Source organism: Pituophis catenifer, unplaced genomic scaffold (assembly GCF_029215685.1).
Source record: "Pituophis catenifer annectens isolate HBS135680 unplaced genomic scaffold, rPitCat1.0.hap2 SCAF_1, whole genome shotgun sequence".
NCBI lineage: Eukaryota > Metazoa > Chordata > Lepidosauria > Squamata > Colubridae > Pituophis > Pituophis catenifer.
Genome location: NW_027256881.1, coordinates 243,624,590 through 243,737,360, shown reverse-complemented (window position 1 = coordinate 243,737,360; position 112,771 = coordinate 243,624,590). Strand labels below are relative to the sequence as shown.

General features: G+C 38.6%; 3 protein-coding genes across 4 annotated transcripts; 1 reads left to right on the top strand and 2 right to left on the bottom strand.

Annotated features, from left to right (window-relative positions):
• Window positions 1-826: 826 nt before the first annotated feature.
• Window positions 827-12,792, bottom strand: TMEM80 (transmembrane protein 80). Its single transcript, XM_070957384.1, has 5 exons — window positions 12,774-12,792; window positions 9,462-9,478; window positions 3,555-3,648; window positions 3,355-3,447; window positions 827-1,063 (listed from the first exon to the last, which is right to left on the bottom strand). Exons 1-5 carry the CDS (start codon window positions 12,790-12,792, stop codon window positions 858-860), a joined length of 429 nt encoding a protein of 142 aa, XP_070813485.1. The 3' UTR covers window positions 827-857.
• Window positions 12,793-13,345: 553 nt separating this feature from the next.
• Window positions 13,346-41,975, top strand: DEAF1 (DEAF1 transcription factor). Of its 2 annotated transcripts, none has more exons than XM_070957382.1 (13): window positions 13,346-13,704; window positions 14,577-14,674; window positions 16,858-16,987; window positions 18,611-18,757; window positions 19,776-19,915; window positions 21,057-21,122; window positions 23,500-23,626; window positions 24,749-24,877; window positions 29,320-29,451; window positions 32,637-32,887; window positions 36,443-36,505; window positions 39,539-39,628; window positions 41,445-41,975. In XM_070957382.1, the coding sequence occupies exons 1-13, from the start codon at window positions 13,422-13,424 to the stop codon at window positions 41,547-41,549; spliced, it is 1,761 nt and encodes a 586-aa protein (XP_070813483.1). In that variant the 5' UTR covers window positions 13,346-13,421; the 3' UTR covers window positions 41,550-41,975. The 2 variants fall into 2 exon arrangements, with proteins under 2 accessions (XP_070813483.1, XP_070813484.1); XM_070957383.1 differs by having other exon boundaries at window positions 39,539-39,685; window positions 41,445-41,527.
• Window positions 41,976-47,182: 5,207 nt separating this feature from the next.
• Window positions 47,183-78,466, bottom strand: DRD4 (dopamine receptor D4). The gene is made up of 5 exons (XM_070957380.1): window positions 78,206-78,466; window positions 58,127-58,239; window positions 54,043-54,596; window positions 51,737-51,823; window positions 47,183-47,385 (listed from the first exon to the last, which is right to left on the bottom strand). Exons 1-5 carry the CDS (start codon window positions 78,464-78,466, stop codon window positions 47,183-47,185), a joined length of 1,218 nt encoding a protein of 405 aa, XP_070813481.1.
• Between the last annotated feature and the right edge of the window lie 34,305 nt (window positions 78,467-112,771).

Below are 112,771 nucleotides of genomic sequence, written 5' to 3'. Positions count from 1 at the left end.
AACTCCTATTCTCAAAACAACGCTATAGAGCACTGTACACCAGAACTAGATACAAGAACAGTTTTTCCCCAAACACCATCACTCTGCTAAACAAATAATTCCCTCAACACTGTCAAACTATTTACTAAGTCTGCACTACTATTAATTTTCTCATCATTCCCACCACCCATCTCCTTCTACTTATGACTCTATGACTATAACTTTATTGCTTGGATTCTTACGATTTATATTGATATTGTTCCTGATTGCTTATTTGTACCCTATGACTATCATTAAGTGTTGTACCTTATGATTCTTGATGAACGTATCTTTTCTTTTATGTACACTGAGAGCGTATGCACCAACACAAATTCCTTGTGTGTCCAATCACACTTGGCCAATAAAATTCTATTCTATTCTATTCTATTCTATTCTATTCTATTCTATTCTATTCTATTCTATTCTATTCTATTCTATTCTATTCTATTCTATTCCATTCCATTCCATTCCATTCCATTCCATTCCATTCCATTCCATTCCATTCCATTTGCTTTAGAAAGTGAGGGTGGTATATATATTTAATAAATAAATAAATATTCCTCCTGCATTGGCCTGCGTATTTAAAGAGATATTTTCCCCTTGAAAAACAGCTTGTTTTTGCCACACACTTGCAAACTTTCATTGCAGCACAGGTCATTATAGTAAATACTCTATGCTGAAAATGGGCCAGCAGAACCTGTTTAACCAACGTCTCAGGCAACTTTGGTATGTCACATGGAACAGAATTGCCAGGACATCTCCTTTGTGTAATTTTTAAATGTTGCTTCCTTTGCAAGAAAATGCAGGAAAAAAAACATGTATACAAGTATCAACATGATTTAGCTGACAAAGGCAGCAATTGCTATGATTTGTAGAATTCCTTCAAGTCCATATGCAACAAGCAGCACCGCATTAATAATGACATCTGCTCTCAGGATATATGTTTGCCACACTAGAAAATAGACTGACAGAAGCACACTGCCAACAGTGATCCCGAGACTGATCCCAAGGGGAGCTTCCTCTTCTCTCAAGTTGCCTTTGGTACCTAATAGGGGGAGAAAAGGACATACATGTACCTGATGGTATTTATGAATCTGTTAGACCATAACAGTAGAACTCTGAAACTGAACAGGAATTTAATTTACAGAGGGGGGTAAATCACTTATAATGCAGTCTTAAATAGAAAATAACCTTAATAATGTTAGAATTATTAAAGATAAAATATCTGGCTGGATCTAAAGCTTTCATACTTCTGGAGTACTGTTGAGTAGGGTTCTGCTAAGAACTTTTTTGTGACTGGAGACATGTTTCTTGTTTATTTGTTCATTAATTCATTTGTCCATTCAATTTCTTTGACTGCCCATCTCAGTTCAGTTGATTCTGGGCAGCTCTTCCTTCAATAGCTGTATTGGCATGTAATGCTAAGGAGATGCTACATATTTAGACAGGTCTTAAGATGGAGCAGAAGGAACAGTTGTGGTTCATTGTTCTCTTCTGCCTGGCAAGCTCATTGCCAAAGAAAACCCCATTAGTCTATGGCACAGGTGTCAAACTCACAGTGTCACATTGCCGTCATGTGACGTTTCATGTTTTTCCCATTCGTGGAGCTGGGGTGCAACTGGCCCACAGGCTGCCAGTTTGATGCCCCTGGTCTGTGGGATACCAGCTTCTTGTAAGCTATGCAGCTACTATCCTTTATGTAGCAACATGTTACAACTTTTGTCTGTAATGATCCAGTATAGAATGTTACAGAAGGAACTCTTGAATACAGGTAGTCCTTGACTTAAGTGAATCATTGCAGTTATTAAGTTAGTAACCCAGTTGTTAAGTGAATCTGGCTTCCCTATTGACGTTGCTTTTCTGAAGGTCGCAAAAAGTGATCACATGATCCCAGGACACTGCAAGTGTCATTACAAGCCAGTTGCCAAGTGTCCAAATTTTGATCACGTGACCATGGGGATGCTGCAACAATTGTGTGAGAAATGGTCATAAGTCACTGTTTTCAGTGCCGTTGTATCTTTGGTCACTAAATCAATCAGAATAGAGCCGGAAGCGACCTTGGAGGTCTTCTACTCCAACCCCCTCCTCAAGTAGGAAACCCTATACCAGTGATGGCTAACCTTTTTGTCATCGCGTGCTAGGGGTGGGGGAGGGGGGTGTCGCATGTGCGCGTGCCTGCACCCATAATTCTATGCGCCCTGCCCCCAAGCATGTGCACGTGACCCCACCACGCTCCCCCCACTCCTGGCACGTGATGGCATGGTAGGCCCATTTTTCCTCTCTCCCTAGCCTCCAGAGCCTTTCTAGGAATCTGGGGAGGGCAAAAATGGCTCCCCCCCCCAAGGTCCTCCAGAGGCAGGAAACAGCCTGTTTTCCTACTTCTGGTGGGCCCAGAAGGCCCAAAAATCAGCTGTGTGCACCGGAGCTGAACTCACGTGCCCACTGATATGGCTATGTGTGCCACCTGTGGCACATGTGCCATAGGTTTGCCATCATGGCCCTATACCATTTCAGACAGGTGACTGCTCAGTCTCTTCTAAAAAAACATCCAGTGATGAAGCACCCACAATTTCTGAAGGCAAGCTGTTCCTAATAATCACTATTAGGATGTTTCTCCTTAATTTCAGATTGCTTCTCTCCTTGATTAGTTTCTATCCATTGTTTCTTCATCTTGCCTTCGGGTGCTTTGGAAATAAGTTGACCCCCTCTTGAATGAATGAATGAATGAATGAATGAAATGGCTATACATTGAGGACTACCTGTAAAGTTAAATTTCATAATAGCGGCAAGTACTCTGCTTATCTAAAAAAGAAGATAATTTAAGCTGTACAATTTATTCTATGGCTGCTTAAACTGCAGATCCATACCTGGAATCTAGCAATGGTCTTTCATTCTACAGCACTTTTGACTATTCAAGTGGTTTGAAGAATTTCTCTCCAACCCTCCAAAATAGGTCCTTCCTTTTTGTCACATTTTCTTCTTCTCTAGTGGCCTACACAAAGAATACTGCTATATACAATAGTTGTCATTCTCCAATAGTTATAATTTTTAAAATAGAAATTTTATACAGAGTAAGTCACACTGAACTCTTTCTGAGCAAAATAGCTGAATTAGCCAGCAAAAAAACTTATTTTTATATTAGAGTAATGTCTCTAATATAAAATTTGCACTTTCACCCAACTAGATTGACCAGTCTTTTAATGTTTAACAGTAAAAGTATTTAAAAGGCTTATCAGATACCAGTAATTGGCTAGTTGTCTTGAATTGCTCAGTTGGACTCATATTTTTACATACAGATTAATATTAAGGGGTGGTTGTAAATTACATAATGCTTACCAAAGTACAAGCGGATAACTTCGAGAAGTGCCATAAAGAACAGCAATACAAGATCAAGAGTCAATAAGCTATATGGATAAGTGAAAATCTGACCTGACAGTAAATAAAATATAAAAGGGAGAGAAAAATCAAGTTAGCGTATATCATGTTGACAAGAATCAGCAGAACCATTTCTTAACTGTGTATTTTAAACAACTTACTTTTATAAATAATCATTAGAAGTGCTGCTAAAAAATAAAATACATAATAAATTCCATCTAAAAAGAAAAGGATCTGTAGGGGAACAGATGACAGCTAGCAGGTTCCGTCAAGGAAAATTATTTATGATTATATTTTTCACATTTTATTTATGTCGGATCATAATTCAGTGTTATATAGTATAAAACTGCAGTGCCACTCAGTACATCAAGTGGTAGTATAAACTGTACTTAAATCAGTAGTCCATTTCCAAAGATTGATAATAAATTTAGGCTTGGATAAGTATAGCAGAGTGAAGTAACTGCGCTTCAGTTGAGTAGGAGCCACAGGCAACCCAACTACACCACATTTCAGTAAGCAGTCTTTAAAAAAAAGATCTTTTTGAGGAATGGCTGCTTCCAGAGTAGATCTAGTGTTCCTGCCGAATCACCATCGAGCGATTCCAAAGTTATGTTTCAGAATACTTCAAAACATTACATTTCCTTTCTATCCAGTCATGATGTTGTTTCCCACCTGCAATGTGAGATTGTTTCAACTAGAGACTGAATTGGGAACTTTTTGAATAAACGTTACATGCTTGGCTACTGGGCGCATACAGCAAACTGGTTTAGAAGCTGCACTAAGCCACAATTTTCCCTTAACCATGGTTTATGAATAAATCATAATTAGGTATATTTGTACAATGCATTAAGCTATAAACTATCGTTTACAATCAAAATGGCTGTGATTAGAAAAGTTAAAACCAAATTAATCGTATTGTGGTATCGAGAATAAGATCAGAAAATCAGCTAATGGTCTATTTAGCTGTGCCACTGTAATCTATTTCAGGTTACTAACCCACATATGAGAGTCCACTAATTACATACTCTATTAATAGCTAGTAAAATGTCATAAGAGAATCTCTGATCCCATATAGAGAATTATTTCTTTAAGTTAGGAGAAATAGTACAGATAGTATTATTTCCAAGAACTGTGTCTCCTCTAAAGTTTCTAAAAGTTAAATATTGTCTCCACTTCAAATCACAATGCAAACTAGCAAGCCTATTTCCAAAAAAAGGGCATGCTTTTTTGAAATCTAAAAATCAAGAAATCTAATTTTTCCCATGTTCCTACTGCATCCAGTTCCTCATCTTAAGTGTACCCTATTGGTCAGTATCAGGTTAAAGCGAGCTAATCTTCCTGCATCTTCCAGGCATTGAAGGAGAAAATTGTTATGAATGCACATCAGGAATTTTTAGGCCATGTTTGTGGCAGATTTTGATTCCTAACAGATAACAGTATAATTAAAGTTCTCTATCTTTATGAATGCGTGCTTTTTTGAAAAATCTGCAATTTGCTATTGAAAAATTACCTACATTTTCTTAGCAAGATAAATGAATGATACCAACAAGAGTACTGCTTTTATTTGTTCATTTGCTTAGTCCTAGATCCTGTTTTAATGGCACTACCAAATTCATTCGTTTTTGCTTTTCTAAGCATGGATGAGTATAGTTTACAGTAACATGCAAATCTTCCTCCCTTTCTATTGCTTATGTTCCGTTTGAACTCTGCTCTTCCGTTTCTAGCTTTCATCTATGATAGCAATTCCATCAGATTTCTGTTACACTTGTTAAATTATATTTGATTTTCTGTACAAATTGTTCAAGCTCATCTTGTTTACTTCTCACACTGTGAACATTAGTAAGTAGACAATGAATGTCATGAACTTTATGAAACATAGGTCTGATTTTTCAGCAAGGCCCTATTTCAGCACTATTTCCATATTTCATAGTGCACAAGTGTTTATTCGAGATCCTTCAGTTTCTAACTTATACGGGACTTAATTTAAAACCCTTCTAATTAAAAGTCTAGGATTCTTTATCTTACAACCCTGTTAACAATCCTTGAGAGATGAAATTCCTCTTATGCCAGCAGGCCATCGTAATTCAGAAGACAAACCCAGAATCATGTTATTTGCATAATCAGTAATTGATTTCTCTTTTTTAGTTCTCATTCATGGATTGGACAGATGGATAAGACTACTTGAGCCTCCAAGATCTTAGCTTTCCTTTTGAGAATTTTAGTCTGCGTGTAATACAGTTATAGTATCCTTTGCCTCCAGCTGTGTTAGCAGGAACAAATGCCTGCAAAGTGACTTGATAAGTGTTAGAAATTGACATGTCACTAATCCTTCCTTATGGCAAACAGAAAGATTTCAGGAGAAATTTGCTTTAACTCTTTGAGGCAAATCATCATCCACTGTGCCTCCTCTCTTTGTCTTATTTGAGGATATACCTTTCTCTCCTTTAGGGATATGCTATACTGGCTCATTCTCTAGTCTCCTATTTAAAATGCTTGGAACCATTTCTTTTATCTGCAAAGACCTGACATTTTTTTCTGAACTTTAGATACACAGACAACCAGGACGCATCGCATGACCTGTATCATCTTTTGAGGGATTCCTCAGAAACGGGTAGCGAGATGAGATGTTATTTTCTGAAATTCATGCCATCTATCAGCAATTGAATTCACAGACCACACTCTTTAGATGCCTATATAAAGTACATTGACTACTGGAAGTATCCAAGTTTTGGGATTCAACAGTTCCATAGTTCCATATCTGGAAGCACTATTAAAATGGTATATTTTAATTAATTAAATTAAATTAATTAAATTAATTAAATTAATTAAATTTAATTAATATTTCTGTTAGGCTCTTCCTGAGCAGGCAAATATTAATTTACGTCATGATCCTTATATGGGGCCTTACATAACTTCCATGCTTCTGGAGCAGGGGGGATTATTTATTTTTACAATGTACATCTTGTGAGGTATTTTCAGTTATACTGACCATCAGGAGACATAACATGACCGGTTTTGCCCTTATTGGGATTTCTTAGACATAGGTAGCCAGATGTTATGGATGCTTGGATGCAACTAAATGTTTGGGTGGAAAGGAACAGATTCAGATTAAACCCCTAGAAGAGAGTGGCTATGGGTCCTAATCTTCCAAATCTAAAAATTGTCCATTTATGACTCTGGATGCAATCATATCCCCATACTGAGTTCGTTCAAAATGTGGGTAATTTTCCTAGATTTGCAGCTCCTCCTTGAGAAGAAGATGGAAACAGTGATCAGAACAGCCTTTGTGCTCAAATTGTATTTTTTCCTGCATAAGACTGCATTGTGCAATTTGTTCTATGCAGGACTCTCTTTGAAAAGCAACTGAAAGCTTAAACAGGTTCAGCACACAGCTACCTAGTTAGTTGGGGGAACACTTAAATTAATTAATATAATATCTCTATTCTTAAAGCTGCATTGACACCAGTCAGCTTCTGGGTACAATACAGTACGCTAGGTATGCTTTTAAAATCCTGTATGTTTCAGGGCTTGGATTCTTCAAAAATGATTGTTCTGAAAGCTCTCCATCTAGTGAGATCAAGGAGAGAAGACCTCCAGAGTCAATCAACCTTGTGGTCGTATCTTCTCAATGGTAGCTCCTCTTTTGTAGAATTTAACCTTGTACATATGGACCATCACCTCCCACCTTTTCCATGGAGCTGTGAAAACATGGCCGTGTGATAGAACACCTGGAGGAATGTTAAATATTTAACATTCAGGCTCAACCCATCCAAGACCGAGTGGCTGTGGTTTCCGACGTCCCGATATAGTCAGCTAATGCCATCGCTGACTATTGGGGGCGAATCATTGGCCCCCACGGATAGGGCTCGCAACTTGGGTGTCCTCCTGGATTCACGGCTGTCGTTAGAAGAGCATGTGACGGCCGTGTCCGGGAGGATTTTTCATCAGGTTCGCCTGATCCGCCAGTTGCGTCCCTATCTAGATCGGGACTCCCTACACACAGTCACTCATGCCCTCGTTACTTCTCGTCTGGATTACTGCAACGCTCTCTACATGGGGCTCCCCTTGAGGTGCACTCGGAGGCTCCAACTGGCGCAGAGTGCGGCCGCGCGGGTGGTGATGGGAGCGACTTGGAGTTCCCATGTGACACCTCTCCTGCGCGAGCTGCACTGGCTCCCGGTGGTCTTCCGAGTGCGCTTCAAGGTTCTGGTTATCACCTTTAAAGCGCTCCATGGCTTAGGACCTGGTTATTTACGGGACCGCCTGCTACCACCAATAGCCTCCCACCGGCCAGTACGCTCCCATAGAGAGGGGCTCCTCCGGGTGCCGTCGGCCAAACAATGTCGGCTGTCGGCCCCTAGGGGGAGAGCCTTCTCTGTGGGGGCACCTACGATTTGGAACGAGCTCCCCCCGGAGATACGTAGGATCCCGGATCTGCGCACCTTCCGCCGCGCGCTTAAGACTTTTCTATTTTATCAAGCTGGCCTGGCCTAAATCTCCCCCCTTTTTAAATGTGGAAATTTTAAATTTTTAAATTTTAAATTCGTCTTTTTATAGGGGTATGGGTAAGGCATTTTAAATTGGGGAGCCATTTTAGATTTAATTCTGTTTTAAACGTATTTTAATTGTTTATATTGTATGTTTTTAACTTTGGCTGTGCACCGCCCCGAGTCCTTCGGGAGAGGGGGCGGTATAAAAATCTAATAAATAAATAAATAAATAAATAAATATCTCCAAGTGGATGGGATTACTATTGTAATTTGACCTAGTTTATAATTTTCTTTTTTATGTAGCATATTGTTCAGAACGGTTTGAAATAGGGTGCTATAGAAATCCAAATAATAAATACTGTATTGATTATGAAAAAATAAATTTATTTTAAAATTATATTTTTATCCCACATTTTTATATATAACTCGAGGCAGAGGACATCTGCCTCCTATTTCCCCACAACAATCATGTGGGTGGGTTGGGCTGAGTGACTGGACCAGTCACCCAGCCTGCTTTCATACTAAGGGAAACCTAGAACTCACTGTCTCCTGGTTTCTAGGCCAGCACCTTAACCATTACACTAAACTATCTCTCTGTTAAAATTATAACTGAAAAGCACACATCTGGTAGTTTTTATTTGTTCTCTTTAATTTTATAAATCTACAATAGAATGCTAAATATGCCAAGCAGCCTTTTAAAAACAGAAACAGTTAAATTAGTATGATTATTTTTGCATTTGTGATAGTCTTGCACTGAAGACATATTTGCAGTATTCTTGCTAGAACATGTAAATTGCTGAAAGCCAAACTTTTCTTGGGGAAAATGAAACCAACCACACCCACTTAGATCTGAAAGGAATTTGTGTATTATTGTTTGTTATGTAGATATTCATTTTGCTTCTATTTTACTTAAAAGGATAATCCCTTTTCAATTGGACATTTTAAAACCTACTGATAACAGATGTATCCCAGTTTACAGAATGGATGAGGAATGAAAATGAAAATGAGACTGCAGTCGAAGAAATAGTTGAAGATTATGTCTCAAATGCTTTTGGAGGGATTTTTTCTGCAAATTGTATTATGTGTCTTGCAGTTTCCTCCTTTAAATGTTATTATTCTATGTATTTCATTTCTTGGTTTCACATATCAATCAATTATATTTTAATGCCTACAGTCAATAACAATATTGTCATTTTGCATAGCATCTCCTTAAACATTAAAACTTTGGAATGACACTTATTAGAGGATAATGACATATAGCACCATTTCTCATATCTCTGAAGTTTCTGGAAGTAATCACATTAACAGACTGTCATGTAATTAATGTGGATTTTAGTACTGTAGATGATATTCTAAGGCTACTCATGCGAGATCAGATGAACAGGAAAGTTGCTGTAAGGTATACCTAACAATCTCCTGCATTTATATGTCAGAAATTTATCCACCATTATTCATTTTCCTAAAAGGAACCATCATAAACTTCTAAAAAGATACCAACTTTCTCTGAGGCACATTTGAAAATTATAGGTATGATTAATCAAAATGTATTTGGTTTTCTGGATAAAAGAAAAAGGATACAACAGACGATGAGCTCCCTGTACACAAGACAAAAATAAAATAATTATCCAAAGTTAAACCTTTAAGGTGTAAAAGATACAAAAACTAGTGTGCAGAAATTCTTCTAATTGTTTTGAAAAAGAAATATTGTCCTACAGTAATCAGCTGTATAATTCAGAATATGGCACAACTTGTTTCAATGCTGCAGCACCCATGTCAGCCTTTGATAATACCTTAATTCAAAATTACTTAACAAAACTTTCTGCCGGTTTTTGGTTTAGACTCAGAGCTATAATCCTAAAACATTACTAAATAAATTTATGAAACCAGTAGGCAGATATTCGGATTTAAGCAATTAAAATATAGTCCAAAATTCTGATTAAAAAATAAATAAAAATTAGCTATGCAATACAATGAGAACTTACGAATTCTAGGCTTATTTAAATCTATTTAAAAGCATGTTTATATCCATGCTAGGAGTCATGTTGGACTGGAGTATCTTTATTCATGCTTTATATGGAGTGCCAGAAGTACTGTGTGACCCGTTTCATTGTTTATTGATAGTCTTCAGGTATGGGTTGCCAGATATTATTCTTTGGGGTTCAAGCTATCTACAAGTAGTCCTCGACCTATGACCACAATTGAGCCCAAAATTTATGTTGCTAAGTGAGTTTTGCCCTATTTTCATCTTTCTTGTTATTAAGTGAATCACTGCAGTTGTTAAATTAGTAACACGGTTGTTAAGTGAATCTGACTTCCCTATTGACTTTGCATGACATAAGGATACAAAGGTGGATTACATGATCCTGGGACACTGCAACCTTCACAAATTTAAGTCAGTTGCCAAGCATCTGAATTTTGATCATGTGATCATGGAGATGCTGCAGTGATCATCAGTGTGAAAAATGGTCATAAGTCACTTTTTTCAGTGCTGCTGTAACTTTGAACAGTCACTAAATGAACTGTTGTAAATTGAGGACTATTTGTATTGGGAACTGAACTCAACCACTGATGACTATATAGAATGCAATAGTTTTAGGAATTATCCAGGTCCTCTCATTCAGTGATCACAGGGATATCTAGATGTGCTATCAGACTGGTATATACAGTCCACCTTCCCTTCAACTTTCAGAACAGAAATATACAAATATTGCCTTATGTCATGACTCCTGTATGAGTTTTCACATGACCTCCACACAACCCTCTACAAGAGGGAGGGGGAGATTTCTCTATTTTTGTACAGTGTATATCCAGTGTGATATTTTTCCCTGTAGGTATAGATAACATAATATAGCATCTATATCTTTCTGTTCAGAGCACAAGGGAAGGTAGACTGTATACAGCTCACAACTCTTCGAGATCTTTATTGAAATGTATTTCAATTACATAGAGAACCTCTGTCTCCCTCTACTGAAATAACCGTGAAATTGTTTTTTTTTTAGTTGGTAATAATTTCAGCCCAAATGTTAAGTTTAAGGTGCAAGTTTCACTTTTTAGTGGTTAACATTGATAGTTTGTTAATTAGTTAAAAGTAATAGCCAATCAATACTGAATTAGAGAAACACAGATTGGAAGAGGTCATTTAGGCAATCCAATTCCTTCCTCAATAAGGAATCCAAATTAAAGCATCTCTCCAGAATAATTCGCTATTAGAATAAAAATAAAAGGTAAGTCTACCATCTTTCTAGCTCCACCACTGTCATTGCCCTTATTCTCAGAACGCCCTTTTCCCTCCTTTAATGTCCATTTGCAATCTGCCTTTCTCTAAAATCCATTATTCAGCTTTCTGCCCTCTGGAATGAAAGAAAATAGGTGTTGATGATGGCATATGATATTTTTTCAGATGCCGTGTTTCCCTGAAAATAAGACCCTCTCTTATATTTTTTTGAACCCTGAAATAAGCGCTTAGCCTTATTGCCATGCGCTCAAGAGCCCGATTGGGCTTATTATCAGGGGATGTCTTATTTTGGGGGAAACAGGGTATCTGAAAATATTCTAACATCCTTCAGCTATCTTTTCTCAAGGCCAGACTTCCCCAGCACTTTGATTCTTGTTCTAAGATTTAGTTTCTAGTTCTCTGTTCATCCTTGTTACCCTTTTTGAACCTGCTCCAAGTTCTCTATATTGTTCTTAAAACTAGATTTCAAGATGGGATTTGACTAAAATGGAACAATGAGTTTCTATAAAATATTTATTAAAGCCACAAAATATATTAAATGCACAATATACTAGAAAATGGAGATTTAAGCATTTGACAAATATCCTCTCCAGATGACAGTATTATTGCCTATCACTTGCCTTCTATAAAAGATAACATGTTTGTTAGATCACACTAAATCTCTCATTAGTATAGTGTAGCATTGTACAGTAAACATCCTGGAAGAAAATAAATCTTCATAAATAAGGCACCTCAAGAACCTGGACGAAAGGCAGGATATCAATTAAAAACATATGAATATTATTAACTGTAGTTCAACCTATGCTGAATTATTTAGGGCATGATTCAGTGATTACAGGGACTGACAACTCCATCGCTAAGCAGCACGGTCATTATGTGTGATGCCATGTGATTGTGTCTTGCAACTTCCTGCCTGTTTCCCATTGCGTTTGCTTGTCAGAAGCGGCTAGTGAAGGTCACAAGTGGCAATCACATAACGGGGGTGGGTGGGTGGATTTCTGCAACAGCCTTAATTTTGAAGAGTGGTTATAAATCTCGGTTTTCAGCATCATCGTAAATTCCAACAGTCACCAAGTGGTCAGTAAGTGAGAACCACTTATAATTTCCACAAATGACACTGCCACAATGCCACAGAAATAAATCGGGCAGTTATTCTGTGCCTCGACTGTCCTGTAAGGCAGTTATGTGACTTTATTCTCCACGAGGAATTCCCCTTCGTGGCTTCCTAGTCTACAAATATAGTTACCTATAGTTCTATAGTTACCTATAGAAACTACAACCACCAATATGGTGGGGCGCCATGCAATCCTGCAATATCAGTTTACCAGTACTAGTTTTATTTATCATAGCACGTATAATTACTAATTATTACAGCATAAGCAGGTTGCAATCACGTCCCTGTTGACTTCAGAAGCAACTTCTCTTCAACGGAGCAGAACTTGCTTGAAAGCCAACTAGGCAACTGTTTCACTATTGTCAAGGTAACCCATTTGCAAGCAGGCTAGACTGCAACCTAATAACCAGCTGGTTATTAGCTGGTTAACCAGATGGTGTCACCAACGGTGTCCAGGATTTCTCTATGTCTCCCCTTTCCACATCTTAACGCGGGTCTCAAAACTTGGAGCAATGTTTTTAGTCAAAGCAACTCCGCTCACCTTGCCTGACGGCCGCCATACTCTCTCATCCCATCCCCCCCAATTCCTCCCCCTCCCCAATTCCTCCAGCATCCCGACAACCCTTGCGCAGCCTCCTAGGGCTGCATGGGCGGATTGCCGTTCGGCGGGTTTCGCGCGAGCGGAACTCCACGATCGCCTTTATTGTTCGCGTCCTCGGAGATATTCGGGGCCCCTCGGACACCGCCGGTGGGTCCGGATTGTGAGAGGGAGGATTGACGAAGCCTTCGATGTTCTTCGGACCTTTGCTTCCCATCTCGGTTCGGTCATAGCCGGAAAGACTCGGGCCTCTTCGGCAACGGCCGTAGCCCGACGAGTAACCGCCATCTATTCGGGTACCTTCGCGAGCTTCCGATCTCGCTCTAGCCGCCTCAACATGAACTTTCGGTGGATCGGGAGAAATCGGCTCCGATCGGGATCACTCGGGTGAGACCGAAGCGGGTTGTTGGACGGGTTCGGGAAGACCCGTCATCGACTATACTCGGATAAGATCGGAAGCGGCTTTGGGCCGTTCGTTTCCCTATTCGGGATTCTTAAAGTGGAAATCGGGGGAGATCGGAGAATAACTTTCATTCGGACGAGGTCGGCTAACCTCGCGGGATAATCCCCCCCTCCACTAAGTGTCTTCGGATGGAGGACTCGGACTCGGCCGCGAAGCAACTAGGTTTAGCCGAGGCGGCGGCGGTAGCTGCCGCTGCTGCAGTAGCTGCAGCAGCGGCAGCCGCCGCAGCCGCAGAAGGATCCGAGCAGCAGCACGAACACCGAGGACAGGTGCCCGGTTCGGAGGCGGAGCCACAAGAGGAAGAGGAGGTGACGGCTGTCACCGTAATGGCGGCAGATGCCGAACACATTGAGATGGGAGCCGAATCCCTGCCGAGTGCGGACGAGGCTGCTGCGGCAGCTGCCTTTGCAGGTCGGCGCGCATGCGTACAAGCACGCCACCCGCCGGTCATTGAGCTCGGGTCGTGACTAGATCGTGTGTTCATTCGCTTGCGTGAATGGTGCATCACGCGAATACTTACTTTCAAGCGCCTCTCCTTTAGTGGAAACGTTTGGATCTTCTTAACTTACCTCTAGTACCTCATCATGAGGATATATACATACATGTGTGCATCATCCATGACGTCAAGAAAGCGCAGAAAGTGCCACCTTTTCCTCTACATTATTTTAGTTGTGCCGTTTCTTATCCCTGACAGGACTGTGGTGTGATCATTGTCGGTAGTCAGACAGGCAGAAATCTAACATTTCTCCATCACTGCCTTTCACCAGAGCAATATGACTTGTTGATTATTTTTTTTTTTATACCTACATCTGAGTTACTAATTTAGTTGGAGTACTTGATGAAAAACAATTGGTGTAGCTGCCCGTTTGCATTTTAAGATGCTGTAACAAAAGATAATTGGACTGATTAAAATTTCTAAGAGCAACAGCAGACAGATTAAATACAACACACTGAAACCTTACCCAATAGCTATTGAACTATACAAAAATCAGCTAAAATAAGATTGTCAGGTTATAAATAGGGGCAAGGATTCCTTTTCTCCCTTAATATTTGGCTATTAATATTATGTGCACATAATCATTGGTAGCTCTTATTAATAAAGTCAGTATATGCATACTGGAAATCAATAGGTAGATAATGAAAATTTTGCCCTCAGAATCAATATTAAGATATCATTCTATAAACATCTCGTTTAACAGAACATGTGCATATTTGCTTCTTGGATTTTGGTAGTTCTGAAGGAGGATATCACAGCAAATATTTATTTGGATCATGTTTTACAGAAGTAACCACAGTAACAGTAGCCAATGTGGGTGCCTCTGCAGACAATGTATTCACTACTTCTGTGGCAAATGCAGCATCAATCTCAGGACATGTATTGGTAAGGTCAGGTTTACTTAATCTTACAATATTTATTTTTGCATATTCAATATTTCCTTTGTAGTAGAAAGTTTCTATTGTAAATGTGTGTTGTGACTAGCTATGAAGGTTCATTATGTAATCAAATAGCACAGATTTGTGTTAGCAAGGTTTGTATTGGAGATGAGCAGAATAAATGCGACTGGATTTGCCAAAGACAGTAGGCTAGCCATTACTTAGGTTGGCTAGCTTGCAATGCAAGGGTATTGAATGAATCCAGCTAAATCTTTAATTTAGTTAGTCACAGTTAAACATGGATTAACATCTTTGGACATTTTCTTCTTTATTGTTGTTAGCCCACAAAGGTATTCTTTCACTAACTCATGCCCTAGTCATTTCTCACATTGACTATTGCAATGCACTCTACCTATGTACGCTTACCCTTGAAGATTATCCGGAAGCTACACTGGTGTACAATGCAGGGCTGCAAACAGTTTTAAGCACTGCTAGAGTTGTGCATGTAACATCTCTCCTGTGTGAGTGGCATTGGATGCTAGTTTGCTTCTGGGTCCAGTTCAAGATGTTGGTTATCACTTTAAAAGCTCTTCATGGCATGGGACCATGTTTCTTAAGGAACAGTCTTATCCCTATTATATTAACCCATCAATCAATTTCAACTGGTGGGGTCTAGGAAGAGAGCCTTCTCTGTAGTTGCCCCTTCCCCTGGAGGTGAGGTGCACCCCTGCTCTCTTGGCCTTCCAGAATACCATCCAAACTTGGCTCTGCCAACTGGAATGGGGTTCTAACAGTGGCATGCAAGGTGGGGGTGGCTGGTGGTTTGAAGGGTGGTTTACTCCCTCTGTCACTGTCCACTCCCATTGTTACTGTCCACTGTCCACTCATTTATTGTTTTTTTTAATTTTGTTCTAATTTGGGTTTTTTTTAACCATGTTGTTTTATATGGTTGTATGGTTTTATTTGTAAACCATCCAGATTCATGTAGGTAAGGTGGGCAGTGTAGAAATTTGATTAATTAAATACATAAATAAATACGGTCTCCCCAGTTAAATGGAGTCACATTTCAGCTGTATCACTTAGAAGAGAGCTGCGCCTAATTCCTAACAAATGTATAAATTTATTAGAAAAGTTAAAATACTTGTGTTATACAAGTAATATAAATATAATACTTAATGTTATATTATAATACTTGCGGTACATCTGGTTCTACTGATTCCATTATCTTCACTGGATCCCTTTCCTCTGGCTAATGCAGAATGTTAGTCAACATAGAGGTTGTATTTGGTACTGTCAAGGTCTTGATTACTATATCTCCTGAGGCAAGGAGGTTTTATCTGATTCAGTATAAAATGCCATAGGCATGACTAAAATAATAAATAGAGTTTGCAATGGCAATTCTAGTTCAGTGTGACTTAGCTTCACTACATAAAATATAACGAATATCTTCAGACCTTAAATGAGTTCAAGGAATCGAAACCATATATATCAATTTTGATTAAACTTGTGTCTGTTGTCTCTGAGAAATGCTATAAAACTGGTGAAGGGCCAGTTGACTTGAGAAAGGCAATTATCTTTATCTTCAAAAGGGGAATAAAAGGAAGACAGAACTACGCACCATTCAGTCTGGCATTAATATCTGGGAAGATTTGAAAATGAATTATAATGCAACCAATCTATAACCATTTTGAAAACAAGAATATTAGAAGTCAACATGGCTTTATGAACAAATCTTGCCAGCGTAACCTTCTTTCATTTTTTATGAGAAGATTTATTTAATAGATTCTGGGAGTACTGTACTGGAAATATATTTAAACTTGAGAAAAATATGTATGTGATTCTGTCAGATTAGATTAGTTAATTAATGTTTAAAGTGTATTTGCAGTTGTCTATATCCAGACAGTGCTCCTTAATGGTTCCTTATAAAATTGGAGTAATGTATCAAACAGGGTGCTATAGCTATTGATCATATGCCGAATATTCTTTTTTTTTCATCAAGAAAGGAGAAAACAGAGTGTTAGTCTCCATACATTTGTATATGGAAGAGAGGCATTTGACTGCTCCTTTTGCACTCTTCAATATATGCAAGTTGATATTTCTACGGGAATTTGCTATGAATTCTTACGTATTAAGAAACATAAAAATATAATCCTTTCAGTAAGTTATACTAGCGATTTTTTTTTATTTCAGTCTGGAAGAACAGCTCTTCAGATTGGGGACAGCTTAAATGCTGAAAAAGCCACTCTGATTGTGGTTCACACAGATGGCACCATTGTGGAGAGTGCAGGTCTGAAGGGGCCATCTGCACCTCTTACTACAGGTAAAATGTGAGCTGGGGGGACCTTTTTAAAATGTCATATAGAAATTCAGTATACATTTATAACTGTTTTTTTCAACATTGCATAAGCAAACTAATATTTGATTAGGATAATTTCTTGATTTTCATTCCATCCCTTCTCAAAATTGCTTGAGGGGGAAAGGAGGGTCCTGTAATCCAATGATCTACAGCAACCAAGATAGCCAAACTACATCTAGTACCTATAAAAGATAGTCATTTTTTTATAATTAATTCTAAAATTCTATAAAAGTTAATACTTCAAATTTAGCTCAACTCTTAATCTGTTTTTCTCAGATCAAATTGTTATCTAGCTTTTTGCTGTTTATTTCAAATACTTAAATTTCTTAAGTTTGTAATTATTTTTTCTTTTGTTCAGAATTGATGTTAAACTTACCTGGCAACTTTGCAAATTTGTTGTCTTGAAGATCTCTAATAGTTTTAAGATGGTTAATAGGCAATTTCTGAAAATGATTAGAAAGTAAAGCTTGCAAACTTAATGTCCTTTAAAATGTAATGTCGCAGTTGCAAGCAATCTCTGAGGGTGATGGGCGGTTAAGAAATACGAAATATAAATGAAAAACATGGCTAAGATGTCTCCTGGCACTCAAACCCACAGAAGATCACACTCTTTTAGTCTTCTCATGAAGATTAGCTATCTGGGCACATGTCGGCAACCTTCCATCTTCTTGTCTGAAGAGGTTCCAAAGAACCAGATTAGTCACCAATTCTTCAGTCTTTGCTATTGTTATCGGCTCTGCTTTTACAGAGGCATCTTCAATTTGCCATGCCTCCCTTGCAAGTCTTGTAGTTCAAGCTTTTCATTGGTCTGTTGTGATAGTATCTCAGCATTTTCTGTCTTTTATGAAAGCTATTAAGACACAAAAACATCTTACCTATTCATTAGCCATTGCAGATAAGCAAACTCAGGCCAGTTTGTATACTGTATTATACAAGCAATGGGTTTCAGTCAGATGCCCCCTCTTCTGGTCTTTAGGAATTTGATAACATGGCTGTGTTGTCAAGCCAGGGAGGCTGGGTCATTATGACAGTCCCTCCAGATGATGGATAATTTGTTGTTTATTTTGAATACGTCTCCCAGTTTTATGTAATTGTAATATATAGTGTTGTTTTTAATTTTTTTTATATATTTATGTTTAATCCCAATTACATACTGGGAAATTGTATGCTGCTCAGGTTGGTTAATTGAAGTAGTCCATAAGCCCCGTAAGTAAATAAATAAACAAGTAAGTATCCAGTGTTGCTTTAGTAATAGCTGAGGTTTGGAGATGACGTGGAACTTGTAGATAAGATGCAGTTATTTCTGGTATCAGTGCTATTGTTTCCTGAGAGGAGTAGTATAAGTATAGCACGTAATGACTAAGTCCTTTCTAATGGATTCCACATTTCAAAAATCAGATGATTGATGTGTTGTTTAGAGAGGATTTAATATTCATTTTTCTTCTTTTAATGATTGAAGAAATAAGTTGCACTCTGGTTTTTTATTGACTACCTATCATTTTGAGGATCACGTTTTTGACATTCTAAAAGAAATGCAGAAATGAAAACTGTATGTTAAGACTTGGTTACCTTTCCTTTTATTTGAAGGATCTCAGTCCCCCTCTACTCAGTTAACATCTGGTCAAGAAAAAGGTGGAACAAAATATAACTGGGACCCGTCAGTGTATGATAATGAACTGCCTGTGCGATGTCGAAATATCAGTGGGATATTGTACAAAAACCGACTTGGTTCAGGTGAGGAATTTCAACCTATATTTTTCTAATCCATCTGAGTGATTAAGAACCCTCCAAAATTGTTAATCCACTAAGATTAAACATTGACTTTCACTAAGAGTTGAATTTCCTAATATCCAGAATATATATTTTTTATTTTTTTATTTATTTTTTAATTTGATTTATATGCCGCCCTTCTCCGGAGACTCAGGGTGGCTTACAATGCGTTAAGCAATAGCCTTCATACTTTTGTATATTTATACAAAGTCAGCTTATTGCCCCCACAAACTGGGTCCTCAATTTACCTACCTTAGAAAGGATGGAAGGCTGAGTCAACCTTGAGCCTGGGGAGATTCGAATTTACAGTAATTGCAGACAGCTGGTGTTAATCACAATGCTTTTAGTCTGCTGAGCCACCAGGCTCATAAATTTAGAACACAGTCAATCTCAGAGTTAATGACAGGATCTGTTTTTAAATTTGATAGCAGTGCAAATGTGGAATATAACTTAAGGAGAATTCCCTGCCTATATTCACTGTTCTTCTGTCCTCCAAAATTCCACCCAGATAACATCTTGGTCTGTTTTGAGAATAAAGAGAGGAAATATTACCTTGGATACAAGTCATTGCATGCATCAAGCCATCTAAATGACAGCTATTTGCCCACTTTTCAATATATGATACATGTTTCAAATCAAGTTTATTTGTACACAGCAGGCCAAATCTATAACAATCTTAGCAATTAAAAGTGGATGAATGGCCCGGAAGAAATTCTTTTCTAGACTGCATGTTATTCATTTCAGTGTTATGCTTAGCTGTGAATGGGAAGGGAAGGAAAATTGGCACTTGCATCATTGTGAAAGTGAATGCTCCGTTTTGCGAACTCATTAAGAGTGTTTATATTGGGAAGGCATTTTTATAGTGGGAAGGGAACTATTAGTCTGCAGCTTGTGGGGAAAGGTTTTTGCAGACTCTTCTGAGCCTCATTTGTATAAAACAATTATTAAGCAGGAGTTGTTTCTTTGTTTTATTCTGGACTAGGTGGTCGAGGTCGTTGTATTAAGCAAGGGGACAACTGGTACAGCCCCACTGAATTTGAAGCTATGGCTGGAAGAGCCAGTAGCAAAGACTGGAAAAGAAGTATTCGTTATGCTGGGAGGCCAATACAGTGCCTTATTCATGTAAGATTCCTTAGATTCATTTTCTTCCTACTGTCACATATGCCACAATAAGTACTACTGGATTCAGTGGGATTGATTCCTAAATAAACGCACATGGATTATGACATTTGAAAGAGTTTCATCATGTGCTGTATTTGGACTTATGTTTCTTGAAAATGGAGAAGACTTCCCTTAAGGTCTTACTTAGGATAAAAGTTACCAGAAAACTTTTGCAAGACACCTTTTATGCATACATAAATAACCACTATGTTATTCCCTTAATGGGTAAACACAACATTTTGCAAAACACAGGAAAAGAGAATAATTTAATAAGCAATATATTGAAAATGGGAGATGAGAGAAAAGAAAAGAAAACCTAACTAGTTTCTGGTAGTCCTTTCATATCCAGTGTTTTTTTCACCATAGTCATATTTCATGGCTGTAGTTTAGACAGCTCCCTATTTGCATTATTTGTAGTTCTACAGTATCTGGAGAGTGTATGCTGTAAAGAAGCAGGACAGTAGTGAACACCGAGGTGAGGGGAGAGGACCATAGGGTAGGATATTAGATTAGTTGGTTAGTTTTACTTTAAAGCAGTGTGCCAGCAAAGCTCTCGGTGCTTGGAGAACTAGGAAGGGCTTCCTTGTGTTAATTCTGGATGGGTATCAGTTTTTCCAACCTAATAGTGCTCTTTTCCAGTTTTAATATTTTTATTAAAGTTTGTTATAAAATAAAATACAAACAGAATCAAAAGTCAGGAAAGATGAAGAAGGAGAAGAAAGAAGAGAGCTTCAAAGAGAAAGGAAAAAAAAAGTAGTGACTTTCAACTTTTTTCAGTGCAGTATAATACATAAAACTTACAGCATTAACTTTCTGCTTTACATTTCAGACCATTTCTATAGCAACAAAGTCAATCTGGTCATCAAAACCTAAGCTCAAAGTTTCATTTTTTTTTTCTCAGTTTCGAGCACAAAGTCCAGAAGCAATTTCCAAGTAGTAACAAAACTACATAGATTCTTCCTTTTCATTAAAACTTTTGCCATCTCCACCAACTTTTATCATCTTTACTATCCACTCTTCCATTGTGGGGAATTAATATGTCTTGCCATCTTTGTGCATATAAGATTCCTAATACTGCTGTTTTCCATCAATTCTATTCCAGGATGGAATACTAAATCCCCATGCGGCCTCATGCACTTGTGCTGCATGTTGTGATGACATGAGTCTGGTGAGTCTACAATTGCTGCTTGGATTACTTGATGATGTGCTGAACTGCTACGTGCTGGTTATCATACAGAGATGATTTATAAATACTGTGGGCTGAAAGCGCCTTTGTCAGATTGGGAAAGGCAGCAGGGAAACAAATAGGGTCTTACCACCATTTCCAATTTATATACTCTTATTATTGCAGTAGCAGGCTTTTAGGTAAAATAAATTATTCCCAGTTTTTACTTAGTTTTGGTAGTAGATTATTAACAATAAACATCCACTGGTTGTTTTAAAAATGTATTTAAAATCTGTGGAGTTTACCTCAATGTTTGTGGTGTGGTGAGAGGGCACTCAGAAATGAGCCTTCCCTGTGGGAACTTCCCTCCTCTTGAATTGCTTACTCCCCCCCCCCTTGAGATTGGCTCCTTCCCTTACTACATTTTGGATTTTATTGAAATCTGTTTACTCTGCAGAGCCTTTGAGGACTCAGGAGTAAAAGAAAATTACCTATGGAGTAGGAAGAGAGATTGTCACTGTGGGTACTAGGAATTCTGTTACAATGTTATTGATCATGGGATTTTTCTCTGTTTATGTTATTTTGTGATTAGATGGATTAGATTTATTTATTAATCTTTTAAGCAACCCAGTAATCTATATATATAAAAGCAAAATACCACTCAGCATCATCACGAAATCTCCAGAACCGTAAAGCCTACAAACTTGAAATTTGGCAAGTATGTTCCTTTTGGCTTCTAGGTGCTCACTAAGAAATGGTTTTTCGAAATGACCATCAAATCATTAGTATTTCTTATATTATTATTAACATGATGTTAAGGAGTTAGACTTTCTACTCCCCCTCCCCACCTGAAAAGAACTCTGTTCCAACTACCACTTAGGCGTGGATGTGGCCAGCGTGTGACTCATCCGGCCTGCAGACTGGGAGTTTAGACACTCTACTCCCCACCTGAAAGGGAGAGAAAGGGATAGGAGAGGATCATTGGGGCCAGCCTCAGGGAGAGAAGGGGAGAGGAGAGGCCGATCATAACTACTCATTAATTTTCAAGCTGTAAGTGTCGATTTATCTAGCCCAATCACATAGTTTCCTAGCAGAGCACAGGTATCCATCTAGTTAATTTTTAGTCAGTTTATAATAAAAAAAAGCACAATTTGAATTTAAACTCATCAGATAAATCAAATAAAATGCAAAGTAAATGCACCTACGAACTAGGCAGCAGCAAAGCAGTTACCAAAATCTAAAACGATATGATTTATGCAGTCTAAAGATCCTGGGAAAATTGGAAAAAAAGTCTTAATTCGGCACTGAAATGAGGTTACCATGGGTGCCACTTGAGTCTCTCTGGGAAGAACATTCCAAACATAGAAAGGCTCGCTCTCCTCTGTAGAAACCCATCTCACCCCACTGATTATTGGACAGTTTTTTTCTGATTGAAGTGGCATATATGTGCTAGCAATTAATTAATTAATTAAACAAACAAACAAACATTTGGCATGAGGTTTGGTCATTATTGTAAAGGTTACTAGGTATAGGCAGGAATCTCAAGAGAAAGTTGGCTCCACAGTGTAGAAGCATTAAAAGGAAAACATGACTGTTTCAATAAAGCAGATATCTTCCCCATCCAGATGTACTCCAAATTTGTTGAACTGCACTTCTTGTCAATTGTAACCCGTCAACGTATCATTTTTTTCATTTTTCATTTTTTATTGAACTGCAGTAGCTAACAAACCCAAAGCAAGCAGTGGGGGAAGTTGTAGTCCATCACACTTGAAAGTAGCTCATTGGGAAAAAAATCAGAAAATTTTGGTACATGAAAACTAGTCTCAAGAGAAACATTGGGCCCTTAAAATTTTCAGATTTCACTAACATTGTGTTCCTTTAAAGAATGTGTAGTCTAACCTGAAATGGAAATAATTTGAAGTACATTATCAGAGCTGTCCTTTTTAGTGAATAAAAAATAGTGTATTATTTGAATTGAAATAGTCAATATATTATTCAATATATTATTCAATAATGTTCAATATATTGAATATTATTGAAGTTTCTCATGCAAGGCATGACAGCAGTAGCAACTGAGCATTGAGCTGTCTGATAATATTATTTATAATGAAAGGATTTCATATTTATCAGAATTGTGAAGGTAAGAAGATAGGCCTGAGTGGCTTTGGACTGGGATCCTTTGTCGGCAATATAGAAATCTTTTAGATCCTGTGTTAAATTCATTGTGTCAAGATGTCGATTTTCTTTTCTTTGGTGAGGCAATTTATACAAAGTTTAGATTATATCAACTAGCGAAAAGCAAACAGACGAACAAACATTAACTGTATCTCCAGAAAGAATTACTGCCATATTCTGACAATGGTTGCTTTCTCTTTATCAGAGTGGTCCCATAAGACTGTTTGTCCCCTATAAAAGAAGAAAAAAAGAGAATGAATTGCCTACAACTCCAGTGAAGAAGGATTCCCCCAAAAACATCACCCTGCTTCCTGGAACTGCTGCCACCACCTGTAAGGGTTCCATGCGATATTCACAAATGAATCCTAACTGTCATTTAACATTTATCGTTGTTTTTAAAATGAAAAAAAAAAATTCAGTTTCAAAAACAATTCAATATTTAATGGTCATTGTACACTTTGTAAGAAACAGCCTTTTCTCCTTTTCATCTTTAGTATAAATCGTAAACCATCTCAGGTTTCCCTTTTGGCACCCTAAATCCTTGTTTGATCTTTATTTACTAGCTGATGGTTTAATTTGAGTAATAACATCAAGAAAATGTTTGCAAGTATTACTTAAAGTCTTGTCCTCTGTATTTAATTTTAATGTTTGCTTCCCGTCTTAATCAAGTATGTTCTTTTTTGCCCTGAACTGTCTTTTTGGTGTGTTAAACTGGGAAGCTTTTAGCCTTATTAATTTGGCTTGTTGCATTTCTTTCACTCAGAGAAGAAGTATGATTGTTTTTGGAAAGTTTTATCTATAAGCCAGTGGTGAAATCCTCTGAGGTTTGTCACCAGTTCACTGCACGTGTGCGCAGTGCGTGCCAAATGCACACTGCGTGCATGTGCAGCATGTGCCAAATGCAAGCTTTGTGTGTATGTACAGTGCATGTCAAACACACACACACGCATGTGCAGTGAGTGCCAAATGCACGCTGCACATGCGTGCATGCACAGTACATGCCAAATGCACGCTGCATATGTGTGCATGCGCAGTACATGCCAAATGTGCACTTCGCGCGCAGGCGTACCACAGGCAGTACCGTGCAGCGTGGAAAAAGGAGGCTTAAGAAGGTAAGTAGAACAGCGAGGGTGGGGGAAGCTGTGCCGCACGATTTAGATTCACTAGAAAGCAGGATTTCCTGCTTTCTAGTGAATATAAATCGCACAGCACAGCTGATCGTGGGAAATACCGGTTCAGGTGAACCGGTAGCATGTTTTTACTACCTGTTCTCCCAAACCGGTAGCTTTTATTACTACCGGTTCGCCCGTACCGGTGTGAACCGGTAGCATTTCACCCCTGCTATAAGCTCAGTGGAGTGTTTCTGCTAGTTAGAAACAAAACTGGGGAGATCCTTTGATCAGTAAATATTAGCATTCTACTTAATTCTGAAAATATTTTCATCATTTCTTTAGTCACTGTGACTCCTTCAGGACAGATTACAACTTCTGGCACTTTGACCTTTGATCGTACAGCAGCCGTGGAAGCCACAGCTATTATCTCAGAAAGTCCGTCCCAAGGTGATGTTTTCACTGGTACCACTGGTGAGTAAGACAAATCCACATCCATGCGTGATTGGGATACTTCTTTAAACCTACATTTTAGAAGAAGAAATCGGGCAGTGATGAAAGAAGATAGAAAACGTGATTAATAGCACAAAAATAGAAAATTCTATCGATGAGTTCAGTGGGATTTATTATGAGATACAGGTGTATGAGATTGCAGTGTGAAGCAGCTGCTTCAATCAATTGCCCAGCCTCAGGAATGAACCACAGATAATATTCTTGGAAAGGGCCATTTAAACTATTCCCTCTGTTCCAAGGTAGGACTCTAAATCAAAATAATCCGGAGAGATGGCTCTGCAGTTCTGTTTAGACTCACCTAAGGAAGGAGAATCTCCCAACCCCTCTAGGTAATTGGTTTCACCGATGCTCCCAACTGTCAGGAAGTTTTTCCCCATGATTCAGTTGGAACCTGCCTTTCTGTAGCTTAAATCTGTTATTCTGCATCCTTTACATATAGTAACAGAGAACATGCCTTAGCTTTCTTCTGGTACCCTTTTCACTTCTTGAAGACTGCTTACTCTTTACTCTTTTCAAGCCTGAATATCATCATATCCTTCATTCTTTCTTCATTAGAAGTAGCATTTTGGACATCCTCAGAGCTCTTTTCTGAACTTACTCTAGTTTTCTGAAATCTTATTAAAGTATTTTGCCTGTTCAGAGCCCACCCTAGAAGCGGGGTCTGATCAAAGAAAAAATAGATGGATTTGGAAATTATATGAAATTGCAATTTGCCTTTCCCCTCCCCCCGGTCACCTCAGATTGCTAACCTATGTTCAGTCTGTAATCATTAACCACAGGTAGTCCTCAATTTATGATCACAATTGGGACAAGAATTTCCATTGCTAAGCAAATGAGTTGCGCCCGATTTTACAACCTTTTTTTTACCACAATTGTTAAATAAATCCCTATAGTCATTAAGCAAATCCAGCTTCCCCCATTACTTTGCATGTCAAAAGCTAGCTGGGAAAGTCACCAATGGCAATCAAATGACTCTAGGATGCTGCAACCATCATAAATACATTCCGATTGCCCAGTGCCCAAATTTTGATCAAATAATCGTGGGGGGAGGCTGTGACAATCATAAGCATGAGTACCGGTCATAAGTGTTTTTTTTTTTTTCCAGTGCTGTTGTAACTTCGAATGGTTGCTAAACAAATGGTTGTAACTCTGTTTCACAAATTATCAGATCAGATATCCTGCATTTATTTCTGTTTCTTTTTTTAAAATTTTGCAGATGTCTTGTAAATTCCAGGATCTTATTCTCAGCCCATTTCTGTATCCCATCAAGATTATTTTGGTTCTGAATTTGAGTATGTTAGCTTTTCGTTGTTGTTTGCAATTTCATATATTCTGAGCTTTCATTTTCCTGACATCAAGTCTACAGTTCTGGGCTATCCGTATGTATCTTTCTTTTACGATTTGTCAAACTTTCCATCCAAAAGAACATCTGTATATGTTCTGTTTTGCTTTCAGATCTTTGTTAAACTCCTGCAGTCTTCTTATTTTTCCCCCACTTATTTAAATTATTTGCCATTGTATTTATTTATTTATTTATTAATTAATCAAATTTCTATACTGCCCTACTCCCGAAGGACTCAGGGCGGTGTGCTTTTGATATCTCATTTTTAAGAATTCCTATCCATTCTGAGGTCCTTTTCTAATTAGTTTCTCCTTTCATGGACTCATACTTATTTTCTGAATTTATAAAAAAACTTTTTTTAAAGTCCAGGTTTTGCATTCAGATCCTCTTAGTTATTTTTATTTAAGATCTTAAGCGTAATGTGATCAACTTTGACCAATGTTACTGCTTCCTTGGCGTCTTCCTTGGCGTCTTGCTGAATAATTAGTATCAGGTTAAAGATAGCTGCTCCTCTGGTGCCTTGCTCCACTCACTGAAAGAGAAAGTTTTTAATAAGACATCTGAAGGAATTTCCTGGAAGGACCATACTCAATTGAGTTTTGACTTTCAAACAGATTTTGAGATAATTGAAATCCCCCATCCCTGGTACGTCATGCTGCTTTGAAAGATCTGCAATTTGCTTTTGTAAAACCGCATCCATATTTTTTTCCTTGGTTGGGCAAGAATAATAGACATTATTCCAATATTGCTTTTATTTGCTTCTTCCATTATTTTAACCCAATTGCTGACTATGATACCACAGAGTTCATTTACCTGGATTTCTGAACAGATGTGAATACTTGCAATATAAAGTACTCTTCCTTCTCCCTTTTCATTGTTTCTGTTCCTTTTGAATAGATTTTACTTCTATGATGGGAATCATTTACTTCTATTATATCTATTAAACTTCAGTTGCCTTCCTGTATTAAACATTTAAGTTCATTTTGTTTATTTCCTATACTGTTGGCATTAGTATATAGACAACAATATAGCCTGTGAACTTTATGGGCAAATGTTCTTCCTGATTTTTTATTGAGTATGTAGTTTAATAGGCACCATTAAGGCTTCAGTCCACTTCCTTCTAGATCATACAAGAATTAACCCTACCTTTTATTTCAGGGTTTACGGTAATCTTCTGCCCTCAATTTAAAGTTCTCCCAATCAAGCTTACTCAGCTTTGGCTAAAGACTTATTTACAAATCTTTATGAGCTACAATCCATCTCAAGTCAGCAGTTTATCACCCAGATAATAATGGACTTTTTCTGTTGATGTTGCTTGCATAGCTCTTCAGTAATCTGCAGTATTGTTTTCGTTCTCAGTCCTCTTCCATGGCCTGCAAAGATGGATGAAAACACCATCTGTTCTTGAGCTCCCTTTCTAGATCTTCAGTGTCACTGACAATATATTTCTAGCTGTTCTTTGCAATACCTTTAGCCCCAGATGAAATTGTAGGACAGTGGACTTAATATGTCCTAATGTTCTGTCACACGTTTGATTTTGCTCTTGGAAGGCGGTTTAATTCATATGCCAGTTGGTCCAATCAGCATGTATTTATTTCTGTTTTTCTAACTCCTGTGACTCTTTTTGTTTTATTGCAGGGCACATTAACATCTACTTCATTCTTCAATAATCCACTAACCCCCCCCCCTTTTTCCCCCTTTTTTTTGTTCTGCAATTTCCTTGTCCTGAGAGCTGAGAGAATGCTGCCTCTGCAAATAGCCTAAAGCTGACATCTCTTGTTTCTGGTTGCCATTCTTGTTCACTGGACTTGTTTCCTTTAATTCTCTTCCTTGGGCGGAGTTATTTGGTTTAACAGGTGCTGTTGTAATGCTTCCACATATTAGGATGATCTAATAAATCTTCATCCTCTATGATTGCTCATTGGTCCAGACTTTCATTTTTTCTTCATATTTTCATCTAGGTTTCTCTTTGTTGTTGTTGTTACAGGCTAGATGAAAGCAAATAAAGCAAACAGAATGGTGTAGTGGTTAAGGTTAGAAACAAGATTGTGTTTTAGTACCACATTAGGCGTGAAAGCTGGCTGGATGATCATGGACCAGTCATTCTCTCTCAGCCCAACCTCACAAGGTTTTGTTTTATTTTGGTGGAAAAAATAGTAGGAAGAAAAACATTGGTTTTGTTTTCCAACTTGGAATATTTATAAAAATAATAAAGGAGGGAAATAAATAAATAAAGATAAATCCTGATAAGACAGAATCATATTAATGGACTGTTTTTCTGTCCATTTTAGTGTTAATTTTTCTAGATTATTAAGAATGGCTTAAGACTGTTCAAAAAGGTTGCTTACAAAAAAGCCACCCAAGTGGATATACTTAATAAATTGCATTACATTCAAAATATATATTTTAAACAGCTGGAAAATATAGATTGGGGGCCCCTTGGTGGTCTCTGAACTTGATTGTTTTCTCGCAGATGTTTCATTATCCAAACTAGGTAACATGTCTGCAGAAAACAATCAACTCAGAGAGCACCAAGGACCCCTCATTTCAACCCTGAGCTACAGTATTCTCCTTTATTGGTAAAATATGGGCTTAAATGTTATTAGGAAACTTTTTTTAAAATTATAACAAATAATAAGGGAGAAACCTCTTACCAATACATAGAAGTCTGCAATCCTTGACACATTGTCTTGCCTAAGGATAAGTACTGCGTGTTTCTTTTTAAATTGCCCACATAATCCAGTGAGCGGTGGGGTGTATTGTATTATGTATTGCAAAATAATTTTATTTCTGACCATCTCGCTGGTATTCTCATTTTGAGATAATCACTTTCCTTAATTCTAGTTTTAATCATTTATATTGAAGATGAAATGTATTTCGATTAAACAGTAAATGCAGGAACTTGGGCATGTTTTGATCTTGCAAGAAATGATATTTCTTGCTAAACCCTTTTTCCAGAAGTGTCCTATTTTCCTTCATGTCTTCTTACTTTTTGTGAACTTCCAAGATGTAACATCCAAACCAGTTCCTTTAGACTCTGACTTTACTCCCTTCTCAACAGTGCAAGATACAAACCTTCAGCAGCAACCTTGTCAGGTCAATCATCCAGAGCCTCACTATCCAAGTTATCAAGACAGTTGTCAGATCTCCGCATTCCCCGAAGCAGCTTTGCCAACTTCTCATCCCAAAATTGGTAAGATTTCTTTTGTCTTTAAAATAATCTCCACATTGTTAAGTTACATAATTTTTAGTATTTTTTTCATGGGAGCAAATACACTCATATTTTGGGGAAATAGTAAGCCATCCGAGTGGTGTAGGTGTGCTAGGGTGTTGCTGATGTCCTCACATAGGAAGAAAAGAGCAGGAATTATAGGGATGAAAATAACCTTGGTTGTGAATGCAGCCCTGTCAAGGATCCAATCCAAGTGCTATGTTATGTTTTTTTTAAAAAATTTGATTTATATGCTGCCCTTCTCCGGAGACTCAGGGCGGCTTACAATGTGTTAAGCAATAGCCTTCATACTTTTGTATATTTTATACAAAGTCAGCTTATTGCCCCCACAATCCGGGTCCTCATTTTACCTACCTTAGAAAGGATGGAAGGCTGAGTCAACCTTGAGCCTGGTGAGATTTGAACTTGCAGTAATTGCAGGCAGCTTATGTTAATAATAGTGCTTTAGTCTGCTGCGCTACCAGGGCTCCTGGTTAGAGCTGTTGTTCTACACAGGCCAGATGATTGTGGATTTGGAGATTGGAACCCTTATAACCTGGTAGCGGTTGTGTTAAGGCAGTTGCCAGCTTAGGTACAGTTTCAGGAGCTTTCAATTTCCTCAGGATGAGGACTATTAATTTGACTTGCTCTGAAAAGTCATGGAGCTCTCTTGACTGAGCAAGAACCTAGATATTATCTGGGAATATCTAGGTCAAAACTCCGAACCCTCCCAGCCCTTCCCACACCCCACACCCCCAATATGGTTCCTTGGTTTAGAGATGAATTGTTGGCTTAAGAGGAGATGGAAAACTTCACACAGCGGTGCCATGAATCTATTAGTTATACCAGATTGTATTTGTATAAGGTTTCCTGCATGAATACAGTGAGATTTTAAAAGGATTTTGACAACATAAGGGTGTGTTCTTTCATGCAAGAGAGACGGAATAACTTGAGGGCTGTCTCATTCTCACATCGATGTCCCTTTGGCCCCCCACATCCCACGGCCCCTCCTGCCCTAACTGACGTTTACTGTCTTCTTGCTTCTGACCCTTTGTGAGGCCGCACGAGGCTTTCTCTCCAGGGTTCTGCAGAGCAGCTGCCTCACAAAGGGCCAGGCTGGATGCCTTCTCAACAAGAGCAAGAAGACGGTGAAAGTCAGATGGAGCAGCGATGCTCAGTGCAGCAGGGGCCTCGAGTGCAGGGTGGCAAGGGCAGCTGGGATAGGAGGACTGAGGTAGCTGCAGCTTTGCAGGGAGCTGCTGGGTGAGCCTGGATTTTTGCAGTGCAAAAGCTACGAAGCTTTTCACAGTGCAAAGCCAAGCCTTTTGCAGAAACTCTAAGCACTGGGAGAAAAACACTTTGTGGTGCCTTGCTGGGCTGGGGCTGGTGAACGGCTTCCCAGGAAGCCCGCCATCATGGCGCAAAGCCTTTTGCAGTGCTAAGGCTGGACCAGCAGTGCAGTGCAATGGGGCTTCCTGGAACCGCAGTTCTGGGATTCCCAGTATATGGCAGTTTTGTGCCATGCTGCTGGAGCAGCTGAGGTTTCCAGGGGCAGCTGTGGCTTTGCTCTGCACTGCAGCTCAAGAGCTTCTTGCCGCCCTGGAGCCTTGGCACGCCAAGAAGCCCCATTCTTTCCTTGGCTTCCCTGAGCTTGTGCTGCATCACAGCACACCCACATGCGTGTGTGGCCTGTGCTGGGCCTCCCCTACTCCCTTGTGGTATCTTTGTGTTCCTCACCCAGGACTCTCTCTGCTGCCCATTTAACAACCCTGGAGTTAGCATCTGCAGTTATGACGGCAACGGGGACTGCCGTGATTGCTGTTGCTAAGCGAAGTGGTCACATGATGTCATGCTTTATGACCGTATTGCTTAGCAACAGAAATGCAGGTCCAAGTTGTTAAGTCAAAGACTATCCATCATAGCATGGGCCATGCCCCTGCAGTCCAGAGAGGAAGGACTGCCTCTCAGTCTCCCCCATCTTGCCTTTCAGGTGCCTGGTACTGTAGATCCCTCTGCAATCTTGGATTCCACCTCAGTCCTGGATCCCACTACCACCACCACCACTTGTGAGAAGTAGTGAAAGAAAGAAACATTCAGCATAGATTTAGTATCTCCCACAAATTTTGATCTTGTGGAAAACTAGAAGAACTGGATTTGCAAAAATTGAAAAAAAAATCACTGAATATGCGGTGAAGTCTTAAAGTTATGAAATGTGTATTGCTGCACTCCCTTCGGGAGCTGGATTTCATTAGCCCATTGTGAGAGGCCAGGCTGCCTGCAAGTTGGCTAGCATCTGGGCTGATGGTACCCTGCCCCTTTAAAACCTTTTCCTAGCCAGCCCAGCTGCTCAGCAATCAGCAGGTTTAAAAGCTGAGCAGAAAAGCAGCTGTGTGTATGTTGTTGCGGCTGAGTTGTTGGTGTGTTGAAGTTGTTCTAGGAGTGAGAGGGAGATAGTTTTTGTTCTTGGTGGAAATAGAACTACTGGAAGCAGCCAAAAGGGCCAAGAGACACTAAAACTTTTCTTTAGCACTAGGGCTTACAAATTGTATTGGTCTAGAACTAATAGTAGGAGTAGATTTGGGGAAGTGTGTGAAAAACAACTGTTGAGTACTACCCATTGTGTGCTTGTGTGTGGGATGTCTAAAGTCCAAAGGGACTTGGGTTGGTCCTCTGGGGTTTTGGGAGCCCATTGACTTCGGATATCGATAAAAGAATCTGTGGCACCCATAAAGCTGGTTTGTTATTTTAAACTGTTGATAGGGTCCACTGCAATTGTTACAGTCTGCTTGCTCTATGGTTTGCTTCAGTTCTAAGATTTATTAAAAGCATATACATCCTGCTTCCAGATTCCTAGACTAGTAAAAAAAAAAAAGCTACTGCATCAGAGAAACAATTCAAAATCTCAAATATTCAAATGTTCTTGTATTGGTTATTTGTAATGCAACCAGAAATTTTCAATACTTTACAACGATGAAACACTCAGTGGAAGCAGCTTAAATTACTGATTTCTGAAAGGAACTGAAGTGAGAGGTCTTAGTCTGCTGCCTGGCTCTCTACCACAACCATATTGAATGGCTGTGGATGACAACTAGGATGGAAGATGGATCTGGCCAACTTTCAGGCACAGTTACTGGTGGTTCAACTCATTCTGTGGTTCTATCTTTTAGTGTTGACCTCACTCCCTGCCCTTGCGGTGCCACCTGCTACGCCCACTAAGACAATCTCCTCTTCTGTGATGAATGGACTTGAAATGACAGAACAACGGAATTGGCTTTATCTAGAGGAGACCGTCAATTCTCTGCTTAACACAGCTCGGCAGTTGAAGACGCTGATCGAACAAGCTAAGCAGGCCAGCTCTTCCTACAGAGAAGCTGCTGTTTCCCAAGCGAAACTTCAAGCTGATGTGGAAAGGAAAGAGGTAATAAATAGTTTTTCAAGAAAGGAATCCATCTTAGCCCCAAATATCTTATAGCCATATTTTAAAACTACTTATGCTGCTTTAGAAACTGTTGAAAGAGGAAAAACTTCCACCCTGATGCATGGCACAGTGATGGTATGGATGTAGTCCATTACTATAGTCTCAGTGAATTTCAGAGTGCAATCACACAGTGAGTTTGGATTTGGTAGCATCATTTCTGATCTGCAGTATACATTCTAAAACAGTGTTGGATTTCTTCTACTGCATTCAGAGAAACATAACTTAAATAATTGGAGCTCCTAGGATTTATGTTCAAACAAATATTTTCACAGAGCTTAAAGGGATAGCAAAAACTCTTCTAAAATGCATAATAGATGCATATGGAGTATTATTTACTTAATTATTTAAAGTATTTATATACCATTTGCCAATTAAACATCACCAAAATGGTTTATGGTAATATATACTGTAAATAAGCTTTTACATAAAAGTTCCAAATAAAATCAATAAGGTAGATAATAAAATAAGTAATCAAAGCAGTGGTAAGGAAGTTAATTTATCACAGTAGCAGTGGTGGGTTTCCCCCAGTTCGAACTACCGGTTCGCAAGAACTGGTAGTATAACCAGCGGGAGGCTCCGCCCACTGACCCGGACATCATCATAGGTGATCTGCGCATGCAAAGAAGCTTCTGTGCATGTGCAGAAGAGCGCATACGTGCGTGAGCAAAGCAAGCGTGTGCACATGGTACGATGCGAACCGGTAGTAAAGGTAAGTAGAACCCTGCACAGTAGTATATAAAATAACACATTACTAAAAATTCTGCAAGAATAAAAATGTGCCTCTGTCATTCAGAAGACAGTGGAGAATCTTCCAGACCTACCGCACTATTGCGGGCCTATTTACACTATTGGAGAATATCCAGAGTAGGCCTTCCAAAGATTATTTTAGGGTACTGAGAGGAATTTACAGGAAGAGAATCTCTTCATATGCCCTGATCCTAAATACTGGAAGTCTTTATACATTAATACCCAGTAGCACTTAGACTTGTTTACTGCTCCATAGTGCTTTAACAGCACTCTCTGAGTAGTTTACAGTGTCAACATATGGCACCCAACCATCTGGATCCTTATTTTACCAACCTGGGAAGATGGAAGGCTGAGTCAACCCTGAGCCCCATCAGGATTGAACTCCTGGTTGTGGGCACCTGCAATACTGCATTCTAACCACTGCATCACCAGAGCTCCCAATGGCATTGGGATTGCAACTGAATTACAAATTAGAAAATATCTGTAGTTTTCTAATATTAAAAGTATTCAATCATGTCTATTTTGTTTATAGCAACAAGGTTATGAATTCTATACGCTGGGTAGTGTCGGATCAAGACTTGAGACAGGAGGGAAGTGGAGCAGGAAAGGCCTTTACAACAAACACGGGTTGTATCCGTAGTTGGGTCAAAACTAAATTCTCCAAATGTTGAGTTCAAGGAGCAATAAAGTGGCAAAGTCAAGGGCCATCCAGAATTCAGTTGCAGTTAAAAATTCACAGTGTGGTAAGGCAAGGCACTAGCCACAAATTCAGTTACAAGCAGTGCTGGGAATGAAAGTGAGCCTGCTTATATATCCACCAAGCCGGGCATCTCTCTTTCTCTCCCAGGGTTTTTCGATGAATCACTTGGGGAGCCCTGCATCCACCCACTCTTGTCCTCAAGTGCTTTCTCTGCATTAATTCCTGGAGCCTTCTTTGTTTGGGCTTTCCAGGACCCAGGAGGAAGGAGGCATGGATTTCAATACCCTGTTTCCCCCAAAATAAGATATCCCCTGATAATAATAAGCCCAATCGGGCTTTTGAGCGCATAGCAATAAGGCCAAGCACTTATTTCAGGGTTCAAAAAAAATATAAGACGGGTCTTATTTTTGGGGAAACATTGTAACCGTTCTTCACCAGCTGTCTGTAGGAGAGATGCTCACTTTACTTCCTTTTTGATTTGAGGCCAGGTGACTCTGTGTTCTTCCTTGGCTAGATATTATTTCCTCTTCCAAGGCAGTTCTAAGAACATATTTGTCACTTGATTGACATGTCTATTGGCTTAAGCTCACTGCTTTATAGTTGTTAGTTGCTTCAATAGGTTGCTCTTTTATTTAGATGTTTGAGTAAGGATTTAATCTTACTTAAACATCTAAATAGCTATTTACATTATTTAGATGTTTTAGTATGATTTAATTCTTACTCAAACATCTAAATATTTAAGGACTTTCTTTCATAGTGCTTGAGATTGGAGGCAGCTGGGAATATCTTCATATTGGTCTCTAGCCATTTAATAAAATTTAAGAACTATTCCTCAGAAAGAAATAAACATTGAACATTAGATTTGCTATGGTCAGAACTAAACGTGGGTGCTGAAAATTTCTTATTTTCTACAGTGTCAATTGCTTTTAGTACAGAGAGCTTTGTAAGAATGTACCAATAGTTTTAATGAATTATCCTTTACTGGAAGGTGTCAGTTGGCTTTTATTGCTAATTATACCTGCCATTTTATGTCAGCATTCTTGGATTTTTGTCTATTACTTATTTGTTTAAAATATATTTATTTATATAGCCACCTCTTGTTAGAGGGTATGGCATGTGGTGATTTCAATGGATGTTGAATTGGTTAAATTGGTTAATGTGTAAGCGTTGCAGCTGCTTAGATTTGTTAATTATTGGGGGAAATTGTATAGTGTTTAAATCCATACAACAGTAGAACAGTGTACATATGGAAGTTGTAGGTCCCTCCCTCCCACAAGGCATTTAAGTAGAGACTAGACAGCTACCTTTCATGGAAAGTTGGACTAAATGATCCTTGTGGCCTCTTCCAGCTGTTCTGTTTCTATGAAAATGTGAGAGGGAAGGGTTTGAGCTCAGAAAAAATGATCACATGGAAATTTGTAATGCATTTTTTGCTATTAGAATGCAAATCTATTCAATATAATGACAGCCTCCTAATGGCCCCAAAAATAGTTGAGCTAGCTTGTAGATAACAAATCAAGAGAAAACAACATAATTTCTTGCCAATATAGAGATGTGAGGATCTAACTGGCAGCAGACATTAAGTGTTGGGCAAGGAAGGAGGTAACCATCTGCAAACTTTATCTTCTCTGGACAAAGCCTTCTTCTTCTGGACTAGCAAAGCTACAGATGTGCAATTTTCAGCTGTGGGTTTTTGTTTCTTTGTTTTTAAGCACGATATAAAAGGAACATTTGTGAAGTAATTGAAATATATGCAGTTCTTTCTTTTATCTCAAATGTTTCTTTCCTATTTGAAAGATAAATGATAGTGTATAATTTAGTACACAAAATATACAGTTCTTAATATTACTTAAATAAGTCCTCACTCATGCTATTGCTGGTTGATGACCGTAATAAAGTTTTTATTCATTCATTTGCTCATGTTTATGATACAAGCATTCCACATAGCCGTATTTCCAATAGAAAACTCTTCCTTGTAACTATACTTCCAAGAGCAGCATGAGGTAATTGTTAAAAGGAAATTTATGATTGTCTTTCAATTTTTCCAGTATCAGAGTCAGTTATTTCAGCATACAGAAGATGTTGATGGAAAAACAGAAATTATTATTAAGGTAAGCCCAAAGATTGACTCTGAATGGTATCTAAGGACTATCAATCTATTTCCATGTTCTTTTTTGATACTGAATGGCGGCTTCTCAGTGGCAGCAGTCTAATGGTCTGAGATTGAGCATGTTCATGCTGATGTGGCTAAACTGGCCTGGTTCCTGAGACAGCAACTTATCTCCCATAAGGGGTTGGCATTCATTTTGTCACTTTCCTTTAGCCCCCAAGTCTTAAAGAGCCCAGTATATCATCCATTATTGTGGTGTGCTTCTGATCTGCTCTTGTGGTCATTACATTAATAGCTGGTAGATGGGAATGTATGGATTGTTTTTTTACAGTGTATTTTGAATTGGTAAAAGGTGATCTTTTACCATCTGGTACTTTGGGGGCTTTCCCTGGGGGAGAACCTGGGGGTGGACAGCGCCCTAAAATTGCATTTATGAATAGGGGGAAGGTGATACCCCAACAGTTTGGTGGAAGCAGACTGCAGTTGGTACAAAATGCAGCAGCACAGACTGTTACGAGTACTTTTCAACCTACACATTTTATTTCTTTGCTCCATGAGCTGCATCGGTTGCCAGTGCGCTTCTGACTTTTACTATATTGTGCTGGTGGCTACTTATAAAGCTCTCCACAGCATGGGGCCAAGCTTATTTGCAGGGCTACCTGCCACCAGTTATGTCTGCCTCTCCAAACAGACGAGCAACCATGTTTACATAATCTTCCTTGAAATTTGGTTACCATGCTCCCAAGTGCTTTTTTTTTTTTTTTTGGCAGTAGCTGCATAGAAAAAAAAAAGAAAACCAGAGCGTTTTTTCCCCCCAAGTAGTCAGTCTAAATTCCTCAGAGGAAGAGTTAATCTGATCTCAGGTCTCCTGCTTCACAGCTATTTTGGTTTTCCTTTTCTGCTAGTACTTTTTTTTTTCTCTGTTTACCGAGCTCTTTATAAGTGTCATGACAAGTTCTTATTGGGTTGCATCCCCGAGGCTCAGTTTTGCATATAGCCACTGAAATGAAGGAAATCTGTGACATTTGTTGTACTTACTAAGAGCCTTGGTGACGCAGCAGACTAACGCACTGTTAAGTAACACCAGCTGCCTGCAATTACTGCAAGTTCAAATCTCATCAGGCTCAAGGTTGACTCAGCCTTCCATCCTTTTGAGGTAGGTAAAATGAGGACCCGGTTTGTGGGGGCAATAAGCTGACTTTGTATAAAAAAAAAGAACACTGCTTGGGGGGGCGAAAGCCCTACTAAGCAGGTATATACAAAAGTATGAAGGCTATTGCTTAACGCATTGTAAGCCGCCTTGAGTCTCCAGAGAAGGGCGGCATATAAATCGAACCAATAAATAAATAAATATTTCAGTTTGCAGAAAATTTATTGGCAGAAGGTGCAAACAAATTAGGTGTTAATCAGTGTGAATCAGTTGGGCCTGAAATGAAGTCTCTGCATTGCATATGGCAGGCCTGTCAAACTGGCAGCCCGTGGGCTGGATGTGTCATGCACAGGCCACGCCCACCCCAGCTCAGCAAAGGCAAAAAACGTTGCAATACATCACGATACGTCACATGACACCATTGAGTTTGATACCCATGGCATATGGTCTCGCTAATGCTTTTGCAGCAGGGCAATTTATTCACAATTCCTTCCTGTACTCACCTTATACAGAGACACCAATCATGCCGAAGTAATGATATGAGTTGCAAGCTAATTGATCTGTAAATCCATCTTCCTCCTCTTCTGTTTTGAATGAGCTGTTTGAGCAGACATGTTAGAAATACAAAACCAAATAATATTTCCCCAAATTCCCGAGGTTTCCTATCACATTAAATCTGAATATAAGAGATTGATGGTATTAATCATATAAACTTAAAAGAGGTCTGGCTTATCTTGAGGCCAGTTTCTTAATCTTGTGCTGTTCCATATTTCATTCTCTATCCACCATTCCACATTCTGTTATTAACAATTCACAATCATTAGACTTTGATACATCTTTCCTGCTAGTATGTTTTAATCATAAAACTACTGAGAAATGCCAAATTGCCTATTCTTTTGAAGACTCTTGTTCTTGCCCCAGTGTGAGACAAAAAGTACTAATTGCACTAGTTGCACCCTCATATTTTTTTTTCTGCTGCATGCTTATCGTATATACTTATGACCATTTTAAATTCTCTCCTGTCCATTTGGATTAGGATGGCCTTTTTTATGGTCTAGTGGTAAGAACTTTGCATTGTGCAATCTCAATTCTTGGGACTTCCGGGAAAGAAAAGGCAAACTGAAGATGGCTTTGCTAAAAAGCAGATACTTTAAGGATTTGTTTATAAAGAAGAAATGGGACAGGGGAAGAAGAGATTATTTGTTATATTTTAAGCAAAGATGATGTTACTAAAATTGTTTAAATTTTAATTTTTAAAATTGTTGTGAGGAAGGGAGAAGTAATTTCATTCTATATTTCTTTTTTCTTAGTATATTCTTATTTTTTTTCTGTTTTTCTTTTCTGTACCTTCAATGTTTCTTTTTCTTTCATTTTTTTACTTTTGTATTTATCATTGTAATTGCAATTTTTAATAAAATTACAATTTAAAAAAAATCTTCTTTTTATAACATAGATTAGTGGCACTCAAAAGTTCCTAGCAATTACAAATGCATATGTGTGTGTGGGATCATAGATGGATAGATGGATGAATGGATGGATGGTAATATAGTATTTTTGCTTTTCAGAGCTTTCTGTCCCCTGCTAGTTGTCCTATCTGTTCAGTTTGCTGCAACCATTATATCAGAGACAAACAGATACTTTCCAGAGTCTGATAATGACATGCCATTTTCTACTTCATATTATCAGTATAAATTTGGGCTGTTTTTGGTTCTTGAAAGAAGTTAGAGAATTTGTTTTAATTGTGAAGAGTGCCCAGTTTCTGTATTATGAGAATTGTACCAGTACATGGGCAGCAGAAATTATATATGATTTCTTTTTTTATGCATCATGTGCAACCTCCTTTTACTTCCATTTAACTTGTATTCTTTGCCTGCAATCTCACAGCAATCCTGTGTAAACTGTGGCCGGGAGGCAATGAATGAATGCACCGGTTGCCATAAAGTCAATTACTGCTCAACGTTCTGTCAACGGAAGGTATCACACCCCTTATGAATACAGTTGTCCTGCAGAGCTGAAGAAGCAAGTGCCCATGTATGATTTAGTACTTTTGAGCAACCAACAATGATTATATTAGGAGTACTAGGTTAGAGCTGCAAAAATCCAACTCTTTAGCAAAGAGTTAAAGAAAACCCCAATTTTTAATCCCATGTAGTGGTTGTTTGGGTTTGTAGACCTTGTCTGTAGACTTTGTATCCCTAGACTAAATCAAGAAAGTACTATTTTCCCTTCTAAAAAATATGAAGAAGGAAGTTTCTCTTGTTTTTATTCCTTTTGGTTTTCACCTTTTGGTATAAAAGCAAAACACGTTTAGAAACATGGGTCTCTGTGTCAGAGCAGTGATTGGGTGCCCAAGCAATTGGTTCTTTTGGATCCAGAGACAATGAGCAATTTTAAGTTTGATTATTAATTCAAGGAAATAAACTTAAAAGGGTAATATATAAAGCATACGAACCGAGTAAAATGATACCCAACTCTTACAAGCTGTCAGGAGCTCCCTAATAGGAACAGCAGAGATACTCCAAGGGCAGCCATAGTATCCAATTTTATTTATTAAATTCATTTGCCACCCATCTCACCATGAGGCATCTCTGAGCAGCTTACATTACAGTATTAACCAATGCTAAGTTCTGTGCAGAAACTCCCAACAAACAACCATCCCAAGATTTCTATCAAAACCTGGAACCATGATGTCATGGCCCTGCTTTTATGGTCATGAGATTGTAAGACCTGACATTGGCTGAGTGGCCCCTGACTCTGGGATGGTAACTAAAAGTCAGAGAGTTTCATAGATTTGCAGTGAAGATTTCCCACCCCCCACCCCCCTTTTCTCCTTTATTCAGCAAATAAGAGCAAAAAACAAGCAGGTTAGCTCAGAATAAGCTCTAAACATCTAGACCTTTCTTGATACGAAGAAAAAAAAATCAAAATATGTCTTCCTCGGAATAACAATGATCTTCTGCATTGCCACTACAGGGTCTTTTTAATTTGGTAGTATGGTGCTTTATTGCCATTTACAATTTAGTGCTATTTAATTTTGGATTTCAATAAATGTCTCTTTCAGTTCGATAATTTCATTGGGTGTTCATGCTTTCTCCTTTTTCCAACTTGTCTAGGATATGTATTTAAGAAAGATGGGATGTACCAAAGATTTTAGCACCCAATTACTAAGCAAGTTTAGGAATTACTTGGGAGTGCAATTATGTGAGAGTCATTTTGTGTAATGCTTTATTTATTAATAAATAAAATGTGTAATGCTATGTGAGAATGACCTTGGGAGACAAGGCAACAAGATGCAGCCAAGGGAATGATCAGATAAAAGGCAGTTTGGTTCACAGCAAGAATGTGGACTGGGTAAGAGGTTCAAAGAGAGACTTCCTAGTTTGGGGAGCTGCAAAGGAGAAGGGTGGAAAGAGAAGTATTTGCACATTTGCAAATTGATAGCAGCCTTACAGACAGGAAATATGACCGGATGAGTTAATTCTACCTTATTGGAAGGTTACATTAATAGAATATTGCAAGTCTGAAAATACTTCTCTCCCCTCCCCCACAGCTCCCCAAACGCTAGGGGGGGTCTCTTCTACATCTCTTGCCCCACCCACATTCCTGCTACTGGCTAAGCTGCCTTTTATTGGACTGTTCCCTTGGCTGCATGATATTGCCCTGTCTCCCAAGGTCATTCCCACATACCATTATGTAACGGTAGCATTCCCTGCCCCTGCTGTATGTTGCTGTACTTTTACTTTATTCAATAATTGCTTTCGATTCAGTCTTTTTTTGTGCTCATTTTCAGGATTGGAAAGACCATCAGCATATGTGTGGGCAGTCAACCGCAGTAACTGTTCAGACAGAAGAAGATCATGATACAGATAACGTGATTGAAAAAGTTATTGTCTAAAACCTCCTTTCTTCCAATTTCATGGATTGTGTGGTGCAGCAGACTGGCTGGACCAGCAATTCTTCTGTGAAGTTCTGTGATAAGCAAAATAAAATATAAATAAAACTCTTCACCGAGATGGCGAAGGCATAGTATTACTTGCATGTTGCTGGCCAACATATGAATTTTCTCTAACCAAGCAAAAAATTAAACCTTAAGGGGACAAGAGCATCAAGGAGCTCCACTGTTTTAAGGGAACTTCGGAAGCTGATGGATCTTTGCAAGCTTTTCTACAAAGCTGCTATAAAACAAATGGGTATATTCAGCTGTTGCCTCCTGCTGCTCTGATGGATTATGGGAATTCTTTGAAGTATTTTGAAAATGTTATTTAAAGCAGCTTCTGGGTCTGCATCCTTTTAAGATTCCTCTGATGAAGTTTCAATAAAGATTATAACAGCAAAAGGTCTTTGTGATTCTTGTTCAAATATGAAGCAGTTCTACTTTTCAGTAAATTTAGTTTCCTGATGTGTATTAAATCTTAACTAAAACACATATGGAATCTGATTCTATTAATCATATTCAGGGTATCTTCGAGACCGCCTTCTACCGCATAACTCCCAATGACCGGTAAGATCCCACAGAGTTGGTCTCCTCTGGGTCCCATCAGCTAAACAATGTGACTGGCGGGCCCGCGGAGGAAAGCCTTCTCTGTGGCTGCCCCAGCTCTCTGGAACCAGTTACCTCCTGAGGTCTGGACCATCCCCACCCTATTGGCCTTCCGAAAAGCAGTGAAGACCTGGCTTTTCTGGCAGGCCTGGGACCGTTGATCTCGCTCTTGCGATCCGGCGAGATCCGGCCATGAATGATGTGAATGAGTTTTAATGTTTTTAATGTTTTTAATTTTTAAATGTTTTTTATAATGATTTTAAATGCATTGTGAGCCACCCTGAGTCTTCGGAGAGGGGCGGCATACAAATTGAATTAATATTTATTTATTTATTTATTTATTTATTTATTTATTTATTTATTTATTTATTTATTTATTTATCTATCAAATTTCTATACTGCCCTACTCCCGGAGGACTCAGGGTGGTGAACAGCCAAGATAAAATACAGATAATACAAACATTAAAAGTCCCTTAAAATTATTAAATATTTTGGCCGAAACACAGATTAAAACACCCAATTTATAAAACAAATCAAACGATTTAAAAAATTTAAAAGGGAGAGTTAGGCCAGGCCGTACAAATTTACAAATAATGTAAAAGTTCTCCAATACGGTAAAAATTCTTTACAATGCCCACAGTGCTGGAAGCATTATGAACCTTTTGTAGTTGTTACATTGATAATGTGGAATATATGAATACCTATAGAGAATAATTATTCAATAATTAGATTAGTATTGCAGGAAAATTCAAAGCTGAAATCTCCCTTGTTGAGTTCCAACATTCATACCCATATGGTCTTCTTTGTAAACATACAGAACTGTTTGGACCTTCCCTTCTTTCAGTAATTTTTAGATACCTTTCTCTCCTCAGATTTTGTTGTGGTCTTCCAGCAAAGTAGCAGGACCCTGCTTTGTTACTCAAGATCAACCCAGATCAAATAGATGCTGTTACTTGCTGGACCTATTAAAACAGGAGTCTTCAATTCCAAGCCTTGAGCCATTTAGAACTGAGCTGCAGAAGTGGCGGGCAAGCACATACATGCATGCTCCATTTGCATGAATGGCTGGCATGCTTGCCCTCTGCTCGACCAAATGAAGCTGCGCATGCATGTACTTGCCCACCGCTTGCATGGAACCATCCCCTCTCCTCCACCCGCTGGCCCACAAAGCCGAAAAGGTTGGGGAACTCTGTATTAAATAATTACAGTAACTGTCCATGGTCCTGAACCCTGTAGACTTCAAACTACAATCCTGTTATTCTGCTAGACTTTCTCAACAATCTACCACAATACAGAGTGGCATAAATAGCATTTTAACATTACTGAATTGACTGCTATTCCAGTAAAATGGTAGAATTTGTCCTATTGAGAACTGAAATAGCAACAATTGTACTTATTTGTCAGTCACATGCCACTAAGGACATGTAATTAAATCACAGCTGATTGCAAGAATACATAGGTAAATTACACTGTGGAATACTGCAAATCAGAAGTAATATAGAAAAAGTATTGAAGCTTTTGAACAGTGGTATTGTATGTAGAAGAGCTGAAAACTGGATATCCAAGAAAACAAATAAATGGATCATAGAAAAATTAATCCAAAATTCTCACTCAAGGCACATGTGATCAGGCTCAAATTATTATATGTGAAATGTGAAGAGCCAGTTCTCTTGAAAAGTCCTTAATGTTTGGTTAGGTGGAAAGGAAAAGAAGAGAATGACCAATAAGATGAATGTACTTGATTACAATGGTGATGGGGCACAGTTGGCAGATCTGAAGAGTCAGGTTGGAATAATCATTCTGGAGAATGTCTATGTGGTTGTTAAGAGCTGACATTAACATGATGATGCTTAAGCAATTTAAAACATCAGATATGATAAATTGATGGAATCAAAACAGTAATTTCCATCCAACATCATACGAATCTTTTTTCTTTTTCATCTTCTGTCTCAAATCTTGTTCCAGGGGGTCCATCAATTATCTAGGATTTCTTTGGAAGACATGCAGTCAAAACAGGACATAAGTCCTTCAAGGCACCTTTTCTGCTGTTGGAAGAATGGTATGGCTGTTTTCTTATAATTTTGATTTTCATACTTCTGATTATATAGATGAAAAAAATATCTCGGACATCTTTCTGGAACTCGGTGATCAAATCATTAAACATTTGCACCACATTTACAGCTTTCTGTTTGTGCTGCCAAAAATAAAAGCAAAGGTGCAACTGTCTATTTCGTCAGCATCTCACTTGAGGAGAGAGAATCTTACATCCTAGCAAGAAGACTAATTTTGAAAATAGCACTTCTTGAGTGTTAAAAATCACAATAGATAAAAAAAAAAGTACTGGTTTTAAGCCAAGAAGAAGAAAAAACTTTATAGAGATATTGATGCTATTTTGTGGAAGGTGTTTCTGGCCAATCACAGAAATGTGTTTATAGATCAATCGTGTGTAAGCAACAACACAGTTAAATATAATAGCTCTAAACATCTACCTAGGCAAACATTCAAACGGAGGTATGAGAAGACTTGTTTCAATGCAATGTTGGTAAATGTCATCATGATGGATTTTGTAAATGTAGCAAATATATATTTTCAGTTGTTCCTAAATCTGCATTTGTCAAGACATTGTAAAGGGGAGGTGAATGGCATTTGGAGGAAGGACTTTATATTTGTTTGCCCTCATCAATCAAGAGCACCAAAAAAGCCACTGTAGGTACAGCAGCAGAATTGCACCCCTATCATGCTACTCATCTGATCCCTATCTGACTAGAGGGAGATCAACCCTATATGTTGACATCTCAATAGGTCCCCAAAAGTATCTGATATAGTCATCCCATGTTGGGAAGGTAAGAGACCTGAGTTTGTATTTTATTTTCCCTCCATAAACATAGTTATAAATATAAGGTCTTTTACACACTGTAGCTTCTTCAATTTCTTTAGTGTTTTAACTGCAGGGCCACCAAAGTGAGTTCAGATACTTGCTAATGCTTTGATTTGCTAGCTATATTGAACAATGGAGGAGATGGTACACCTCAATTTGACTAAACCGCAGTCCAGTCAACCTCTCCTAAGAGGTTCATGTTCTATTGCTCTCAAAATGAAGAGAAACAGAAGGGAATAAATACTATTAACATCTAAGCAGAAGACCAGTCTGCTGTTTCTCAAATCTTTCCTGTATGAAAGGAATCCTACGTATCTTCTCAAACCTAAGATCCTACTCAAATAGGTGCTACATTCATTACTTTAATTATATTCATTTTATGTTCTGTGTGGGACTGGTGTCTTTATTCTTTGGGTTTTTTTGTCCTTAATTCCCAGATACTCTTTTTTTCATATCTAGATAGTTAGGTTAAATTTTCATAAAAGGGATTTCTTATTAAAACATGCACAATTGCCTAAATATGTTGTGTTTTCAGAATTTTCATAAGGTTAAAATTTGTACTGTGGGAGTTTGGGCATACAAAAATCCAAAGGATTTAAAAAAAAACTTTCCTGAATCTCTTTCCTGAAGAGAGGGGCACTCAGTAGAATAGCTTATTTATTTATTTATTTATTTATTTATTTATTTATTTATTTATTTATTTATTTATTTATTTATTTATTTATTTAATTTCTATACCGCCTTTCTCCCGTAGGACTCAAGGCGGTGTACAGTCAAGAAAAATATAGACACACAAACATCATAAAATTGCTAATTAAAATTATTACTTAGTTTGGTCAATTAAATAAAACCCAGAATTAGATAACATTTAAAAAATCATTCACATGTTCGTATGTTTAGCCCCGCCTGTTGGAACATCAGGGACTTGAGGGCACGGCGGAAAGCACGGAGATCAGGGATATTCCGTATCTCTGGGGGCAGTTCATTCCAAAGGGTTGGAGCCCCCACAGAGAAGGCCCTCCCCCTGGGAGTCGCCAGTCGACATAATTTGACTGACGGTACCCTGAATAGTCCCTTCCTGTGAGAACAAACTGGTCGGTGGGAGGCTATTGGTGGCAAAAGACGGTCTCGTAGGTACCCAGGTCCTAAGCCATGGAGCGCTTTAAAGGTGATAACTAACACCTTGAATCTGTCCAATTGTCCAATGGGCAAGAATTTGGTGTATCAGGAAATTCAATTTTTAAGTGTTGATATCATAACTTTTTCAAGAGAATTTTCAAAGCGGGGGAATTAAATTCCTCTCCCAGATCAACTATTTTCAATACAATATATATGACTATTAATTCTTGTGTATGAGCAGGACTACAGGCTGAGCAAACAGACATATATTTGCCATGCTATAGTCAGATTAAATTATCCTCATCATCATAATGGTTTTCTGATGCCATGGTACATAGAGCGTGATCAAATTGATTATGCATCTTATCCATGCCTTTGACATTGAGCAGCACTCTCTGAGCCAGCGAAATGCACAAACTATTATAGCTATGACAAGCATGGTCGTTTTTCCAGCCCTATCTCTGTTTTCTCAGTTTCTAACTCATCACATCCTTTGCCAAAGATTCTAGGCATTAAACATCTTCTGATGGTTAATTATTTTTACAAGTGAGGGGGGGGGAACCCTAGACTCTATCAGAGCCATCAAAACATGTATAAATTCTTACAGCATCACTCAGGAGATACATCTACATTTCTTTGGGGAAAAATGCAGTCATTATTGTGGGACAACCATCACAAATGCTTTTCTGAATAAATGTTCTGCTTGAATGGAGGACAGATGGCAAACCCCAAATGGAGTATTTTTCTCAGTCAATTTAGAAGATTATCATGAAGTCTCACAAACAATGCATTGGCTTCAGGCCATTTTTGCATACTGCTGTCTAGAAAGCAGTATTTTTATCAAGTGAAAAAAAATTGAAGCACACAACTATGTAATAAGAAATAAAGCTTTATTAAACTATACAAAGTCAATAATTGGTCTGGCTCTTTCCCCAGTGCAATATACTCTCCTTTCTTCTGGGTTCAGTTCTAGACAAAGAATCCAGCAGGACTAGCAGAAGATGTGCAAAACTTTGCGGAAGTAATTCCTAAATTCGGTGTTGAAGATTGTGTAGATGATAGGGTTGAGGGCACTGTTGACATAACCCAGCCATGTGACAATACTGATTACTTGGCCAGACCTGATACAGGACTCACAGAGAGCTCTGGTTATGTGCACCACAAAGAAAGGAGTCCAACAGAAAAGGAAAGCACCTTTGAAAAAGAGAGAGGGGAAAAATGAGCCAGTTCTTCCTTGCGTATGTCTTATTTTCTCAAAAGTAAACATGTCAATTTTGAACAGTGGCATGTACAGTACATTTTTTAAAAAATGAGGGAGGAAAAAAATCCACCAAGGTTACCTTTTAATAATGTGAGGTTGCCATTTCTGCTCTGCCTAAATTCTTTGCATTTAAGAATGCTGAAATATATTTAATTTCCCCGTTCTTGATGCATCTGGTGTCCAGTTTAAATGTACCTAGCATTAGCTGAATGAAACACCAGCAGACACCTCCTACATCAGTTTATATATAAATTCAAGGTCCCTTGGAATGCATATTTATTTATTAAAATGGATACTTGCATATCTATTAACATATTAATTGATGCACTAGGACCTTAGGGATCCTGGGGTCAGGAAGATACAGTGCAGCTGGTGCATAAGTGCTGTCCGTGTAGGCTCTAGTAGCATCTGCATTTACCTCGCTGGAATCTTAGGAAACAGATCTTTCTGCAAAAGCTGAAACAAGGCACACAAGGTGGTTGGTCAGGTTTTTCTGCAATGCAAAAACATCTTGCCAAACTGGGCTACTAGAAACTATTTCTGGGACCCCAAAATGCAGAATATACCTAGAAAGTACTCTTAAGTTTCACTATATTTTGCTGATCTTGAAGGGCACTTCACGGGTTAAAACCAGAAGGGTCAACATATTCCAACATATGTGCCAGGTTAAATACAATATCATTAAATAGAAGCACATGAGAAGCAGAGAGGCCTCACAATAAGGAGGGAATAGTTACCTCTTCTCCAGCAGATGACTGGCTAAAGTGAGTTAAGCAGGTGGGTGTTGACTGGCAAGGGATGGGTAGAAAGTGTATTTATGGGCCTCTGGTATCTACGAGCCTCTTCCTGTGATGAAATGTAATAAGGAGATGGATTCCCAGGAGAGAGGAAGCACATTCCAGATGACTAAGAGGCAACTCAGTCTGGATGTTGTGTGAAAGTGGGTGAAGACAGTCCCTCCCTAATAGTTTACAGAATATATTGTAGGTGCAGGTAGCAGAGCCCTCAATCTGGCAAGATTTTGTCTATAGGCTTGAAAACAATAAAGAACTCGGCTCGGAAGAATCACCATGTGTCAATTTTAGGTCTGACCTGCCACTCTCAATAACTTTGCTTGCTCTTTATCATACCATCTGTTGTTCCACCTTTGCTTCACTTCCAGAGCATGCTCCATCTTCAGTGGGCAGTTTGGGGGAAGGGGAGCATTTTATCTCTAAAGAAAAGTGCTATCTTTCTCAAGCCTCCAGGGATACCCCAAATCAGCAGATAACTTTCCTGTTACGCACCAAACGTGCATGCAATCCCAGTGGAAGTCCTAAGTCTGTGTTGTGGTCTGCCAGCAGCCTGCGGAGCTGGGCAGCAGAGTCAGACAGTGAAGAGACTGGGGAGGAACATGGGCCAGTCCTGGAGTCTGGGGAAGGCTCGGATGAGGGCTCTGCGTTGGAGGCAGAGATGGGGCCAGGGCCATCTGGGAGTTATGTGCAGATTCCAGAGCCTCCAGAGTCAGACATCAGAGGCAGAGGAACAGGGGGAGCCTGTTCCTAGTGCGCGCATACGCAGAGCTGTCAGAAGGCAAGAACAGTTAAAACAAAAGGGACAATTTAAGAGTAAGGCTTGGAGATGATTGGCCCCTCCCATAAAACATAAAGGAAGAGCAAAGGCATGTTGGCCTTTGCAGGAAGCAAGGTTGTGAAGCTCCGTTTTTTATTCTGTTTCCATATGGCCTTGCCAAGATAATTGCCAATTAGGTCTTTGGCAGCGTGTCAAAGAAGATAAAGGAAGCCTAGGTCAGAACAGTCTGTGTGAGATCTCAGGGAAATCTCAGTTCTTGAGCATTCAAGAAACGCTGCCTGGTTGTCTGCCTGTAGCTGCTACAGGGCATGCCAAGAAGGTAAGAGAGGAAGAGCCTGGCCTTGTCGGAAAATTGACTTTCCTCCCTGGCGGGACGTTGCAAAGCAGCTGGAGGCTCTTGCTTTGGCAGCACTTTGTAGGAAATAGCACAAATCATTTTGAATTCTGCGGTAGCAAGCACATCCCTCAATTTATACAAAGCTCAGCAGAGCACTTCTTAAAACTCATTTGTTTTATTCTTCAGTTACCTTGTTTAATTAGATGTGGATCCTCTTTTCTTGCTTGATATAGGACCCAGCGATCCTTGGGTTGTTTGGGGACAATTTTTAAAAAATCAGTGAAAATCATATTTTTGAAAGGAATAAATGAGTGTATGTATGGAGGATTCGGCCTTAAATTGAATGTTAGTTTTCATGGTATTTCTCTTTTTAATCTGCCTCTGTAGCTGGATGGGTGGGGAATTACTGTGTTGCCGATTCTGGAAAGATTTAGACCCAGTTCTCAACATGGAAAGTAAAAATCTGAAATCATAATATCTTGCAGTAATATTGAGTCAAGGGGGAAAAGGTGATTTGCAGCTTAAATGGACACACTTATTGTACTTCTTAGTGTTTCTTTTTTTAATCAAACACATCTTTTACTGCAATCACATGGTTGCTTCTTTGCCAAATTACCAAGAATGTAACATATGTGTATACACAGGCAACCTGAGTATGCGTACATAGGCTACTGGGGGTTAAGTCATATTGACACCACACACACAGACACACATATGGTCCATTCTTACATACTATGTATGTCATAGTTTCTGCATTATAATGCATGTTCCACTTCCCTACCTTCAACACTTATATTCACCCATGTGTACTCTGAATATCCTTCGCTTTTGCATCTGGATTTCTGCAAGCTCTAAACAGCATATCCAGGGAAGACAGCAGAGCATTTTTCAAATGCAATTCTTCCAAAGGGAGGCTCTGGTGTGGAAATGATTGTAAGGAGCTGGAGACCTTTAATGTTGCTAATATTCAGCTGTAAAGTGGTTAATACATCATCTAATTTTCATTAAGATGCAAAAACAGGCTGGATGTACTCCGATCCACAACCACAAATGGCTTATCCAGGCTTTTGCTGCAATGGAATGATTGTGCAGTGAGCGAGCCACTACAGAGGCGTCTCTTTTCACCAGGGGTGGGTTCTAAATTTTTTTACTACCGGTTCTGTAGGCGTGGCTTATTTTGTGGGCGTGGCTTGATGGTCATGTGACAATTATTTAGGATTTAGCAGAGGTACTGGTCTATCAGGCTTTTAACTGCTTGCAGAGCTGTACCGATCTACCCATTTATTTTTGCAGGCACTGGTCTACTCATGTATTTTTGCAGCCACTGGTCTACCCATTGATTTTTGCAGGCACCGGTCTACTCATTTGTTTTCTTTTAACACTGATCAGCTGTAGAGCGGCCCTTTGAAGCTCTGTGGCAAGAGTTTAAACAGTTTTTTTCCCTCTAGCCATCAGCTGGGACTCAGGAGGCAGCAATAGATTGGGGGTGGGGCCAAATAAAAGGTAAGAATAACACGGGGGGGGTGGGTGGGTGGGGCAGAACCGGTTCGGTGACATCATATCGTCACCGCTACCGGCTTGGCGGAACCGGGCAGAACCGGGAGGAACCCACCACTGCTTTTCACGGACCTGAGTGCAAAACACCGAAGAAAAGAGCAAAAGCATCTCTTTCTCATAACAGTTCTTATATTGGTCCTTCCTCCTTCAGCATCACATCTCCAGATCTGCAAAACCTAGCCTGCTTTCTGACCAGGGAAAGCAAATTCTTGTAAGAAGCTCTATTGCCAAAGTTCCAAAATTAAAATGACATTTTCATATGCAGCAGAAGCCCTTTTCCATTCACAGCTCTGCTCTTTAACTGAACTGAATGTGGCTGACAAAATCTTGGCTGCATAAATCCAGAATATTTCTAGATGGCAGTAAGAAAGAAAACTAGAAGTTATTGGTCAAAATGGTTAGTCACTCTCTGTTGGTTGTCCAACATATAGGCAGTCCTCAACTTACGACCACAATTGAGCCCAACATTTATGTTGCTAAGTGAGGCATTTGTTAAGTGAGCTTTGTCCCATTTTACAACCTTTCTTGCCACAGTTGTTAAGTGAATCACGACAGTCGTTCAAGTTAGTAACACAGTTTTTAAAAGAATTTGGTTTCCCCATTGACTTTGCTGGTCAGAAGGTTGCAAAAGGTGATCACATGATCTTGGGACACTGCAACCGTCATAAATATGAATCAGTTGCCAACTATCTGCATTTTGATCATGCGATTATGGGGATGCTGCAACGATCGTGTGAAAAATGGTCATAAATCACTTTTTTCAGTGACATTGTAACTTTGAATGGTCACTAAATGAACTGAGGTAAATTGAGGATTACCTGTATTCTGTGTTCTCCTGTACTGTATATCAAAGGGAATCCTGAACTTTTGTTCAATCATTGAATCAGACTGCTTCTCCGGGGAGTCTGATATAAGGAGGATTTGGCAAGTCAAGCAATTTAAAGAAAAAGAACAGGAGAGGAAAAATAAAATTCACTGTGTAGATTTTAAGTTGTTGCAAATCCTCCTGAAAATGAGTGGACTCTGTTTCTTAGTGCCTATGCTGCTTCTACAGAAATTTGGAACATGCTGAGAATAAGATATTACAGCATAAAGTCAGCTACGTAAAGGTGAAAATTAACATAACTCATTGTTCTGTACTTTCATTTTAAAAAAGAGAGAGAAGGATCTAAAGTTCTTATTGTTTTCTCCTTTGTCCATTCTTAGCAAATAAAAAGCCCAGTTGTTCTGCTACTCCTCAATGCAGTTTGAAATCTCTATATAGCTCGAATGACACAATCCGTTCATAAGCAGAATATTATACAGGACTGAGATCCCTGATTTTTCTTTTTTCTTTTTCTCCAGAGAACAATGTGCCAAAACCTGCAGGGGAAATTTGGTTAGATCCCAGAGGAGTTAAGTCCAACTAGAATGTCTGAAAAAGTTACTTGGTGAAAACAATCCTACTGCCTTTTCAGATTATCCTCAAAAGATCAATAAATTAAGGAAGGACTAATTAACTAATCAGACCAACTGGGCATCTAGCATAGATGGGAAAAATTGTTTATCTGAATTGAGATGTCTGAACAACTATGGGTGCCCAACTATGGGTGCCTAAAGAAAAAAGTCTGTGGCTTCAGGCCCTCTCCTGGGTTTGACCCTACTGGGACAGAAAATGTTGACTGCCAAGGTGTCTTTTATGAGCTAGCTTCATCTCTGTTTCAAGAATGCGAACACTCACCTCCAATCGGTTCCTCTCAACTTCTGATACATAAGAACTTAAGCAGTGAACTGCTGGATCAGGCCTATCTAGTCCAGCGGTCAGTTCTCACAATCGCCAACCAACTGCACCAACTGCACAAAAACTAGGACTAAGCAAAATCTGAAATGTCATCTGCTTGTCATTTTTATGCTCACTCATATTTGTTTACTACAGATAGTCCTCGATTTACAACCGTTCGTTTAGAGAGCTTCATTCAAAGTTACAACGGCACTGAAAAATGTGACTTAGGACCATTTTTCATAGGTATGATCTTTGCAGCATCCCCGTGGCCACATGATCAAAATTCAGATGCTTGGCAACTGGTTCATTTTTATAACCATTGCTGTGTCCCAAGGTCATGTGATCACCATTTGCGAACTTCTGACAATCAAAGTCAATGGGGAAGCCAGATTCACTTAACAACCGAGTTACAAATTTATCAACTGCAGTAATTCACTGAACAATTGGGGCAAGAAAGATAATAAAATAAGGCAAAACTCGCTTAACAATTGTCTGACTTAACAACAGAGATTTTGGGCTCAATTGTGGTCATCAGTCAAGGATTACCTGTACTATCCTTTGGAATTGCTCTGGTGTTTTAACAATAAATCCCAGAAAATCCATTTCCATTAATGCCTAATTCAATCCATGATAATACAGTTGTTTCCAGAATTATTTGGCAGCCTGATAGGATGAGGCTATTGTAATCAATAGCCTCACCCTACCAAGCTGTTGAAGAATTCTTCCTACTTCCATTTTGAAGAACATTTTTGCCTCACTCTATAAGTCTCCTAAAAAAATGCCATTTTATTGGACTTTTTCCTACTAAAAACAGAGAATCTTTGCACGGTAGCATTTTTACTCTTCAATCCCTCCAAACCATTATGAAGCTGTAGCAAAAGTATAATAAATGTCTTAGTGTGGGAATGTGGTAGTGGAACAAGATTTAATTGTTTAGATTCTGCCTGCCACACATCTGTTAAAGGCAAAGGGTCTTTTAGAAGGAAAGCTGGCACTTAGCAGCCCAACTATACAGGGGTGAGGAATGGGTGCCTGTGTGTAAGTACAAACACGCACGTATACTATGAAGGGAGTTTCAGAGGACTCAGTCTTCCGAGGATGATCAGATGTGCAACGCTCACTTCGTCCTTTTGGAATTATCTCTCTAGTCAGCCACTAAAGTGCAATTAAGAGACACAAAATGAGGAACAAAAAAAGCCAGTTTCTGTGTCATGCTGTACTTATCAGAATGCCAAATGTCTCTCTCTATGCATCACTGTATCCTATTTTTTTTTTATACCCTAGTTTTACAGATGTCTTGATCTGAAATTGAACTGTCTGATGGTTTACAACCCTGAAAACCATTTAATGTTTTATACTCACCAACCACAACTGGAAGCACCTTCATGGCCTTCCTTTCCCTGCCATTGATTTTGGCTGGCTTCCTACTGAGTTCTCCATTCGGTGCATATTTGATGTGTGGATAGGACATAGTTTGAATGCCATTGTTCTTGTAATCCCTGGGTAAAGTGCAATCGGAGCCAGCATAGGGGTTAAATTCCTCTGCCTTGATATCCTCCTGGTTCTTCTCAATGACAGGTGGTGGACCATATACCTGCCTATTGCCCAGATAAATGCTACTCTTCAGCTTGGCTTTCCGAGCCTCTTCCCAGCGCCTAAGTCCATGGAATATGCCGCAGTAGAGGACCAGCATGACAGGACAAGGAATGAAGAAGGAACAGATGGAGGAATATACAATATAATTCTGATCCTCCAGACGACAGAAAGATGGATCCCGGTTTGGAACATTGTTGAGACCAAAGATAATTGGGGATGCCACAGCAAAAGCAAAGATCCAAGTGGTGGAGAGGAGGATCAGTTGACGCAGGTCAATCTGTCGTCGATTGTAGTTCAGTGGGACAGAGACAGCAATGAACCTGGATGACAGAAAACAGGGTGTAACCGTGGGGTTCCTTGTGGAACCAGTTTACTTCATGATGGTAAAACAGAACAAACTTTAAGACTAGAAGATGGAGCTGGGTAATATAGGATGTTTCAGGTATTACTGGTTTGAAATTCCCATTTTTCTTCTCATTCTGTCCATTCATTATTTAGGAAATGCAGCATTATTGTATGGCTATGCCACCACAAGGCAAACACAAAAGGTTCTTTTACCCCTATTTCTCCATTCTGATATATCAATATTTCCCTGTGCAAGTTCTTTGCTCATCCAATTACCTTTGGCAATTACCAATTACGCTTGCCTGCTCTATGGAACATTTATTCTCCTCATAATGGCTCCATAATATTGCTTGTCCACCTTCAATCAATCCATACTGTTGGTAAAGGACAGTTGCAACTACACTGACTAACATGTTCTAAAAACTGGGCCTCTCCAGAAGAAAATGGGTTCTAATTTAATAGGTCTCAACCTCATTTATTTAGCTTATAAAATCTGAGCTAGTGAAAGAAAATTTGACCTGATAAGATGAAAACTTGGTTATAAATCAACAAACATATGGTAATCCCTAAAGTTTGAACTGGAAAACGCTTTCTGTCCATTAAATATGTCTATCTTATTTCCCTGCTTTGTATTTCAATTTCTATTCAGAGTCGATAGCCTTGTATTTTGGTTTATTTTTCAAATAAAATACAGCAAGTATTACTATCAGCTGAAGGGCCTTGTTGTGCAGCCAGGTGAAACTGTAAATAATATCAATAGTCCCCCATATCAGGGTAAAGTCATTTCTTTCAAATGCACAATAAACTTTCTGCTAGTCTCCGGCAGTGCTCCTATTTTTATTCTTTTTCCTTAATGCAGACTGACTGTTATATATGCAAAATGTTTTAAAAGCATTTGTGCGTGTCATCAGCACTCTTTCACAGTTAACGTTCAAGATGTGAAATTTGGGGACAATGGAGCAGATGGTGGTATAAAGTGCAGGGGCAATGTACAAGTTCCTACCCAGAGCAGGACATTTTTAGCATCTGGAGGAATAAATTCAAAAGAGGTTTTGATTGAATTGATTGTCATAGCCCCAAGTATTTTTATCCCTGTACCACAAATGAGTATATGAATCACAAATGGGCAATATCTTTATTAAAGATAGTGTGTGTGTGTGGGGGGGGAATTCATATCTCTATGCAAAGACCTGAATGATCACTAGACATCAGCAAGATGAAAACACTTTCATTTCATCTAGAGCATGGGTGTCAAACTCGCGGCGTCACCTTGCCATCATGTGATGTATCGCTGTGTTTTTTCCCTTCGCGGATCTGGGGTGGGTGTAGTTTGCGCATGACGCATCTGGCCTGCAGGCCGCCAGTTTGACACCCCTGATCTAGAAGTTATCTGGATTTTTGAAACTCTGATATGGTAGCCCAAAGTAAAGTTTCCTTTAAATCAACCTCAACTCTTGATAATTTCAAGAAATATGTCTCTATGTGGCTTTCTTGGCAACAAAATAGAAATGTTTTTTTCTTACTCCTTCCAAGGTATGCTTCCATCTTCCCAAGTCTACAGGGTGATAAGATGCTTTCATCATCTGGTCTACAGAGGTTTCTTGGAACTCTCTGATTCAAATACTAACTAGGCTCAGCTCTGTCCTCCTTTCTGAGATCATTGAAATGGGTATGAGATTTGTGTTCCCAAGAACGCTTCATCAGAGAAGTGGTTACAAAAAGTAGAGGAAGTGGAGGAAAAGGCAGTCTAAAAATTAAGCCAGATATTTCAGGTCTCCAGGTTAAAATCACTCTCAAGAGAGACTGCAGTATGAATGCTTTAGTGGATTAATAAGTGTTATATCAAGCATTTAGACAAAAAAAAAAAAGAATTACCTCTACAGGTTTGAAAACACAAAGGCCATTAATCCTAAACTTATCTCTTGGGCAAAGCAAACCCTACATCTGACATGCTCTAACTCCAAGCGCAGGTCTAACCAAAAGGCAGATGCATGGGGAAGACAATGTGAATTTCCCAATTGAACAGGATATCCCCGCCAAATCGTCAGTTCCTTGGTTGGTAGCCACAGAAAAAAGAATTGTCATTGCAGCTTTCTTAGTTTTAATTCATTTTAATTCAAAAATTATTTGAAAGCAACCATCTTTGAGAGTAATGACTACAATGGTCTTTGGTTGGTATGGGTAAGTTTATATTCTATTCTTTTAGCTACCGTCTATAGCTCAAAGAGAAAAACGCCACTCTTCCCCTTCTTTGCTCAACGGTGACAATAGGAAAACATTAGAAATGATGTTCAGATTTTCTTGCACTAGAAGCAGCTTTGTCCGATTAGCTGCACAACGGGAAAAAGTTGATGGGGAGCCTAGCGACAGATAGGATAAAACAAAATAGTCAGAAGCAACGTATAGACAATAAACCACCTATGTTTCCTAGAGTTTCTCAGTATCCTCCTTGCCTTTATTTGGTCGGCCCTGAGTTCTTTCCAATAAGAAAATCGCAAATGCAATTATTGGAAGAATTTCTTCAGCTTCTGTTAGTGAGAAGGGTGTTGATCATGTCTGAATTTGCCTTTTCTGAATAGAATATTGCTTTATGGACTGCAAAAAGCTTGCCTTTATAAAGTAATGGGTGTTTTAGGGGAGAGCATTGTTCTCTCTACATTTTCACTCAATAGACCTAAATTATATATTATAGACAAAAATGAGTTATTAGAACAAATATATTCTTCAGTCTGCAAACACTGAATTTTACAATTCACTTTACAGAGTGAATTGTAAAATTCACTTTACACTTTAAGAGCCTTGGTAGTACAGTGGTCTAAGACACCCTGTTATTAAGCTGGTTATTAAGACCAGCTGCCTGCAATTACTGCAGGTTCGAATCTCGCCAAGGCTCAAGGTTGACTCAGCCTTCCATCCTTTCTAAGGTAGGTGAAATGAGGACCCAGTTTTTGGGGGCAATAAGCTGACTTTGTATAAATATACAAAAGAATGAAGGCTATTGCTTAGCACATTGTAAGCCGCCCTGAGTCTCCGGAGAAGGGCGGCATATAAATCAAAATTAAAAAAAAAAAAAAACAATATCCCACATACGCTAGAGAAATGGATGTACAGATATATAACTGGTATTGGAAAATTGAAAAAAATATGAAAAAAATATGTATGTTGATTAGAGAAATCAATGCATTTTTGTACATTCTAAAGCCAGAATATACAAAACAAATACATAGTAAGTGTTCAGAGAGTGGATACTGATTGATCTATCTACATCTACTATAGATGCTGAATGCGATATAAATGAGAAATTTGCAGTCCTTATGGATGGCAGCATTAAACTTACATTTCCTCAATTTTTCTAAAGAACCCTTCTAGAGTTGCTTCAGTGGCTGAGGCAGCTAAAAAGCTGATTAAATAAATATGTGTGTATGTATGTATGTATAATATGTGTTAGAACGGAAAGAGTTGGGAAACTTAGCATCTAAATGCCATAATGAGCAGAATTTCTTACCGATCCACGCTGATAGCACAGAGATTGAAAATGGAGGCAGTGCATAGCATGACATCCATGGTCATCAAGGCATCGCATAGGACTGGGCCCAAAGACCAAACACCTCCCTGGAACTGAAGAAAAATCAGTGAATGCATTCAAAGTTCATACTTGAGTGTTCCCTTCACTATATTCTTTAGTGACAATTCTAGTTGGATTCTCAGGTTGTGCCTCTGCTAGTTTTCTTTGAGAAGATCCTCTTCAATGGCTGGCACTATCAAGAGGGTTGCCAGGTTGCAATCAGGCATTCAGTTGTAGCTCTAAAACCAGCAATCAAGTGGTAGTGGTGGGTGAAATAGCTGCATCTCCTCCCACACATGCCTGTCTCAGTGCAATCATTCAGCCTTCTTTGTTGCTATATATCATACTAGGAGGCTTATATACTGAAACAAATGAGGGGACGAAAGAGATAGATGGAAGACGCAGGGGGGAAAAAACCTCACCAAACTTGAAAATCAAATATCCAGGATGTGGTATAAAACAATTTTATTCCTGGACCATGAACCACTATGAGTATCAAATGTCGTGACTCAGAAGGAGAAAGATTTCTCCAGAGGAGGCACACACAAAGCCAGTACAGAGATAGCTAAAACATTTATTTTTATCCGTAGCAACTGCAGCACACCTCTATAACCAATAGTAAATACCAAATCATTTCATGATAAAAGCATTCTAGAATCTTCCGTTATTACTGTAATGTGCACTGATGGCGCCTCTATCTGTTTGTAAAATCTTGGATTATATTAGGAAGAAAGTAAATCACAAAGCCCTGTGCTAATATCACTTAATCCTCACCCTCTTGGTGCTATAAATATCACCTAGGAATGATGTCAAGAGAGGTGGCTTATTTACACCTTATAAACTGTAGCTTCATCATTCCTTAACTTTCAGTCTGATTGAGGGGTCAGGCTAGGAGAGGGCAAATGCCTCAGTATAAGCATTTATTAACTGCCTGAAGATTATCCAGCTGTGACCTGTGGTTCCCCAGAAGGCCAGGAACAACTTTTCTTTTTTAAAAAAAAAGAAGACTTAAGTAAAGTGAGATAGTCGAAATTTGCTCCTTACTTCATTTCTGACAGCTTAAGCAAGCCACAATGAGCTGTAATGATAATAACAATGTCAAGCAACTTAACAACATACTGCAAGGAAGTGAAATTGAAGATTGGTTAACATCTGGCAAAAGCTACCTGATAATAAAAGATCCAAAAAAAGGATCTAGGCAACTATAGGCTAAGTACCTGCTTACGGACAACTTTCAAATTGCTAATTGGTTGGTGGCTGATGCAGTCCAACAGCATCTGGTTGAAAATAATCTCTTTTACCTGAGCAGAAGGGAAACTGCAGAAGGGAAACTTGAACAAAATATCAACTCCTAATTGACTAGATCATTTTGGAAAACTGCAAAAGGAAGATCAACCTAAATGTAGCTTGAATTGATTACAAAAAGACATTCAATTCTCTGCGGCATGATTTTTTTTTTTTAAATTGATTTATATGCCGCCCTTCTCCGGAGACTCAGGGCGGTTTACAATGCGCTAAGCAATAGCCTTCATACTTTTGTATATTTATACAAAGTCAGCTTATTGCCCCCACAAACTGGGTCCTCAATTTACCTACCTTAGAAAGGATGGAAGGCTGAGTCAACCTTGAGCCTGGTGAGATTCGAACTTACAGTAATTGCAGACAGCTGGTGTTAATCACAATGCTTTTAGTCTGCTGAGCCACCATGATTGGACGATTAAGAGCGTAGAAATAATAGAAGTCAGTAGTTATGGAGTTTCTCAGTCATCTAGGTCATGGTTGTCCCAAATATGCTTTTTCAAAAGGCAATTGGACTTTCTGGTTTTTCTTTGAAGATGTTTTGCTTCTCATCCAAGAAGCTTCTTCAGCTCTGACTGGATGGTGGGGAATGAGAAGCAAAACGTCTTTAAAGAAAAAACAGAAAGTCCAGTTGCCTCTTGAAAAAGCACCTTTGGGATAGGAGTCAGTAGAAACATTAGAAGCTTTGTGCAAAGATCGAAGGCACAATGGAAGACACAGTTGCTGTTCAATGATGATAGACTAGTAAAAGTTAATATCAAGAGAGGAATATTTCAAGGAGACTCCCTATCACCACTATTGTTTGTCATTGCATTGATTCCTCTTTCAACAATACTGAAGAAATTAAGGTATGGCTATTAAACATCCTTTACATGGATAATCTAAAGAAAAATATAATCTGAAATAGAATTGCTAGTGTTCAACAGGGTGAAATGCTCCCTGTTTGGACAGGATCTACCGATCCGGTAGCGATGGCGGCGGGTGGTTCGGAGAATCGGTAGCAAAAATCCCTGTGGGCCCCCCCCCATGCCAAGCTGAGCCATGGGATCATCAGAGGCTTTTTTTAAAAACTTTTAAAAGCATTTTTTCTACAACCTCTTCAGCTGAAAAAAATGCTTTTAAAAGTAAAAAAAAAAGCCTCTGATGATCCCGCGGCTCAGCTGGCATCATCAGAGGCTTTAAAAAAAAGAAAGCTTCTGCCGATCAGGCAAGTCAGCTGGGATCGTCAGAGGCTTTAGAAAAAAAAGAAAGCCTCTGCCGATCAGGCAAGTCAGCTGGGATCATCAGAGGCTTTAGAAAAAAAAGAAAGCCTCTGCCGATCAGGCAGGTCAGCTGGGATCGTCAGAGGCTTTTCAAAGCATTTTTTCTGCAACCTCTTCGGCCAAAGAGGTTGTAGAAAAAAATGCTTTGCAAAGTTAAAAAAAAAAAGTTGGCCACGCCCACCCGGTCACATTATCCCCCCACCAAGCCATGCCCACAGAACCAGTAGTAACAAATATTACATTTCACCCCTGCTGTTCAACCCTATCTGTATTTACAGCCAAGATATTGCAGTGGAGTTTGGACTGGACAAATCAATAGGGCAAAAATAGTGAAAACTGAAGGAATCAAGATGCTATATGGAAATAACATCAAGAGTTTGGATGAAGACGATCAAATACCTGGGCATCCTACAAACTGAGAACATCCAGTTGACTGAAGTTGTGAAAAAGCTTAGAAGTCAATACATCATGAGACTAAAAAAGATTCTAAAGTCCAAACTCATTGAAAGAAATACCATCAAGGCAATTAACCCTGGACAATCTCAATCATTCGATACACAGCTGGAATAATGGACTGGATTCAAGCAAAACTAAAGGTTCTGGATAGTAAAACCAGAAAAATAATGACAATGAATCATGCCTTTCATCCATGAAGCAATGTTGACAGATTCTATTTAGCAAGGAAAATAGGTGGGCATGGAATCTTGCAAATATACAAAACAGTTGAAGAAGGAAAAAGAGCGTTGGAAGAATATCTGAAGGAAAGTGAAGATGATGCACTGAAGCTAGTGTACCATGAAGACTTATGAACAGAGGAAAGACCAAACATTTGGTCTATAAGAAAGACAAAATGAAGAATAATATAGAAATATTAGAAATACGGCAAGGCAAAGTATTACATGGCAGTAGATAGAAAAACTAACAGGCAAATAACAAGACCTGGCAATGGCTAAGAACAAGAACGTTGAAGAAAGAGACAGAGGGGCTAATTCTGGTTGCACAAGATCAAGCCTTAAGAACAAATGCATACAAAGCCAGAATTGAGACAACAACAAATGAAAACAAATGCTGCCTCTGCAAAGAAGCTGAATAAACAGTGTGCATCTAATTAGCTGCTGCAAGAAGATCTTACAGACTGACTACAAACAATGGCAAGATAAAGTAGCATCAATGGCACATTGGAATATCTGCAAAAAATACCACTTGTGTGCAAGCAAGAACTGGTGGGAGTAGTAATACAATATGAAAAAGCTAAAGTACTCTGGGACTTTACAATTCAAACAAACAAGCACTGCCACATCACACCTCAGACTTAATAACAATCAAAAAGAAACACAAGAAAACCTGGATAGTGGACATGGCAATACCTGGAGACAGAACAGAAGAGAATGAATTGGAGAAAATCACAAAATACAAAGGCCTGCAAATAGAAGTAAAACCAACGTGGCAAAAGAAAGCAAAAATAGTATCAATAATAATAGGTGTCTTAGGTGCAATTCCAAAATATCTGGAGCACCACTTGAACACCATTGGCATTAACAAAATCACCATCAATCAATTGCAAAAGGCAGCTTTATTTGGAATAACTTATATCTTGCAACAATATCTTTAACACTATGCAGTAACATCTGCCTAGCCTAGGTCATTGTGTAGGATAGGGGGATAAAAATGCCAAATCCAGTCAAAAACAGCTGGCTAACTGTGTGTGACCAACAACAACAACAACAACAACAATAATAACAACAACAACAATGCCACCTGACCCCCAGTGACTCTGGGCAGTTAGTGGAATACCAGCAATGCAGGTTAAAATGTAATGATTTATCATCATCCTTAGGGCCTGTGCAGAGCATAATGGGCAGCAAGTGCTTTCCAGCAGTTTTGATCATTCGCAGCATCTTCAGCATTGTCCCAAGGGACATTAATGATCTCAAGGATCTTCTTTAAGTGTTTGATGCCAAGTTTTCTAAGGCCAGCCTCATTTCGTCTTTTCTCCAGGAAGTATCTGAAATAGTGGAATTTTGGGATGCTTTACGTCTTTAGCATACATGATGTAAAAGTATAATGATTAAAAATATAATATTCATTTCTTATCCAAGCCTAACTCTAGTGAAACCATGACTTTGACTCATGAAGAATCATAAAGATTCAGTCATCTTTCAGGAAATACAAAGTTTGAGATTTCCCATTTTAAATATTAGCAGACAACACACAAGCATGTGATCAAACACACACTTTTCTATCAAATGTGATGAAGCTAAAACTAAAGGGTGTGTGCATTTAATTATTCTTCCTTATCTCACGGTGGAAATGATTATTAAAAGAATTAGAAGTCACAGTCAGATAATGATTTTATTAGGACCAATCTTATAACATTTTGAGATCTTCAGATTCTCTTCATCTGTTAAGCGTCCCCCCCCCCCACCTCTCCCACAGGAAAAAATAATGAAGGCAGGAAAAGAAAGAAAAGGAAAGCTGATTCGATGAAGTCAGGACCTGAGTCTTAAAATGGGATGGAGGAAGTGTCACAGGATTAAATAAACTAATCAGCTTTTCTCAAGTCCCTCCAAGGAGCCTTGGTGGCACAGCAGACTAAAGCACTGTTAAGTAATACCAGCTGCCTGCAATTACTGCAAGTTCAATCTCACCAGGCTCAAGGCTGACTCAGCCTTCCATCCTTTTGAGGTAGGTAAAATGAGGACCCGGTTTGTGGGGGCAATAAGCTGACTTTGTATAAAAAAGAACACCGCTGGGGGGGGGAAAGCCTACTAAGCAGGTATATACAAAAAAGTATGAAGGCTTAATGCATTGTAAGCCGCCCTGAGTTTCCGGAAAGGGTGGCATATAACTCAAACCAAATAAATAAATAAATAAATAAATAAATAAATAAATCTTTATCAAAACACCAGGCGCTTAACAATCAGAGAGCAAAAGCTAAAAGAATTGCGTTGATTTTTCTATAAGTACAGATAAAATACTGGGGTAGTTTTGGGAAAGTTTGGCCAAATTGCCTACTGTCTTTCTAAACCAAATCCATTTCAGGTTAGCATATCTTTTCTAACAAATTTTAGCCCCTTTCCAATCTGCCTAATTTGAAGAAAAGAAACAAATGTATTTTCTTCCATCTTTCTATCTCTGCTGGTGAATAGCTGTAGTAAAATAGTCATACAACCTATGTCCCTTTCAAAGGCACAGGAACAAAGTTTTCAGAGAAAATAGCATCATAAGGATAACTGCATTAGATCATTCATACATTACATTTATCAAGTGACTGATTTTTTTAGTTCAGGTAGTCTGAATCAGATTTACCAAATGGACTGGATTTGTGCAGCTTTCCACGTACACAAAACCTAATCAAGGCTGAAAATCATTAAGCTTAATATGTTGCACAAATGATAATCATCCTAACAGGTGCAGGGTCTACTGATCTCTTGCATCAATACAGCTATTAATTTCTATCACACATACAGTACATACAGTAAACAAAGCCTTCAGTGCTGTATATTCATCTGTTCTCTATGAAGGCCTCCATCACACTGCTGGGCTATAAGGCTCATGTAAAACTGTCCTGCCGGGAAAAAATGGGGATTGCATCAACTTCCTACCACATTGCAAAGTGAGAGGATAAAGCCACATGGTTGTGATGGCATTCTTCCCTCTGCACATTCGCAGGATAGGCCTTTTAAAACAATTCAGCCTGTGCTGTTCTAATGTAATTTTTCATAGGGACATTCAGGTGGTTGTATCTTACTCCTGCTGTGATGCTACCCAGCGGGAATTGTTTATTGCCTGTATAAACTTCTGAGTTACTGAAGTGAAAATGAGGCAGTGGTTGATACACTGAATACCCTTGTTTTTCTTTTGAATTATGTTTTTATGTAATTTTCTGATTGAAATAAGCTAAATGTTATTATGATTATGATGATTTTATTAACAAGCTAGAAACAGGGCAGGGGGAAATTGAGCAAAGGTGACATTGCAAATCAGTGCTAGAGCCAGGTGCTATAAATATTGACTGTGCTAATATGGGCAATTGTACAAACTCTAACAATCATCTCTTATGATTTCCATATGACCTGCAATGGCTTATCCTTTAATATTTATTTATTTATTTTATTGGATTTATATACCGCCCTACTCCCGAAGGACTCAGGGCGGTGAACAGCCAAAAAGATAAAACACACAAACTACAAAATTTAAAAGACAATATAAAAACCCATTAAATAATTTGGCCCAAAACAAATTAAAACACCCCTAATAGTTTAAAACAAATTTACAATTTACAATTTAAAAAGGAAGTTAGGCCAGGCCAGCCTGCTGAAATAAAAATAATACAGCAAGAGGTAGCAGTGAATGTATAGATCAACCAACTTTTTAAGTTTAACTTGAGAATTTATAATTATAGTACTCTTCTGCTTCACTTCACACATTTGCTGAGTTTCTTCCTGCAAGGGTTAACTGTTCCTTTTGTTTAGGGATAATTCGTTGAATAAGGCTCCATTGGCTACCTCATACATTTGGAATGTATGATTTTTATTAGTTGAAACGGTTCGGTTTGCACAAAGTCAAAATTAAAGAAATCATATATCATGAGTCCTAGTCTTGTTTATCCTCATGACTTAGAGAAACAGAATCTCATTACCTAGGCAGAAAATTTGCTTGCTGCTGCTTTTAGGACACACAACATTTTCCTACTAGCTTCATCCAGCCACAGCTGAGTTACAAAATCTAATCCTCACATAAGTGTCTGCAAGGGAATTTGCAAAAGTGGAACTAACAAGCATGATCAGAGTCCTGTCCCTTTTAACATGCATGGACATGACACACATATACAAAGGGGAAAGACTTTGCCCATGCCAGCTACCTTGAACTGTTCAATCCCTCTCACACAGAAGCCCTTGTTTACACATGTTATTTGGCAATGCTATTTGAATGACACACTACCAATCACTAATGGGAATGTCCCACCAAATTAATTTTGAATTAGCTTTTAAACCTGTACATCTCCTGATAAGAAAGTTTAATGAAAGGCTTCTCTCCTTGTTAAATATGCAAACACTGATACTCTCTCTCTCTCTCTCTCTCTCACACACACACACACACACACACACAACAAAATTTTGCTACCAAGCAGAGCCTAAGGACACAGTGGCAATACATAAGCACACAGCCCAACTTTTTGCAAGTGTATTTGCTGTCCGTTTGTGTGTGTGCACTCCCAGGAGCTGAATCCAGTGCTTTGGAGTCAAAGGGAAGAGCCCACCAGAAATGTTTGTTTACCATCATCATACGACAAAACTTGCACTGAAACCTAGTACAGTGTCATCAAAATATGTACCAATCTGTTTTTTCTGAGGAATTTGAAAAAAAAGAGGAAAGGCTAAAGAATCAATGTGTTTTGCTGAACATCATTCATTTTGATCTTTCCCTTGTTTCTTTTTCCAAAGCAAGTAACAGATCAATTATCCTTCATAATGCTCATAATGGCATATCTAAAAAGTCATCTGCGTGGCTGCCGATTCATTTGCACTGAACATTATTTAAAAAGTACTCAACAATGATAGATTTTCCAGTCTCATCAAAAACAAATAGGCCCTCACTTGACCTGTGCCTAATCATTTTATCCCAACCCAATAGGCTTACGTCGGCCTCTATCATTTGGTTCTAATAGAATTTAGTGACTATATTCAGTCTCCTTTTCTTGCTAAATTACATATTATTTTCTGTTTAAAATGCTAGTAGGCCATTGCGTTCAGAATTATTGCCCCAAGTCAAGCTGAGTTTCGTTATTTCTGGTTTCTAGTCTCCTGGGTGACATGCACAGTGTTTTAAAGTCCCAGTGTTGTTCTCCATGGATGACAGCATTGGAACTCAATTGAACTTACTCCCAATTTTCTTTTGAGATGGTAAATGAGAATTGAGCAACCTTTGGATGGCCACAAAATCAGTGGGATCACATGGGCAGGCTCAGTTTGCAGGTCTCTGGAGGTCCCTGCTTTGTTTTTCTAATGTGATAGACTTATTTTGCACTATACAATACAATTTTCACCTATTTCCCAACCAAACTGGGGGTGGCAGACAGCTATGCTTTTAGTGATCATAGTTAGAAGGGATTCTGAGGGCTGTAAAAAATAAACCAATTAATTTTAAAAAATTAAGAGGCAAACAATAACCGCAGGTTGCATTTGTGGTTCACATGCCTAAATCTTCTTTCATGTGTGCTATTACAAAGCCTGGTTATTCAGTAATCTGCAGTTTTATTAAATAGAGTTATTGTAACTGCGGAAAATACAAAATCTTCCCTATTATTATAAAAATAGGGTGAACAGAAATTGCTGTGGCGAGATGAGCCTTCAGCCACCATGTTATCTCCTCGTTTTCAAATCCCAGCTTCCCTGTAAGTATCTTCCCTGCATCCTTGTAACAATAGAAATATTTCTATACTGCAGAATATACTTCCTGTGGAAGCCATAAAATACAATTGCTTCTCAGTAACTATATGTCAACCAATACAATACATGATTGCTTTTTTTTTCTTTTTTTGGAAGGTGAGCATGAAACACACATGATGACATTCAGAACCTGAAAATAGCTCTGCAGTTGCAGATCACAGTGGCTGCCATGGGTAACCTTTTAAAACCTTACATTCTGGGTACAAATATGCATAGATTCAAACCATCATTTCATTTCTTCATATCTTAGGTACCTAAAAAGCCTGCGTATTTTCCTACCCACAAAATTGTTAGTCTTTTCCAATTCTTCTAGTGAAGAGCATAGCTCATTCCTTCCAGAGAAATCAATTTCATAATTTTTTAGTGTCACCGTACTAAGAGAAAATTGTACCATACTTTCCTTTAGCAGCTTCCCAAAACTGCAGCTTTAAACCAGTTGGGAAAAACAGATTTTTCAGAGAAAGTCAGGATAAGGAGGATGCATCATATCATGCAATTCATCATCTGCATCCAACCTATACTGATGGGATTTAATGTCCAAGGAAATCTGCCATTGCAAATAAATTCATTTTGTGTCAGTTTTGTATCTCACAGTAAAATGAGATGGCACAATATACGATTGTGACGAAATGGTTAAAACTGATTTTAAATTTAGGAACTTTGCACATGGCAATGGCTTGAATTGGGCCAGAAAATGGATAATGAAGGAAGAAGCAAAATGAAATTGGAAATCCATGCTGTGGCTCTGAAATTAAATAATAAGGAAGCCAGATGTCAAATGGCCAAATGCCATTAATGTTGTCTAGTACAGGACAACATACAAACGGAGATTGAAAATATGATTGCCCCATGCCAATCATGCTCTTCCTTTTAACACCTTTAAGGAAATAGCATGCTTGGACATTATCACCATGTCTGTCTTACTATGCTTCTTTGAAAAAGGTAGCCATGGACTCTCTCCTGAAGAAGACATCCCTAAACTCAAGAATTGAACAACCTGAGTCCTTTTTCCAACTTGGTGTTTTTAGGAAGATTGTTGGAATGGCAGCAGGGACTCAAGGATTCTGGGTGAAGCAAATTAGCATGTTTTAGACCTCGGCATTGAATGAAAACTGCATTGCTCACACTTGTAGTAACCTAAAATAGGACTTGGAGGGAGGGAGTGTAACCCGTCTGATCCTGCTTGACCTCTTAGCAAAATTTGGGATCATCGGTGGGTGTTGAACATTTGAGGGCCTGTTTTATACTATCTCTGCTCCTTCTGACTGGGCAGTTTAAATTGAATTCCAACAAGATGTTATGCCTGTTTGGAAATATTTGGCTCCATGCTAGTTCTATCACTGGAAGGCATCACATTTCCCTGGAAGAAGCAGGTCTGCCATCTGGGGTTTTCTTGCACTTGCAGCTCCTGGTTGAACAAGCAGATGGAAGTGATGGCTAGAACTTTTACCTAGTTTCAGGTAGCATCCTGGAGACAGCCTTTCATGGAGCAGGATGCTTTGGCAACTGTCACTCATTCTTTTCCATTAGCACAATCAGGCATTTTCAGGATAGACTGGATAGAAAACATTTCAACAAATGCACAAGAATCCAAGAATTTCGACAAGTATCTTTATAGTAGAAAGCCAAAAGAATTCCAGAGACTGCTGTATATCAAAACGGAGTTCTATTTACAGTGACATCAAAGTGCAGATTCCTGCAGCTCTTCCTTTTACCCACATAAAGCAAAGAACTAGTTGTATCTCTCTTTGATGGAATAGATAGTGACTGTCTATTTTGGTAATTGCCAGATTTTGGTATCTGGCTATTTGCCTCTGAATGTGTGAAAATGTGTGATAAAAGGACGATCACATTGAAAAAGGCTACAACACTTCTTGTACTTTAACAATTACACAAAAAAGACAGTTGGCTTGTGCATAGGTACACAAGAAAAACCACAGTGATTGAGATTCCTGCTTTATACAGATGTAGGAGCTCACTTCTCTCAATCGCTCTTTTGTGTGCAGGTTCAAAAGAAGACTTGATCAAGCTATTTAGGCATGTGCTTACACTGAATAAAAATAACCCAGATAAATATATGTAACAAAAGAAGTATAACTCTTTGAAGTGAAAAAAAATCATTTTTAAATAAGTATGCTACCTCAACTACAGACTTGGGTGGCTCTCTATAAAAAATTTCAAAACATATTATAATTAAAAATGCAACATTCTAGATAAAAACCACGAACGAATAAAAATAATCCAGATAAAGGGAGGCAGCAGGCTGTGCATGTCAATACCATTTCTTACATCCCCGATTTATTTTGTTTGAAAACAGGAATTTTGCTACTGAGGGCTAAACTATAAGAACACAGAGAACAGACAAGAAAAAAAATCAACCGAGAGTTCTCACTCAAGGCAGACGTGACCAGGCTGAAATTATCTTATTTCAGACATATTATGGGAAGATACATTATGGAAAAGGCTCTAATCCTGGGAAAGATGGAAGGAAAGAGAAGAAGTTAACTAGCAGCAAGGTGAATGGATTCAATTACTGTTGATGAATGCAACTGTTGGAAGACTGAAGGGACAAGTCAGGGATAGATTATGGGGAAAATCATTCTATGCAGTTGTTAGGAGTAAAACAACAACAACAACGAATGGCACCAATAAATTGATGGATTAAATGCCCATTGTTTGTTGAGACCTTCTGGGATTATTTCCTGAAACCCTTTGATATATGTGAGTTCTACAATTTCTCACTCAATGGTGCCATTAAGGTCCTGCTTTTCCAAAATAGTCACTTTGCACTCTGCTACAGTGTTCTATAATATAAATAATGTAAATGGAACTATTTCTACTCATTTTCTTGCAAATGAAAGTAGAAATCCTTTGCAGACTCCTTCATCCAACACCAAAAGATCAGAAGTATTGGGAGTATGGCAGCACATCTAGTTCCATCTTTTTCTTTGGACTGATTTTATCCTATACACATATAATACTGAATAAATAAATATATAATGGCTTCCTTACATATGTCTCTGCAAAAATAAATGTGTCAGATGGTAAGAAAAAAAATTACAAAGCTGGTTATTCCTTTAAAAATTACACACATATACACATACCTATTTTGATAAACCACCTACTGTTTGTTACAGATTGGACTTAACCTACAGGGATTGTGCAGATGGCCCCAATGAATAGAGCCTGGTTTTCTATCTCATGCAACTGAAATTGCATGAGATATAAAATATCCAATACCCTTATTCTACTCCCAACTTTTATTTACTGTTAGATTCAACTGCTCAATTAAATGAAAATTAAGAATCTCCTAAAAAAATTTTTGGGGATGAAAGGTGTCAGACATGATTTCTCCAGAATTAGAATGAAACTTCAGATTTCCAAATTTTCCCACCAAATAAATCCTTAATATCAGAGTGTCTAGCCATTTTGCTGCACAAATATTCTGATGTTAAGCAAAACATTAATAATTATTTTTATCTAATTAGTGAGGAAAGAACTAAATTTGAAAGCTGAATATAAGCCAGGAAAGAAACGGTGGATTCCCAGAAAATTATGGTCAACCATCTATGATGTTCCAAATTCCTCCCTATTGCATGATTATTTTATAATTTGCTCTGTATTCTATAGGTTTTACTCCAGCTGCATGCAATGGGAAGTCAAAGAAACCCCTTTGGAGACTTGAAAATTCTATTATGAGTATTGGTACAGTTAACACAGTCTTAGATTACAGACATAGTATCTCTGTCTTCTTATGTTAACAAAGAGAAATATTTATCCGTTCTGGCAAAAGACAGTCCAAATGTAATGTAAGCTAGGAAGGTGCAATCAAGCAAGAGTCTAGGCTAGGGTAAAAGATGGGCAATGCTCAGTCAAGATAAAGATTTCTGAAAACAGAGAAGGGGAACGCTCTGTGTATATATGTGAAGGAAGAGAAAACTTTCAGGACCCTGGACAGAGCCCAGAATTCAAGGTGGCATTCAGTTAAAACCAGTTTTGTTTTTTTTAATTTTAAATATTCCATAAAGTTTACTGTGTTTCTACACAGAGGCTGATCTCAGAAGCTAATCCCTAGTTTATAGCTGGTTGTAAAACTGTGTGGGATTCTCAAAGCTGTTGGCTAGACGGGAAAGTTGAAAAACACATTTCAGAAGACAGCAATAGTAAAACAGATCTATATCACCATCAAGAAAATGGCATAGGTAGAATCGCCAGGAGTTGAGCTCCACTTAAATATTGCCTTTTACCTCTCAAATGTGCAGAAACTTAAATGGGAGTTCCTTGGCCTGAAACCTTCCATTCCACTGTGTCTCCATGAAGACAATTTATATCAGGCTCTCTCTAGAACTGAGCTCTAAGACTGGATCCTCTGGGGATCCAGATTGAAGGTTCTTTAATTTAGGGCATTTTGGATTGAATAACAGATTCAGGGTCTCTACAGTTCACACCACCAGTTCCTCCGCATCTGCATTGCCATTTCCCGCCTAAGAAATCAAAAGATAGTGAACTCTTTATTGGTAAGAATCTTATTTGGAAAGTCGTGTGATCTGCAGTGACTCTGATTTACCAAAAATGGAGTTAACAAAAAATTATATAGAGGGAAAAAAGAATAAAGCATGATGGATTATATATGACACTGAGTGTATTCTATTTCACAAAACCAAGTAAGTCCCTGCTGGGTAGATCAAACTTTCCCTTTGAATGACAAATTAAATCAGGTCCATTGCTTATCAGCAAGCAAAGATTTAAAAACCTCAAGAAGGGAATTGCTTAGCCAATCACTGATGATTCAGTCTCTTTTTCCTAATAAACTGTATTAAAAATAACTTCTTAAGTAGTTAACCCAAACTTGCCTCAATAGGCAATAGCAGCCTAGCAGGGAAAAGACTGTATTAAATTGACCACCCACTGGCTTTACATTTTATCCAATACTAATAGAATTCACAGTACAGTGATAAAAAATTGCTACTAGGATCTTAATAGAGAGAACCATATCATGTTGTTCTGCTTACTCCAAATTGCTTGCAGTAGAATTTGTCTACTCTGGCACGAAGAAATAAATGAGACTTTGGGGATACCAGAAAAGCTGTCAACCTTTCTAGATGGAACTGTAATACCAGTAATATTTGGTATTTAAAGACCCAGAGTGTTATCTAAGAAAAGCACACACATCTACGCACAAACCAAACTGAGGTACCCAGTGTAAAGTCTACATTTTAGCTCTCATAAATGAGAGGAAAATAATATACTTTTAAAAGATTCTGAAATTGGAATATGCTGAATACTGACACTCTTAACCATGGTAACTGCATTAAAGGCAGCGGGATTTGCACAATGCACAAATGCCTTCTCTTTGAGGGCCTTACAGTGTCACATATACACCAACATTAACTGGGGCAATCAATGAATGATATATCTCTGGTGAAATGTTCTGATTCTATTCTCTCTTTCTCATAAACATTTATTCCAAACTGGGAATATCTACACATAATAAGGTCTAAGCTTACTCTTTCAAGAAACTCAAACCAAGCCAATAAAAAGTAATTATTGTATCAAGTAGGATTTATTTGGTGGGGAACTGCTCAATGAACCCAGTACAGCAATGTGATGAAAAGCTAACATTCTGGATCTACTAGCTCAGATAATCTGATCAGGAGGAAAAAATCCATCTGAGATGATTAAACATCAGTATTGCTCTTGCTGAAATAAGTGCTACACAACAGAGCAGAGCATAAGCATGTAATATTAGTTGATATGTTATTTTCAACCATCAAACTTGCAATCATCTATTGTTCACTGATCTGGGAGCAAAATCCAATGGACACTCCCAGGTCAGTCTACTTACCCATTTATTTCCAAACAAGGCTGCTTGTAATATTCACTGATGCCTGTGAAAGCTACAATTCCGCATGAATAAAAATATAAACAGACTTCTTTAAAACCACCCAGTGTTCTATTCAAAGACAATAGATAATAACCCAGCTCTGCAAATGAGAGAGCCACATTCAAAATCTATATTTAAAAACAAAGCCATATAAAATGAGAAGTGCACTCTGGATAGGAAGGAGTCTCTATAACTTTCAAAAAAAATGTTTTCTTCTTTAATCCATGATATTATACAACATTGCAGCAGAAAAAAAAAGCACACCTTGATCATAGTTTATAATTATTCTTAAAGAAAAAGAGAACATTTTCACACATAAAGGTTACAAAAGTAAATTCTCTAAAGAAGATAAACTGCATCCCAGAAAAAGGGCAGGTAAGAAACTACTCTGGATACACCCACCAGTTGCAGGAAAAAGAGCTATAATTTATTTTACTTTCCCTATCAAAAAGAATATTCAGTTCAAATTGCAGTCACCCAAGGGAAGTACACCTGCCATCAGCAAGAAAACCACAAGCCACTGGGAAGATCATCCTATATTCCACCCCCTCCGGAAATATGCACATTGGCAAAGGGGAACAATCATCATCCATTAGTTAGAGAAGGCATTGTAAACAGAATTTCTTTCTTTCCTTAATAAAGAAAAGACTATCAAAATAATCCCCTCGATTTGCCCACTGGTACAGAATTAAAAATATTTTCTTAAGAGTGTAGGATGATATAAATTATCTCTTATTCTTGTAAATGTATTCACTGCCTTCCCCATTAAATAAAGCCACCAGTCCTTCGTGTTACCTGATATTGCTCTTCTCATTGGGACATGAAGTCCTATCACTTAAGCACTGAGGTTTCCAACAGACTAGAAAATTCTCTAAAGGTTAGGAGAAAAAGCCAAAACACAACTGCTTGTCTTCCTTAATCATCCCTTGCTTTGGCCACTTATATATCTCGGAGGACCTCTCATGGACTATGAATGCTAACATGCTTGTGAAGAAGGCACAGAAGAGGCTGTACTTCCTGAGAATGCTCAGGAATATAAATCTATCTCAGCATCTACTTCTGTCCTACTATCACAGCACCACTGAGTGTGTCCTGACATACGGCATTCTTGCATGGTATGGGAGCAGCTCTGTAGCGGACAAAAAGTGCTCTACAGAGAATTATTAAAACTGCCCAGAATATCATCAGACTCCAGCTACCATCCCTGGCCAACATCTTTGAATCTCGCTGTTTGAGAAAGTTGCATAACATTCTCAGAGACTCTTCCCATCCTGCTTACAATCTTTTTGGACTATTGCCTTCTGGCAGAAGATACAGAACAATTAAAACTCGGACCACACGTTTTTATCCCAGAGCTATAATTGCACTCAACAATGAACTAAAGGGCCACCATCAGTGAGCTGTTGGAGAGTATAACTTGGTCTGTTGTGTGTGTGTCAGCATTCTGATGCTGCCATAAAAAGACGAGGCTTGACTTGAGTGGTTTAGGGGTGGGGAATTGTGGTGGGTGGGAGTGTGTTTGGGGATTGTTATGTGTGTTGGACCTGGTCTTTGGGTGTTAAGTGAATTTCATTGTATGGGTATACTGTGTATACACATACAATGACAATAAAGTTATTTATTTATTTATTTATTTATTTAAGTACCAGTGCATTTTTGAGGACAGATGTACATAAATGTTATTTGCTGAACTGAACATAGGCACTTTCAATGAAAGCTCTGTTTTCAAAGGCTGCAAAACCTGAAAGACTATAAAATACCTCAAATGAAATGGTTGATGGGTTGCATGCTGTTGAGTGAACAACAAATGGTTCAGATTTGCCAGCATAGATATAAACTAAATTTGCCAGCATAAACTAGCAACCACCATGATGATTCACACTTCTGTCTTTTTTAGACTGTTGACTCTTTACTTCCAGGACATACTAATCTCCTAAACCTTTAGCAAATCTTTCTGGCCCTCATACTGGTTTCTTAATGTACAGAATTGCATTTGGCTTTGATTGAAAAGTACAAAGCAGAATTTGATTTGGTTTCATTCTACCTTAGCTGTTGCAGTGTTCACCGACTTGCAAATATCATTCACAAACAGGGCATTGTCTTCATTGTTTCAGAGATCCACTGCTATAATAAAGCTAGGTGGTATATTCTAACCCCAATAAGCAAAGTTCCTTGTATTGATTTTTCTTTAGCCTTGGAAACTACAGAAAGCCATATCTTTTCCAGAATCAAATTCATTGAAACACAAATACAGGGACTCAAAGGGCTGCTGCATCTTTTGGTTTACTTAAATGGAATCCGAGGCTGTGCTCTCCACATCATTACAGAATACCCGCGTTCATTAAACACATGCACGGAATAATGTTTTAGCGTTCATCGAGCTCCTTTTCTTCTTTAAATGAGATGTACCCTTGGAAACATGAGTGCTTTTTTCATCTAATAACAGCCTGTTAAGATAATGGATAATAATAGGGTGCGGTGAATGTCACATCACTGTTTCTAATTCACATTCTAATACATATTCTTGACATTCAATCTACCCCACATTTAGCTTCCCTCACATGATTTCCATTAACTTCAAATGATTTTGAATCAGATCTAAGAAGGATTGCCACATCTATTTTGGACAATATTTTTAGTGAAGCTGAAAACAGAGACCTTCTATGCGCACATACTTTGAAGTATGACAAAATTATCATTACTCCAAAAAGGAACATCAGAAAGGAAAGGTACTCATATTTCCCCCAGTCACTAATTCTAGCTACTCACAAACTTTTATCTCTGAAACTCCCTTATATGGCTTACAAATGCTCAGCTTTGGAACCAGATGTCTTCCATAGCTAGAGATAACATTTGACATGTTTTCTTTGCCAAACATTATAGAGTCACCTGTTACTGCAGATTTTAAAAGAATGTTTAGTCTTCAACTAGTGTAAATCTCTCATGTATCAACCAGGTGACAATGATAATTATCATTAAGAATCCTGTCATTTTTCTGAATTTTAAATTATCCAGGTGTTTTCCATTAGACCTATGTTCCATTGTCAGGAAATTTTAGACCACATCTTTTAGCATACCCCACTTCCTAGAGTGGGTTTAATTTTTAGTAAACATGTTTTGGACTAAATCATGCTTCTATTAAACAGCATTTTAATTTTTGTTAAAAACCCATTAGTCCAAGTTTTCTGTTACGTGACCCATTTCTTCAAATTACTTAATGGAAGCTTGTGCAACAGGGTATGGAAAGATTACTGCAGTTTAGCTATTTAAGATTAGCTAGCACTTAAGCAATACTGCACCTGGCCCAAAAATATCTAAACAGAAAGGTCACTTAAAAATACTTAAGGCAAACCTTTAAGCCTCCAATTTCTCATATCTAAAAAGATAACCGTAATACATATGTCCAAAGAAAGTCTGCTAAAACAACACAATTCCTTCTCCTAAATCAGGTTCAGGTCCTGTGCATATAATCCCCAAGATTATGATTGCTACACTATTTTTGTAGGCATTTTAATTATTGTTCTAATTGTATTTATTGAATTGCGCTTATATCTTAACTTCCTTCCAAAGAGATCAGAACAATGCAGTTTCACATGCACTCCTTCACATTATTTTCAGGGCATGAAAGGATGAAGTCAGGATGACCAAAGTTTATATCCACAGCTGCTTTATCAAGTGAAATTTTGAAAGGGATTTCTCCAGCTTTGAACTGACACTCTTCAGACCATCACGCTAATTATTCTCCAGAAGAAAGTAACTCTATTCATATAATCTTTGTTAGAGTCAAATAATGAATACAATCATGCTGACCGACTCTTCTTCCATCACCTTGTCCATTGGGAGACCACAAGAGTTCAGTGAATGCTAGAAATACCCAACCTTCCTTCTCCTGGTGAACAAGCTCATATCCTTGCTGGTCAGGAGCTTCTGGCACAGTCCAAACCTGAACCAAAAGGTCCTAATATATCATGTGCCTTCAAACTGTAGTCCTAGTTGCAAATGTATGTAATATCTTTAATAAAAATATGTTTTATAGTGGAGAGATTATAAAGTAGAAGATATATATATATAAAAAACAAATTAAGGACCCAACAGAATTGCAGCATTTCTTCTGCAGAACTAGATTAGTCTAGGAAAAAAAACTGCTATTTCATTTGGACTGTCAGAGATACATCCTGGATAATAGACCAACTTCCAGGATACAAAGGTCCTTATATATGGTCTGTTTATAGGGTCTTTTGAGGCAATTTTATGGGCAACTCATCTGTGTATGAATTGGATGGCCATATAAATTTTTAAAAAAATCAGTAATTCCACCTCTATCTTCTTAGCAACCCTTTAGTAGGAATAGATAAAAGAGGGGAGAAGTAATGAGAAAACCTGAAAGGGCTCTAAAAGGAATGTGATGTGATGAAGACCCCTGTAAAATATCATGAATGAGGCAAGGGAAAAGCTTTATCTGGAAATACAATCACTCTGGGCTGGTTCCCTGCCTAGCTGCCTACCCAACCTTATACTGTAGTTTCCACCGAGGCTGGATTGATTGCAATACAGATGTCCCATTGTTATCCCTTAAAGTTACAGGTGTCCCGAGTGTGCAGCAACCTACACATTACAAAGACTATATAGCCCATGGTGGCTCTGTCTGTCAGCCAGTTACCAACAAGAAGTAGTGCACACTAAATGTAACCAAACAATAATATTTACATTGTGAGTTTGAACATTAAAACCACCAACCCTCTTAAGGAAGGTAGCAACTTAGTCCTTTTTCAATTCTGGGTTGCTATGATGTATACTATTCTAAGTATACATCTTCCCCAAGTCCAGTAAATTCAATGGAATTTACAACCAGGTGGGGAGTGCCATTTTATAACAACATTACACAAATGAAATGTTTAGGATTTAGTTCTTTTTTCTCTCTCTCTCCCATGCGTATCTACAATTGCATCAGATTACCGGGGTCAAAAAGGGGCGCCTTAAAATCCCAATAATCAAATATAAAACATATCTCGAACCCTAGAGGAATCTTTTCCCCCCCTAAGGGGAAAAAAAACCCGACCACATCATAAACCATCAGTAGAGTTGGAAGAAGTTAAAGAGTGCTGGGGGTGGGGGTCTTTACCTCGGAATAGACGTAAAGAGGCAGCACCAAGATGGCTAAAAGGAGGTCGGCCACGGCGAGGCTGACGATGAAGTAATTGGTGGTGGTCTTCAGCGCTTTCTCCGTGCAGACGCTGAGGCAGACGAGCAAGTTCCCGCTGATGATAAAGAGGATGAGGAAGATTCCCAAGACCAAGGCGGCGTAGTTGCGGGCCGGGCCCTGTTCAGGAGGAGGGTGGGTGCTGTTGGAAGAGAGGAGGTCTTCCGTGCTGTTGGCCCCCATGGCCCTCTCCCGCCCAAGCGCCTTCTCGCCTGCCTTCCGCGGTTGGGTTGCAAAGCGGCCGCCCACCTCGCCCGGTGGAAGAGCAACGGTCCGGCTCGAACTTGGCCGGCGATAGAGTCACCTTTCCCGGCAGCTGGGCTGGCGGGAGTCAGTCCCCAGGCTGCCCCACTCCATTTCCGAAACGACCGAGCCGCTGTGCCCCGACCCAACCCAAGGCGGTCTACTACTCCCGCCGCCGCTGCTGGGTGGGAGTGATCGGGGGTGGGTGGGAAGGAGAGCTTCGCCCTAGCAGTCCTTCCCGGAACTTGTCTTAAGTTAAAAATTGTCACCCTTCGCCCATTCCACGCCCATTCCGCGCCTTAGCCGGGCGCGGTCCAAACTAAACACCACCACCACCACCCCTCGAGTTCCGCGGGGCTCACTCCGGGCGCCACCCGAGACCGCCCTTCCGCACGCCCGAAAGAAAAAGGGGAGAAGAGCTGGCGTGGCCCTCTGGAATTCTTGCCGACTTTTCCTCGCTTCTGCTTATACGGGCAGGCGGGCCAGCCTTGCACGGCGTCGGCGCCACAAGTGGGTCGCCTCCAAGAAGAAAGTAAGCTGATTAGGGCGCGGGGCTGGAAGGAGTGGGGAGAGAGAGAGTCCTGCTGCGGAGCTGGAAGGCCCGGCCGGTTCGCTTAGCCAATCAGCAGCGGCCTTAGGTGCAGATTGGACGACCGGCGGACCTTCCCGAGTCGCCTCAACGCCCGACACGAGTTCGCGCCCAAATTCGCCTCCCTCTCCCTCCAGCCAAACTCTGACAGACGGAGGCGCGCTGGTGCTCCGGGGAGATTCCTCCGGGACGGAGGGCCGCGCCTTTCCCCGTCAAAGAGCGAGGAAGCTGTTGCTTTTCCAGACAGGCGCCCCCTGACAATGGTTCTGCGAGCCGGGTGACCGCTCCCGCCACGTGGTAGCCGCCAAGCACGAAGACTTCTTCCTCGGCGCGGGTGCGCAAACGAGCGGAAAGGGGCTGCTGAGCTGAAGGAGACGGAGGAAATCCGAACATAAATAGGTTTCCCCGCTCCGAGTGTGAAGTTCGCGTGGACAAAAGAGAGGCAACATTCCTGCTTTGGAATTAGTCTTCCAAAAATGCCAAGGGAGGGAGGAGCAGGTCGGCTACAAGATGGAAGAAGTTGGGGCTCTCAACTGCCTTTCTTTAGGAATCTCGACGACGCTCATCCTTAAAAAGCAGGGCGACATTTGGCCCGGCCCTGCCAGATGATACTGCGGCGTGTTTTTTTTTTAAAGAGTTAAGCAACTTTCTTGGTCCAGATATGAGCCGTGAAAAAGAGGCTCCGTACCGACCCCTCCCAGATGCGGGGGAGCAATTGTGAGGCGCCGATGTGACATTACTGTCGATTAACTTTGGACACTGCGATCAGGGGGCTCATTGAGGTAGTAGTTATCAGGGGAAGAGGATAACACAGGTTTTGTAGATCCATGGGCTTGGCACTATGCAAAAGATTTGTTCCACCTGGTCACATGGTGATGCAGAAAATGGGGAAAACTCTTCCATTTTCTAGAATTTGCTCAACTGCCCAGGTTTGTGGGGCTCCATCAGAACATTGACATTCACGAGCAAAGGGCTCTTGGTCAGTTTGTGAATCTTTCCAGTTAACCAATTCTGATGTAGAAAAAAAAAAAAGAAGAAATATTCCAAATGGAAAAATAAAATATTCCTATAATATAGTCCAGGCTGAAATTTGTTGTGGGTTTCGTTCCTGGATAGAATCAGGTGGTTATTTCTAAGCAAGTCAGAATAGGGTTGAAGATGTTAGGCCACCAATTATAATTCTGTAATCCCAAATCTTGTGGCTCCTTCAGAAAGTACCCTTGAACGTGAGGAAGGAATAGTGCTTATGCAGAAGAACCTGCATATCATCACCAAAGACAAAATGCCTTTTCCCCCAGAATAATTGTTTTATTCATATGTAGATTTAATTAATTATAACTCGTGATTACAATTATCTTTTAAGTGTTTCATCAAGTGGCAGGCCTAAATCATATTTTAGTTTTTAAAAGGCTTCTTGATTTAATTCATCATGCCTCTATTAAACTCCACTTTTTTTTTACACTGACTGATTTCTAGATGATCTCAGAATCAGCATTTGATTGAAACATCTTTTAGGTGTTTAATTAATAACAGTCTTAAGGAGAAATGAGAGATAAAGTGTCATTCAGAAACTTTTTGTGACACCAGTACATTTGATGCATAAGGGAAGAGCAGAAGTGCCTGAAGAAAATTTGCTTTCCAGTATTACCAGAGAATTGGTCCAGTTTGCCCAGTGCACTAGCCAAAGTATGATTTACTTGATTTTGGCTTAGTATGATATTAGACTCATCTTTTATTCTGATCCATGCCTTACCATGTAAATATCAATTCAATTAGTTGTGCTTTATTTAAACTGTGACTAAATGTAATCTGAACGGAAGATTGGTTTTATTTTTCTCCAAATAATTTTCCTTTAAAATAGGAGCATTTTAGAGTTCTTATGTCTATCTTCATGGAAGGCAGATAAGTTTATTTTTATTTTCTGATATTCCAGTTTTGAGTAGTCTAAACTCAGTAACACTATTAATTATCCTTTAAGAAAAAACAACAAAATAGAATATTATGATCTTAAAACTAGCAGAACAGAGTCTCATTTTAAATAACCATTCTTGTGTTCATTAACAGAATTATAAAAAATTACATGCAAATATAATTAATTTTATGTACATTTTTATTGAGTCAAAAATTTGTATCCTGCTCTTGTAAATTACATCTAATGAAGATATCATTGCTTCTAATTTTTTTTTTTAGAAACACTGAATTCGCATTTGGATGGCCTTAATCATCAGTGCTGAAAAGTTCTATCTTTCCTCTATTTAAATCCTGGGGGAAATGCTGAATGACACTCTGAGAAATAAACTGCCTCTTTAAAACTGATTATCAAAGGGATATTGGAGCCAAAATAGATTACTTGACAGCAAACAGAAAATATGCTTCTTTATAAGCAGCACCACAGGGGTAATGATTTCCACCCTTATTCTGATTAGGGATGAAAAATTATCATTCATTTCTTCAAATGCATATGAGGTTTTTAAAAATCTCCTTTTATGTTTTGGGGGATGGACAAATTATTTTGAAGAGGATTTAATTAATACCTCTTTTGTTGGCAGTACATTTCTTGCTGCTTAATAGTATTCCCATTGTATTTCAGACAGAAAAAGGAGTAACTAATCAGTCTCCCTGCCATTCCCTAATTCCCCCTATATTTGTTGCCTGACACATTTGGTTCACTCAACCTATTAGTGGCACTGATCCGATTTGTTGACAAATACAATGGCATTATCCAGTTAAGAGTTCTTTAAATTGTGACCCTCCATCCTTTACATGAGAAGATGTAAGTGTGGTGGCCGTGAATTTGGAGTGATGGCTCTAATGCTGGGAAAGGTATAAGGAAAGAAGAGGATGACCAGCAGCAAGATGGATGGACTCAGATACGGTGGCCATGAATGCACCATTGGAAGACTCCAAAAGCCAGTTTAGGGATAGATCACCACAGAGAAGAGCTGTCTATGTGGTCACTAGGAGTCAAAACAACTTTATGGCACTCTCAAAATCTATCAGTGATGGCAAATCCTCAATTCAAATCTCATCTTTGTGAAGCAATTTCCTAAAGTAAGCTTAAGGCCACTTTTAGTCCTTTACTTTTGTCTGCAAGAGGACAGTAATAGGAGCATACACCACCTTTATTGATTCACTTGGAGCCTGGACCTGCTTCCTCTGCTCCAGCTGTTTCTCTTATTGCTGGGTTTCCAAGGCTCTGGATGATCTTTTGCTGTCCATGTCAGGAGGTCTATTCTGGCTTATTTTGAGTCCTGATGGAATTGTCTCTCGTATACACCATGTCCTACCAAATCATTTCCAAAAAGCATAGCATATGGGCAGTTCTCCATTATCACATGTACTAATTTATTCCCACCTTAATAGACGTGGTCAATTTTTTTTTACAGTTCTCCAGAAAGTGCTCTAGATCCTCACCTTGTATTCTGAAAACTTAACACCCTTCTTGGGATCTGCTGGAGCGATTGGACTGGTTGTCCCAAAGCTGCTTTTCCAAAAGGCAACTGGACTTTCTTGGGTTTTTCTTTGAAAACATTTCGCTTCTCATCCAAGAAACATTTTCAGTTCAGAAATGAACAACCATCTTAAATGAAAAGCGAAAAGCACCCTTGGGACAAGCATGACCTGGATGATTGAGGATCTCTATAGACATTTACTGAATTGGTTTTGGAAGAGGACATCCACTGTTCAGTCTCCCAATTAAAGAGAATATTAAGGAAAAAGGAAAAAGGGAGGCTTATGTGTTCCAGCATCAATAGTAATTTTTCTCTCTTCTCCCAATTTTTCTTTTTCTCCACTCTGGATTGCCACTTTACTCTACACTTGTCCCATTACCTCATTATGGAGTGAGCAGGGCTGAGACCACAAGGTAGCTGATTGGAAGTCTCATCCATCCTTTTCTAGACACCTTTTGGGTCTGCCCTCACTGACCTTGCATCCTGTTCAGAATAGCAGTTTCTGCTGCCACCACCTGTCTTCCAAGGGAATGCCTCTTTTGATGTCCTTCCCTTATCTCCAAATAGTGAGGTGGGGAGGGGGAAGGTTCCCACACCCTGTTGGATTTTTGGTGAATAAAGAGATAAGCACACAGAAGAATTGAACATTTAATTTACCTTGTTTTCTTAAAGTTCACCTGAATCTCAAAACAAAGTTGTCCATTTTTTTCCCATCCTACTTCCCCCAGCCTCTCACAGTATTTCAGCCATTCATAAAGTTGTTGTTTTTTATTTAAAAAGTTTTAACAATCATTACAACAATTCCTCCCCCTTCCAACCCCCCCATCCCCACTCTCCCTCCAACCCCCCTCCCCCCCAAGACCACCCACCCCCGGACTTCCCAGAGCAAAAACAGGGTATAGCATAACAAACATAAGCTAAAATAAGCTACCTTTCTGTGGTCTCCAAACTCCCCCTTGCTCTTTAACTCCCCCTTCAACTAACTAAACATATTCAAAAAGGAAATATGGATTTCATTCATAAGCTATTTGTAATTTTTAGTCAGATATTTGTTTTGAATATAGTCAATCCATCTTCTCCATTCCAATATATATCTTTCATTTGAATGGTCCTTCAAATAGCTGAAATTTTAGCCATCTCTTTTAGTGTCCATGCTTCAATAGTAGGCAAGTCTTCCTTCTTCCAGTACTGTGCCACCAAGAGTTTGGCTCTGTTATTAAATTTAAAATCAACTTAGTCTCTATAACAGTGCAGTCTGTAATTATGCCTAACAGAAAGAACTGTGGAGTAAATTTTATATTCTTTTTGAGAATATTTTGAATAATCCACCATATTTTTATCCAAAATGCCTTAATTTTTTTACATGTCCACCATATATGATAATATGTAGCATCATCACATTCACATCTCCAACACTTAGGTTGCACACTTGGATACATACAGGCTAGCTTTTTAGGATCCAGATGCCATCTATAAAACATTTTATAAAAATTCTCTCTTAAATTTTGGGCTTGCGTGAACTTCACATTTCTAACCCATATTTTTTCCCATGTTTCCATCATTATTGGTTCTTCAATATTTTGTGCTCACTTTATCATACAGTCCTTAACGAACTCTGTTTCTGAATCTATTTCTAGCAACGCATTATACAACCTTTTTATATGCATTTGACTTCGATCTCTAATCTGTTTTACCAAGTTCTCCTCATTTTGCAGAAAACCAATTTTCTGATCTTCTCTCCATCTAGCTTGCAACTGTACATATTGAAACCATGTTCGAATTGTCCTTTCTTCTCTTAGTTGATTGAGAGATTTTAATTGTAGTATACCTCTTTCCTTGTTAAGAATCTCTTTATATGTAATCACATCCTGCCTTTGCTCTACATTGCTTCATAAAGTTGTTGGGGGGATGATATACCCTGCTTGGGCTCAGCAACATCCTTCCCTATTTTGCTGGAGTTCTAGCTCTGATTTTAAAAGAACAAAGTTTTTTCCTATCCAGAAGAAAAAGGGCTGTTTTTTGCCTTTGCTTTCAATGAAAGAAGTCATACTTTCCCCAGTGTTGATTCTGCTTGGGATGAAAAAATGAGTGTTTTTCCTTCCTTCCTTCCTTCCTTCCTTCCTTCCTTCCTCCCTTCCTTCCTCCCTTCCTCCCTCCCTCCCTCCCTCCCTCCCTCCCTCAGAAATCCCTATAACTGCAGACTGGTACTGGTATTACAACAGAGCTTTAACTAGTTTGTAAGAAGGATTACAGAATTCATACACGCTACCTTGAAAACACAAAATGCATTAAAAGAAGTCCTATGAAAAACGGCAAGAAATCAAACATGTCAGCCACAGATACGGTGGTATGGAATCACTATTTCTCTCTATCTCCCCTTCAAAAGACTGCAGACATATCTTTAAAAACCCAGACATGTATTTCCAAATGTTATTTCAAACCCAGAATCAAGCTGCAGTTGGCATATTTAGCAAAATATCAATTTGGTATTGGTACTAGAAAGCAGACTATTCAATTCCAAATAAGTATAGATTTGGAGCATAGAGTGATTGCCTATACAATATATTGTTTATTCCACCCCCTTTAATTTTTCATCCATCTTTTATTAATTTTTTACTAGCATTTTAAATGTGCAGAATTACAGATCTTTCCCCCCCCAAATTGTAATTATATGTTAATGTTATTAATTCATTTTTTAAAGTATAACAAGAATTTATTGTATTGCATGTGCATATAATTCACAATCTCCTGAGCATTTAGGAACAGAACCTACAACATTCTTCGTTATAGTTAAGCAATTTCAAGAAACAATATTATTATTAGTCATATTTCTATGCCGCCCACTCTCCGAGGACTCTGGGCAGCCCCCTAACAATCTGGGTCCTCATTTTACCCACCTCGGAAGGATGGAAGGCTGAGTCAACCTTGAGCCGGTGAGATTTGATCCGCTGATCTGCTGAACTAGGAGTGATCTGAAGTAGCTGCAGTACTGCACTCTAACCACTGCGCCACCTCGGCTCTTATATTTTGAATATTTTGAAACTTATATCTAAATATGTAAAATAAAGAAAATTTCTCAGCAAAGTTAGAAAAAGGATGTGTAATAATCCTTGAGCAGGTGAAACAGATCAAACTTGCTTAACGCATTGTAAGCCGCCCTGAGTCTCCGGAGAAGGGCGGCATATAAATCAAATTAAAAAAAAAAAAACTTATTTTCAATGCTATAAATAAAAAAGTGCTTTTCTGAGCATGTACAGATAGATGTTCTTTTTCTCAGGCAAAATAGCCATAGCTATTTCTACTCATCTATTATTTTTTTTATCAAAGTTGTTGCCCCCCCACCCCCCAAATCCCAGTGCCTGACATTTTAAATGAAACTTTAGTGATGTGTAAATTGCCAAATTGAGGCAAAATATTATTTAATAAATATTTGGCAAGAAACTAAAAGAATTTGAATAATCCTTCACTATATATTTAGGAAAAGTATATAAATATGAGCAGGTATTTTAAAGATACTAAATCAGCAAATATCAGTAAAAATGCTGTTATAAATAATTATTAAATGTTATTACTTTACTAATTTATCCAAAAGGACCTCTAAACAATCTGCAAATTAAATTAATTTGGAAGTATTCAATAGTTTTCAATAAATTATTTTTTCCACTATTCATGGGGTTGAAAAACCAGAGGTTGCTTGCAACATAATAATTCTACTTCTAAAAGTTTCAGTGGTAATTGTAACTTTCATCCTACTCAGATGTCTCCAAATTTGTCAAGCATGAGTTAATATTGCTCATATTTGCAAACAAAATTGTTCGGTTCCCACATCAGAAGTTCTAACATATTTATTTACTTTTAGCATATTGTGCAGATCTATTCACTGCCACTGTCATTTATAAATCATGAATTATGGGCTATAAATTGTGGAAGCAATTTTTAAATGATTAAACCTTTTTGTTTTCAGGCTGCTGGATTCTGTCATCAGAAACTCAGTTGGTTCTTTAATAAAATATTGTTTTGAGATTGGGAAACTGACTCAGTGATTGCCTGTAAAAGATCCAGGCTTACAAAATGAACTGGAAATTGGATAACATAACAATACGAGCAGGTCTGGATACAGATTTTTAAAAAAGCCCAGTTAGAGGCATTTGCAATGATGAATTACAAATGTGTGAAAATGGCATTGTGCCCTATAATCCACTAGCTGGTTATCAGATTGGTTAGTGCTACAGTTTTAGTGCTGAGAAAGATTTGTAGGAAGATAGATTATTTCCTGCTGAAGCGTTTGCCTGGGCTAATCAAATTTGCCAATAACGGCATCTGGCTTGTAATAGCTTAATCAGTACAGCAACTATTAGCCTCCCCACCAGCAGCATCACCTTATCCCATACCCTGTGACAGTAATTGAGATAAAGAATATGCTTAGCTCTGAATCCTGGCTTTTCTGTTTCAGTTGCTGGGCAATGAGAATATGAATATTCTGCTGGACATAAGATTGGTAGGCACACATTTTTCAAGTCTGTGAGATATCATAGATAGTTTGAGTATGTGACCAACTACTGAACCGAACTAAAGGTTGAACGGAGCATATCTAATCTGTTAGAAAAATGGGTTTTAAAAAAAGTTATAAGAAGAAGAAATCCCGTGTACTTGTATGTGTGTCAAAACTAATGATATGGATCATTCAGCCCCATCCCCTACAGCTAAATGAGGATTAAAGCAATCATTTGGCATCTGTTGGGAAGGAAGCGGGAAGCGTGAAATGTAGTATCCTGTGGAAGAGGTTGGCTGATTGCTAAAACTGTGATTGGATGTGTAAAAGCCATTCTGTTGTACTCTGCAGATCAATGTAACACTTGGCTGCAACGAGATGCGCTTGGTTGCATTATGTTTGGATAGTGTGCTATCTCTGGAGACAACTTAGAAACTGTAATTGTTCCAAGTGGTATCTACAAGATTGTTGATAATAATCACAGGAGCAATAAACATGCAGATAGTAACAACACACACACAATACAATAAACACAATAAACGCACACACAATAAACACACATACAAGTTCACAATAAAATGGGGGGGAAGGCAACCAATATGCACAACCTTTAGGACCTAATTCCAAGCAAAAATCACTAGATAACCAGTCAAATAAGGAGGTAGGGAGTAAACAGAAAGAAACAAACTCAGATGCAAAGTAGGAGATACAGGAAGCATATCCAGGGCTACCACAAAGAATTGAGCTGCCTATACACTAAGACTCAACGTTTAGGCAACAAACAGGGTGAACTCGAAATACTACTACATAAGTACAAGTATGATATAGTTGCTATTACAGAAACTTGGTGGGATGAAATTCATGCCTGGAAATTCAGTGATAGAAAGATACAGACTATTCAAAAAAAAAAAAACCCAGACCTAACATAACATAAAATAAATGTTAGCGATCACTTCCTTTCTACAGAGATGTATACAACAAAGGATGAAAGCCTTCTAGAATGCATATGGGTCAACATAAAATGGGGAAAAATATATTGCCATAGATGTATATTTCAGGCCACCCAACAAGCAGAAGAAATAGATGAATGTTTTGCTAATCAGTTAACCAACGTATCAGGAAATGCATCACAGTACTAATGGGGGACTTTAGCTGCCCTGACATCAACTGGGAGACAAACTCTGCAACAATGAAAGATCAAACACATTGCTGACCAACCTAACTGACAACTTCATCACCCAAAAGGTAGAGGAGGCAACTAGAGGGAAAGCTATACTGAACTTATTCTTACTAATAGAGAAGAAGGGATAGAAGGGATTGAAGTTGCAGGAATTTTAGGGGAGAGGGACCATGTGATATTAGAATTCAATATAAAACAGACCCAAGCAACAGAATATAATCAAACCAGTGTCTTAGACTTAAAAAAAAACACTTTGGGAAGGATCCAATGGATGAAAATCTTAAAGGGGAAATCAACTCAAGAAGTTTGGAAAACTCTGAAAAATATGATCATAAACCTCAGTCCAGTTCAATATCACTAAAAAAGAAAACAAACAAACAAACAAACAAACAAATACGGCATGTTTGCATAAAGAACTCTCAAATCAATTGAGAGAAAAGAGATGTACAAAAAATGGAAAGAGGGACACATAAATAAGGCAGAATACCAATAAATAGCCTTTACCTGCAAAAAGAAGTTAGGAAAACTAAGACTTTGAACTAAGTAAAACTTGCGAGAAATGTCAAAAACAAAACATTTCTTTCAAAACCCCAAAAGCAAGAAAAAAAGTCAAAGAAACGATCAGTCCACTAATGGGAGAAAATGGCAAAGGAGTAACAGGCAGTAGAGAGAAAGCAGAACTGCTTAATTCATACTTTGCATCTGTCTTCATGTAAAAAGAAAAGACTACTCATCAGAAACAGAAATGTAAATGACAGGTTAGGAATACAAATTAAAATATGCAAAAATAAGGTAAGAGAACACTTGTCAGCTTTAGACAGATTCAAATCACTGGCTCCTGATAGATTACATTACATCGCAGAGTTCTTTTTTTATTATTATTTACATTTTCTCTTTACATTTATAAGTGCTTTGTGAACAGTGTATTGTCTGGGTTAATTTGCTTACATAATACTATTTTTCCAGTTCCTAGTTTCTACCTTTGTTGTCTAACCATTTCTAAAACAAGTCCCATGTCCAAAAATAGTCTGTGTCTTCTTTTTCTTTTATCTTCTGTGTCAATCTGTCCATTTCTGCACAGTCTAATATTTTTTTGATTATTGCTTCTTCTATAGGTGTTTCCTCATTTTTCCAGTGCTGTGCAAATACAACTCGTGCTACTGTCAAGATATGTAATATTAAATATACATTCCCTTTCTCATATTTTTCTGACATTATGCCTAACAAAAATAATTCTGGTTTATAATCTATATGCTGTTATAACATTTTTTCTAACCATGTGTGCATTTTCATTCAGGTTTTTTTTTTTTTTTGCTTTTGGACATGTCCACCACATGTGGTAGTATGTGCCTGGTCTTTGATTGCATTTCCAACATTTGACGGACCTGTTTTTAAACATCTTTGCTAACTTTGGTGGCATAAAGTGCCACCTATAAAATATTTTGTACAAGTTTTCCTTATAGGTGGTTGCCATTGTCATTTTATAGTTTCTTTCCCAGAGCTTTTGTCAATTATCTAATTCTATTGTATATCCAAAAATTTTTGCCCATAATATCATTGTCCCTTTTATCTGCTCATCCTCCATGTTTAAACTTAATAAGAAATTATATATTTTCTTTAGCTTTTCATCTGTCACTAGCAATATTTGATCAAATGCTATTTGCTCTTTATAAAAGCCATAAATCTTTCTCATATCTCATTTGCATTTACATATGTGGCCACTATGACAAGTCAACACCTTGATTCTGTAGTTCTCATTTGGTTTTAAGTTCCCCTCCCACATTAAAAATATCTTTATATGTTAAAAAAAATTTCAGAGTTACTAAATTTGGGTGAATAAAGGTTTCCATTGTTGAAAGCCAACCTGGTATTTTCATATAAATTTTTGTTTTCACCTTTTCCCATACCAAAAGCAGAGCATTCCTTAAATAATGTCTTTGAAAATATCTGTGAATCTTATTCTAGTTTTTTTCTCTTGCCAAATAAATTTCAAGATTGTTGTGTTTAGTTATACTCATCAAAATATTTTTTCTCTACTTTTATAGGGATCGTTTGAAACAAAAAAAGTAATTTCAGCAAAATATTCATTTTTATAGTTGCTAATCTTCCTACCATTGATAATTGCAAATTTTTCTTTCTCCAAATCCAATTTAATTTGTTGCAGTAGCCTTATATAGTTATCTTCTTAACAGCAACATCTTGCTGTTAAATATATTCTCAAGTATTTATTTTCTTAACTATCTGAAGGTCTATCTTCTTTGTCAATTCATTTTCTGTTTATCTCTAAGGTTTTTAACTATTATTTTAGTTTTTTCTTTATATATTTTAAATCCTGCTACTTCTTCATATTCTTCTATTCTTTCCATTAACTTAGCACCAGTTTCCAATGGTTCTTCTAGAATAAATACCAGATCATCCGCAAATACTTGTAATTTATATTTTTCCCTTCTTATTTCCATACCTTTTATTTCTGGATCTTGTCTAATATTTCTGTTTAACACCTCCAATGTTAATATGAATAGTAATGGGGACAGTGGACATCCTTGTCTTGTGCCGTTTTTTATATTAAAATTCTCTGTGAAGTCCCCATTGACTATTACTTTTGCCATTTGATTATGATATATTATGAAACATGATTCTTTTAATCATGTTTACAAACTTCTGACCAAAATCCATACATTCTAACTGTTGTATCATGAATTGCCAATTTACATTATCAAATGCTTTCTGTACATCTAGAAAAATCAATGCCATTTGCTTTTCCAAGTGTGTTTCATAGTATTCCAATGTATCTAGAATAAATCTTACATTGTTTTTAATTTGTCTTTTGGGTAGGAATCCATTTTGATCTGGGTGAATAAATTCATTTAAGAATCTTTTAAGTCTCTCTGCCATTATTGATGCAAATATTTTGTAATCTGCATTTAATAGTGAAATTGGCCTATAGTTCTTTATCTGTGTCAGATCTGAGTCTTCTTTTGGAATTAGGGTAATATTTGCTTTTATCCAAGTGTTTGCCATCTTAGCCTCTAGCAATACCTCATTATAAACCTCTAACATATAAAACCTCAAAACTTTTCTATTTCAGCAAGCTGGCCTGGCCTAACTCCCCATCTTTTAAATTTTTTAAATTTTTAAATTTGTGATTTTATAAATTGGGTGTTTTAATCTGTGTTTCGGCTGAAATATTTAATAATTTTAAGGGACTTTTTTAATATTTGGATTATCTGTATTTTATCTTGGCTGTTCACCGCCCTGAGTCCTTCGGGAGTAGGGCGGTATAGAAATTTGATTAATAAATAAATAAATAAATAACATTGACAAACTCAATGTGTCTTGTAAATGTTTATATACTTCTGCTGGTAGTCCATCTGGTCCCGGGGATTTGTCATTTTTTTTGTCTCTTTATCGCTTCCATCAGCTCCATCATTGTTATTTTTTCATATAACATAATTTTAATGTTTTCAGGCACTTTTGGTAGTTTAGCTTTTTTCCAAGTATTGTATTATCTTTTCCTCCAGAACTTTTCCTTTATCATATAATTTTTCATAAAATTCCTGAATTTTTTCTTTATCTCATTTTGAAACTGTAGGTTTTCTTTCACATCTGGTAGTTTATTTATCAGTTTCATCTCTCTTTCTTTTTTCTGTTTATAGGCTAACCATCTTCCCAGCTTATTAGCATTTTCAAAAAAGTTTTGTTTTGCTCTTTTAATTTGTTGTGCCAATTCTTCTTTTACTATCAGAGGTAATTTGTGTTTTATTATTTCCATTTGATTTTTTAAAGTTTTTTTTTTTGTGGATCTATTTGTAATTCTAATTCAAGTTTTTTATGTTCTTCTCTTAATGTTTTTTTATGTTGCTTTTTTTTCTTATTCTTTCTCACTATGTAGGTTATAGCTAATCCCCTAATATATGCTTTATTTATTTATTTATTTATTTATTTATTTATTTATTTATTTATTTATTTATTGGTTCGATTTATATGCCGCCCTTCTCTGGAGACTCAGGGCGCCTTGCAATGCGTTAAGCAATAGCCTTCATATTTTTGTATATACCTGCTTAGTAGGGTTTTCAGCCCCCCCAAGCGGTGTTCTTTTTATACGAAGTCAGCTTATTGCCCCCACAATCTGGGTCCTCATTTTACCTACCTCGGAAGGATGGAAGGCTGAGTCAACCATGAGCCTGGTGAGATTTGAACTTGCAGTAATTGCAGGCAGCTGGCAGCTAAGTGCTACTTAACAGCACTTTGGTCCGCTGCGCCACCAAGGCTCCTTTAGTTATATCCCGTACGTTTTGCAGTGATCTGCCTTTTTTGTTTGTTTGTTTGTTTTCTTTGAAGAAGAATTCCATTTCTTTTACTATTGTTTGCGTAAACTCTTTCTCTTTTAGTATGGATTGGTTCAATGTCCATCTCAGCCTTTTTTTCCCCTCCTTTCCAGCTTACTTTTATTGGGTTATGGTCGGCCCATATATTGGTTTCTATCTCTATCTCTTGTAAATTAGTTATTAGTTCAGGTGACATCCACATCGTATCAATTCTGGACCATGATTTATGTCTATTTGAGTAAAATGTGTCTTGATTCCCCCCCCCCTCGGGTTCATTTCTCTCCATGTATCCTGTATACAAGTTTCCTCCACCATTTTAAAAAATGCCTTAGGGAATATCTTTCTTGCCTTTTTTCCCGTCTTACTACTCCTATAGTCTAATTTTGAGTCTACAATTACATTAAAGTCTCCTACAACACAAATACTTTGGTATTCCATTTCTAATATCTTCTTCTGTAGTTTTTAATAAAATTCTTCTTGCCTATTGTTTGGAGCATATATTGCTATCTCAAGTATCTATTTTTGGTTCATCCCTATCTCCACCATTAAAATTCTTCCTTCTTCATCTGCATATATTTGTTTGGAGTTTATTGTTTCTTTAATATATAGTGCTACCTCTCTTTTCTTTTGTTGTGCCGATGAAAAATATAATTTCCCAATTTTGGGGCTCTCCAATAGTTTACTATGTTGCTTTTTTATATGAGTTTCTTGAAGACAAATTATGTCTACTTTTAACTTCTGTAATCGTGTATAATTTTTTCCCCTTTTTATGGGGGAATTCAGTCCATTTATATTTATCAAAGCACCAAAAGGCAAGAAACAAGAAACAATGGACAAGAAACTAACCAAAAGAGAACAACCTAGTACTAAAGAGAAATTTTCTAACAGTTAAAGCAATCAACCAATGGATTAGCTTGCCTTCAAAGTTGTGAGTGCTCCATCATTGGAGGCTTTAAAAAACAAACCAACCTGGGCAAACATTTGTCTGAAATGGTACAGGGTCTCCTGCTCAAGCAGAGAGTTAGACTAGAAGACCTCCAAGGTCCCTTCCAATGCTATTATTATACGTTCTATACAGAATATATGCGACTTTGTTATTAAATAGATGGTCTAGCTTTCTGTTTTATTTCTAGGGTCAACACCTTTTATGGTTTCAGATCAAGATACTAAAGGACTGCTTTCCCCATTACATTATCTTCATGGGACTTCAGAGATCCAGTATGATCAGTATGGACCAGGAACCTTAGAAATACAGTAATGGGGTTGCTTTATTATATCATTTTAAATGTCTCTAGATTTTGTGTCTTTATTGATGTTGCCCTATGTCCTATCCTGTTCTAGTCTTAGACTAAAAGCAACTGAAACTCTAAAAAAATTAAAAACTGGAAATGAAAGAATTGGAAATCTAACTAAATCTAATTTACACCAACATTATTCACTAATCTTTACACCTTTCAAAGTTCGCAAATCACTCTCGCTCCCATCACATTCATATATATGAACATACTTCAAATGTGGCATCTTGTTCTTTAAATTGCTTACCTGTCTTCTTTTGAGATTTTACCAATTTCATCCTGTTAGGACTTTCCCAATCTTCCCCTTCTCCCTCTTATTCATTTTTCCTTCATATATTGGTTTTGTAATTAATTCCTCATTCTCCCTATGTGACCAAACCATCTTAGCATACTGCTTAGTATACCGGTTGCTATTCTATTTAGTCCATATTCATTAATCACCTGGTCATTTTTTACTTTTGATCTATTTTTATTTTATCATACATCCTTCTTATGTTATCTATTCCACTGCATTCAATTTACTTTTATGTTTGTCCTGACATACCCAACTTTTACTTTCATTTAAGAATATGAGAAGAATAAAACATCCATATATAGAGGAACCTTCTGATATATATTGATTCCTCACAATGAATCATGTGCTATCTATCACATTCTTACCAACATTTGTACAGTGTCTTAAATTTTTCTGTCCAGTTCTTTACTAAACACTCAGCAAAGATACATAAATCCATCTACTTGCTCTATTTTTTTACCATTTTATGTATAACTTCCATTTGCACTCTATCTTCTCTATATCAGACAGATCTACTTTGGATTTTGACATATTAATTTTGAAATTCACACCTCTTGTTGTATCCTATATTCTCTTTAACATATATTCTCTTTTACAAATCAGTCAATAAACCTTTACTATTGTTTCAAGCATTTACCCCATAATCTTCTATAAATTAAAAAACCCAGGACACATCACATAATCATCATCATATTTGGATTTAACCAAGAGAAAAATATGGTTTCTTTCTATATGTATCTGGGTTTACACCTGCACAGAGAAGAAAAGGAACGCAAGGAAAATATTTCTAGAACATAGAACATGGAATAATAGAGTTGCAAGGGACCTTGGAGGTCTTCTACCCCAGCCCCCTGCTCGAGCAGTAGACCCTGTATCATTTCAGACAAATGATTGTCTCTAGGCTCTTTTTGAAAGCCTTCAGTGATGGAGCACCCACAACTTCTGAAGGCAAGTTATTCCATTGGTTAATTGCTCTCACTGTCAATGCATTGGTTGATTGTTTTAACCATTAGGAAATTTCTCCTTAGTCTAGGTTGCTTCTCTCCTTGGTTAGTTTCCAAACATTGTTTTTTTCTCCTGCCTTTTGGTGCTTTGGAAGTTTGTACGAGCCCTTCAAATATTAGAACACTGCTAACATGTCCCCCCTGGTCCTTGTTTTCATTAGACTAGACATACCCAATTCCTGTAACTGTTCTTTGTACATTTTAGCCTCCAGCCCCTTTATCATTTTTGTTGCTCTTCTCTGCACTCTTTCCAGAGTCTCAACATCTTTTTTGTATTGTGGTGACCAGAACTGGATGCAATATTCCAAGTGTGGTCTTACTAAGGCTTTGTTAAGTGGAATTAGAATTTCATGTGATCTTGAGTCTATGCCTCTATTAATGCAGCCTAGGATTGCATTGCATTGTCTGCTTCAAGACAATGTTGCATAGCCATTGAATGTTTGCACCAGAAAGCTAACATTTCAATAGCTAACTTGCTAGAGGATTGAAGGGAAAAAAATCTCAACCGAAATAGTCATTACTTATGTACTAGAACATTATAGAAGATAACATTTATAGCTCAGAGTTGACTCTCTGTGAGCTTGGTTCTTTTTTTGTTTTGTTTTGCAGACATTTCATTACCTGACTAAGTAACAACATCAACACTGATGATGTTACCTAGTTGGGTAATGAAACATTCCACATTATTCATCTGGAAAAATCCAAGATGTTGGCCTTAGAGGCTAGCATCTATTGATTTATATATAAACTTTCTTTAAGATTAAAAAGTTAATTTAAAAAGATCAGGGATTCTTCACATCACCCCCAAAGCTCCAAATTCATTAATATCTATTTGCACAAACACATTGCCCCATTTTTGTACAAATATTGCCTTTTCCTAAAGACAAAATATTAATCCTATCTAATATAGATCGATGTTATATCTCATGGATGCTAATTCCACAAAATATGCTTTCGGGTGGAATTTTGCAATTCATTTTGCTGAAAATTAGGGGGAAGAACTGATACTATTTTCTGGACTTCAAAGAAAAAGATATCCGAGCGTTTGCTGATTTGGATCAGTTTATAATGTGGCAGTGAAAGGCATATTAAGGTTAATGTTTCATTTCCCTAAAGTTCAATATTTTTTAGTTTGACATTGATTGCATATTATATAATGCAATACATGCTGTGAATGACTGATTTAAAAGTAGGGGCGAAAGATATTTTAGCTCTTCAAAATCAATGTTCTTTAGCACAGTTAATGATTGGTAACTTTCCATGCAAGGGTTCTGTGTCAGTTTAATATGTCTGTAATTCCAGAGTGTTGGTTGGGTTGAAGTACTGACCCAGTTCATTTCAAGTTAAGTTTAGACTGTCGTCCGTTAGCACTTCTATCAGTCTGTTTGTTATGTTGCAATCAAATTGTTTTCCATGTCTGAATATGAGGAAGCAGTGACGCTCTTCCAATTTAATACTAAACATATTTGGTCTTATTTAACAACTGTGAACTGACTTGCACAGAGACAGTCTCACCACAGCTATACATGCTCTGGTAATTTTCTGGTTGGATTATTGCAATGAGTTCTATACGGAGCTGCCTTTTTAATAATCTTGAAACTTTAGTTAGTTTCAAATTGACTCTAGGATTGCCTAGTATGACCGGTATGAACATATGCTTGTACTTTGCCATCTATACTGGGTGCCACTTTGTTTCTGGACCTAATTCAATGTGCTGTGTTTGACCTTTAAAGTCCTAAACATCTTAGGACCAGTTTACTTGAAAAAGTGTGGCATGGAATTACCCAAACTTTAAGACCCTCTAATGAGGTCTCGTCCTGCCCCGCCCCCACCTACCCACCCACCCCGGTACCAAGGGGGTGAAGTAGATCTATACAAAGGAGAGAGCCTTTTCTGTGGGGGGGACCCCATTTATAGAATTCCATTCCTTGATTGGTTGCCTGCATTAGTATAATTTTGGCACTAGATGAAGACCTTCCCCCCCCCGACTTTTAAATCAGTGTTAAATTCACATTTAAATCCATTTTTTTCCAGATTTGCAATTATTGCCATGCTGCTGTCTATAGTTTCCATGGTTTTACATAGTACATCTTTGATTTTATTATATATGTTTTTATCCAAATTGTATTTTTAGTGCATTTTATTATAAACTGCCCAGAGAGCTTCAGCTGTTGGGCAATTTATATTTTTATTTAAATAAAATAAAAATTTCTGGAGTTCTAGTAGAATTCTTGGAGCAAATCAAGTTATATCTAAAATCCACGAGGCTCTCTAAGCATGTTTTCAAAAAAGAATGGTGACTGTATGAGGACCTGAGCCCAGCTAATGTAATGAAGCGGGCTCTGATAGATGACCACTGGATAACTTTCTATTCACTCTATTCTAAAAAGCAATGCATCCAGTTGGAAAAAGTACAAACTCAGCCAAAATCCTTTTGGTTCCTCTAGGAGGCCTCTAAGTTGTCAGAAGAAAGGAACATTCTAATGACATACAGCTTAAAGGTTGGTTAGGTCAATGGGATCCACATGAATTAAAAGTTGTCTATCGTCAAAAGATGATTTGAATCTATGCTTCAGTAATCTACAAAAAGAATTATGACTGTTTTGGCAAAGAAACTCTGTAATTAGGAAATGTCAATTAAAAATGATAAATGTATATGACCATATGAATTGCTGAGTTAACAGAATCCTTTGTCTAGAAGGGTATAAAACCATTGTACCTAATTTCTGTCTTTGTTCAACGCTTCATGTACAGAGCCTTGAACCTATTGCGCAATATATAAATTTGGCTCTGATTAACCCAAAAGTTGTGTTTGTCTTATTAAATCCACAACACAGCCTTGAAAGCTCTTCCATTTATTAAAAAGGAACACATTCTTTTCAATTCTTTTCAGTCTATTTTCCTCTTGAGCATAGAAACTCAGAACAGGAAGCTGCCAGCAGTTTAGCTGCACACTTGATAAATAACACCAAAAGAGACCCTACAGAGAAATCATAGTTAGATGCACAGGATGCAATTAGAACAGTACGTAGGAAGCTTGTTGCAGCTGGGGCTGTGAGGAAAGCAGGGGTCTAGGTGGCACAGGCCATGCTAAGGACACATAAACAGCACGACATGTACATGTGCTTTCCACGCTGAACAGCATTGTTTATACATGTGCTATATTGGTAAGAAATTTGCAACCTATCATTGCTGTTTTGAATTTCCTGTATCCTGAGGTATAAAAATAGAATGCCAGTCTTCCCTCCCAGCTCCCCCCCCCTTTTTTTTTTTTTTTTGCTAACAGAGAGCCCATTTGCTTCTGATCGGAAATAAAGTGACAAATTTCCACTTTCCTCAACCCTGTGTTATTGATTGGCTCTTGTGCCAGTAAACCAATGACAGATTGGATCTTGGCCAACATGTACAGGAGGTTAGAAAGGAAAGGAAAGCGTGAAAGGAAGATCTTCTGGTCTGGGAGATCTAAATTTCCAATGAATCTCAGTTGTTTTTCTTGACTGGCTATTGTGGATGAATTTATACAATATACTAAGCCATACACCACAAATTATGAGCTAAATAGCTAGGGTCAGATATTGAGGTAAACTAGAACTAAATTAACCTTTGGTGGTCGCCTGACTGAGTTGATAGGGAGTAAACTGGAAGACTCAGTCTTCCTATCGCAGAAACTCCTTAGTTCTGCATACTGTGGTTCCAATCTCCTGTCTTGGAATAGCAGATTGATAGCCTCTGCCACAGTCTGTCTTCTAGGGAGTGCCTCACCTAGCAGTCTCTCCCTAAACTCAGTGGTGGGATTAGGCCAGTTCGGGATGTTTTGGGTGAACCAGTTGTTAAATTGCTGGCTGGCCCCTTCCTGTCCTGCCCTGCCCTTTCCAGGACTCCCCGCTGCACCCCATTTTGACTCCCAGGTAAGTGCAGGGAGGCCTACCAGGTCCAAAATAGGGTGCGGGGGTATGTGGTGTGCCCCCTCGTGGCCCGTTTTTGCTCCCAGGAGGCTGCAGGGAGGCCTACTGGGTCCAAAACAGGGTGCGGAGTGTGTGGCACGCCCCCCCCATGGCCTGTTTTTGCTGCCAGGGGGGTGCAGGAGGCTGAGTGCTGCCTGTCACACCCCCTGGCCACGCCCACCATGGCCACGCCCACCCAGCCGGTCATTAGGGCAGAGAACCGGTTGTTAAATTATTTCAATCCCACCACTGCCTAAATTTAGCGTATGCAAAACAGAGAGCCCTCACTGTTTGTGCTTCCTTTCCAGATATTAAAAGATAAAAATGGGGAAAATGAAATGATCTCTTTAATGCAGCCTCCTGGCTATACAGCTTAAAGGTTTGTGGCCAGACCAGCACCAGCACTTCTCTGCTTTGGGAAATTCATCAGTCTCATAAGGTATAAGAACAATCAAACTTTATTGAAAAAGTAATATAAAACATATTTTATTGGAGATAGAACTGATCAAGTGGTAGATTTGATTGTGTTGCTGCTGACACGGGGGTGAGTGGGTGGGTTATAATTCTTCCGTTGTGGAGTTTTAATGTTGTAAGTAGCCCAGAGTCATCTGTGTGTGAGTTGGGCAGTCATATAAATATGTTTACTAAATAAATACATACAAACTTTAAAATCTTAAAAGGCAAACACTGAGCAGGACAGGAGCAAAATAACTGTAATAGAATGGTTCAGATCACAATGATACACCTTAAAAATCAGTTGGGAAAGAAAAAGAAAAAACGCAAAGGGCAAATGTTATACACTGGGTTGATCAGAAGATGGTGCTGATCTCAAAGCCTTGTTCTTCCTGCTAGAGCCTTTACTTAAAAAAAGAGAGAGAGATTGGAAAGGGTTCAAGAAATACAACAGATTATAAATAGGTAATGTTATTATGCCCAAATTGTACAATGTATAAGAACTGAGTTTTAAAAACCCAGTTTTATCAGTAATACAAAAAAAATAAAGACAGGAATAAATCTAAATTGAGATTCCTGGCTAAGCTTGTTATCTATTACTCTGCAACCTGAGTTTCCTTGTTGGAAGAAATATCCTTCTGGGTTCTGCTCCAAGTGGGGAAAAAGACACTGGAAACATGGAGACTGCTTGGAAATATGGTTTAATGGTGGACAGAATCACATGGCTTGAGTTCCTGAACAGAAAAGGGGGCCGAGATACAGCGAGTCCCCAGGTTTTACGCTTTCTCTGGCTTTGAACTTCCTGGGGCCCAGAAAGAGTATCCTGATTGGTTGTCAGACTCCCAGGGGGTGGGGGTCTTAGCTAGCCTTGCTGGCTGATGTAATCTTCCCAGGTGTCATGTGGTGAGTCTCTGTTGCTAGATGGGTCCCATTGTGTTGCAGATGTCCTTTGACAAAGGATTGGGTTTCTGCTTCTGGCCCATTAACAAAGGGTGGGAGGCAGGAAGGTGGGAGCTGCTTTGTCTTTAAAACATGCTTCTCCATTTCTCATCCAGGGAAACATAATATTCTGTCTTTTTAATATTTCCCAAAATATTTCATTCTTCTAGGAAAGGGGTGGGTGCTAACTTCCTACACCCTTAAAACAGATATTCCATCTGTCTCAATTCCCTGTACATCTCAAAGGATCCTGGTACACCTAACTCTAATGAGAGGCTCTGGGACATGTATTTCTTTTTTTTTTCTGCCTCAGTTTGTACCTTAAAAAAATTTGGTTGATTTTAAAAGCATTCCTGTTATGTCCTTATATGGGCATCCCCGCCGGATTGGCTAGTCCAACGGCGGGAGATTTAAAGATCTGTCATTGGCCGGCTTGCTTGCCGACTCCCTTTATAAGGCGAGCCCGGCAGTACAGCCGGCAGTTCTGTTTTCATCCTAATAAAGTGCTGAACGGACCACTCGCTGCTCGCGTATTCTTTTCCCTGCGCCAATCTAACACTGGTGATGAAGGATCTCAAGAACCACAGCGAAGAACCTCGTGGCATGATCGCCACCCAGCCCGACTCAACAGAGCAAGTCACTGAGCTGGAGTCACTTAGAGCTGATACCACTAGAACCATGGCAGCGCCACAAATCTCGCTGGCACCATTCAACCCTGATCAGGAGAAGTGGAAAGCCTACATGATTAGGTTCCACCAATTCCTGACCGGCAACGGCTATGAAGACCTAGAGGACAACCGCAAACGAGCCTTGTTCCTGGCACATTGCGGATCAGCAGTCCTGGAGATGGCCATCAACCTCGTGGCACCCCAGGACCTCGAGGCCATGGCGTGGAGCGACCTCCAAGATGTTCTTCAGGAACACTACGCCCCAACTAGCACGCCGATGGCGAACAGATTCACTTTCAGCCAACGGAACCAGCAGGAGGGCGAATCCATAAAGGACTTTGTGGCAGCACTACGGAAGTTGGCTGCCAACTGCGAGTTCGACCACGTGGACAACGCCATCCGAGATCGCATCGTCTTTGGGATGTGGGACATTTCCCTGCAAAGAAAGTTGCTGAGCAGGAGAAAGGTCTCGCTAAAAGATGTAATTGAAGAGGCCACAGCCACAGAAACATCGGATGTGGCAGCGGCAGTGATGCGGAAAGCCAAGGCAGTCCACAGAATTAAGAAAGCTCCCCAGACCTCATCCGAAGAATCCACCACGGGATCTGAATCGGACAAGGAAATGATGGTCCATAAGGTCTCCAGACCACCCAGATGCGAGACCACACAAAATGGCAGCCGAGGGGAGAGCTGTGCCAGCTGCAACGGTGACCACGTGAGAGCCAGATGCCGGTGGAGAGATGCGACCTGCCGCCATTGCCAGCGAAAAGGCCACATCGCGGAGGCCTGCAGAGCTCCAGAACCAGTCCGGGAGAAAGCCAAGCCGGAAAACCATGATCACCAGAGGACATCCAGACGGTCCTACCAACCAAGGAGCGAGGGAGACAGGTACCCGCGAAGCAGAGCGGTCCACCAAACCACCATTGCCCACACCGATGACCACAATGCCACGAAGTTCATCGTGACGGTGCACCCGGAAGGGACTCCATGTGCCATAGAAGTAGATTCGGGCTCAATCTACTCCATTATGGACTGGCAGCAGCTCAAAAAATTGAAACCGCGAATTTCAAAGAGCCAACTGCAGCTGCTACACGCAAGGCTCGTCAATTTTGGCGGAAACCCCATCGGGGTCCTGGGGAGAGCTTCACTGAGCGTTAGCTACCACGGCTTCAAGGGCGACCTACCCATCAACATCGTCAAGGACAGCCACCCGACCCTGCTTGGAGTGGAGTGGTTCGAGCCTCTAGGGCTCTCAATCAGAGGAATTCATCAAATTCGGCAGGATAAACACGACAAACTCCTTGGAGAGTTCAAGGACGTCTTTGATGGCAGCTTAGGTAAATTTTGGGGGAAACCCATTTCTTTCAATTTAGACTACTCAATCACTCCAATTCGGCTCAAGCCTCGCAGGGTTCCATTTGCACTTCAGCCTAAGGTAGACGCTCAGTTGGACAAACTGATCGCCCAAGGCATACTGGAACCGATTGATCATGCTGCATGGGAGACCCCCATTGTGACCCCACTGAAGCATGATGGGTCTGTGTGCATCTGCGCCGACTATAAATGCACCATTAACCGGGCATTATAGCAGAGTGCATACCCAGTTCCAGTGGTGCAACATCTGTTGCATTCACTCGGGAGTGGGACCATATTTGTGAAACTGGACCTGGCCCAGGCTTACCAGCAACTGCCAGTCGACCAAAAAACTGCGGAGGCTCAGACTATTGTCATCCACCGGGGTGCATTTAAATGCAACCGCCTCCAATTTGGAGTCAGCGCAGCCCCTGGCATTTTTCAATCAATGATGGAGCGCCTTCTATAAAGCATTCCAGGGGTGGTGCCGTACTTTGATGATGTACTAATTTCCGGCACCTCCAGAGCTCAACTCTTGGAATGGCTTAGGCTCACCCTGAAGCGGTTCCAAGAGAAGGGCCTGCGTGTGAGGAGAGACAAATGCATCATTGGGGTCCAGGAGGTCGAGTTCCTGGGCTATTTAATAGATAGCACGGGCATACACCCCACCAAATCTAAAGTCAAGGAAATTCACGGAGCACCGGCCCCCAAAAACAAGCCAGAGCTTCAGGCTTTCTTAGGATTGCTAAATTTCTATAGCGTTTTCCTCAAACAGAAAGCCATGATTGCTGAGCCATTCCATTGCTTTCTGGGAAAAGCGGCCCCTTGGAAGTGGGGCAGAGCCGAGGAAACCGCTTTCAAGAACGTCAAAGGGCTCCTATCCTCGGACAGTGTGCTGATACAATATCATGAGACGCTTCCGCTGCTATTGACCTGCGATGCGTCTCCATATGGGGTCGGGGCTGTCCTCAGCCACCGATTGCCCAACAACAAGGAAGCCCCCATCGCCTTTTTCTCTAAGACTCTGGTGGTAGCTGAGTGCAACTACAACCAGCTGGATAAGGAAGCCTTGGCCATAGTGGCTGGCATCAAGCGCTTCCACGAATACCTCTACGGGAGGGCATTCGAAATCATCACAGACCATAAGCCATTCCTCGGACTGTTCGCAGGCGACAAACAAACACCGACATACATGTTGCCCAGGATGACGCGCTGGGCCATCTTCCTCGCCGGGTATTCATACACCCTCACGCACAGACCAGGCAAAGCCATCAGCAACGCAAATGCCCTCAGTAGGTGCCCAACGCAGGAGCTGGTGGAAGACCCTGCACCCACCCTCGGCCTTTTCCACATCGACGGAGACTTGCTGTGCCCAGTATCTTCCACGGACATAGCAGCCCACACGAAGAAGGAAAAGACTCTCAGGCAAGTCATGTCCTGGGTCCTGAGGGGTTGGCCAACGGAAAAGGTGGGCGAGGAGTTCAGCCCCTTCTTAAGAAAGCAACAAGAACTTTCAACCATGAAGGGCTGCCTACTCTGGGGCGACAGGGTAGTGATACCGAGACCGCTGCAGAAGAGGACCTTGGAGAGCCTTCACATTGTGCACCCAGGGATCATAAAAATGAAGGCGCTGGCCAGAAGCTACGTCTGGTGGCCCTCCCTGGACAAGGACATCAAACAATGGGTTTCCAACTGTGCCCCATGCCAGGAGGTCAGACCAGCGCCAGCACAAGCCCAACCTACAGAATGGGAGATGCCTAGTGCCCCCTGGTCCCGCATCCACATCAACTTTGCGGGGCCTATGGCGGGCAAATACCTACTCATAAAAGCTCCACAAGGTGTTTTACAATGAAAATAGTTTCAAAATATATCCAGTTAAAAAAAGGGGGGGAAAGGATGGAAAACCAAGAACTATCTACCCCAAATCTCTAATAAAAGACTTGGATAACAATGGTCATCAACAGATGCCTTCTATGACACAGCCTATTTAGGAGCCTGTTGAACACCTCTCTCTCCATGCAGGTCTCCTTGGTATAAACCTTTGAATTGTTTCGAAAATAAGTGAAAGAGTTTAATTATTTTTATTTGTAGAACGAATGTGGAGGAAAGTGCCAAGTGAAAGATCATCTTAATTCGTCAGCTGTTAAAAGGTCAAGAACTAAAACGTGCTCCAGGTTTGTTAACTTTTGCAGTAACTTCTGGGGCTGTAAAGCTTCAACAATTTGGTCTACTGGAGTTAACAGAATGTTGCATTCATCTTAATACTGTGAAAAGCTTTCCTTGCTATTCTCCTGATCCAAGCACATTTTCAAAATGAAGAAATTCCGTTCTCCTAATGTAGCATAGAAACTGCAAATTAAGTTTTTGCTACTTGGATTGGAAGCAAACCTGCATATAATTAAGATTTGAATGGCCTTCTAATGTGCCAGCAATATATTAATCAAGTTACATTTACTTTACGGTGATTGATTTCCATATCCTGTTCTTTAGAAGCAATATCTCTGTAAGCAAATAAAACACTAAACAAATCAATACTACAATATTTAGTTTTGTTATCAATGCAGTACCCACTACTTCTCTTTTCAATTCCTTGTTTTATATTCAATTTAGGTTTTTTAAATTCAGTTTCTCTAATACACAATTGTGCATCCAATCACGCTTCACAAAGACTGTTCTAGTAATATTTATTTCATTATTTGTTTTATTAGTATTTGATAATTCTTTCATATTACTACTTATCCAAGTAGCAAAATAAACAATTAGATCTTATTTTCACATGTCAATTGCAAAATGCAGTTTTACTTGGAACAATTTACATTCTGTGAGAATGCCTTTAAACAGAAACATCTCATATCCAACGTATTTGGGAAGGATTCGAATGGTGGACAAAGACGCCAAATCCAATCTAAACATTTGTCTGACTTTGTGGCCAACCATAATAACATGAATGTATTTTCCTAGTGATGATAACATTGTGGTATTTTTGTGGCAAATGTCTTGGTTGAGACTATTCCATAATCATGTTGTCACTACTAATCAGGTTTTCAAAATCCTCACATGGCATCCAGGCTAGAAAGATATTGGGAACCAGGGCAGTGGCTCTTATCCTATCTAATATCTTTGCAACTTGTTTAGGGTTAATTTCAAATGTCGAACTAGCTTCTAAACCAATGTTATTTCTGACAACTTAATGCTCACTGACTGGTTAATTGCTGGGAAAATAGTCTAAAGCAAACCTGTTTGGAAGATTGAAAGTGGGAAACTGGTCAAAAGAGTCACTATATGCCACTGATCTGGAAAAATGATGCCTCCATTGATAGCAATAGCACTTAGACTTATATACCGGTTCACAGTGCTTTACAGCTCTCTCTAAGCAGTTTACAGAGACAGCATATTGCCCACAACAATCTGGGTCCTCATTTTACTGACCTCGGAAAGATGGAAGGCTAAGTCTGTCATAAGTAAATGCCTTATTCTATAACAAGAGATATGTATATATGTACAGGATATTAAGAGTTAATTTATTCCTCCTCCTTTAATGTATTCATGTGTAATCACCCCTTTCCTTGACTCCTCCCCTTTGATATAAATAGAGAACGCATTCACCTCACGTTTGCTTCTCACTGTAAATCTGACAGAATAAGTAGAATGCCTATTATGAATAAACTCTCCTTTAATTGAAGAAATTGCTTCTGAATTCATTATTGAGTCTGATCCTCAAAATATCATAACAAAATGGTAGCAGTCGATGGTTGAACTGACTCAATAAAATCCAACATGCCTAAGAAAGAAAACCTCAAGAATAAAAAAGAAAGACCCAATACCAGGGCAAATGATAAAGAAACAAAAACAGATCAAGAAATTATCGACGAACCAATAAATACAACAATCAAAGAATCTGAAGATAACACCACAGACATCGAAGAAACAGCAGATGAAACCGACAACCAAGAAGAAATCAAAATAAAAGACAAAGACCTCAGATCGGAGATACTGAGGCTAATAAAAAGTAAAAAAGATGACCACAAACTCATCGCAGAACTCCGAGACTTCTTGGAAGAAAACGGAGCAGCGAGAGAAAAAGAAATTGAAAAAGCCAAACCCGAAAATACAAAAATGGTGAGCGAACCTACAACGAAAGAAAAAATAACCAGAAGCAAGACCAGAGGTCCCGCTCAAAATTTTGAAAGGCAGCCATCTTCTCTTCAACCGGCCACAGAAATGAACACAGCTGAACCAATCAGAATGCACCATTCAAAAACTCTGGCGCGAAAAAACACAAAAAATAGCAAAAAATATATTTATTCTTCTGAAGAGTCAGAAACAGATACAGAAGAATCATCCACCGAACAAGAAATCGAAACACCCATGAGAAAAATATTTAAAACATTTGGCACAAGTCTAACAATTTCAAAAGAATCAATAAAAGCCGATAATGCAAAAATACAAAAGAGACGAAGAAATAAACAAACACCTCAAAGCCTGCACGACTCGATCCGGACAACGATGATGACGACGCCTGAACCCAGAGGGCCCTGCGAAATTTCCCCCACACCACAAACGATCCAAAGAACAAAATACCCCAAGCAAGAAAGCTCCAAAGAAAAGAGACGAACCACAGATGCCAGCAGAACACCCAAGATCGAGCCGGAGACCGAATCATCAGAAGGAGAGCACTACGAGGGAGCTACAGCAAAGAGAACCTCTCCCAGCGGCTTCACCAGAGAAATGACCAACGCGTATGCGCAGATGAACACAGAGAACTACAATGAACTTTATGAAGAAGGAGAACCTTTCAAGCTCATCAGCAGAATACCCACACCATTCTGCAATTTTCAACATCTACAGGACCATGGACTACCCACAGTTGTAAGTAGTGGGAATAGTAATATTGGGAATCTACCTAGTGATTTCCCAAAACTTAGAATTGATGGCATCAATTTACAGGAATGGTGTCAACAAATTCAGATTGTCTTTATGAAAGAAAATTTATTATTTTTTATAACCAATCCTCCCAAAAGACCTTGGACTCTAAAAATGGACTGCCTGCATCACAGAGCATTCTATTTAATAATTTCTAGCATATCACCTGCCATGTACTACAGTATTAAGCATAATCTTACTGTTTCGGAAATAATTCAATGCATGTTTAAATTATTTCATAGTGAAAGTGTAGCAACAACCACTAGAATGTCTAAAGATTTCTTTTCAGCCAAATTAAGATCTGGAACCACCATAAGTGAACATTTAATATCCTTAAACAAAACCAGAGCAGAATTACATCTAAGAGGAGAAATAATATCAGAACAGACAATGAAAAGCGTTATCCTTAACTCATTAGATTCATCATGGGATAACTACATATCACATTTAGACTCAATCAATCTAGGATACTTATCCATAGAAAGTCTGTCAAATAAGTTAATAGCTGAAGATAATTTGAGGAAAAGTAAATACAATGCATACACAGAACACAGACAGGCAAAAAGAGTAGCCTTCCAAGAGAATCACCAAAAAACAATTGAATGTTACAATTGTGGATCCAGAAAACACTCTAAGGGAGATTGCCCCATGTTTCATAGGGAAAGACAAAACCGTGATTATAGGGGTAGATATCAAGACAGGCAATCATCTATTGATAGATACAGATATAGAGACTCCCCAAACTACAGAGAACGCAGAAAGGATAGGGATAATTCAAGGGACAGAAAATCAGGATCATTAAATGGATTAGATAAACATAACGATGTCATCACACAAAAATCAAAAAACAATACTTGGCTCATAGATTCAGGGGCGACTAATCACACAACAAATAACAAGAAAATACTGTCTTCATTCACAAATGATAAATTTATGATAAGAGTAGCCAATCAAGAAAATGTTCAAGTCATAGGGAAAGGAGATGTAAATATACCTGGTTTAGGTAAAGTAGAGGGGGTATTGTTGATACCAGAAATATCACATAACATACTTAGTGCAGTGAAATTAAGCCAAGATTTCAACATAAATATAATCTTCTCTGGGGGAAAAGCAATACTAGAAAAGGATGGGACTAAATTGAATAGTGTAATTATCGAAGGGGGCCTACCCTTCCTTGTAACAGAAGATAAATGGTTGCATAACATCAATACAAACACTGATGACGACATTAACATAGACAGTGAACATAGTAACAACAATGACAATGAAGAACCCAATACACACTGTAACCACAAAGACACACCCACTAGTGATACACACAATAACAAAAGGCCCAATATAGGCAAACCAATTCATGATGAATGCGCACACATGTTGCATAGAAAATTGGGACATGCAAGTTTCCCTGTAATACAAAAAATGATTGAACATGCTGATGGCGTCAAAATAAAGGATTGTAAAAACTATTTGGAATGCTCAGTATGTAAATCCTCAAAACTCAGAACAAACCCAAAACCAAAGAGGGCAACAAGGACCTCTAACCAAATTTTTGATCTGGTACATATGGATCTGGTTGGTCCATTAACACCATCCATCACTTACAAAAAAAGATATTTCCTAACTATTGTAGACGACTATAGCCGTTATGGATTTGTTTATACTTTAAAACACAAAGATGAAACTTTCCAAAAATTCAAAGAATTTTACAAACGTGTAGAAACACAACACAATATCAAAATAAAACAAATCATGACAGATAGGGGATCCGAATTCATGTCAAAAGAATTCTCACAATGGTTAAAAGACAAAGGAATGCTACACTTCGCGACTAGCCCATTTTCTGCTTTTCAGAATGGTACAGCAGAACGAAAGAACTCGACACTGCAAACCATGATTAGATGTACATTAGAAGATGCTGGTTTAGGAAAACAATTCTGGTCAGAAGCATTACTATATTCAAACTATACCCAAAATAGGACCTGGTCTAGCATCCTAAATAAAACACCATACGAAGTAATGTACAATAGGAAACCAAAAATATCACACATGCACATATTTGGAGTTACAGCAGACGTACACATACCAAAACAATTAAGACGTAAGGGAGATAATGTATCCAGAAGGCTCAGATTCATGGGATACGAAACAGGCACAAAAGGATATAGATTCATTGACAGTAATAACAAATTCATAGTCTCAAGAACAGCAGTGTTTCATGAACAGGCCAACTGGTCTAAGATACATCTTAACGAGATAATCCAAAATACAAAACCCAACATTAAACAACAAGACAGAATAGAAAGAGAGAAACATGAACATAACTCACATGATGACAAAAACAAAACATGGACAGGTAACCATACCAGGATAAAAACAGATTCATTAACCAAAAAGGAAGCAAGGTATCTACACGATAATGAGAGCATTCCAATAAGAACAATAAGGTGTAACAGAAAACAATTACCTAATAAGTATAAGGATTATATAATGTGTGTGAATGACGAAACACCAACACCTAACACATACGAGGAAGTGTTAAAACTTTCCATGGAAGAAAGAGAAAAATGGGAATTAGCCATAACAAAAGAAATGAACAGCTTGCGTGAATTAGGTGTATTTACACCAGTCCCTGCCCCTAAGAACAAGACAATTATAGGCACCAGGTGGATATTCAAAATCAAAGATTTAGAAGAGGGTAATAAACTATATAAAGCTAGATTAGTCGCACAAGGTTATGCTCAAAAATATCCTGAGGATTACACTGACACATACTCTCCCACTGTAAGAACTGAAAGTGTTAAGACAGCTTTAGTCATAGCGGCTATACTCAATCTTGATGTCTTTCAATATGATGTGCAGACTGCATATTTACATGCAAAGCTCGACAAAGAGATATATGTAAAGGCACCTCATAGCCAATGTACAAATAGAAATGAGACCTGGTTACTTAACAAAAGCTTGTACGGATTAAAACAATCTGGCAAGCGTTGGTATGAATGTCTAGTCAGCGTGCTTAAAAATATGAATTTCAAAGCCACAACTGCAGACAATTGCTTTTTTGTTAGAAAGGAAGGTGAATCATTAGAATTTGTGTTAATCTATGTGGATGATATTTTGTATATAGGCAAACATAAAGAAAAGAAAGACTTATTTGTATCCAAGCTAAGTGAACATTTCTCTTTAAAGTCGCTAGGAAGGGTAAACAAATACCTTGGAGTTCAAATCAATAAGACAAGAAAGGGATTCAAACTATCCCAGAGAGATAAAATTATAGAACTTCTGGAAAAATGCAATTTAAGAGATGCCAAGCCTTGCGATACTCCTATGCAGACTGATTTTCTAAGGAATATGGATGAATCTTCACCTGAGTTCGAGAACAATACATTGTATAGATCAATTATTGGTTCTCTCTTGTATATATCTAATTGGACCAGGCCTGATATAGCTCTGCCACTTAATTTATTATCTAGACATGTAAGTAAGCCACTTATGTATCATTGGGAAGCAGTTAAACGAATACTAAGATATCTAAAACACAGCATAGATTTCTGCCTATTCTTAGAACCCAATAATATTAAAGAACCTATTATCACCAGTTACGCTGATGCAGATTGGGCAGGTGATATCAAATGTAGAAAGAGCACCTCAGGTTATGTATTATTTTTAAATGATTGCCCAATATTCTGGTACACTGGGAAGCAAGATTTAGTAGCGACTTCCACAACAGAGGCAGAATACGTCTGTGTTGCAATATTTTCAGGATCAGACTCAATAAAGATAATAGAAGTTAGAGATTTAAATATATCTCTCTTTAATCATAATAGGCATTCTATATTCGCTGAATATTCAAGATAGAAGCAAGGAAAATGGGGAGGATGGCTCCTTATATATACAAGGGGTGGAGCCAGGAATGGGAGTGGTAAATTATGAATACATTAAAGTCCAAAGAATAAGTTAACCCCTGATGTTCCATATATACATTATTTACACATTAGAGAATAAGGCATTTACATCTGACAAATCCCCCTCTAAATGCCGGTTCGTTATACAACACCAGTTACATTCAGATTCAGGACAATATAATACATATAATTTAGAAGTTAAATATTTGTGTTGTTTAGAAGGTAAGGGTTTTGTTAATATATCAGCTAATTGTTCAGAAGTATCACAATGTATTGCTTTGATGAATCCGTCTTGAGATAGTTGTCTCACGTGTTTAAATTTTATATCAATATGCCTGGACCTTTGTCCAATTGCATCGGATCTAGATATTTCAATGGCCGCTTTATTGTCTTCATGCATAATAAAAGGTAAAGTAGGTTTCTTCCAAACATCTGTGATCAAATCATTGAACCATACAAGGTTATTTGCAGCTTTAGACAAGCAAACATATTCCGCTTCTGTGGTAGAAGTGGCTACCAGTTCTTGTTTACCAGTATACCAGTAAACTGGACAATCGTTCAATAGAAAAACATAACCAGAGGTACTCTTTCTGCATGATGTATCACCAGCCCAATCTGCATCAGCATAACAAGTAATTTTTGGTTCTTTGTCATTATTTGGTTCCAATATTAAACAAAAATCTAATGTACTTTTCAGATATCTTAAAATTCTTTTGACAGCTTCCCAATGATACAAGGTTGGTTTGCTAACATATCTTGACAATAAATTGAGAGGTAATGCAATATCTGGCCTAGTCCAATTAGATATATAAAGGAGTGAACCTATAACTGATCTGTAAAATGTGTTGTCTTTAAACTCAGGGGAAGATTCATCAGTGTTTCTAAGAAAATCAGTTTGCATAGGTGTGTCACATGTTTTGGCATTATTTAAGTTACATTTGTTTAGGAGTTCAATAATTTTATCTTTCTGAGTAAGTTTGAATCCCCTTTTAGTTTTGTTAATTTGTACACCAAGGTATTTATTCACTCTACCTAGTGATTTCAATGAGAAATGTTCGTTTAACTTATTTACAAAGATTTCCCTGCTCTCTTTATGCTTTCCAATATATAAAATATCATCCACATAAATTAATACAAATTCAATATGATCATTACTCTTTTTTACAAAGAAACAGTTATCAGCAGTGGTGGCGTTGAAATCCATGGTCTTAAGTACTTTTACCAAACAATCGTACCATCTTTTGCCAGATTGCTTCAATCCGTACAGACTCTTATTTAATAACCAAATTTCGTTCTTATTAGTGTATTGACTGTGTGGTGTCTTACATATATTTCCTTATCTAATTTTGCGTGTAAGTATGCAGTCTGTATGTCATATTGAAACACGTCCAGATTGAGTGCAGATGCTACTACAAGAGCTGTTTTGAC

Coding starts and splice junctions, on each gene's coding strand:
- TMEM80 (XM_070957384.1), bottom strand. Junction 3,448..3,554: donor TCTAATGATTATTTATAAAA/GTAAGTTGTTTA, acceptor ATTTACTGTCAG/GTCAGATTTTCACTTATCCA. Junction 1,064..3,354: donor AGTTATCCGCTTGTACTTTG/GTAAGCATTATG, acceptor TCCCCCTATTAG/GTACCAAAGGCAACTTGAGA.
- DRD4 (XM_070957380.1), bottom strand. CDS start 78,466: ATGGGGGCCAACAGCACGGAAGACCTCCTCTCTTCCAACAGCACCCAC. Junction 54,597..58,126: donor TGTGCTATCAGCGTGGATCG/GTAAGAAATTCT, acceptor TCTGTCATCCAG/GTTCATTGCTGTCTCTGTCC. Junction 47,386..51,736: donor CAGGAGAACACAGAATACAG/GTAATCCTCAAT, acceptor TCTTTTTCAAAG/GTGCTTTCCTTTTCTGTTGG.
- DEAF1 (XM_070957382.1), top strand. CDS start 13,422: ATGGAGGACTCGGACTCGGCCGCGAAGCAACTAGGTTTAGCCGAGGCG. Junction 13,705..14,576: donor TGCGGCAGCTGCCTTTGCAG/GTCGGCGCGCAT, acceptor CATGTTTTACAG/AAGTAACCACAGTAACAGTA. Junction 39,629..41,444: donor CAACGTTCTGTCAACGGAAG/GTATCACACCCC, acceptor GCTCATTTTCAG/GATTGGAAAGACCATCAGCA.